Source organism: Mirounga leonina, unplaced genomic scaffold (genome assembly GCF_011800145.1).
Source record: "Mirounga leonina isolate KUSES-001 unplaced genomic scaffold, KU_Mleo_1.0 Mir_418, whole genome shotgun sequence".
NCBI classification, from domain to species: Eukaryota; Metazoa; Chordata; class Mammalia; order Carnivora; family Phocidae; genus Mirounga; species Mirounga leonina.
The window spans coordinates 4,682,720-4,793,598 of record NW_023270739.1 but is presented as its reverse complement, the minus strand read 5'-3'; the positions used below and the strand labels follow the sequence as shown (position 1 = coordinate 4,793,598).

The following is a 110,879-nucleotide window of genomic DNA, read 5'->3' as shown; positions in this document are numbered from 1 at the left end:
CACCCCGCAGTATAATACTTGTTAGCAACTAGGAAAGTAATTTAACCCCTTTGGTTCCCCCCCCCCTTTTAAGGTTTACTTATTTGAGAGAGAGAGCACGAGCGGGAGGTGCAGAGGGAGAGGGAGAATCTCAAGCCAACTCTGCTGAGCACAGAGCCCCCTGGGGCTGGGGCTCCATCTCACCACCCTACACTAAAAGTTGGTCGCCCAACCTACTGTGCCACCCAGGCGCCCAGGTTTTGTTAAGTGACAGTGTTAATACAATTCCACTGCTGTAAGGATTACAAAAGCTAATTTATGTAGACGTACTTTGTTTAAAAAAAAAAAAATCTTCACATGTTCTAAAGTGAAGAACCAAACTACAAAGAACTGGAGAAACCACTTTCAACCTCTAGCCTAGATCATACTGTGAGACACAAGGTCTCAGGACTCCCAACTTCACTCTACTGGAGTGCTATTGCCATAGGTCCCTTCCAGTTTCCACTTAAAATACAACCTGTGATAATTCCTGAGTGCTTACTACATGCCTGGCTCCGTGCTTTATTATGCCCATTATATTTACTGCTCAAGAGAGAGCCCTAACAATGTTTACCTGGTCTTTTCACAAAATTTGCGTAAAATATCTTAAAAGATCTTTCCACTTAAACTCCCCTTCATTTAGGGTGGTGCTACAGTGACCATAAGTTAAATAAAAGGTGAGTTGGGAACACCAGATTTAGTGGTATCTACTTATACGTATGGTTGTTACTGCTAGACCTGTTGTAGAAATGGCTTCCAGGAATACTCTCACCAATCCCTAGGACCATGACAGAAAAGCGGAGGTCCAAACATCAAATGAAAATAGTTTGCTGGCACTGAAACAGAGGTCAGTTATACAATTTAAGCAAAAAAACTTTTTTTTTTCTTTTAAAGTGAGAGAGATCACAGAGGGAGAGGGAGAGGGAGAAGCAGACTGGCTGCTGAGCAGAGCCTGATGCGGGGCTCAGTTCCAGGACCCTGAAATCATGACCTGAGCCAAAGGCAGATGCTTAACCAACTGAGCCACCCAGGTGCCCCCAGGTTTTTTTTTTAAGATTTTATTTAGGGGCGCTGGGTGGCTCAGTCGTTAAGTGTCTGCCATCAGCTCAGGTCATGATCCCAGGATCCTGGGATCGAGCCCCCACATCAGGCTCCTTGCTCAGCAGGGAAGCCCGTTTCTCCCTCTGCCTGCCAGTCCCCCTGCTTGTGTGCTGTAACAATTAAAATCCTTAAAAAATAATAAAAACTCTCTGTAGTTGTGATTTTGAGAGATTTCCAATTTTTAAAACCTGCAATTTTTGCTTCCTTTGTTCTAACCATTCACTTTTACATCTACTTTAGTATTCATAATTACATATTTTCCTTAAAGAGGGCTCCCTGAGTTAGAGGCATCAAGTCCCCCTCTATAAAATAGTATATAAAAAATTATGCGTGTTCTTTTACACCCACGCCATCGAACACAAAGTGAGTTAAAGGAACCTATCCAGAACTTAACATTTCATATATGATGCTTCTACACTGGCAGATTTATGGTCAGGTTACTTAACTGCAACCTGACACCGTCCTAGTGATCTGGGGGAGAGTGAACTACTTAGAGATCTCTTGATTATGTGCCAGATACCAAGATTTTCAGAGTCGCATACATGTGTTTTACACTAGCTCTATTTACCTCCTTTCTACCCTGGCTTTTCCTAATACTTAGAATTAAGTTTAACATTAGGATTCCACCAAAAAAGAATGTCAAAATTCTTATAGACAACTTTATAGAAAATTGTTATACTCCTACCAACACTAAAGGTCTCACTGAATTGCCAAGATATTTAAAACCACCAATTTGATATGCCATAGTTTAAATTTACTCTTCCCAAAAGCTTAACAGCTATTTTAATATCTGTTGCCTATTTACTTCAGGGTATTTTCCTCCCCAAACTATGCACTCTTAACAGGTATGCTATAGGTTGTAAATACTAAACTTTAAAATTATTGCACCATAATTTTAAAAAACTGATTTTTCTTGTCCTCATTATTGGACCTGTCACAAGTGTTCTAAGCACTTCAATTATGCTACATCCCTTACTATTAATCTGCTGGGTGTGCACATCAGTACACCCAATGATGTGTAATACTCCTTAATCAATCCTCTTCGAATGTATTTTGTTTCCAATTTCTTGAAGTCATGAACAATTCTGCAAGAAGCAACCTTGTACAGAGAGGGCAGCAGAACATAAAAGAGGAAGACCGAACAAGCCTAGTGAGAATACCAGCTTTACAAATAATCAGGGGTGTTAACTTGGGCAATTAAGTGCTTCAGTTTCCTCATCTATATAAAAGGGGAAGAGCGCTTACCGTTATGGTCATTATCAGAATGGAGTCAATGCTTTCAAACTGATTTACAGAGTGCTTGGCACAGAATAAGTACTACTTACCTAAGTGGCTACTTGGGTGCATTAATGTTAGATATTACAAATCTCTAAAATACGATTTGTTTCTCCCTTATCCCATTAGGCCAGTATTTCCTAAAGTGGCAGCCTGCTAGTTGTTACCGTATGTCTTTTCTCCCTTTCTTTTGTAGTGTAATCTTTTACTGGGCACATGACCATACAGCAGTGGACTACTCCTTGCAGCTAAATATGGTCTCAAGAGTTAAAAAAAAAAAAAAAAAGAGAAAAAAAGACCAGTGGGCTATGAGAAGTAATGAAATGTTAACTATGGGTATCAGCATCAGTATCTCAGTACGTGCTTCCCTTGCGCCCTCTCCTCAAGCTACAAGATGAGCATGAGAGCAAGCACTTTTGGACTCAGAAACGGATGGCAGAATGGCTTACCTCTGGACTGCTACCTGAAAGAAAAGTAAAGCTCTGTTTAACAGTTTAAGTATTCTTAGAAGTCATTGTTAATAGCACTTTATAAAACTGAAGACTACTATGTCCAGGAAATAACTTGAGTGCTAAAGACCTAAAAGAAACAGAACATGTGCTGGGGAAAAAAAAGTGGGGGGATCAATATCCAGTTTGAAACCATACTTTATTTTTAATGTAGCTAGAAATCAAATAACTATATATTTTTAAGCAGAAAAAAACTCCTTTACTTTTCCTTCTTATATCATTGTTAGCACAAGAAAAACCACTTCTGGTTTAGAAATGATACTGAGTTTCTATGAAAATGAATGTACTTTGTATTTGTGGAACTTAAAAGCACAGGACACATTTTCAGAAGACCAATTTTACTTTTACCCACTTATGGTAATATTTGCAATGTTAGAACGTACTTAATATATAATTAAGTAAATCAAATAAGGAACCCAAAAGGAACTGGTCTTCTTGAGTTATTCACAGCACACATTAGAAAATCTGAGAGAGAACACACATTAACAACAACAAAAAAAACCACTGGCAAGCTCAAACGCAAGTTTATATGCTGAGTATTTTTAAAGGGTTTAAAAAGCATGCTGAGTTAGCATACAGCCTCTTCTCACTCATAAAACAGATGCATTTCTATCTGCTTGTGTACAGCAAAGGGTTAGAACCTGAATCAACTTATGACTTCAGAAATGTGCTACTTCAAAAATGTATTCCATGGAATTTTTTTCACTGCTCCTACCACTGATTCTTCAAAATAAGCAAAGTACAGAGGGTCTCATCCCTACCCTTGAAACGGTTTTTAAACACCAGCACTTTAAATTGAAAGACAGGCAGAACCCTAGCAATTCCTGTTACAGTGCCTGGACTTAGTCTTAATTATTAATGTTAAGAGTTGAATGTACAACAGAAAATCTATCATTTCTTTATCCTTGGAGGAGAAGGAGGGAGAAAAAGGAGAGGTGGGGGATATGGTGCAGTATTTAGGAACTAAACAGGAGCACAACTCATCAACCCCGAAATGAAGAACCATGGATCTCATCAATTTTATAATTCATGTTGGATCAAGAAGTTTGGTTCCCCTCTATGTATATCAATGAATTCAAACCTCATACTCTCCAAACTACGAAGATGAATAATGTAAGATAAACTCCAACTGCAACAGTATTTCCCAAGTAGAAAACTGAACACCAAAGGGAATCCCTCCTTCCAACATCTTTTGACATGGTAAGATTTCACCAAAGTAGAAACCTATAATTTAAATATGAAATCGCTTGGCCAAGTAAGAAACTACAGCTGTTATGGGTATTACCTTACATAATCACTATATTACATATTAAACCCAGCATGACATATACTTGCACAATTATGCTGTGAATGATACAGTAGTGATGAAGCCAGTGAAAAAGGACTATCTTTAGCCCAAGAAGAATGGGGGGGGGGGGCAAGTGAAAACAAGTAGAAAGCACACAAAGAGATGGGTATTTTCTGACCAGGAAGGTCACTCTAAACACAGAAATATAAAAAGAAAAGTATTCCCTTATTTCCCCTATGTGGAAATAATGCAAACATTTATTTTCTATATCAGACAAGAACACAGCTAAGTAGTCCAATTCTACTGCAGCATTATAAAAATCATCCCTTCACCACAGTGTAAGATTTAAATGCATCTGCACAAGGGTGCACACTATATAAAAGGAGTAAGGTTGCTGCTGCCCTGCCAAGCAATTCCGGTCCCTACCCAGGTCCTACTGCAATACTGGTGGTCCCAATGGTTTTATCCAAATAAACTGTGTTTAAAAAATAAAGCATTTAAGAAGACAAGTCAAAATGCCTCAGAAACCATATCTCCAACTCAAACTTCATCTATTTAAATGTTATATTTGCCTCCCACTAATAAACCTTTATTTCACTCAAACTGAGCAATAAATCTTCCACACTGAAGTATCTTTCTTGCCCAATTAATCCAAAGGAAAAAAACTGAAATGATTAGTAAAGAAAAATGTAGGGACTAACACACCCTTTTAATATGTTTTTAAATATTTTTAAGGTTTAAAAGTGTTTAAAGTTTGTAATTCCTAGTAGGAAAACATTATCTGAATGACTACCCTAATGGCAAACCACTATAGAATATTTCAGTTGCATGTGGGGCAGAGGGGTAGGGATTCTCTTCACAGCACCCCAGCTTTCTTCATGAGAAGGTCAGAGGTACACTGGTTTGTATTATTGCGACATCCATTAGGTGATCGTTGCTTTTCCTTCAGCAAGGGCTTTATTTGTCAGAAGGGCATTATTATGCTTGACCTCCAAATTTGGATGACAATTTACTGATGAGATTCATAACCTTTGGATTGCTCTGATATTTTGACATATTCGCTGGGTTCTGGGCCACATCCTGGAAGGCCACCATAACTTCTGGATCCTGCAAAGAAAGGTGGTGGGGTTTTTTTAGTATTTAAAAAAGAGTTCTGTGGTTTAACAAGTTTATGAGTCGAAATCCTAGGTGTTTATTTAGACTGATGATTTTGTCACAGCCCAGTTAAATGGGGTCTGGACAAGTCCCTGAAGTATAAATATTACTAACGTGCACTTCAAAGTCAAATGCCAATTATGTCACTTTAACTAGATAATGAAAAAAAGCATACACAATTTTGATAAAAAGGACAACTGAATCACAAAATTCTACTCCTGAAACTAATATTACACTATATGTTAACTAACTAGAATTTAAATAAAAACTTGGAACATAAAAAAAGAAAAGGACAACTGGATGTAATCAAACTATTACAGAGTATTTCCTATAAACCAATTTTTAATAACTTAAGCTACTCATTCTGAAAAAAAAAAAAAAATGGTCTAACTGCATCATTAGCTATTTGGTAATTCAGATAAGTAAAACATAGCTAACAGAGTAACCTTTGTCTCTACAAAGAATTAATGAAAGAAATGCCTTAGTGATACAAAGCCCAACTTTGTTCTTCCAAGACTTACCTGCATGGCTGCGAGAACCTCTGGATCACTAAGAATTTCATTGAGCCCAGGCATTCCTGCCATTCCAGGCATCCCCCCTGCCATTCCAGGCATTCCTCCAGGAAAATTACCAGGCATTCCCCCAGGAAAGCCACCTGCAAGAATAAATGAAATAACTGCTTAGACACCAACCATATTCTCAAGTAGTCTGATAGTAGACTATTTCCTTCTGATGAAAATCACACACACACTCACACGTGCATATGCAAAGAACAAGGGGGCTATTAAACACAAAGCAATCTAAACATTCTAAAAGGATGTAACAGGACATAATTTTATCTTCAAATTTTTTCTTAAAAAATAAGGCTGTAAATCAACTTTGCTACATTCTGCATTTATTTTTTCCTAATAATAAAACTGTTAAAAAAAGAAAACTAACCTTACCCTTAAAGAGAAAGCTAAATCCCTTGGAATTACAAAATTAAAAAGTCTAATAAATCATCTTGGTCATATTTTCTCATTCTCTAACATTATTTGTTTCAATTTAAAGTTCTAATTTAGAAACACTTAAAATACATCATAATCAATTCACAGTCTCTTAGAAAAGTACAATGCTCAGACCTCACTAAATGTTAGCTATTATAAAAAAGTATATTGCTCAAAGTGTGAGGAAAATAATATACTATATTTCTACTAACATACAATTTTTAAAGGAGAATGAAAATTTCTAGAGGCTTACATTCTAAAGGCTTTTCGATATTTCCAGGGACTAATAGTACTAAATATAATAGACATATTTGAGCCCCCAAATCAGAATATTCTCCAATTATTTACAATCCTAATAGTTTTAAATTTTCTTTAAAAATACCTGGGAAAGAGCCATACTGAGCTCCTGATTGTCGTCTGGCTTCTTCTTCCTTTAATACAAAGAAATAAATCATATAGTGGTGGTGCTGGTGGGGAGTCTACTGTCCACCCGTACCCTACCCATGCAAAACCATGAAAAAAACTGTAAAATCAGCTAGTCAGAGGACTTAAGAGAATGACGAGTTTCAAATGGCAATACTGAACTAAAAGACACACACCCCAAATCCCCTTTCAAAATTTTCCAGCTAGGTTGTCAATGAGCATTACTTTTGGTAATGATGTCAAGTAGTGTTTTACTTCTACTTGGGGCAGGAAAAAAAACAACACATGGAAAGCAATATACAGTACTGATGTCTGTCTATGCTTATGCAAAGTATAAATTTTATTTTATTTTATTTATTTGAGAGAGAGAGAAACAGCATGAGAGGGGAGAGGGTCAGAGGGCGAAGCAGGCTCCCCGTGCCGAGCTGGGAGCCCAACGTGGGACTCAATCCCAGGATCATGACCTGAGGCAAAAGCAGTTGCCCAACCGAGCCACCCAGGCGCCCCGCAAAGTATAAATTCTTAACGATGTTAAAACTCCAAAATGAAAGCACATGGTTAGATTACGAAGACTGCCAATAACTTCTGTTTCCCAAGTTCATCTTTTCCATACTTTCTCTACATAACTTAACAAATACAACCAGGGTTTACCAATTGGTTATTCAGCAAACAAAGTAAAAGAAAATGAATTTCCCTCATAACCAGGGATAAAGTCATCAAGGATATATAAATGTAAAAATCACTTTTGAATACAGTAACTATAATCCTAAAAACCAAGCATGATGCTTTAAAAGCATTTAATATTAACTTTATTAAATCTTACTAAATTCATTTGATATAATTATAGTTTTATTAATTTTGTTAAGTATTAATATTTAATATTAAATGACAAAGTTACGAAGTAATGCTATACAATTATAATATAGCTTTATGTCCTTTTACTTCAACAATATTGGAAATAACTAAACGAAAACTGATAGCATCAAAATGCAAAAAGCGAATATAGGAAAAAACGAGAAATCTTAGGAACAGCAACAATATTGTAGATGAATTATGAATAACTTTTTTCTAAATTTTATGACTTTGTGACTAAAAATAAAAAATAGCTAGTCTACTTTAAATAGCTATGAATCCACTATTCGAACAAGAGGAATCAAAAAACAACAAATCAGGGCAAGCATCCACAAGGAAACAAGTAATACTGACAAGTTCTAATTACCTGACCAAAACAACCTCCCAATTTTAGGAGGACACACACAAGAATATAAACAGGTGATATATAAGCTCGCTTAGGAATTTAAGAAAAAAAAATCCCTACAAATTGGAGATAATGAAGGGAAAGAAACTCTTTTAAGCAGTATCATTACCCTACAGAACGAGGCCAGCATTAAGTAAGAGCCAGGGAATTAGAATGATATCCTCAAGCTCTAATCTACTTTATTTCCCTTTAATGGTTTAGCTACAGAAACTTTACCCTCTGGGCTCTCTCATGTTCTTCCCGAGCCTTCTTAACCCTTTCTATTCTTTCTTTGATCTCTCGCTCTTCACGTTTTCGCTCATACTTTCTCCGATGTTCAGCAATTTTCTGGGCCTAGGGGAAAAAAAGCCACAGAAAAAATGTTTTCTTTAAAAGCTGAATAAGGGCAACCCAAATCACCAGTTTTGTTAAAGAATCATTTTTTTGTGTGGAGAGGTGTTAAATTCAACAAACAGTTCTGAATAATGACAGATTTACCTCCTAGAAAAAGACCTTACATAACTCACACTTTAACAAGTCCACTGTGAAATAAAGGAAAGAGGCTGAGAAGTGAAGTTAGAAGTGTTACAAATTTCAAAAAAGTAACTAGTACAAGGATGACAAGTTTTCAAATTGCACAACTCTTGCCTGATACTGGCCAAGGGAAGGGAGAGATTGGGAAGCACACACCAGTTATTTGCCACAGCCTAACCACACTGAAGTTTTCTCATCCATAAAATGAGGGGGGCGGGGAAGAGAAATACTTAAGTCTTATAGAATGCTATAAACATTAAGAGAAAATATATGTTTCAGGTACTAGCACATAGCCTGAGCCAAATATTTGGAATCTATTATTCAGAAAATAGAGTAAATGTAAGAGAGTGATACTCAATTGTTACTTCAGCTTGTTTATCATTATTTTTTAAGAATCTCATGTTCTAGACTCTCTCACCATAACCTTGGAGTTAGCCCTGTTATGAGAGAAAAAAATCAAAAAGTCTCTGACTATAGATAAGTTAAATTCAATAAAATTTCCTTATAACCTTTGGGAATAAATTCTTGGTAACGTAACATCCCACAAAGCTGAGGAATTTACCATGTAAATAATGCATTAAAATTATTTTAACAATTACCTTAAAAAATATTCTGGCTTTTGGAGTCAGTATTATCATTTTTAAAAGGATGAAACCTGCTAACTTCCACAAGGCCCTCATGCTTTATACAGTGGCTGCATATACCTACGATAAACAAGGACAGACCAGGCACAACCTCGGGTCACATTTTATAGATTTTCTATTTCTTTCCTTGCTGTGAACTTGATACCCCCTTTTCCATTTCTAACTTTCTGGTTACAACTCTACTGTAGGCTTACGAACAACAAAGTAACAGAGCTTGCTGTAATGCAGCATGAGAAATAAAGGCATGACAAACTACTGACATTTCCTGACTTGAACACCAACATCAGTAATTACAGATGGGAATATCCAAACGTTTCTTTCTTTGTATCTGTTTTCCAGGTAAATTACTGCCAGGGGCTAAGTACTAGAGCCAAAGAGCATCACAGTGATGACATTCCCTCTCCCTACTTGAACATACCCTCGGTTGAACTTCTTTCAGCATTGCGCTAGCATCTTCATCGTAATCCAGTTTACAAGCAAGGGCAAGATCATGTGCTGCTTCTTCCCAATGGCCCAGAAGTCTGAAACAGATTAAATTCATTTTAGGGGCCTTTTATACATACCCACGAATGTGGTGGTGTCTTTCTTATTAAAAAAAGGGAGTGTTACAGAAGAGGTTTAAAGTTAAATATCTGAACTATAAATTTTCATGAACCAATTCAATTAGTACGTTCTACTCTATAAAAACATGGGAGTTTAATTTCCTCCTTGGCAACTATAAAGGTGTTTTCTAAAACCTGTTTAAAAACTTTAAAAAATTACTTTTTTAATTCAAAATATAAAATTTCTAAAAATTATGTAGAACTACAATTTTCAAGCTCATTCAACAATTTCAACTCCTTAAAAACAGGATTAACATAACGTACACTTAGCATGCTATAAGGTGGAAGAGAAAACAATACATGTGTGCACATTTTATTGAAAGAAGAGAAGCGATAAATCAGAAACTAAAGGTTGGTGGAAGAAGATAAGAATGGAGTAGAGGGAATAGCAATGGAAATTAGACTTCTCTGGGTATACGTGTCAACTCAGTTTTGACTCTTTAAACATGCAAACGTTCTACATACGTAAAGAAGAAAATTAAACCAGAAAAGACAGAAATAAAGCAATCCCTAAACTTGAATACAAACAGGAAAAAAAGGAAGGACAAAAAACGCTGTTTACCACACTGAGCACACAGCATATAGAAAAAAAGGTAACCTATACATATACATACATATACAGACTTACCTATTTATTTATTGAGAGAGAGTGCACGTGGGAGAGCAGGGGGAAGGGCAGAGGGCGAGAGAGAGAATCCCAAGCAGACTCCACGGGGCTCAATCCCACGACTGTGAAATCATGACCGAGCCAAAATCAAGACTTGGGAACGCTTGGAACGCCTGCGTGGCTCAGTCAGTTGAGCGTCTGCCTTCAGCTCAGGTCATGATCCCAGGGTCCTGGGACTGAGCCCCACATCAAGCTCCCTGCTCAGTGGGGAGTCTGCTTCTCCCTCTGCCTGCCGCTTCTCCTAGCCTGTTCTCTCTCTCTGACAAATAAAGAAAAATCTTAAAAAAAAAGAAAAAGAAAAAGAAATAAAGACTTGGGACGTTTAACTGACTGAGCCATCCAGGCACCCCAAAAGTCACATAACTTTTAAAACAGTATTTTGACTGTGTATCTTAAGTGGGATATATTCTAAGGATAAAAGCCGCAACAAACATAAAAACATTCAACTTTACTTAGAATATTATTGTGATAGGATTGTAAAACAATTTTATGTTATCACAGAATAACACAAGTAAATATATTATGGATAGGGTGCCTGGGTGGCTCAGTTGGTTAAGCATCTGCCTTCGGCTCGGGTCGTGATCGCAGGGTCCTGGGATCGAGCGCCATGTCGAGCTCCCTGCTCAGCGGGAAGCCTGCTTCTACCTCTCCCACTCCTCCTGCTTGTTTCCCTCTCTCGCTGTCTCTCTGTCAAATAAATTGTAACTAAAATCTTAAAAAAAAAAAAAAATGCATAAAGATTTTGAGTCTAGGAGAATAGTGTTAAAAATGCAAAACAAAAGGGAAAACGTTAATATTGAATTTTTTGAAAATATCAGTATAAGCTCAAGATTCCGTAACTTTTCCCCTTAAAATAATTATTTAAAAAATGTTTTTTTCTGAGGCACCTGGGTGGCTCAGTCAGTTAAGGTCTGCCTTTGGCTCAGGTCATGATCCTGGGGTCCTAAGATGGAGCCCTACGTCAGGCTCCCCGCTCAGCGGGGAGTCTGCTTCTCCCTCTCCCTCTGCCCTACAGCCCCTGCTTGCTCACTTTCTCTCTCAATAAAATCTTTAAAAAAAATAAAAAATGTCTTTTCTAACTCTGTTCATTGAAATGACAGAAGTAATGATATTCCACAGGCAATGAACACATTTAATGGTCAAACTTTAGTTTCTGTAAATATAATGCTCACAAAAATGAACCCTGGTTTCTTTGAGAAATGGTTAATTCTGAGTCTGGGACAATCAAAACACAAGATGAGCTCATGCTATCTTTTACCAGAAGGCTAATTAATTAATTAAAAAAACAACAACAGAAGAAATGCTCAAAGACTACTGGGGTCACACATCAATGCTCATGAGCTTTATGACCCCCAGAGCATTAGTATATCTTATGCTAATCTGTCACCTCTATCTTTGACTTGTGACTTCATAATCACTAGAGCTCCTTCTTTTGAGTAACCTAATACAGTTATCCCAAGCATATCCATCTTCATTTCCACCCGTACTTGGAGTACACCTTTCCAATCCATGTAACACGTGAGTGTCATTGGACAGCTCATCCTCAAGTTACCAACACCCACTTGTAACATTAAGTTTCACTTCCAGGAATGATGACTAACCTAAGATATATTCACCTCTTTATTGTCTCCTTTTTCTGATTTTTCAGGTGACTTAGCAGCAACTCAAGTAGTTTGAAAATAAAGAATTCCTTCTTCTGTACTATACTAGTTTAATGGTAGGTTACACAAAAATAAATCTAAAACTAAGAGAAAATTTGTAAGGTTATGCTCTTTTTAGAAATAATTTTGATCCTTACCTTAAATTTGGCTATATGTAGTCAAAAGCTGTTAAATAGTGGTTTTCTTTGAAGGAATAAAAAGAATTTTTATTTTCTTATTTGTATTTTCTTACTTGTTCCTTATACTCTCTCAATTCTTCAAATTAAGCACATATTACTTTGAAATTAAATCCTTAAGCAATTTCATTTTTTTCAAAGCATATTAAAACATCAGATTTAAAATTCAGAAGTTCTGAAAATAATGAAATTCTATTGTTTACCTGTGTGCTTTCCCTCGCCACTTATAAGGCTGAGCTGAATCAGGATTTATTTCAATAGCTCTGTCACAGTCTCGAATGGCAGCATTTGGCTTCTGTAATTTGATGAAGACACTAAAAAAATAAGTGTGATATTAAAAAGTATTCATTTCAAACAATAACACCTTTGGGATCACCACAGAAGCAATTCTATTTAAATAAATGAGCAGAAATTCTTCACTAGGGGATTCTTTTTTGTTTACAGTTCTCACCTGGCTCTCTTGGCATACAGAATGGCCAAGCGAGGATTCAGTTTGATGGCATCTGTGAACAAGTCAATGGCTTTCTGTAGTTCACCTGAAGTAAAACAAGTTGAAAAATAAAGAATAAAAAATAAAAAATATTAACAAAATTGTTGATCCTTTATCCTATTAATCTTCCACATTCTTCTTTTAGTCCAATAAAAAAAAAGACTAATTTCTAAATTAATATACAAAAACGGCTCTTCAGGGACGCCTGGTTGGCTCAGTCGGTTAAGCATCTGACTCTTGATTTCGGCTCAGGTCATGATCTCTGGGTTGTGAGATCGAGCCCTCCGCCAGGCTCCACACTTAGCAGAGTCTATCTGAGATTCTCTCTCTCCCTCTCCCTCAGCCCCTCCCCCCACTCACTCCCTAAATAAATAAATCTTAAAAAAACCAAAAAACAAAAACGGCTCTTTAAAGCAAGTCTTACCACACCTATACGATAAATCACTCAAGATAGAGACAATTTTTGGATACATAATTCCCTAACAGTAGAATACCACATTCTTAAAACTCAAGATTTTTTTAGTTAAGAAAAAACAAAAGGATAAAGTAAAGGATAATCAATTTTAGTCCATTAATTCTCTTTTATCCATTAAGTTAAAAGGATAAAATTAAACTTATAAAGGAAAAAATACTCATACTAAATTTACAGGGTTGATTAAAAAAATTACTATTTGAATTCACAGGAATGGTATAAGATTCAAGAAAAACTAGAATTCGTAAGAAGCCCATAACCCCCATTTTAAATTCATTCATTGTATTCTATTCTCACAGTTAGCTTCTTTGTGTATTAGTGCCTTCAGTGAAGTCACTGAACAAATTAAGCATACTATACAATTAGAATAGTTCTTTGCAAAGGGGCGCCTGGATGGCTCAGTCGTTAAGTGTCTGCCTTTAGCTCAGGTCATGATCCCAGGGTCCTGGGATCGAGCCCCGCATCAGGCTCCCTGCTCAGTGGGGAGCCTGCTTCTCCCTCCCCCACTCCCGTTTGTGTTCCCTTCTCTCGCTGTGTCTCTGTCAAAATAAATAAATAAAATCTTAAAAAAAAAAAAAAGTTCTTTGCATGAAATCTAACTCCTGGACACAGGAAACACGGTGGGAGAAGGGGAAGGACAACAAGACAAGCAGAATTTTAAAGTAAATGTCACAGTTCACTTTGGAAAATACATTTACCCAGCTATAAATCTGTAAAGGACCTTAACAGAACTCATAAAACAATGCAGAAGAATGTTGAGTCTTATTAAGTACTACTACAGATGTTACAAATTATTGCACTTGGATGTCTAATAAGCAGTTCACACCTACCATGTTCAAAACTGAACTCTTAATTCCAATCCCATCTCTAAAATCTATTTCTCATCCTTATATTACCAAATAAATGGCTCTTCCATTCAATCTAGTTTAGAGGTCAGTAAACTTTTCTGGAAAGGGCCACATAAGAATTATTTTAGGCTTTGCAGACCATACCAATCATAACCATTCAACTCTACTACCGTAGTGGGGAAGTCACAGACAACACATGAACAAATGGGTGTAACTACGTTCCATTACATTTTTACAAAAACAGGAAGCTGTAATTTGGCTAACTCCTGATCTACCTCAATGCCCAAATCTTGGGAGTCATTCTCAACTCCCCAATCTAAAACCTAAATCCTTTTCTCTCTACTTTCAAAATATACCTAGAATCTAACCACTCCTGGGGCGCCTGGGTGGCTCAGTTGGTTAAGCATCCGACTCTTGATTCGGGTCAGGTCATGATCTCAGGGTCGTAAGGTCGAGCCCCATGGCTGAGCTCCACGCTCAGTGGGGAATCTGCTTGAGATTCTTTCTCCCCCTCTCCCTCGTGCGCCCCCCCAAATAAATCAATCTATATTTAAAAAAAAAAGAATCTAGCCACTCCTCACCCGTCCTGACGTTTCCACACCAAGGACAGTTTGTTAGCACTGCATGAACTACTCACTTGATACAGTTCACAGCTTCAACACTGCACCACTACATTCCTTTTGATGGTATCTTTGAAAAACTGTTTCTACTGGTTGTTATGATAAAAAAAAAATCAAGAACTGCAGAAAAACAGATTGTGGAACAGGAAACGAGGGCAGCAGTGTCCAATATGACGCCAAGATCTGAGAAGTTGTTTAGTGCCCAACATATATACACGTCTTATTAGAAAGTAAATATGGTTATTTAAGAATAAGATTAAATATATTCTTTCAATTGTGTGTATTATTTTCCAATCACTAACTTGTTACAACACACTTATTAAATTGTTTGGACCTAACTACATTATCAATGAAACCCTTATGCCTTTCTTTTGGCTTAAAAGTTCTGTTAAAAAAAAAATCAAGACAGTAAAAGCACTATAAACAGAAAAGTCTGGGAACCTTTGCCCTAATCCAGGCCATGATTGTTAGCCACCTGGACTCAAATTTCTTGCATTCCCTCTGTAGGATCATGAAAATGCACCCTAGATCTCCTGGGGTAGAACCTAACTGACTGGGAAACCCACGTTCTGTGCTCAAGGCTACACTTCATAAGCTGCTCCCAGTTAATGACTAAGTACAGCAAGGATACCAAGACTGGTCCATTATCGTGAGACATGTTAAATCCTCTAGCGGGCAACTCGGCTTGTTGTGACTTTTTAGAAACACACCAATAGTTGAAGACTTTTCCTATACAGGGGGTAAAGACCTACATGACTGTCTGACTTCCAGACTCCTCTGGCTCTCCCTGCTCCCCTATTTTTCCTTTCAGGCATTTTCTTAAGTATATCTCTAGCACATCAACTCATGTTTTGGCTGCTTCTGTAATGAACATACCCTTATTTGCCCTTAGAATTTGATCTACAGAAAATAGTAAAAATAATCCTTTTCAAAAGTAAATGCATCTCATGATGAAGCTTTCCTATACAAAAACAGAACAAAAAACACCCCACAACACCACCACCTCAGTGGCTTCCCATCATCCTTAAGGTCAAAATTTCAGTCCTTAGTATGGTCTACAAGTGATCTTGTACATCTACTACAGATCTTTAGTGATCTATCCTTCTCACCACCTTCCCACCACGTATCTCCTACTCTGAAGAGTTTCTCTGACCTCAATTCTACCACTCTTACCCCTTCACTCACCACACTCCAGCTACAAGGCCTTTCTGCTATTCCCTGAATATGTATTCATCTCATATGCTCCCCCAGTTAGCCTCTGTACTTGTTCTTCCCTCTGTCTCAAAGGCTCTTCCCTCACATGGCTTGCACATTTCACTTCATCATATGCTTTTCTGACCACCCTTTGCAAAACAGAGCTTCCATCACTGACTATGCTTTTACTCAGCTCTGTTTTTCTTCATGCACTTATTACCACCTAATATTAAATTATGAATTTGGTTTTGTTCCCCAGTAATATATGAGGTCCATGAGGTAAAGAACTTGGTCTGTTTTGTTTTTCTCACTGTATATCCAGCATCTAAACACTGCCTAGAGTTCTAAATAAATATACTAAACTGAAAAAAGCATAATAATGTTACTAATAACGTGACAGCTAAAAATACTTATTAAGGTCTTACTTAAATTACGACTATTGACATTTTAGTAATACCAGGACCTTAATAATAACGATGGCAGATACTATTCTAGGCACATTACACATACTTATTCATTTATCCCTCATGACTCAATATACTAGGTAGGTACATTATCCTTATCTTACAAAGGAGGAAACAGGGGTGCCTGGGTGGCTCAGTCAGTTAAGCATCCAACTCTTGGTTTTGGCTCAGCTCATGATCTCAGGGTCATGAGATCAAGCTCCTCACTCAGCATGGAGTCCGCTTGAGATTCTCTCTCTCTCTCCCTCTCTGCCCCTCCCCCTGCTCACACACTTTCTCTCAAATAAGTAATAATAAAAATCTTTTTAAAAAAATCATTTAAAAAAAGGAGGAGGAAACAGAAGCAGAGACAAAGAATAACTTCTCTAAGTTTATCTAGCTGGTAACTGCCAGAGCTGGGATTCAAACCCAGGCACTTTGGCTTCCAAAGTTCAGTATTTAATTATATTTCTGCCCCTCCAACCCCAGGTAGGGCCTGAATCTACAATCCCTGGCTTAGAATACTAATGTTTTATCCCTCTAGGATATACTATAAAATTGCACTTATTCTAAAATTAGAACTAGGTTAGGGGCGCCTGGTTGGCACAGTCAATTAAGTGTCAACTCTTGATTTCGGTTTAGCTCATGATCTCAGGGTCCTAGGATCAAGGCCAGAGTCAGGCTCCATGCTCAGCGTGGAGTTCACTTGAGCTTCTCTCTCCCTGTGCCCCTCCTACTCGTGCTGTTTCTCTCAAATAAGTTAATCAGTGATGTCTCTCTCTCAAATAAGTTAACCAACCTTTAATAAAATAAAATTAGAACGGGGTTAAATTTATACATGAACACAGCTTAGAAAGAAATGTGGAAAAAACAAGAACGTGACTTTTTAGATGGCGGCAACAGCTTCATTTTCCTTAAAAACTGCTAGGCAATAAACAAAACAAATTTAAAAAATATAAGAATATGCCAAAATAAGTGACAAAAACAATTAGTTGATATTATGGCACAGTGAGATCCTGCACAAGTCAAAACCCTTCTGATCCCTCAAATTATTCATTAACCTGTGAAATGGGAGTAGTATGAGATTTTAATAAAATAATGCACATATAATAAAACTGTCAGGTAGGTAGTAGCCACAAAATAAATGCTGGATAAACAGAAATCTTAGGTGGTAGTAAAATTAAAAGATAAGTGTGGGAAAGGAATGGCTAGGAAGAGAAGTAGCTGGGATCAATTGATGGGTATGAATTAAAAGCTGAAATAGGTAAAGAAGAGCTTTAGAAAGAAGCAGCAGAGCACAAAAGTATAGGAAAATTCTAGAACAGCGAGGTCTGGCTGTAATGGAAAGTTAATATTCAAAAGAAGAGAACAAGGCTGGGAAGGCAATACATGGGATCAGACTCTAGCAGGTCTAACACTACGATGAACATCTTCAAAAAGTATGCAAAAAGCTAGTCAGAGTTACAAGCAAGGGAATGTGTGAAAATAAAAAGCGGTTCTAAGAAAGAATAACCTAGAGGCAGTGAATAGAAAGCAATAAAAGAAATAGACATTTCAGATAGGCAAACTATTAAGGCCAATGCAATGGCATAAACATGTGATAATGACCTAAACTAAGAAGGTGGTAAGATTACAAAAAAAGAAAGCAAGTATTATTTGCCAACTTGGAACAGCAATCAATACTGAACTTTCTAGAACTTTAGTCATCTTCTAAGTCTATGGATGAAGTGCAAATGCATATCAGCATTAGAGAGCAGCAGCTCTCCCACAATGGCATTGTGTGACACACTACCACAAAGCTATGAAGGGGTCTGCATACTACCCAAGCTAAGAAATGATTTGTTCTCACAAATTTTAACTGATTAAATATTATGCTTACTATATTACCAGCATTCTCCCACTTTGAAAGGATCTTTTGAAGAGGGTCTAACACATAAAGATTAGAACAAGAACATTATGCCAACGGCCATCATTTGTCAAGGGTGTTGCTATATACAAGGTTAAGAGCCACTGTTCTAATACTACTACTTTTTTTGAAAAACATTCACATCTTAAAGCCTCTCCTCAGTGGACAAACACCAGGATTAGTCAGGAAAGGAGTCTTTCAGTCACATCAGGATGTGTCCATGCCCTGAGGCAAGGTAATTAATACCTGAGTGATTTCAGCCTCTTTTTCAAGGGGGGAATGGGTGGGTAGAGAACAAGACGATTTCTTCTCCAGCTTAAGATACTTAATAAATATAAGTTCCCTTCCACTTTCCCACTATTTAACAGTTGCTGCAGGGAAAAAGAGAATATTCAGACTACCACAGAAATATAGCAAAGAGGGAAAAAAAAAATCACTCACCATCATTTAGGGCATCAATGGCAGCCACTTTTTTATCATTTGCCTGATCCATCATTTCCTCGGTTATCTAGGGGGAAATTGTAGGTCAACTTAGAAGTAACAGAGAAAGCAAAGAGAAGGAAGCAGCTTGGGCTTTCTTAGGGATGGGGTAGACACAACCCCCATTTTCATTCATTCTTCTCTAGTCTCCAGGGAGCAAGAGGATAACTATGGTGATTAGTAAGAAATTACACAGGATGAGCTCTAATCTTTCATATAAACAATATAAACAATAAATTTCACTCCCTACCCTTTACTTTAGACATGACCATTACTTCCCTCCATCCCAACCAATCTGAGCAGGATGTTCCTGCTCCTGTCCCACCAACTCCTTTCTAGTTTTTCACAAATACTAAAACTCAATCTCCTCGTAAAGATGTAACTAAAGCTAGTTCCTGTTAGACTTAAATTTTAAGTGAAATGTCTCATTCTTTTGTTCCAACAAACATACTACTGAGTACCTATACTGTACAGAACACTGTACAAGATGCTGACAGTACAAAGATTAGTAACAAAAACTTACAGCGAACATCCCACCTAAACAGAAAGTTAAGACAGTTTCTTTAACAAAAGGCAAAAAGATCTACTCTATCACCAACCACTGTGTAAAATATTACTGGTGCTGGCTAATTCATTAAGAAAGTGACTTGACACGTTTAAGAATTGAAAGGAAATACCAAGCTGTCTTCAAGTTTACCTAGAAAACTCAAGACATCACAGGCTATTAGAGCTACCAAAACAATTCAATAGTCCTCAGAAACACAGAAACAACATAAAAATCCAGAGTTCCTCCACATCAGCAAATATCAGTTACAAAATAGGACAGAACAAGATACCATTCTAAGAACATGTAAGACTTTCGGGGGGGGGCGGGGGCGCGCCTGAGTGGCTCAGTCGTTAAGCATCTGCCTTCGGCTGGGGTCATGATCCCAGGGTTCTGGGATTGAGCCCCTCGTGGGGCTCCCTGCTCGGTGGGAAGCCTGCTTCTCCCTCTCCCACTCCCCCTGCTTGTGTTCCCTCTCTCGCTGTCTCTGTCAAATAAATAAATAAAATCTTAAAAAAAAAAAAAAAAAAAAAGACTTTCAAAGGGGGAACAAAAGTAAAATTCTACAAAAGAACACAAGATGTATACTATGTTCATGGAAAGTTTTTTTGAATACTTCAACCTAACCCCAAGTTACTCAATAAATTTGAAGTAATTCCAACAAAAATTTTAAAATCTTTTGAAAACAAAAAGAAGAAAACAACAAAGACACACTTTACCAGATAGTAAGACATCGTAACAAAGCCAAATTGGGAGAAAAAAAAAAAAAAAGACAACTTCAGTTTGTGGCAATATGTTACACATGATGCCCTGAGTAAGTGTAAAAGCCATCTTTGACCTAAGAATGTTGAAAAATCCTCAAAGAACAAGATTAAAAGAAGACTTGAAATCCAGTATGGGAGCCGAATGCTCCATCTGCTTTCACCCTTTCAGCAGGTGTCAAACCTGGTGACCTCGCAATTGTTTTCAAATGTAGTGCAGGACACATGAAAGAAAGTCTAGAAGGGAATGCATGTTGTCTAATCGACACCCTCCAATAAATCTGGAATCCCCAATGCTATACCTGCAAGCATAATAGCAAACCAAAAATAAACCTGTCCCAAAGAAAGGTATAGCCAAGTAGCAAAAAGAAGGAAAAAAAAATTCTCCTGTAACCTCATAATGATAAGCCAGGCTTTCCAGTGGAATTCCCATTACTTGTATAGTTACACAAACAACAAAAAAAACCAAGCTGAGATTTAAAGTGGTCCTTGACTTGGTAGCTCCAACTCAAGAGTCTCGATGTAAGCAAACACTTTCCTCTTTGGAGGAATACACCTTCTACTCAGGCCTCAAAAACTTTTCCAGGTGAAATATCAAAGAACTCATGGTCAAAATTCCAACACACACACACATATACATGCATGCAGTCAAAATACACACAGACACACATAGACATACCATCCACAAGTAAACAAGGTACCTCCCTCAATGAGCAAGAGTCAGGAAAAATAAAAGAATAAAACCAGGAAGAGTTCGACAAAGTTTATAATATGTTTAAGAGAATAAAGGCAAGTTCTGAAAAAGAGACTTATAAATAACCAAGTATACTTTAAAATGAATCAAAGCCAAGACATAAAGATGAAAAACATAAGCATTCAAATTCAAACATTAACAGCCAAATGACTGAAAGCATACAAAATTCGGCAGTGACAAAGAAAAAGAATTTAAGGGGCGCCTGGGTGACTCAGTTAAGTGTCTGCCTTCGGCTCAGGTCATGATCCCAGGATCCTAGGATGGAACCCCGCATCGGGCTCTCTGCTCTGTGGGGAGCCTGCTTCTCCCTCCCCCACTCCCCCTGCTTGTGTTCCCTCTCTCACTGTCAATTAAATAAATAAAATCTTTAAAAAAAATAAGAAGAAACAGAATTTAATAGTGAAAAAAATCTAATACATATCTAACCAGGACTCCAGAATGACAGTAGAGAGAATGGGGAAGAGGAAATATTTGAAAGATACTAGATGAAAATGTTCCAGAGGTAAAGAAAGTTAACCCTAGAATTTAAAATGCCCAATATATCCCAAGTAGCACAAATACAGTGTTATAAGCCTAGACAAGTCAAAGTGATACAGCATCATCAATACATAATTTTTAAAAATTCCTTTCACAAACAGTGAGAAAAAGTACCTATATTTGTTCTTAAAGATGCACATGACCTTTATGGAGAAAATGCTAATAAATTATCTAAAAACATCAGAAAAGACCTAAAAATTAGACAGATATGTATATTCATGGGTAGTTAATCACAACAGTGAGTTGTATCCTCTCCCTAACTTGGTTTTAAATTTAATGCACTTCTAACTGAGGGCGGAGAGAATTGATACTATTCTAAAATTTATATGGAAAAACAAAGGCCAACAAAGCAGCCAAAATACTCCTAAATTGTTGGGAGTCCCCCTACCAGATAACAAGACTTAATATAAAGCCAAGTAAGACAATGTGTTATAAGCACATGGAAAAAAATTAGACAAGGAGAACACAACACCAGAACTGACCCACACATATGTGGGAACAGTGTATTTTGGCATTGGTGAGGAAAGGAATTCTTTAATAGTGCTGCCAGGTAGATTAAAGGTGAAAAGGTTAACACATAAAATTTTCAGAATGAAAAAATGATTTATTACAGCACTTATAACCTTGAAATAACAAAGCGTAATATATAAAAGAATAATCTATTTAACTGTACTAAAAGACTGTTTATTAAGACAACATAAAGTGAAGACAAGCCACAAACTTAGCAGAAAATATGTGAAGTACAGATAAATGACAAATTGTTAGTCTCTAGAACATAAAATGAACTATAAATCAGTGAGAAAAAAGACGACCCAGAAGAAAAATGGGAAAAGTCACAATAGGACTTCACAAATACCTGTGAAGGACCAATAAACATCAGAATATGCTCAACTTTATTGGAAATTGGAAAAACGCAAATTAAAAGCCAGAAGGGCGTACCATTTCACACAATAAGCCTGGCAAAGATGAAATCTGATAGTATCAAGTGTTGGTGAGGACACGGACCAAGATTCTAAACCACAACTACACTGTCAGTGTTTCTCAAGCCTTTGTTCACTATCCACCCCCAAAGAGCCATTTGAGACATTTTCTAATACTCCCCCATTCCATTTTAATACCACACAGATACATTGCATATATGTTATGAACCTCTGGAAGACCACTAACCACTGTAATATCTAAGTTTTTTTGCAAGCCCTCTCCCAAGAACCAATTCTTACTACCTTAAGGGTAAAACTGTACCCAATGTGACAAAACCATTTTGGAAAACAATGGGATACTAGATATCCCATTAATAAGCAATTTCATTTCTAAATATAAATGTTAGGTGAACTCTGTAGTCCAAAGAGTAGTCAAAACAGATGCAAATTGAAAAAGCAGGTAAACAGAAAGTAACAATTAGAGTATGATTGAAAATAATGGGTATTGGGGTGCCTGGGTGGCTCAGCTGTTAAGCGTCTGCCTTCGGCTCAGGTCATGATCCCAGGGTCCTGGGATGGAGCCCTGTATCGGGCTCCCTGCTCCGCGGGAAGCCTGCTTCTCCCTCTCCCATTCCCCCTGCTTGTGTTCCCTTTCTCACTGTGTCTCTCTCTCTGTCAAATAAAGAAATAAAATCTTTAAAAAAAAGAAAAAAGAAAATAACGGGTATTTTCACAAATATTTTAAGCAGTAAAATAAAATTGCTTTCCTAAATACCTTAAGTCAGAGAAAGATTTAGTATGGTCTTTTCCTGGCAGAATTATGTCATAAAATCATTGCAATAGGTGGGACCTTCACATTCCTTACAACAAGCAGAAAATAAGCCACTGAACTTACCTCTACATTTTCATCTCCCATTTCTTGAGGGGCATCAGTATCTGGTTCAATCACACCTTCATTGTCAATTTCTGCCAAAATTAAGAAAATGACCGTAAGACCTGTGCTGTCCCATACAGCAGCCACTAGTTGCATAAGACTCTTAAAAACTAATGAACTATGGCCACTCCAACTGATAACCTAAGTATTCTACTTTGTTAATTTATTTAAACTGATGCACTGTAAAATATTTCCCCATTAAATACTACTTCATTCTTTTGTAAAGATTATATTTCAACGGTTGCATCATCTAGGATATTTATCACTGTTTTGTAGTGGGAATGTTGGCAAGTGCAGTTTCTAGTACTACACAGAGACACCACTGATTTAGTCAGTGTCAGCAAAATGATTCAAATATTTTATTCTACACATCAATGTAATGTTTTCAAAAATATTTTATGCAGATAGCACAAGTTAGAGTGATGATGTAAATCATAATAAAAATTTTTTTTTTTTACAGATAAATTTTAGGATAAAGCACAATGCTGAGGCAGACTCTAAGTCAAAAGCTAGCACTATAACCAAAACAGCAAAGAAAGAAACTAGAAAGAGATAGAGTCATAAATTTCATGACAGACAACTGTAATTTGCTACAGTAAAGGAAAACATAATAACTGTTCAATATAAAAAACTTTTCAAAATAATAGATACTATTAAGAGACATTTTTAGCAAACAATGAATTTAATGTTTAACGCTGACAGCCAAAAAAGAATGAAAATGAGGGGCAGCTGGCTGGCTCAGTCAGAAGAGCATGTGACTCTTGATCTCAGGGTTGTGAGTTCAAGACCCACATTGGGTATGGAGATTAAATAAATAAACTTAAAAAAAAAAAAAAAAAAAAAAGAATGAAACTGAAATTAGCTACCTGAAATTCAAATTGTCGTCGAACAAAAAAATTTTCATCAACTTTTACTAGGAACTGAATTTGTACCTTTGTCTAACTATAAAACAGCTTAATTCATATACAAAAAAGAAAATGCTTTTGGATGAAAAGATGGTAAGTCATTATCATAGTTATGGAAATTGTTGGAAAATAGTAAGATTGAAAAAGGTATTTTACAAAAAATGAAAGATCATCAATTAAGCCCGCAAACAAGAAGTCCTTTCTAACAGTATCAAAGATCAATTGATTCAAAATTCGAAAAATTACATTTCTTTAGCTTTTAGACAGAGTCTATGAATTAAGAGACTGCCCATTTAATAACTGGGATATATATTTATAGTCTCAAAGGACTTTCAAATTTAGGAAAAGATTTTTGTCAGTTTGCAGCCTAAAAAAACTCCCAAACAAAAAAAACAAAACTTATGGCTTATCATTTCTTCTAAAATGAACAAGTTTAATCAATGTGGGTGCAAGTAGTAACAGAATAATTTTCTGGTACTTGATTCAGTTATTGGAAAACTTTTACATATATTTACAACAACTTGGGTATGTTACCCAACTACAAATTTCATTAAGTCTGCATATACAGCAAATATTTCCACAAAAATATAACATCTAACATCTGTATTGAAATGTGCTGTAAGTACAAAATACACTCTGGATTTTGAAGACTTAGTATGAAAAAAAGGAAAAGATCTCACTAATAATTTTTCCATATTGATTACACGTTGAAATGTATTTTAGATAGTTTAGATATGTTAAGTTAATTTCATCTGTTTAATTTTTAAATTTCTTAAACGTGGCTACCAGAAAATTTTAAGTTTCATATGTAGCTCAGCTACATTACATTTCTATTAGCCTTGATTTAGTCAATTTAGTAAAAATCGGCACAGGATCTCATCATGAGATTATCAAATACAAACTAACTACACAATCTCCTCACCTAGATCACTTTCCTCACTTGATGGTTCGTCTGTCTTTATGTTTTCCTCCGCCTTCTTACTATCTGTTTTTTCTTCCTAGCAAAGGGAAGGCAAACAATGCTTTCAGTATTTAGTAACACGCCCAATATACATACTAATTTATAAAAACATATATAAACTGTTCACATACATTGTATTTCAGTTAATATACCCTCCTTTCTTACACTGTTTTGGTAAACTTGTTTTAGTTTTGTTTTCATTTCTCTTTTTAAAGTAAGAATAGGTAAAATCCCTCCTCCAAACCTTTTAAACAAGTTTTAGAATTTAAAAAATGCTGGATTGTAGGAACCTAATACAAATGCATAATCCATACTTATGTTGCACCCTCAACAGGCACTGTGGTCCACAACTCTCCATAATCAACAAATACTATTTCTGCAAAATAAAGTCTGAGCATTCTTAGTGGGATACAAACTATAAATAGCCTCACATCTGTTCAGATTATGCTTTACTGCCAAACAAATACACTAAAAAATCTTTACATTTTCGGGGCGCCTGGGTGGCTCAGTTGGTTAAGCGACTGCCTTCGGCTCAGGTCATGATCCTGGAGTCCCGGGATCGAGTCCCGCATCGGGCTCCCTGCTCGGCAGGGAGTCTGCTTCTCCCTCTGACCTTCCTCCCTCTCATGCTCTCTGTCTCTCATTCTCTCTCTCTCAAATAAATAAATTAATTAATTTAAAAAAAAATATTTACATTTTCAAGGGTTTTGAGTTTGGAATTTCAAATATGAAACAATGGAACTATAATACATAAATGATGAGAATTCAAAGAATTTCAAGGTACACATGATGAAAACCAAATTTCCTTCCCATCCTATAAGTAACCAGTGTGGTTTCTGGTATATCCCATTAGATATTCTCAACGCATAGATAAGACAATTCTGCACTTTGACCTTTCCATTTCACAATGCTGTGTTTCATAAAGAATATATCACAACCAGCACACCCCCATCTATTCATTTAACTGTATTAGTATATATTATATAACCAGTGAATTAGGTCGCTACTTTTTGTAATTCTTAAAAATTAGGTTCAAAACCCTACCTCATTACAAAATATATGTTGAGACCCTACCATGTGCAAGGTGTCAGATGCTTTAGCATGTAATTCCAAATCAGAATGTTTTCTTACAAAAATATTTTAGCAGAGACATAGATTAAATATAATTTTGTCTTCATACATGTTTACCATATAGCAAAATATCCTGTCTAGGTATCCTATCAAAGTATCCTATCAGGAACTAGTAACTGACGAACGACTCCTCTAAAATAACTACTTTGGGGGCTTTTGTTTAATTTCTCTCACTTCACTTGTTCAAAGATAGAACTTCTGATTTCATATCCAGATAGATAAACCTTGTTTAAGGTTCTAAAAAATAAAACAGTAAATTTTCTTATCAATTTAAGACCGCTAACCAGAAAACTTAGGGAGAAGCGCATGGTTGGCTCAGGTCATGATTGTAGGGTTGGGAGATTCAGCCCCATGTAGGGCTCTATGCTCAGCTCGGAGTCTGCTTAAGATTCTCTCTCTCTCTGTTCCCCCACCCCTCATGTTCTCTCTCTAAAAAAAGAAAGGAAGGAAAGAAGTAAACTTGGGGAAAAATATTTTAGGCATGAAAACACAAAATAGGAGAAATAAGAATTCTGAAGGAAGCATTTTTTTTGAAAGAAGGAAGGGAGGGAAGAAGGGAGGAAGGGAAGAAGGAAAGGAAGAAAGGAAAAAAGAGGAAAGAAAACAGAATGGGAAGGGTTTTTGGAGGAGGATCGGAAATTAAAATAAAAATGAAATTAAAATGAGTGCTGGGAGAGCTAGGAAGCTTGGCTTGGCATTAACTCCCACCTCTGTCCATTGTTAGGGCTGGTTTCCTGCCCACTTTATTTTTTTTTAAAAGATTTTATTTATTTCATTGACAGAGACAGACACAGTGAGAAAGGGAACACAAGCAGGGGGAGTGGGAGAGGGAGAAGCAGGCTTCCCGCCGAGCAGGGAACCCAATGCGGGGCTCGATCCCAGGACCCTGGGATCATGACCTGAGGCGAAGGCAGACGCTTAGTGACTGAGCCACCCAGGCGCCCCTCCTGCCCACTTTAAAGGAGTGTAGTGGGCTCTTTTCTGCTTTCTTTCTCCCGAACCACCCAAGGTTTTTTTTGTTCCCTCCACCCTGCTCTTCTCTTGAAGGAAGCATTCTTAAGGGTACACCCACCCCCATCTCTAAACTTCAGCTACTGGTAAGCTCCTCCTAATCTTTTGGCATCTTTTTTTTTGGCAAATATGCTGACTCATACTCTGAAATAACCCTCAGGTGATATGGTAGAGAAACTTTGATTTGGACTATTTTTCATTTACTTCGCAAATTTTAATCGAGTACCTACCATGCATAAAACGCTGTGCTAGGTGCTAAAGATGCAATGATGATGAAGACTACGTAACGCACACAGTCACAGAGTTTACCACCCACAGGTCATGCATGTAACACACACAAGCTTTTGTTCTCAAACACAGTGAACATTCAACCCCAAATTCTCAGTGTTAAATGAGATTCCAGATACTCTATGTCCAAACAGAAATTTTACAAAGATCTTATTTCCAAGTGATCCTGGGGAAATCAGGAATGGCAATTTGAGGACAGCACTTTAAAAACCTTACAGTACTTTATCACTAAACATACACATGAAATTCATAACTTACCTTGATATTGTCTTCTGATTTAGTTTTATGAGTGGCAGGTGGTATTTTACCCCCCATGCTTGAGGAAGATGAGAAAAAAGATATTTGTTTAGAAAATTAAAATTCATTGAGCAAAGCAACATTTACTTACACTGGAAAAAAAAGATATTTAGATGGTTACTTTCTCAAACCTTTAAGAGTAAACTCAATTAATTTGAATACTTCAGTATTAGGTTTTTTCAGCTTAAAATTATTTTTTTTTTTTACTGGTTAATGAAAATCTAACCCTTTCCTTGCCTCAATAAGCCTAATAAACATTAATTATGTAGTTTCTCTGTGCCCATTCCGAAAGGAAGAGGCAGAAAAACATGCAATAACAAAATCATTTGTACAAGTTAGAATTCAGTATGTATACTGAATCCAAAACCTCAACTTTAGTAAGCGCTCACTTAAATTAAAATAATCAGTTTATGAAATAATTATGAAGTCATAGTATAATAATTCAAAATGTTTGTTTCCTCTGACTAGGACCTACAAAGACTCTTTCAGTTTATATTTCATATGCCCCTCACAATATGTATTTTCTCCTTATCCCTTCTACAATCCACCCATTAATACTTCCCCTTGGCCTTGTAAGTCCTTTCCCAAACATTCCATGACAATACCATGAATTAAAAACAAATAACTTAAAAATAAGGAGTAAAAAAGACTATGAAGAATTAGTGCTATATGCTCCATTTGGGCCAGACCCTGAAGTATATGGGCCCCATGCAGCAGCAGTCCAGCGACTAAAATGTTCAATGGATTAAGGGCACTCCTCCACGATAGTGAAAACTGGAAGTCACAAGGACTTAACTAAAATTTGCCTTAAAAAAAGAAAAAAAAAGGCATTAACTTTTATGTAAAAAAGAGATATTCACTTAGAAAACAAAGGAATCTACTTCAAAACACCCTTAGGTATTGATTCTTTGTAACCAGAGTTATATCCATGTTTACATTCCTTTCAGGTAGACGGAATTTCTGGACACAAAGTATGTGTATGTTGGATTTAAATGGATACTGGTTTCCAAATAGGAAATGGATTTGGTTCTTCAAGGTTCTTTTACCAATTTACGCTTGTATTAGTGGTGCATAAGAATTCCAATAATTTTTTTAAAAATCCAGTTGGTCCACACCTCGGCCAACATTTAGCTATTGTCCATCTTTTAAATATTTAGCCATTTTGATAGATGTATAGTAGTATCTCATGGTAGTTTAGTCCCTTCTCATTTATTTATTGGCCCTCTGAATAGCCTTTTGTGTAAAGTTCAACTCTCATCCAGCTTTCTGTTAGATTATCTGTAATACTTATCTGTAGGTATTCTTTGTATACTCTGCATACAAGCCTTCTGTCAGTTTTATGTGTTGCAAAGATCTTCTCCCACCCCGTGGCTTGCCTTTTCACTTACAAAATGAAGCCAACATGAAGCAAAACTATAAATCTAAAACAGCAAATGCAATAACAGACAAAGTTTGGAATTTCTTGTTAAGCACCAATCAAGAAAAATGTGCACACTTTCCCCATTCAGTTTAATGTGACAGTTACAGAAAAATCTTTACTTACTCAGGACTTTTAATAAAGAAAAATGGTTCCCACATGAAAAAGAATTTTTTTAATTCTTAGTTTGTAATTCAGCAAAGTAAAATGATTTAATAAGAAACAGGCATATAAACAAAATTCTTTAAAATTCTAATCTACAGAAAAACTACTTTTCAAAAGAGTAATCAAACATCAGGGGTGCCTGGGTGGCTCAGTCGTTAAATGTCTGTCTTTGGCTCAGATCATGATCCCAGCTCAGCGGGAAGCCTGATTCTCCTTCTCCCACTCCCCTGCTTGTGTTCCCTCTCTCACTGTGTCTCTTTCTGTCAAATAAATAAATAAAATCTTAAAAAAAAAAGTAATCAAACAATAGTTCTTTGCAGTTAAATTTTAATGAAAACACAGGGCTTCTTAAGCTGTGTTTTTCCTAAGTTTCAAAATGCAACTTTCAGGACACAGCCCTAACAGTCTAACTTATGTTAAAACTTTGGGAAGGGACAGTCTTACCAAGAAATGTATTATGCTAGGGGTGCCTGGGTGGCTTAGTCGGTTAAGCATCCAGTGTTTCAGCTCAGGTCGTGATCTCGGGGTTGTGGGATCAAACCCCCAGCTCTGCGCTGAGCTTGGAGTCTGCTTGAGATTCTCTTTCCCTCTCCCTCTACCCCTCACCCCACTTGCTCGCAAGAGCTCATGCTCTCGCTCTCTCACTAAAGTAAATAAATCTTTTTAAAAAAAATGTATTAAGCTAAATCTAATCCTTAGGAAAGATAAGACAAACACATATTGAGGGAAATTATCCAAAATAACTGGCCTGTAATACGTGAAACTACCAAGGCCATGAAAGTCAAGGAAAGATCGAAAAATCCTTTGAAAACAGAGATTAGAAGTCTCAACAATAAAGTGCAACATATAATTCTGAGAACTAGATAGCATTAATGTATCATTCTTAGTTTCCTGAATTTGGTGGTTGTATTGAAGAGACTGTCCTTGTAGAAAATACACAATGGTGCTGAGGCACAACACTGGAAATCATTTCAGGAAAAATGTACTGTACTTGCAATTTTCCTGCAAGTTTCAAAATTTTTTTTAAATTTTAAAACAGGGAGGGAAGGAACACAAGAAGGTTATTCGTAAGCTACATTTAGTTTCTCACTTTCCAAATTCTAGTTCACTACTGGAAGGTTAACAGCAATTTATAGGTACAAAAATTTAATTTAATGCTTCCAAGATTTAAAACACGCTAATTCCCTGCCCAACACTACAAACTGGACTTTGTCAGGATAGGCTTTTATGTTGCCAAGTAGGGCTAGTACAGAGACCTTCCTCATATGGAATCTCCAAAACCCCATTCATAATTCTCTTTAATTGCTCAAATTGCTTTGAGCAATAGTTATTAAGCACCTGTACAAAAAACTGGGTGCTATGTTCTGAATTCATTGAGAAGAGACGTGCATCCTGTTCACTTCATTTAAAATATTTACTGAAAAGCCATGTGCCATGCACTGTGCTGGAGATTATAACACAAAGATACTCCCTTTGATCTTAAATTACCATAAAATGAAATAATAGTGTCAAAAAATGCTTCTTCCTAAAGAAAAACAAAAATACCCCAAAACGTATTTGTTGAAAAGATCGTTGTCTCCCTGGATCCTCACCGAGCCAAAAAAAATTCTTTATTTCTCTCTGCCCAATTTAAAAGGTTGTTAAATAAATTCTTAACACCAAATAAAATTTTAAACTATAAACAACAGTAAAAATTCTCACAAATAGATTAAATAAACTGTTCTTCAATGTCTAAGCCTGGACACCTACGACTAATCTGGTATGAACAGAGAAGAACTCTGATATGCTTTCAACTTGAGGAGCCCTTATGGTAGGATTAGGCCTGGGAATATTTCTGGACCCACAAGTCTCCACATTCAGCCCAATCTCCTATAATCCTGCACTTAAGAAGGCTGACATAAAGCAGAGAGAAATTGATGCGCTTCAAGCAAAAGCCTCAAAGACTACAAAAATTTTAGCTTAGATTAAAATAAAGAGATAACGAAAACTTCAGAATAGGGCCCCTACATGTGCCAAGATGCTTCATCCTATACTTAAACCAAAAATTTAGGATGCCACAAGAAAAATATAGCTGGACGACTAAAAAAATAGAATTACCTATGTGAAATGTTAAAAAAAAAAAAAAAAAAGATACGTAAGTATTTTCTGGAAATAATGTCTGACAATATTTTCCAGACATCAAACTGGAATTCTCTACGTAGCCATAATCACTCCAACACAAGTTACATTATTCTTAGATTTGTTTTAGCTTTTTCCTCTCAGCAGTGGAACAAAACATTGTATATACTCAGTATAATGTTCAGTCTTGGCATTCTTCCTGTGGTATACACGTCAGCTTTACCTGGAATTCTATAAACAATTTAATTGCAGGATCTTTCCTCTCATAAGTAAATACAAGAGATTAAAAACATACAAATATCTCAAGTGAAGGATTTGGATTATCAACTTATTCAAGAGAAAAAAAAAACTACTAAAATCTAGGCCTAAACTCCTAGTCCTGAAATTAGCATCGTGTAGGTCTTCCCCTTACAAAACAGTATTCTTGTTAACTATTATCAACAAATTCTTAAATTACTGCAATAACTGTAAGTGATCTCAGAATTTTACATTTATAACATGAGCAAAATCTTACCATAGCTAGAAAACTAGTGGAGGAGAAAAACTGAGAAACTTCTTAGAGGGAAAATATTGTTACCACTACATACAGCGTTAGTAGATTTTAACAAGTTTCTTCCTTAGAAGAGTTTGTTGAAAGAAATATTCTTTAAAGTGTATGATAATTATGGGTTCATCTTCCCCTATAAAAGTATCACTAAAATAGATCGATGTTTAGGGTAGTACCTCTAAAGAGTCACATTGCTTTGCACTGTCGCTATTATCACCACGAGGTGCGATTTGTGTGTCATTTAAATTCCTCACCAGAAGTGATTTTTTAAAAACCGTCTCGGGGAAGATTTCCCTTTCTCCCTTAAGTTCTCCTTCAATATGAAGAATATTAATCTCTATTAGACAGTAAATATCAAAACAGATTTCTGTATTTATTCATCTGTATCACTAAATAAACTGCACTTACACGGTTTCCTAGCATCTGGCACAATGCCTATTCAATTAATTCTGTGCACGTACCGAAGTACTCTAGATTTAAGGATAACAAGAACAGATCATGGTAACATGCTGGTCCTTGAAAAATCATTTTTCTTCAAATGTTTAGTGTAATGGCACCGATATTACGGAGGTACCAATAAGTGATTCCCAAAATAATTCTACGCAGTTAGAATCGCCGTAAATTTAAAAGTAATCTAATAACTACCATTTTATTATAACTCATTACGTAACAAATTATCGTTACGAAAACACTATTTTTAAAGACAGTGCGTAAAAGAGCTATGTGCCACTGCGACCTAAGCAGGACACCAGATACCAAGAGAACAACTCCACGCGAAAGCGAAATCTTGCAGCCCCCACCCCCCCACGTCTAAGTGCCCAAGTCCATGCAATCTCTGCTTTTACATTTCGCCCAAGACACACCCCTAACAACCTCAAGGTGAGCGAGCCCAGCTGTGCCTCCTCCTTCCCCACCGCTGTACTATCTAAGCTTCCCAATCCTCCATTAGACCCCGAAGTCGCCTCCGGTTCCTGGCCAGGGAGAGCCACAAACAGGCGGCGACTCGGCGGCCCTCGTGGCGGAGCTCCGCGCTCGTCCGCCCCACGCCAGCTCCCGCCCAGCTTCCCCTTCGGCCGTCCCTCTTCCCACCCCCAACGGTCCTCGGCCCCGGTCTCACCTCTCCACCCACTCCCGCAGGAAGCGCATTTCCTCGGTGTGCAGAACGCTCGGATCCTGCTTACACATTTTCACGAAGGCCCGAAGCTCGCTCACTTTGCGGGGGTCCATGGTCCAGAGGCGGTGAAAGGCGGCAGGCGCGGCTGAGGTTGCGGCCCGATTCCAAGCCCGGGTACTAGCTCAGCGTGATCGTGTGGAAGGGGGCGGCTGCCGCGAGGCAGAACAGACTAGAACCTCCCCGGCTGCTGGCTCCTCCTACCCAACGGTCTCGTGACCCCGGGTCCTACGCCCGTTCATGCCTACTCCCTCCGCCTCTGCCCCTGCGCACTTCCTAGAACCTTCTAGAAGTGTGGCTGTTCACGCTTTTGCCTGCCTCTCTACGCATGCACTCTTGTATTCTAAATCCGAGCAAGTTCTCTGAATCAATCCCCCCACATGGTGCTTTCAAGGAGACGGGAAATATCAGCCCCTGCAGGGAATCATTTAGTTTCAGACATTCTCTTCGTGGGGGCATTAAGTGGAGCACGACGGCAGGACAGCAAACGGGCGCTCCCGCAAGGACGTCAGTCACAGCTCTGGGCGTGACGTCAGCGTTCAGCGCCGCGATGGAAGGAAAGCCCGCCGAGCGGCGCTGGCCGGAAGGGGAGGGGCGCTTGGCCTGGTTTCCTGGCGACGCAATTCTGCGGACGGCCAGTTCTCCGGCTGCTTTTCTCTTTTCCGTTCTGCCGCGTGAGCGAGGCCGTCATGCTTTGGTTACTCTCAGCAACTAAGCTGGTTCCCGCCGTAGCAAGCGCCCGCTGCCTCTCAGGTTAGATTCATCTCCCACGGTGTCCCCTCCGGGGCTTGCTCTCTGAGAAACCTGAGGCGCCCCAGAGGGATCCAAGTTGGTCTCAGGCGATCTCTGGTTCGGCGGACCCTTCTCCTGCTGGGGCCTCCACTCCCAAATCCTTTGTGCGCTCCTCGGATTTTTCTTCTTTACCTGCTGCTTCTGGAAAAGGGTGGGCCCTGTGTTCTCCCTACCGTTGAGGTATTCTGGGAAGCCGGAATGACTGCAGAGAGAAAAGTGTGTGTCATCTCCCAGAGGGGCTGTCTTCAAAGTTCCTCGGACTCCTAGAAGTTGTGTCAGTTTTCACTTGCGTAAATAATGAAGTGTCTCAAATCAAGTAGCTCGTGTTTCTGTTAGGTTACCATAAAATCCCGTTTTCGTGTTTTCAAAGAGTTGACTTGACAGCTGGCTCCAGCATGTACAAGAAACATGTTTAGTAACACAAATCCTTTGAGCGGTTCCTCTCGGAATGCTTGGAAATACTCCCGGGGCTTTTTAATGTCTGAAAGCCTTGTTCGTAAAGGCAAGATGAAGGAATCCAGGAATAATGACCGCTCTTATAGGGTGTACTTATCGCGAACAGTTAATCTGATGAACATAAACCTCGATCAGTGAAAGCTGAATCAACTACTTTGCGGGCGGATCTGCCATTGAATCATATTTCAGGGTTTTTGGCCAGTAGGTGAACGATGTGTGAACCAGAGCACATGCTTGGCGTGTATTTCTTTCTTTTTTTATAAAGATTTTACTTATTTGACAGAGACACAGCGAGAGAGGGAACACAGGCAGGGAGAGTGGGAGAGGGAGAAGCAGGCTTCCCACGGAGCAGGGAGCCCGACGCTGGGCTCGATCCCAGGACCCTGGGATCATGACTTGAGCCGGAGACAGACGCTTAAGGACTGAGCCACCCAGGCGCCCCTTGGCGTGTATTTCTTACATTGATCTACTTTAATGAAAGTGGGATGGTAATTATAAGATTTTTTTCCTTAAAAAAATAAAAACCACTGTCCAGTGCACAGAATTTGCTCTTTGATTCTAATAGTTAAGTTGCAGAAAGTTCTTCTCCATAGGAGTAGATGAATAGATACGTAGTCTTAATCACAGAAGCCACAACCTATGATTTAGAGCCGGAACCATCTTTTGCTTGTGACTCTTTTTTTTTTTTAACTGAGGCTTTGTGTAAAACCTTATTAATGAAAGTGTGTGTGTGGTTTTTTTTAAGATTTTATTTATTAGAGAGAGCAAAGCAGGGGGAGCAGCAGAGGGAGATGGAGAAGCATGCTACCTGCTGTGCATGGAGCCCAATATGGGGCTCAATCCCAGGACCCTGCGATCATGACCTGAGCCGCCCAGGCGCCCCATGGAAGGTTAACACTAGACATTGGATTATACATGCCAAGATCTTTGAAAAATATATTCGTTATGCTTCATTTTGCCTTAAAGCAATAAGTAAATTTAACCATTTCCTAACATTAACACCATGATATATATATTGGTGTTTTGAATGGATGATCTCCTTGGATCTTCACAAGTCCAATAAGTTAGGGCAGTTACCCTCATTTTACTGAACTGAAACCAACACAGGATCACAAGTTGCAAGTCAGCAGTTTTAGTTGTATAATTGCTGTCTACTGCTTTTTCTGTTATACCACCAATAGGTCTTAACTCTGGCTTATTAGAGTCCTTTTGGAACTTTTTATTGAGCCAAAAAGAATATTCTCTTCATTCAATAACTTTAGTAGTCACTGTGGATGAATCTCCACTTCCCTGGAGTTGCTCACTGTCATGTCAGGGTGATAGACAAGCAATAGATAAATGACAGTATAGCAATAGATTCTAAGAGTCTTGACTCAAGTGGCATAGGGGCTCAAGAAAGGCAGTAATGGGGGCGCCTGGGTGGCTCAGTCGTTAAGCGTCTGCCTTCGGCTCAGGTCATGATCCCAGGGTCCTGGGATCAAGCCCCGCATCGGGCTCCCTGCTCGGCGGGAAGCCTGCTTCTCCCTCTCCCACTCCCCCTGCTTGTGTTCCCTCTTGCTGTGTCTCTCTGTCAAATAAATAAATAAAATATTAAAAAAAAAAAAAGGCAGTAATGGGTTGTAAAAAATGTCATTTGGGGATTTTACTAAGTTTCAGAGTTTGAAAATTTTATTCTCTTGATATGCTCATAAATAGAACTTTGCATGTCTGTGGTGCTCTTGGTTGCCATTCTTTAGAAAGGCTCTGTAGTACAGAGTATTGAGTACAATAGGAAACTTTCTCATCTGTGAGAGTTATGCAATCCTAAAGTGAAAACATTGACTAAAGAATAAGTAATTTTTTAAAAGCCTGTTTGCAGTTAATTCATTCAACAAACATTGAGCACCACATGTGAGCATGGAGCATGGTTTCTACCATCGTGGTAGACAAAGAAGCAAGTAATTGTAATATAGCATACTAAATTTAGTAACAGTGATGGGGAAAAAGAAAAAGTGATAGATGTTTCCTGGCAGCAGGGAGAGGCCGAGAGGAAATGTGGGCATGCCCTTAAACATTAGGAGACATTTGAGACTTGAAAAAGGCTTTTATCAAGCAGACTAGAGTAACAGAGTCATTCTGCCAAAGGGAGCATATGCAAAGGCATGGAACAAAGCTTTTCAATCCTCAGTAAGCCTGGAGGAGCTTTTTAGAAATATGTTCGTAGGCATGTAGTAGGTGTTACACCAAAATGGTTCTGTGGTCAGATAAGTTTGGGGAGTGCTGCATTTCATCATGTCCATAATAGACTAATTCTAAGTCTCCAAAAAAAAAGGTATTTGGCAGTAATTTGCAAACTGTATTTGACCATGAGGCCCTTTTTCTGTGGTGAACTGGTATCCCTTGGAACACATTTTGGAAAAATTTGGGCTCAAGCATAAGGTGTAGGAAGAGGTGATTAAAAAACCAAGTTAGGGGGCGCCTGGGTGGCTCAGTCATTAAGCGTCTGCCTTCGGCTCAAGTCATGATCGCAGGGTCCTAGGATTGAGCCCCTCATCGGGCTCCCTGCTCCACGAGAAGCCTGCTTCTCCCTCTCACACTCCTCCTGCTTGTCTTCCCTCTCTTGCTGTGTCTCTGTCAAATAAATAAAATTAAAAAAAAAAGAAAAGAAAAGAAAAACAAGAAGAAAAGCTGGTGGCTGGCTCATTAAAGGTCTTGTACGTTCCCATTCCTCTAGGCAGTGGGAAAGCATCGGATAATTTTAAGCTATTGGGTAAGATTAAATCTGAATTTTTAGTTATCTGTTAAGAGTGGAAAAATGGACTGGAGGGCATGTTGTTGCATTCTTAAATTTTCAGAGACACTGGGTTTTGGTTTTGTTGTTGGAAAATTGGGGTTTTTTTTCAACTCTGAGTAGTCCCAGATACATGACAGATAAACTTTACTAAAACACATTTTATAAAAGTAGCATTTAAAATATTCTAAGCTGGGGCACCTGGGTGGCTCAGTTGGTTAAGCATCTGCCTTCAGCTCAGGTCATGATCCCAGGGTCTTTTTTTAAGATTTTTATTCATTTATTTGAGAGAGAGAGCTTGAGCAGGGGGAGACGGAGTAGCACACTCCCCGCTGAGAAGGGAGCGGGAGATCATGACCTGAGCCGAAGGCAGACGCTTAACCGACTGAGCTACCCAGGTGCCCCCTGAAAATAAGTTAATGCAAATCGTTAGCAGTCCCTCCTATAGACTCCACCGACCAACTAAAAATCAAACAAAATTAAGCAAAAGCTCACATTTTACTATAGCAGTCATTTAAAGAGTAGTTGTTACTATCTTTTGTGGTTTCCAGATTTGTTACATTGCTATATGCCACTGAACTGTATCTTGCCAAAGGTGATTGGGTTTTAGTTTTGCTAGATTATTTGCTCTCATCTTTTAGTCACATTAAAATGTGCAGTCATTACATTTCTAAGAGATAACAGATTAGCGATCTATTGATCATATTATTCTAAAAAAAAAATTTAATGGCGAGGAATATGCAGAATGCAAGTCAATCCAAGAAATTCTTTTCAGTCGATAAATTCAGGAATCTCAAATGTAGCACATCCAAAACTTAACACCTACATTCCTATTTCAGATAATGGCATATCCCTTCTCTCAGTTGCTAAAGCGAAAAACCTTGACTCCTATCATACCCAGTATGCAGCCTGTCAGTAAATTCTGCTTGGCCCTGCCTTTAGACTATATCCAGAATGTGATCACTCTTCACCACCCCTACTTCTACCACTCTGGACCAAGCTATTACAGTGTCTTGTCTGGATTCTAGCAGCAGCCTGATTTCCCTGCTTCTACACCTGCTTACTTTGAGTCTTTTCTTAATGACAACAGCCAGGGGGGCCTGCATGGCTCAGTGGGTTGAGTATCCAATTCTTGATCTTGGCTCAGGTCATGATGTCAAGGTCGTGAGATAGAGTCCTATGTCAGACTCTTCACTTGGCAGGGAGTCAGCTTGAGACTCCCTCTCCCTCTGCCCACCCTACTAAAATAAATCATTTAAAACAAACAAACAAAAAACGATAACAGCCAGAGTGGGCCTGTTTGAATATTATCAGATTATGACACTCTTCTGCTCAGAGCCTCAGTGGCTTCCTGTCCCACCTATAATAACAGAGTCCATACTGTGATCTCGCAGTCCCTGCATAATCTGACCTCCTGTTACGTTTCTAACTTCATCTGCTTGTTCTCTTAATTGTTCACAATGAACTCCTCTGTGAGCCTCGGACACACCTTACACATCTAGCCTTAGAGACATTTCACTTGCTGTTCCTTCTGGAATACTCTTTCACCTCATATCCACATGGTTAACTCCTTTACTTTCTTTACATCTTTACTCAGATGTTAACCATCATTTTTCTCTGGCTACCTTAACTACAATTTCAACCCTTGTATTCCAAAACTTCTGTCCCCTTTTATTTTGTTTTCTTTAGCACCCATGACTAACATTATATTTTACTTAGTATTTGTTTATTGTCTTTGCCCAGTTTGTAAGCTCTGTGACAGCTAAGATTTTTGGTGTTCGTTCATTACTGTATCCCAAGTACCTGACAAATAGTAGGTACTCAAAAAATACCATTGAATGAATGAATGAATAAAAATCATAGGCTGAAAAGTAATATATTTTGAAAATAAAATAATTAGAAGAAGCTAAGAAGTAATTATGTTGAAATTAAATTCATTTAAAATAAGCAAATGTCTGCATTTAGCTAAGACCATTTGCTCAATGTCTGATGTATCTGTAACTAATTTTTCTTCCATCATAACCCTAAATTATATTGGCTAAAGTTGGTGTTTTAGAGTAATGTCTTTGTAGATCCTGTGTACATAGAATATAGTAAAAAAGAAAATAGAAAATTTCCTGTCTGGAGTGATTCACTGTAGGCATACCATACATGAAATAGCCACATTGCTCTGAGAAATCCAGGATAAGTCTAGTTTTCTTTTTTAATTGTGGTAAAATACACATAACATAAAATTTACCATGTTAATCATTTTTAAATATACTTTGTGAAACAGATTTCTAGAACTTCTTCATTTTGGAATCTAAAAGTAGACCCATTAACACCTCTCCCTCCCTTGTCCTGGTAACCACAATTCTATTTTGTTTTTATCAATTTCTTATCTCATGTGAGTAGAATCATAAGGATTCGTCTTTATGACTGGCTTATTTCATTTATCATAATGTTTCAGAGTTTACCCATGTAGCATGTAACAGGATTTCCTTTTTAAGGCTGATAATATTTCACCATATGTATGTTTATTCATCCATTGATTGGTATTTGGGTTGCTTCTACCTCTTGGCTATTGTGAATAAGTTCTGTAAACATGGGGGTGCAAATATAATTCTGGCTATTTTTAACTTAAAATATTTTATGCTTTAATTTTTATTTATAATGTATTTATGTGTCAAATGCTCTGCCTCTACTGGAAAAATTTCATTTCATGAATGATCATATAGTCTAAACCTGTGTATCTTAATAAGTTTTTAGCTCTTAATGCTATACACATTTCAGAAGTTTGCACAGTAGTTTCAAATAGATAAAAGGAATGAAATAGATCATAAGCTCTGCTAAAGAAAAACTCTATGATTTGTAAATGTTTAGCTCAAAAAAAAGTAAAATGGTATTTGCTGTTTTCCAAATTCTTAACATCACTGTCGCCACAAACTCATCTTTTTCTGACATACCTAATCCAAACAACCTTTGACCAAATGTCCACAATGCTGCTAAACGTGTTAAAACATAATCTTAGTATAGTATTAAACAAATGTTATCTACAGAACTCTGATTAACCAAAACACACAAAGAGTCATGTTCAATTGTTATATGAACATAATGTGTCTGAAGAGTCAATTTAATGATTCCTTTTGGTTGACTTCTTCTGCACCTCTTTACGCTTCTTTTTTTTTCTCTTACCACCTTCTTTGAATCCTGCTGAGAAAATAGAGGGATTCCAGTTGCTGGTGACCCAAGGTATATCTTGCTCATCATTATCCACAAAAGTATATTGAGTTACATGTTTGGGGCTGTAGGACTTTGGTGAATAATTGCTGAATAACTTTCTTCTCCAACTGCATTCTTCTGCAAAGCCCTCTTCATCTGCCACACCATTTATAAGGAAGGACTTCAACTCATCATCATCGTCAACTTCTTCTCTTTCTTGATCATTCTCAGTAATTCTCTGTGTATTTGTATTTCTGCTATTACCAATCTTACCTAAAGCTGTAACAGATATGTAGTTGTTCATCCCACTATCATCAAATGCCAGGGAGGAGGATGAATTAAGGCCCTCGTGGCCCAGTGAACCATATGGTGTATATCCTGTATCATATGAAGAAAATCTTTCAAAAACCGGGTATTTACTGGAGGTTCCAAAAAAGGATCTTGTACCTCTGCTTCCATGGGAGCTTTTTGGACTATTTAAAAGGTCCTCAAGTGAGTCTTCAAAGAAATGAAATGAAAATGGGTCCCTTTCACCAAAAATATCTCTAAAGACATCATCTGGCTTACGGAATGTGAAGCCATATTCAAAAGAATCATCAAAATGACTGCTGCCTCTACCATTTAATCCTTCTTGGCCATATTTATCATAAATGTCCCGTTTTTCATTATTTGATAATACCTCATATGCCTCAGCTACTTCTTTGAATTTTCTCTCAGCTTCTTCTTTATTTTCTGGATTTTTATCAGGGTGCCATTTAAGTGCCACTTTATGATAAGCCTTTTTAATATCCTCAGGTGAAGCATATCTCTGCACTCCTAGAACTTCATAGTAATCCACCATGTTTTAACAGATTGTTGAAAAGGGGTTTTATGGGTCTGAGTAGTGAGAACCGTAGTTTCCTCTCAGCTCAAGCTCTCCTGGCGGTGGTGGTAGAGGCAGTAACCGCAAATAGGCACATTTTTACATTGAAGACAATGTTAGACACTGCTAGGAGACATTAGGACACTGATTATGTGGCAAGTAGAGTTACAAGCTTATGTCAGAGAGGTTTGCATTATGGTGTCATTCTGGGGTTGGGATAGGGACTAGACCTTCCAAATAGAGCTAGTCTAGAGTCATACCAGACCATCCTCTGGACTGTTTCTCCTATATTCTCCTGGAAGCTTCAAACAATGCCTCATAAACTAGTGGGACCTGTTGTTGATGTCCACAGCATGCCCCTTGCATAATATGACCTCTAGGCTACTGAGCCTTAATAACTTGTTTCCCAGTTCGGTGTCTCGTTTTGAAAAATGAAATCGTGAACTACATGGAAAAGTATTCAAGTAGATGACATTTTTGTTTATTTGCGACAAGAGGCAATTCAATAGGAAATACAACTCGATTACAGTATAATAAGGACTGATGGGGGAAGCCCTGGATGTTAAGCAATCATGAGAGACACCTAGCGCAGACTTGGGGTGTTTCAGGGAAGGCTTCCTGAAGTAGCATAATACACAAGCTTTCTGCATGCCAGTATTGAATGATTTGAGATGACAGTATCTACCCACTTCCAAGTTTACTACTTTAAAACATGTAGTTAGGGGCACCTGGGTGGCTCAGTTGGTTAAGCCACTGCCTTCGGCTCAGGTCATAATCCTGGAGTCCCGGGATCGAGTCCCGCATCGGGCTCCCTGCTCGGCGGGGAGCCTGCTTCTCCCTCTGACCCTCCCCCCTCTCATGTGCTTTCTCTCTCTCATTCTCTCTTTCTCAAATAAATAAATAAATAAATAAGATCTTTAAAAAAAAATAAAACATGTAGTTAAAGATTTTGAAACTTATATGCTTACTTGTTCAGTATATAATTATTGAGTGCCTACTTTGTGTGAGACAGTTTTAACCACTGATGTTAATAGTATTAAACAAGAAATTCTGATTTTCATGGTTTACATTATAACGGAATATAAATAATAAAAAAGAAAACAAAATAATGTGATATGTGCTCCCCCTCAAAAAAAAAAACAAAAAACAGTAGTGTGATTGGGGCAGAGAGCTACTTCAGATTGGTTTTCAGTTCTCTACAGTATACCTGTCTACATGTATGTATGAATGGCATACACATGATGCCACTGAAAATAATAATAATGATAATATTGAACATTATTTGAGCACCATCTTTAGGTCAAATACTATACCAAGTGACTTACACACAGTATCTCGTGTAATTGTTAATTGCATTCCAGGAAAATAAATATTTTGTGCCCATAAGAAACCTGAGGTTCTTAAAGATAAATTTGTCTAAGGCTACCTAGCTTATTAGTGAAAAATCTGATATTTGAACTTGAATCTATCTGATTCTAAATTCTGTATTGCACTTCCTGGACCAGGATTTAAGAGTTCAGGTTTTAGACATTCTACAAATATGTATTAAGAACCCGTAATACAGATAGGAGTTAGAAAACAGAAAATTCCGCTCTCGAGGAATTTATATAAGAAACACTGAAAAACTAACTTCAATAGAGTGTTAAGATATTACACAAGGATTTGCTTCTAATTATTCTCCCTCCCTTGATCTCTCACCCGTTCTAGCTGCTGTGCCATTATCTCTGATCTCTTGGCAATTGAACTTCTCAAAATTATTGTCTCTGCTTGATGTTTCTGCTTTCTTCCATCCTATTTTGTTGGCACACTCCAATCTGGCTTCTAAGACTACTCAGTCTTAACGGAGATGTAATTGACATATATGTTTAAGGTGTACAATATAATGATTTGATATATGTATACATTGTAAAATGATTACCAAAAGAAGTTTAGTTATCATCCATTACTTCACACAGTTACATTTTTTTTTCTTGTGATAAGAACTTTTTTTTCAAGTAAACTCTGTGCCCAAAACGTGGGGCTTGAACTCACGACCCTGAGATCAAGAGTCTCATGCTCTACTGATGGAGCCAGCCAGGTACCCCATTTTTCTTGTGATGAGAACTTTGAAGATCTTCGTTTTTTAGCAATTTTCAAATATGCAATGAAGACTCGTTAGCTATGGTCACTATGTTGTACATTACATCCCCCAGAACTTTATAACTGGAAGTTTGTACCTTTTGACCACCTTTACCCATTTTGGCTTCTATCTTTTATATTCTACTAAAACTGTTCTTGTCCAGGTCTCCAGTGACTTCTATGTTGCCAAATCCAGTAGATTTCCTTTTGGCCTCCTTGTATTTAGCAGCACTTGACACGGGTGAGCACTTCCCTCTATTAAGACACTTGTTTAACTTCCTAAATTTTATTCTCACACTAAAATGTAACTAAACTTGATCTACACAGTCTTGGTAGGTAATATCCAGTCCCACGGCTTTAGATACCACCTATGTGCTTATGAAATCTTAATTTATATATCTAGCCTGTTATTTTACCCCCTGAACTTCAGATTGACTATTTGTACTCTTTTGGAATATCCAATAAGTATCTCAGTCTTTGCCATTTCATTTAATGGTGTAATCATTGAAAGCCAATCGTTCAAGCCAAAAAACCTGAGACAAGCCAAAAAACCTGAGAATCATCTTAATTTCTTTCTTCTTTACTCTGCATCTAATCAAAAGGCAGACTGGTTGACTTTTGACCTTAAAAATATATCCCAATCTAATCACTGGGAAATAAAGTCAAATAACAAATAATCCCTGCCTTCCAAAAGTTTATAATAGACTGGCAAACTAATTAGGAATTATGTGCAGTGTCATAGGTATTAAAACAGAATTAAGCATGAGAGCATTGAGGAGGGGCATTTGCATCAGAATCAGCAAGGATGGGGAATTATAAGAGAAGGCATCCTAGAGTAAGTGATGTTTGAGCTCACAGAAGCAGGCAAAAGCCATTTTAGACAAGAAAACTATTTTCAAAGGTAAATACTGTTACAGTACAGACTAATTAGCTGGGGCTCTTCAAGTGTGGCTGCAGTAATTTTTTTTGAGGATTATTAGGCAGAGGAATGGATAGGAGCCAGATGATGAAGGGTGCTAAGCTAGGGTTTAAAGTTCATTCTGAAAAATAGAAAATTCTAGATATACAGTGTTTGTTTGAGAAGCTGGAAAGTTAAGGATAGATCCTGAATTTAAACCTGAGTTGGCTGACAGTATCTTTGAGGACATTGAGGCAAAGGACTAGAGGGATACTTTGGAAATAGTATAGCTATAGAGGATGAATTAAAGAAGAAGGACAAGATCCAAGAAAGGTGGGCGCCTGGGTGGCTCAGTTGGTTAAGCGACTGCCTTCGGCTCAGGTCATGATCCTGGAGTCCCGGGATCGAGTCCCACATGGGGCTCCCTGCTCGGCAGGGTGTCTGCTTCTCCCTCAGACCCTCCCCCTCTCATGTGCTCTCTTTCTCATTCTCTCTCTCAAATAAATAAATAAATAAATAAAAGATCCAAGAAAGGCACACCAGTTTGGAGACATAGTAGTCCAGGTGAATTGAGGAGGGTCTATACTAAGGAAATGGCCCTACTTTGAATCGAATTGGATTTTAGAAATAGGACTCAACATTACCAGTTTTGCTACCAACTAATTATGTGACGTTTGGGCAAAAAATCCTGTTTACTTAAATGTAGGTAAAAGTATTGTTTATTTACATCTTTTAGACTTAAGCTTACTGTGCTAGAAGTGGTCCAAAATAGAAGGATTGGGTTTTCTAGTATTAGTTCATTTAAACATAAAAAGAGAGAGAATTGGTTAACTTTTTACATTCAGTTATTTTACTGCCAAACAATAGTGTAGACAATATAGTCCAATGGTTATGGGCTCTATAAATAGATTGTTCAAATCCTAGTTCTGTCTCAGTAATTCTTCATCTTGGGCAAGTTTCTTAACCTTCCTGTGTATCTTTTTTTCTCATCTTTAAATGGGCAGTATTATAGTAACATCTACCTCAAACATACATGGTACTATTTGTTTAAAGAAGGGGATACCAATAAATAGATGTGGTTTCAACAAAAAAGTGCTAATAGTGGTTGTCTCAAGGAAGGGGTACAGGGTAACCTGGGGAAAGGTGTGGGAGGAAGGCTTTTCCCTGTAAATCTCTTCTATATCTTTTTTTTTTTTTTAAGATTTTATTTATTTATTTGACAGAGAGAGACACAGCGAGAGAGGGAACACAAGCAGGGGGAGTTAGAGAGGGAGAAGCAGGCTTCCTGCTGAGCGGGGAGCCCGATGCGGGGCTCGAACCCAGGACCCCGAGATCATGACCTGAGCCGAAGGCAGACGCTTAACGACTGAGCCACCCAGGCGCCCCTCTTCTATATCTTTTGAATGTTGATCCATATGAACATGTTACCAGTTCAAAAATTAGTTAAAAATTTAGAATTGTACTTACTTCACACAGCTATAAAGAGTAAATAAGTTGGGGCGCCTGGGTGGCTCAGTTGGTTAAGCGACTGCCTTCGGCTCAGGTCATGATCCTGGAGTCCCGGGATCGAGTCCCGCATCGGGCTCCCTGCTCGGCGGGGAGTCTGCTTCTCCTTCTGACCCTCCCCCCTCTCATGTGCTCTCTCTCTCTCTCTCTCTCTCATTCTCTCTCTTTCAAATAAATCAATAAAATCTTAAAAAAAAAGATTAAATAAGTTAATACGTGTAGAGTACTTAGAATACTTTCTGCAATATAATAAACAGTAAATATTAGCTGTTACCATGATCATTATTATCAATGATGCTGGGATTTGGAAGTATTAAATACACTGTGCATCTACTATTTGTTGTAATAAGGAAAAATGGAGCTTTATGCTATATTCTGTGAGCTTTGATTAGGACAAGAGTTTGTTGGGGTGCCTGGGTGGCTCAGTCAGTTAAGCGTCTGCCTTCGGCTCAGATCATGATCCCAGGGGCCTGAGATCGAGACCTGCGTCTGGTTCCCTGCTTAGCAGGGGAGTCTGCTTCTCCCTCTCCCTCTGCCCCTCCGCCTGCTGGTGTGTGCACTCCCTCTCTCTCTCAAATAAATAAAATCTTTTTTTAAAAAGTTTGCTTACAGGTGAAGAAAGCTCACATAGTTCTTTTTGTATTCCTTTTCTTCATAACACTCCAGCCCAGTCACTCCACCAGCACAGTCTTGTACATGGACAACCCAACCCATTATCATCTCCTTGTGCCTTCTGTACTTTCAAGAAACAGAAATATCAAGGATCAAATAACTAAAAACCAAAGTGGGCCAAAAGCTACTATGCGTTGGGGAAGGTCATTTCTGCAGGTGTTTGCAAGTAATACCGTAGGGAATCTGATGTTTGGTTGAGGCAGGGGTTGTTCTCAGGATCCCATTATGCTCTTAAAAATTATTGAGCATCCTCACATTCCCTCCTCCTCCGAACTAGAGCTTCCCTCAGTACAGAGAGAGCATTTTAGTGCAGTGTTTTCCAGTGGCAAGTTGTAATCTTAGTAGGTCATGGTATTAGTTTCCTGAGGTTGCCATAACAAATCACCACAAACATGGTGGCTTAAAATAATAGAATTCTCTCATAGCTCTGGAGGCCAGAGTTCTGAAATCAGGTGTCAGCAGGGCTGTATTCCTTCCAAAGGCTCTAGGAAAGAATCTGTTCTTTACCTCTTCAGCTTCTGGTGACTGTAGGTGTTCTTTGGCTTGTGGCCACATCACTCTAATCTCTGCCTCCATGGTCCCATTACTTCCTCCTCTTCTGTTTTCTCGTCTGTCTGAAATCTCTCTCTACATTTCTCTTATAAGAGCACTTGTCATTGAATTGAGGACCTACCCAGGTGGTAAAGAATGATCTCCTCATTTCAAAATCCTTAATTACATCTGCAAAGGTACCTTTTCCAAGTAAATTAACAGGTTCTGGGGATTAAGACGTGGACATATCTTTTGGGGGCCACCATTCAAGAAATTGCAGTAATAAAATCATTGTAGTGTACTGAGAAACTTTTTAATGGAATAGAGCAGACAAATATCAGTCATAGAAAGAATAATATTTAGTGAAATTTTTCTTAAAGATTTTATGTATGTATTTGAGAGAGAGAGAGAGTGCGGGGAGAAACAGAGGGAGAGGGACAAACAGACTCCGCGCCAAGCATGGAGCTCGACGCAGGGCTCTATCCCATGACCCCGAGATCACGACCTGAGCTGAAATCAAGAGTCAGACACTCAGCTGACTGAGCCACCCAGGCGCCCCTAGTGAAATTTTTATATATATCATATTTATATGTCTGTGTATACTAGGTTACCATGTAAAATATATTTCTTACTGTGGATCTTGGTTTTAAAAGGTTGAAATCCACTATCTACTATAACTGCATTATTTCACAGGTAAAGAAATAGTGTAAAGGAATTATGTAACATGTCAAGATCACATAGATCATAGAATTGGCACTTTTTTCTACTATACCATTGCTAGCTTTAACTCTTTGTCTTAGATTGCCTTTCAGAGTGCATACTTATTTCCTTCATTTGTCTCTAAACTCATCTTTTTTTACTTATTATGAAAATATCCAAATATCAAAATATATAATGGACTCCCATGTACCCATCACCCAGCTTCAACAGTTACCAACTCATGGCCAGTCTTTCATCCAAAACCCTTTTCATCCTCTCCCCAATCCACCCCACTCCTGTGTTATTTTGAGACAAATCCCATATTGTATCACTTCATCAGTAAATATTTCAGTTTATATCTCTAAAAGGTAAGGTTCTTCCTTTTTAACATAACCACAGGGGCGCCTCGGTGGCTCAGTCGGTTAAGCATCTGCCTTTGGCTCAGGTCATGATCCTGGGGTCCTGGGATCGAGCCCCACATGGGGCTTTCTGTTCAGTGGGGAGCCTGTTTCTCCCTCTCTGCAGCTCCCCCTGCTTGTATGCGCCCCCCCACTCACAAATAATTTTTAAAAATAACATAACCACAACACTATTATCACACCTTAAAGAAGTAAACATTACTTCCCAAATACCATCAAATATGCAATTATTATCCAGATTTCCAATTTTTTCATAAATGTAATAAACAGTATGAGTGGATACTTGTTTTACAATTTGTTGCTTGAATCTGGATCCATATAAGGTTCACATAATTGATAATAATTTTTAAGATTTTTTTTTTTTAAAGATTTTATTTATTTGAGACAGAGGGAATGAGAGAGCGAGCACATGAGAGGGGGGAGGGTCAGAGGGAGAAGCAGGCTCCCCGCCGAGCAGGGAGCCCGATGCGGGACTCTATCCTGGGACTCCAGGATCATGACCCGAGCCGAAGGCAGTCGCTTAACCAACTGAGCCACCCAGGCGCCCAAGATTTTTTTTTTAATCTACAGATTCCTCCTTCCATCTCTTACCACCCCTCTGCCATAAAATTTATGTGGAAGAAACAGAGTTGTTTGTCCTGTAGTGTTCCCACGTTAGGACTTTGTTGATTGTGTTCCTATGTTGTCCTCTAGCTAGTTCCTCCATCCTCTGTATTTCTGTAAATCACTTGCCTCATCTTTGTTAAGCTTTCAATGTATATAGACTGGGCATATTTCCTAATACGTATTCTGTACATTTTCTAAAGCTAGATTCCAGGAAATACTTGTTTTTCCTTTTTCTCATTTTTCACTGTTCTTAACTATTTTCTTTTTTTTTTTCTTTAAGATTTTATTTATTTATTTGAGAGAGAGAGAGAATGAGAGCACGAGAGGGAAGAGGGTCAGAGGGAGAAGCAGATCCCCCGCTGAGCCGGGAGCCTGATGTGGGACTCGACTTAACTATTTTCATACTGCCCAGAAACCTTTACCATTTTGTCTTTCTAATCATCCAAGAAGCTATAATTTTTTTCAGTAATCCTCTGTAAATTTAATTCAGAGTTAACATTTAAGACTCCTAACTCACCAAGTGTATACACCTCATTCATACTACATAGTCCCTACAAAAACCTTTAACTTGATCCAGACATCACATCCTCCTGTTGTAGCGATTGTATGTTCATGAGGAGATTGTATAGTACTGACTGTATTGTTGGGATCAACAGAGAACACCTACTGAGCAACAGGGTGGAGGGATAAGAGCAAAGATTTTGGAGTTTAATAAACCTAGGTTTTGGGGGGGCCTGGGTGGCTCAGTCAGTTAAGCATCTGCCTTCAGCTCAGGTCATGTTCCCCGGGTCCTGGGATCAAGCCCCGCATAGGGCTCCCTGCTCAGTGGGGAGTCTGCTTCTCCTCAGCCCCTCCCACTGCTGGTGCGCACTCTGTCCCTCTCTCAAATAAATAAAATCTAAAATAAAAACAACCAGGGCACCTGGGTGGCTCAGATGGTTTAACGTCTGCCTTCGGCTCAGGTCATGATCTCAGGGTCCTGGGATCGAGTCCCGCATCGGGCTCTCTGCTCCTTGGGAGCCTGCTTCTCCCTCTGCCTCTCTCTCTCTGTCTCTAATGAATAAATAAAATTAAAAAAAAATTTTTTTTTAAATAAAATAAAATAAAAACAACCAAAAAAACCCTAGGTTTGAATTCCAGCTTCCCCAGTAATGTGTAACATGGCACAAATTACTTCTTTGAATCCAGTTCCTTGTTTGTAAAAAAGCCATGATGATGGCAGTTAAAATCCTAATTCTGTAATTTGGTATACAAACAAAGCCTTTCACTGTCTGATCCTTACCTTTCTAATCTTTTCATCTTCCTCCAGCAACACTGACCTGAAACTCTTCCCCCCCCCACACACACAGTGCCTTCTATGCCTTCCCTTTCATAATCTCATTCATAACACCTTCCAGACCCATTTCTCTTTCAATTGACTGATTTTTTAAAAAAGATTTTATCTTTAAGTAATCTCTACACCCAACATGGGGCTCTTACTTAAAACCCAGAGATCAAGTCGCATGCTCTCCCAACTAAGCCAGCCAGATGCCCTTCACTTGAGTAATTCTTACTCAGAGTAGGCATCCCCTGCTTCTACAGTCCCACACCAACACCTTTTGTGTGCTTCTCTGTGTTCCCCAGAGCACTGTGTGCCTATCTTTGTACCCATCCCGCAACATTGTATTAGTCTCTATGCTCTCAAAAAAACCTTGTGAATGAATCCACCATGGTGTTCACCATGTAGTGTTATAGTGTCGTTTTGTTTTACCTCCAGTAGACTGTATATTCTTTAAAGACCACAGCAAAGACCTCCTTATGTCTTTTTCTAGCATGTGTTCCAGTCGCATGTTTAAATCTTGTTGAATGAATGCTAATAACAGTGTTTGTTGTATACCATGATTAAGCATTTTTCAGACATGATTTAATCTAGCTCTAACATTTCCAAGGTTAAATGAGATAGCATGTGCATATTTTCTCATACTTCACATATTCTCAATAAGAATGTTAATTCTCTTTTTCTGAATTTTATTTTTTTTATTTTTTATTTTTATTTTTTTAAAGATTTTACTTATTTATTTGACACAGAGAGAGACAGCAAGAGAGGAAACAAAAGCAGGGGCAGTGGGAGAGGGAGAAGCAGGCTTCCTGCCGAGCAGGGAGCCTGATGCGGGGCTCGATCCCAGGACCCTGGGACCATGACCTGAGCCGAAGGCAGATGCCTAATGACTGAGCCACCCAGGTGCCCCTCTTTTTCTGAATTATAGGACACAGCTTCACACTACCTCTGTGAAATACCCTCACCCCTTCCTTGCTTTTGTTTGTTGCCTTCCTTCTGTTCCCATAGCTCCTTATTCATACCGTAGTCATACTCTATGTGTATGTACCTCTGTTATACTGCAGTAGACTGAGATTGCTAAGGGTAAAAATTATCTCATTTTTGTATTCCTAGGGCCCAACACAGGCCCTGACTGGCACAGAGGAAGGGCCATAAAAATATTGAAGGAGATCCTAACTTGCATTTTTCTAGAGCATCTGTCTGCTGGAGATAGATCAATGTATACATACTGTGAGGACTTTCTGCATAATTGTTCCATTTCACTTTATTTTTCCTTCAGGATGCTTGTCATGTTCTCAGCGAAGGTACTCCCTCCAGCCCATCCCAGAGAGGAGAATTCCAAACCGATACTTAGGCCAGCCCAGCCCCTTTACACACCCACACCTCCTCAGACCAGGTAAGCCCTTTTAACTATAATAACTCTCTCTCTCTTTAGATGCTTTACTTAGAACTGTGCTATCCAATAGAATTTTTTTGATGATGTAAGTGTTCTAGATCTGTGCTGCCCAATACAGTAGCCACCAGCCACAAGTGATTATTGCATACTTACAATGTTGCTAGTACAACTGAAGAACTTAATGTTTTATTTTATTTTATTTTTTTAGGTAACTGAATTTTAAACTTAAAAAGGTACATGTGACTAATGGTACTGTGTTGATGGCACTATCTAGAGCAATAAATACAATAAGCCTTACAATTCAGAATTATCAATGAAAAGTATGTATTTCAGGATATTTTAAAAGAAAAGTTACATTACTTTCTAAGACATAGTTGCTAGGTCAGTCAAACGATTGAATCCCTGTAAACTGCTATGTTAAAGACATTTTAGAAAACATGTTTTTCTTGGGGCACCCAGCTGGCTCAGTCAGTGGAGCATTAGACTCATGATGTCAGGGTTGTGAGTTCAAGCCCCGTGTTGGGCATGGAGCCTACTTAAAAAAAAGAAACATGTTTTTCTTGAGAGTACTAAATGCTCACTTCATTTAACAAAAATATTGCTAGGTATATTACATTAGATTTCCAGATTTGATTTTCACAACTTTGAGAGGTGATAACAATGATAAAGAGCAGTTAAGGGGTGAACTGTGGTAAATGAATACCATTCCAAACAGGTAGATAGGGCAAAACCAAATGCTTTATAGAAAAAGCAGTCAGATTTTCAAGGGAAATTAATTGTTGCTTCTGCCATGGGAAGTTAAATCTGTATTTATTATGTAAGTATATAGACTAATAATCTAAACTGCCTTTAGAAATATGTTACTCTTTCACTATCTCCACTCAGTGAATGATACCAGTATGTCTCTCAGTGAGGGCTTCCTTTTGCTGATTCTTCATCAGACTGGAATTCCTGCTGGGAAATCGGCTGAGACTCAGGAAATGCAGCTCACCACTGAAATACACAAGAAATCAGAGTTTTTCAAAGCTGTAAGGTAAGCTTACTAGCATTCCAGTTAGTATTAATTTAAGTATTTCTCTAACCTATCAACCTACCTATAACCTCATTAAAAAAAAAAAAAAAGTTGAATTGACATTGAATTTTACCAGCTTTGAAAATTATTGATTTCTCGTGGTGAGATATTTTTACATGATGAGCTGCATTTTCTAGGCCTTGAAACTAGTAACCATATTGTCAAGATGATAGCCTCTATCTAAACTGTTTTCTATGTGTGTTATGTGCATAACTGTATAAAAAATGCTTGTAAATAAATATACATGATACATATTCATAAAGGTATTATGCTCATATCAGCTATGGGGGGGAAAGAGATGTCTGTCTTAATTTTTACTCTTCTGGACATAGGGTTTTAGACATTGGGGTAAGAGGGGTTAGAAGTAGATGGAATTTTAAAACAGAATCATCAGTATTAAAGAAAGCAGGTATACAGTTTTTGCCTTATGTAAGTATCCAAAGTATTAATCAATTGTCTTTCTCTAGGTAGACATGGAAGTGTTAAAATGATTATGGAGTGGAGAAAGAGTAAATTATTGAGAAAAAAATAAAAGGCATGTCATTTTTTTAAAAATAAGTTTCTTTTACAGAGGCAGTCAGTTGGTTAGTTTGGAGTATGAAATTATATCATCTGTTACTTGGTTTTCTTCAGAAAGTTTCATGTTTGGCATAGCTATTTTCCCAGTACTTGTAAGTACTTAAAACTTTTGGGAAATAGCTCAATCTTTTCTCTATTACACGAGATCCATATATATTATAGAAATATTAGAGAATACAAGTAAAAATATTTTTAAAAAAAATTACTCATAATTCCACTGCTCATAGAAAACCACTGTTGAGATTTTGGTATATGTATCTTTCTAGGCTTATTTTTTATATAGAAGTATGTGTGTCTGTGTGTATGTGTGTATACACATGTGTATACTTTGTATACCAATCAGTTATTCCCTAAAAATAAATTCTTAGAAATGAAATTACTGCGTCAGCTCTTTCTGAATTCTGGGGAGCTATTTCCTCTCGATTTTTCCTGGCCATATCCACCCAAGTTTCCTGAAGCAAGAGTAACCTGGAAAATACTGAGCAGAATGGCTCAGAGATAAAGGAATTCTAACTGTGCTACTACTGCTTGAGATGGAAATAAAAAATCAGACTGACTCCCCCCAAGGTGTCCTAGTGATTTCTAAAATTTATTTCCTTAAAGTATGTATGTATTTATTTTTAAGTAATCTCTAGGCCCAACATAGGGCTTGAACTCGCAACCCCAAGGTCAAGAGTCGCATGCTGTACTGCCTGAGCTAGCAAGGCACCCCCCATTTCTTCTTTTTTAACATTGCCATCCCGGTGCTAAGAACTGTGTCTGTAGAGACAGAAAATGTCAGTTCATCCTCCTTGATCACACTAATATGCCCACCACTTATCACCCAAGCAGGAAAAAGTGATTCCATGCGGGAAGGCAAGTGGCATTCTAAGCTATTCAGTGTGAATCTACTTTTTTTTTTTTTAAAGATTTTATTTATTTATTTGACAGAGAGAGATAGGGAGAACAGGAACACAAGTAGGGGGAATGGGAGAGAAACAGGCTTTCCACCAAGCAGGGAGCCTGATGCGGGGCTCGATCCCAGGATCCTGGGATCACGACCCAAGCTGAAGGCAGACGCTTAACAACTGAAACACCCAGGTGCCCCATGAATCTACTTTTTATAACATCTGTGCAGATAGATACTTACATAGTTCCTGGACATTGACACAGGAGTAATGCTGTCATTAACAGAACAGCAAGGTGTTCAACTCACATAAACACTGCAACTTACCAGAGAATAGGAAGAACTACTGCCTAATGAAGCATTATTTCCAAGAACTTATATTTCTAACATTGTTACATTCCTGGGCACATTTAATTTTGGAATATGTGATGTAGTTTATAGCGCTTTAAGAAAGAGAGTTGGGCTTGTCAGAATGACTTGTCTGACATACCCAGAACCACTTGTTTTTCTTTCAACTACAGTATTGAAGAGATTCATTGGGAGGTATTCAGATTATAGCTGTGTGACCCCACAATTTGAGGGAATGCTTTTACCATTTACCTGTTTGTCCCTTATTATCAAATATAATGGCTGAGGCTATACAGTTACTGTGAAGTATAATATTTAAAGTGATGAAAAGGTTGGTTCTAGAGTGGGTGCTAGATAATAATTCCTGAATCTTCTTCCCTTAGACAATTAGGTCTCCATCTTTCAGTCATAGTTTAGTTGTGGTTCTGCCTTGAGCAAGGGGTGTATTTTTTTTTTTAAGTTTTATTAAAATGGTTGACTTCAATATCTAAAAAATCAAGATTTATTTTGGTGGGGTAAGATTTTTATACTATTTAAAAGATTAAAATATATGTCCAAGAAATGACAGAAATTCCAGGTGGTCTGAATCTGCCTAGACCACTGGGTGAGCTTTTTAAAAATATACATACATGCCATGATCCTATAGACTTACTGAATCAGAATCTCAAGGATAGGGCTTAGGCCATATGTTTTGAAGAGCTCCCTGGGTGTTTCTGATGAACACCACTTACCTAATGGGTACTCATTCAGGTGGTGCATGAGATGCCTAAAACCAGATCTTTGGCCACAGGTCACATTTTGAAGCAGAGTGTGCCTTCCCCATACCTCTCTTACATCCTCATCCCCAAACACTCAGTTCTTAAACTCATTCATAGCTTTATCATCACCACCATCACAGAGTTTACAGAATGATGAATTTACATTTATGTAGCCATTTCAAAACAGTTTTTATAGGTTACACCTGATGAGCAGAATAGTAGTATAAAAATGTTTTGTATTCTAGAGGGGTACCTGGGTGGCTCAATTGGTTAAGCATCTGCCTTCAGCTCAGGTCGTGATCCCAGCGTCCTGGGATTGAGCCCCACGTTGGGCTCCCTTCTCGGTGTGGAGTGTGCTTCTCCGTCTGCCTCTGCCCCTACCCCTGCTCGTGTTCCCTCGCTCTCTCTTTTTCTCTCTCAAATAAAGAAATAAAATCTTTAAAAAAAAGTTTTGGGACGCCTGGGTGACTCAGTTGGTTAAGCCTCTGCCTTCATCTCAGGTCATGATCCTGGGGTCCTGGGATGGAGCCCTACATCGAGGTCCCTGCTCTGCAGGGAGTTTGCTTCTCCCTCTGCCTGCTGCTCCCCCTGCTTGTGTTCTTGATCTTTCTCTCTCTCTGTCAAGTAAATAAATAAAATCTTTAAAAAAAAAATTTTTTTTGCATTCTAGAGATTTTAAATTTAAGTTCAGGGTCTAATTTTTTTAATAAATATTTCACCATGAAGTCTACCTGTATTTTTTTTTTTAAAGATTTATTTATTTGAGAGAGAGCACACATATGAGCTGGGGGGGGGAAGGGCAGAGGGAGAGAATCTTCAAGCAGACTCCCCACTGAGCGCAGAGCCCGAGGGGGACAGGTGCTCGATCTCACAACCTATGAGATCATGACCTGAGCTGAAACCAAGAGTCAGAGGCTTAACTGACTGAGCCACCCAGGCGCCCCTACCTATTTTTTAATAAAGTAATATATTTTCTTTTCTCACTTCCTTTGTACCTATGGAATTTTTTAAATGACCACATTATTTGTATTGATTGTGCATTTTCCTCTTGTCTTCATTTTCTGAAATAGATTTTAATGCAGAATAAAGACTGGAGTGGTTACATATATAAATTTACAGGTGACTAAACCTATATATATAACCTATATGTATGGTGTTTGTTGATTACTCATTTCAAGTTACCATTATACTGATAATTAGTTTATAGAAATTCCATAAACTGCCATCTAGTGCAGAATTATGGAGTATTTCTCTCTTTTTTAATGCTGGGAGAAAAGAAAATTGGAGATACAATAATTTTCCTGTGTTTTTTTTTTTTTAAAGATTTTATTTATTTATCTGAGAGAGAGAATGGGAGACAGAGAGCATGAGAGGGGGAGGATCAGAGGGAGAAGCAGACTCCCCGCCGAGCAGGGAGCCCGATGCGGGACTCGATCCCGGGACTCCAGGATCATGACCTGAGCCGAAGGCAGTCGCTTAACCAACTGAGCCACCCAGTCGCCCCATCCTGTGGTTTAAATACTGATACATTAAAAATAAATGACTTTTCTATTTCTCTTTAACCTTTGTGCATAGTTCTCATTCATATTGAGAAATCTCTGAAGTAAAGATTAGCAAGAATCTGCTCTAGACAAGAATCAGGAATCTTATAAAGAACTGAATAATAAAAAGCTTCTGAATCACATGAGACTCCTTATTGTGGGAGAAAGCCAAAGACTTTCAGAGTTTCTATGTAAATATTACTTTGATAGGGATAGTGGTTGTCCATGTAAAGTTTACTCTTTCAGTGTCCTTCCTGGCTTTGGATTACCAGAATGACATCTTTAAGTATAATTCTTTTTTTTTTTTAAGATTTTATTTATTAATTTGACAGAAAGACACTCAGCGAGAGAGGGAACACAAGCAGGGGGAGTTGGAGAGGGAGAAGCAGGCTTCCCGCTGAGCAGGGAGCCCAATGTGGGGCTCGATCCGGGGACCCTGGAATCATGACCTGAGCCAAAGGCAGACACTTAACTACTGAGCCACCCAGGGCACCCCTTTAAGTGTAATTCTTCATGGTGGTAATAATTGTATCTACTATTTATATAGTGCTTACTGTTCTAAGTATTTTAACTTATTTAATCCTCCTGACAACTTTGAGAAGTAATTGCTATTACTATCTCCATTTGACAGATGAGAAAACTGAGTCGTAAAGCAGTTTGGTAGCTCTCCCCAAGTCACTCAGTAAGTTGTTGAGCCAGGATTCCAACTCAACGGAAGTCTGACTGTGAGTCCATACTTAACCACAAAACAATACAAAAGACTTGTGCCAAAGAATACTATCTGGAACTTCTGAAAAGTCTATTTTTGTCATAGGTTTTTAATAAGAAATTCACCTGAGGGAAGTCTTAGTGTAAAAGGTATTTCAAGTTTAGAGAGTAGTATACTTTTTTAAATGTCATGAAATTTACATATCATGAATTGCACGGATCTTAAATTTACATATCATGAATTGCAATTCAGTAAGTTTTGACAAAGGTAGATGCCAATATAACCCGCACACCTCAGTCAAGATATAGAACGTTTTCATCACCCCGGAAAGTCTTCTCCCCTCCAGTCAGTACCCCCTCTCCATCTTTAACCATTGCTCCAGTTTCTATCAACATGGATTGTTTTGCCTCTTCTTGGAATCATACAGTATGTACCGTTTCGTTTCTGTCAGGCTTGTTTTGCTCAATGTATGCAAATAAAATCTATTTAGAGTACTTCTTTAATTGTTTATTTGGTCATTTCATTTTTTTCAGAGAGGTCTGTATTTTACTTTATAAAGGAAACATTTATTAACTTTTTTTACCCCCATTCTCCAGCTACATAGTAATAGATCAATTTATAAACTACTTTCTTGTAGACAATAAAAACTACCTAGTATTAAACACAATTGATTTTAAGAACGCTGGTTCAAAATCAGACCATATTAAAATCCTAATCTAATTATTTTGGGGAAATAATTAAAATACATACCTAGATTGTAGCAAAGATTTGCATCTTTCTGTCCATTTTCAGTCTTTGTAAAACTTTCCTCTTGGGTTTTCTGCTTGGCTGATTAAATATGAAGAACATTTTTCTTATTCTCTTGAGAAGAGCAGTCCTGAATGTCCTAAAAGAGCTCTTCCTCTTAGCTGTAGAGTCTCAGAATTGATTGTGAGACTTTGCTATTTGCAGAGTCCAGATTGTGACATGTTGGCATTTGATTGGTAAAGAAGCTTGTTAGAATAGCCCCTCTATCCTTAACATTCCACACGATAAAATACTAACTTTGTTCCTTACTACATTACAGTGTGACAAAGTTACCAGGATGTCTATTCAGATACGGTTTTATTGGAAGAAATTCAGGCCAGATTGACCATTACAATGGTTAGTTTTATGATCAAAGGCCATAACAACTGCCAGGTTTATCTCTAGGGTTAAAGTTCATTACTTTATAACACCTTTTTTATTTCCTCCTTCAAATGATAAGAAAAGATGTCTTTTTTTCCTTGGATAATTTTTTGTCATGACCAAAGAGTTCTTTGTTACTTTGAGATTTCAGAAGTTTGGAAGCATTTAGTTAATGGTCCACTCTATAGCGTTGATGGTTTGTAAGTTTAGGAAAAGTTAGCCAGTGTTTTAAATGTTTCTCATGTAGTCATTTGTATGAAATTGGATTGAGGAGGTAGAGGAGTATCTTTAAGGGAGTAAAAGATAGTTTTCCAATCCTGTTTTGATTTCCAAATAGTTGTATCTTTTTTCAGAAGTTTCTTTACAATATATCTCTGTATATGCTTTGTTATTAATGAGAACAGGAGAGAACACATATATTAAGGTCATTAAAATTGTGAATTTTCTTATTTCCCAAAATTAAAAACAAACACAGAATGAACTGATTTCTAATTTAGTTTTATTACATGGACTATAGCTGTGAGGAAACCAAAGCAAAGCACAGGAAAGGGAGAAAAGAGAAGACAAAAAGGAAAGGTTGGATGATCCACCAGTTACAACCAGCCTCTGCTTTTATAAGAGGGTATTTACTGCTTGGGTACATTGGGAAATGTCCAATGTTGGGTAACAGTGGCAGACTTAACATGAATAATTATCAGAGATAAATAGTTAAGCTTTTCCTGGGCTCTGGTACAAAGTTCAGTATTCTGCCCAAGAACCCTAGAGGACTCTTAGCCACTTCAGTCGGGGGGGGGGGGGGGGGGGAATGCAATGTGAGCTCTTCCAGGACTGACTCTGTTGGCTTACTTACCTTTTATTTCTTACCAACTTCATCAATAAAAATGTGGATTTTTTTTTCTCTTATACATAAATAAAAGTTAATTTATTTTATTAATGAAATGCAAGCTATAGAGTTTGCTGGAGAGATAAACTATACATAGGTAAAACAACTAGACTCTTCCAAGGCAATCATAAACAACTGAGTTTCATGTACTGAACATGAGTACTAAGAAAATTCAAAGGTCTTTGACCCAGCAGTGTCTGTCCTGGGACTATCCCATAGAAAGCACCAGTACATAAGGCATAAAGGTACCAGGATAAGTACAAAGATCTTTATTATTACAGCAAAAAGCTGAAAATAATATACATGCCCACCAGTATAGAAATGGACCAGTAAGTTATGATACATCACCCCAAGAAATATACGGAGACATCAAGCGGAATGAATAGAAGCTATGCAAGATGACTTGGTGGGAGGGATTTCTATGAGGTGTCACTGTGATAGAAAAGCAGGATACAGAAGAATGTGTAGTATCCCATGTTTGTAAAACACTAGTAACCAAAAAACCCTAAATGCAAGTATGTGATTATTGAGAAAAATAGGAAAGGATACATGCTAGATTACCAGTGTGGGTGAGGTATTCATGTGGGTAGAAGGAGGGAAGGGAAGTGACGAATCAAACAGCAAAGGAAAAGGGGGAAAATATTTATTGAAAGAGTTCAGTATGATGTGATTACCTTTATACACAACTATAGGATGTATATGTAAGAAAATGAAACAATTAACTTAAAAAAAATAAGAGGGACAAATTAACGTGACCTGGGCTCATCAGGAAAGCCCTTTCAATAAGAGGAGTCTAAAAACAAACATGCGTTGAGCCTGAAATCTTGGGAATGGAATTGCTGTGGAGGGAGAAGAGATTTTGGAAAAGGGACACATTGTAAGCAGGGTAATAGGGAAAGAACAGATTGGACCTATGTAAGACATAAGAAGGAATTAATTTCAGAATAATTGGAGAAATGGTTAAAAAAAGTTGGCCAAATCACTGAAGACCATATATTATGTGATTTCATTATATGAAATTTCTGCAATAGACAAATCCATAGAGACAGAAAATAGATTAGTGGTTGCCAAGGGCTTGGGCAGATTGGGAGGAAATGGGCAGGGGTTTATTTTGGGAGTGATGAAATACTCTAAAGTTGATTTTTGTAATGTTTGTACAATTCTGTGACTATACCAAAAACCATTAAATAGTACATTTAAGTGGGTGGATTGTATGCTATGTAAATAATATCTCAAGCTGTTTTTTAAAAGTTGACCAGATAAATTGGAATCACCTGGTAGAGAGCATTAAAATCTACTTAAGAGTTTGAATTTGATCTAATGGACAACAAAGAACCATTGTAGGTTATGAGTATGACATGGACTGCCCATGATCTCTCTTTTTCTCTTTATTTGGGATTTTAATTTTGAGAGTATATACTCATTGAAACAAAATTCAAATAATATTAAAAAGATGTTAGAAAGGGACACCTGGGTGGCTCAGTCAGTTAAGTGACCAACTTGATTTCAGCTCAGGTCATGATCTCAGGGTTGTGAAATCGAGCTCTATGTGAAATCGAGCACTGGGCGTGGAGCCCGCTTAAGATTCTCTGTCTCCCTCTCCCTTTGCCCTCTGCCTCCCACTGGCACATGTTCTCTCTAAATAAATACAGCATGTTAAAAAGAAAATCTCAGTCTTAACTCAATCCCCATAGATTACCACTATAAAATTTGGGGTTCTTTCCGTTTTTAAAAAAGATTTTATTTATTTGAGAGAGAACATGCATGCATGAGCAGGGGAAGGGGCAGAGGGAGAGGGAGAAGCAGACTCCTCACTGAGCAAGGAGCCCGATGCAGGGCTCGATCCCAGGACCCCAGGATCATGACCTGAGCCAACGGCAGACAGTTAACCAACTGAGCCACCCAGGTGCCCCAGACATTGTTTTTGGTTTTTTTTTCTAATTATTTTTTTGCTCTTTGTTTTTGTGTTTTGTTTTATTTTAATAATTGGGATCATATTATCCATCTTGTACTGTAATTTTTTCATACAGCAGTATTTCATGGCTATCTTTCCATGCTTGGATGTGGAGACTGGCTACTACAGGAAATAATAGTAATCCACATCACGAAGTCAATGTAAAGATTAAATGAGCTGATACCTATAAGTAATTAGAATAGTACCAGACACATAAGAAGCATTCAGTAAGGGGCGCCTGGGTGGCTCAGTCATTAAGCATCTGCCTTTGGCTCAGGTCATGATCCCAGGGTCCTGGGATCGAGCCCCGCATTGGGCGCCCCGCTCAGCAGGAAGCCTGCTTCTCCCTCTCCCACTCCCCCTGCTTGTGTTCCCTCTCTCGCTCTCTCTCTCTCTGTCAAATAACAAAATCTTAAAAAAAAAAAAAAAAAGAAGCATTCAGTAAGCATTAGGTGGTGTTTTACTATTATTATTGCTAGGTGTAGGCTGAGGGATACAGCTTTCATGAGTGATTGTTTTAGTAGTTCTTTTATTTTGCAACCTCAAGTGAAAGCACACATAATTTCCAATACAGAAGGGAAACACTCGGGTGCCTGGGTGGCTCAGTTGGTTAAGCGACTGCCTTCGGCTCAGGTCATGATCCTGGAGTCCCAGGATCGAGTCCCGCATCGGGCTCCCTGCTCGGTGGGGAGTCTGCTTCTCCCTCTGACCCTCCCCCCTCTCATGCTCTCTCTCTCATTCGCTCTCTCAAATAAATAAATAAAATCTTTAAAAAAAAAAAAAGAAGGGAAACACTCACCCAGTCACCACTGGGCTAGCAACCAGGCAGTGTGCTGGGTACTAATATTGAGAACTAATATGTAACACTTCATAACACAGGTTCCTAATAAGAGTTTGTGAGTGGGCTTAGGTGAATCAGACAACTCTTGAAATATATGTCAAAAAAGTTTGTGTGTGCCTGCGTGCAGTTTAGTAAACAATGAATCTATAGCTTTTATTTATTTATTTTTTAAGATTTATTTATTTGAGAGAGAGGGTGCACGTGCCCAAGCAAGGGGAGGGGCAGAGGGAGAGGGAGAGAAGCAGACTACCTGCTGAGCATGGAACCCCATCTAGGGCTCCATCTCACGACCCTGAGATCATGTCCTGAGCCAAAATCAAGAGTCAGAAGCTTAACCACCTGAGCCCCCCAGGTGCCCCTGAATCCATAGCTTCTAAAGATTCTTTGGGGAGTCTTCATTGCTTAAGAACCACATGCTTTATCAAGGTTGCTTCTCATGACAGCCCCAAGAGGTAGATAATATTGTTAGAGTTTTTGGAAAGTACAAAGATGGTCCCACTTGGAAAATACAAAGATTTTCCCTCAGGGAGGGAACCTTCAAGGAAGTTATGTGTACCCAGCTCTACTGTTAATACAAAGTAGAGAGTGAAAAGTCCTATTAGAAAGGAAATAAAATTGGAACTAGAAATTCAGAAGGAAAAATTTATTTTTAACTCTTGAAATTGGGGGAAGCTCTTTGGCCTTAAACTCTATTATGTTAAAAACTATACATCATTTTACAAATATTTATCAAATGCCCACTACATTCCAGTTGTTATTCTAGGCTCTGAGAATATAACATTAAACAGACAAAAATCTATGTCCTCATGGAGCTTACATTCTTTCAGGAAAGTCATACACGGATAATGTCATCCTTCTCACCTTTTATATTGACACTTCAGGTCAACCTTAATTATATGCCTAACAATGCCTTCCACATAATAAAGATTTGTTCAGTAAAGATTTGATTGAATGAGTAAAAGAATGAAAGCGCTCTTATGGGGTCATGATTCCAGTTTTCCGGCAGGAACGCATTTAACTATCATTTCTTCCAACCTTTTTGCAGTGGAATAGAAAATTTGAAACCTGGGTCATCTCCTTAATTCCCCATGTGCTATGAGGAGATTTGGCATAAATTGAAGAAATGATCTTGGGTGTCTTCATCTAATATTAAGCTACCTTAAAAGTAGTTTGGCACTATGTAAATGCAAAGCATCACTGTTATTTGTCATTTCTAGGAGAGGTGACGCCAGGACTATCTCAAGTGGAATATGCACTTCGCAGGCACAAACTAATGTCTCTGATCCACAAGGAAACAGAAGGGCAGAGTGGGACAGACCAGACAGTGGTTCTCCTGTCCAACCCTACATACTACATGAGCAATGATATCCCCTATACTTTCCACCAAGACAACAATTTCCTGTACCTGTGTGGATTCCAAGAGCCCGATAGCATTCTGGTCCTTCAAAGCCTCCCTGGCAAGCAGTTACCAGCGCATAAGGCCATGCTTTTTGTGCCTCGGAGAGACCCTAGTCGAGAACTTTGGGATGGCCCACGATCTGGCACTGATGGAGCAATAGCTTTAACGGGAGTGGACGAAGCCTATACACTGGAAGAATTTCAACATCTAGTACCAAAACTGAAAGGTAACAAATGGGAGCAGAAGTCAAATCAAATCACAGGCCAGATTTTGGATTAAGACCTTCCTTGCCTATTTAGACAAAGTTCTTAATTTTCTAAAATGATTATCATAGCGGCATTTCCTTGAGCACCATGAAAGGATCATAAATCTTTTCCACAAGACTTAAAGTGCAGAATGAGCATAGGTCATTCTTCCAGATCACTGACCAGTCTATTGGCCTCTGATCACTGCTTATTACTTCTGCCAACTCTTCAGAAAGAAGCAGTATTCTCAAAGGATGATCAGTGCATCACCAGCATCAGAATAACCTGGTGACACATATTAGAATTACAAATACATAATAGATAATTGAAAATGTAAAATCTTAGGCCCCCACTCCATACCTACTAGATCAGAATCTGACTATAAACAGGATTCTCAGGTGAGTCATATAGTACACAGTTGAGTCCATGCCCCTCAAAAAGGTCGTTTTTCTCTACGTTTATTCTGGTAAAATTATAATCACTCATAATGTTTTAGGATTCCTTTTCTGGAACTTTTCAGAACCTACACTACATTATAAACTATCTTTAGTGATTCTTGTAAATCTACAGCTCTGGGAAGCATTTTATTTTTTGAAGTGTCCAAAAGTCGCTTAGAGCCAAATTTGGTAAATAAGATAGCTGATCAAGTTGGAAAGTACTAATTTTAGACAAAATATGTATGGTTGTAAAATTATAGTCTGATTTTCTTGTATGGTTTATAAATCATCTCTGAAGTCAGTTTCTAAAAAAAATTCCAAAATTGTTTCCAGTGATCATGGAATTTATTGGACTTGTTCCCTGCAAAGACTCCTTTGAAAGAAAATACTCATTTGAATATGCAATTTCTAATATGTTTGAATTGTTTTCATTGCTTTATGCAAGTATTCTCTATGTTACAGAGGTAATTACTTAGCTAAATTAGTGGAACTTTTTTATATCTTCACAAAGTCAGAATCATTTTTTTTTAGCTTTTTTATTTTTTTAATTAGTCGCTAGCTGTCCTATTCAACAGTGTAAATTTCATCAACCTAGTACTGTTAAATAAAGCCTTACACCAAATGTATTTCTCAAAAGTACTTTTCATTCACCATTCTTAATGTTAGTAGTTTACTAGATAAAAGTAGTAAGCAAAGGAAAAGATTCGTGAAATCATACTTATTTAAAAGTTTAAAAACCAAAAAAAGTTGGGCTATGATTTCATACCCTAAGAACAGGTAGTAGAAGTGGTTTTACTGTTTTAAAAGTACAATTAAATTTCTATTAAAAATAAGATTAGCGTTTGACATATAATATACTTAAAACCATTTTTATTTTAAAATGAAAATATTTAGGAGGTTGTATCACTAATATATAACCAATCAAAATTTGTAGGATTTTTTCCCCTCTTCTTTCCCAAATACTTTGTATAAAACGTACAACCTTCAGACTTCAGTTGTTGGGAATGCTGCTCTTAGGCCACGTCAGGAAAAAAGAAAGGGACGAATGGAGACGTGGTGTAAGTGGGAACATTTTCATTATGGGCCTTCACATCTTATATCTCAGGCACATAGAGACCAGTTCCTTGGGTCTCTAGAGTTAAAAGGAGAACATGGTTGTCTAATGAGAATATATGGCAGATGGGTTAGCACACATTATCCACTAGAGTGTTTCCATAGCCATGAAGAATTGCTCCTAAATGAGATAAGAACCTCCTTTCACTAACACTGAGATTGGAAAGGAAGAGAATACTTTTAACCAGGAGGTCAAGATCTGAGTATTTTTTTCACTCCTCTTATGTTTAGTTATTCAACAGTGCCTCTAGCTCAGTTGTGGTGTGGAGTTCTTTAATAAATAATGAAATCAAAGCTGGAGAAAAAGCTTTAGTCCCATCTACCATCTTTATAAAGAACCCTGAAGTTTGGGGGCAGAAAAGCTGTATATTCGGTGTCAGAATATCTTGCCATTTGCAGGGAATAGCCTTTCCAGTGATACATAACCCTTCAGTTGCTTCAGTCCTGAGAGAGTTATATGTCACGGGTTTTACAGTTTTCACTCTTGTTCAAGTCATTATAACAGTTGGTATTTCTTGTTAATTTTTATTTATTTATTTATTTTTTGCTGCTCATTTTAAGATGAGACAAATATGGTCTGGTATGACTGGATGAGGCCCTCTCACGCACAGCTTCACTCAGACTACATGCAGCATCTGACTGAGGTCAAAGCCAGGAGCAAGAATAAAGTTCGGGCTGTCCAGCAGCTGGTACAGCGCCTCCGGCTGATCAAATCTCCTGCAGAAATTGAGCGAATGCAGACTGCTGGGAAGCTAACATCACAGGTATGGTTCCTATTGAAAAAGTTTTTCCAAATTAAAAAATCTAAGTTCTTAGGGTTCGGTGGGTACCTTGAGGTACCCAATGCAGTAATCTTACAGTAGATGAGCATCTACCTTCTACTTTAATGTTTAGTGAACATGTCTAGAGACTTGCTCAATACCTTACAAGGCAAGATAAATCTGCCTTCTTGTATCTTTCACCCATGATCTTAGTTGTTTCTCCTCGGAGCAACATAAATTCATTCATTGTATTTCCTTTCCTAATAATAACCACAACAATAGTGGCAGTTAAACACAGTTTGATTGCTAAGGAAGACTCGGGACCCAAAATGACAATGCTTACAAAGCTGTAATTTATTATAGGAAAGGGGTATAGTACAGCAACAGCATTAAAGTAAGAACACCTGTCACAGTTCATGGCTGTCTCACAGAAGGGTTCAGAGAAGCCAGGTGCAGGTTGTCATTGTCCTCCCTCAGTAAGGGCCGGGCAGGATGCTCTTTCCTCTCGTGGATAAGGAACCACAGATGGACACACAGAACACATTGGAAACAGGGGACCCAAAATGGAATCTCAGCTAGAGATTTTTGCGGTTTTGGTCATATTGGCTTATTCCTGCTGTACAACAGCAAAGCCCTTCAGAGAGCTCACAGAGAGACCAAATATAAACCATTAGTCTCACTGCTATCAGTATTCAGAACCTGGTACAAACTGCCCCAAAATTCTTTGTAACACTTTTCATTAATGTGGTGAAATATATATAACATAAAATTTAAACGTTAGCCATTTTTAAGTGTACAGTTCAGTGGCATTAAATACATTCCCACTGTTGTGCAACCACCCCTACTACATATCTCCAGAACTTCTTTATGATCCCATGTTGAAACTCTATACCCGTTAGACAATAACTTCCCATTTCTCCTTCCCTCTAGCCTCTGCTGACCACCATTTTTATTTTCTGAGTCTATAATGTGACTACTTTTTAGGCACCTCATATAAGTGGAGTCATACAATATTTGTTACTTTATTTCTGACTTCTCTTTTTTTTTTTTTTTGACAGAGAGAGAGAGAGACAGAGAGAGAGGGAACACAAGCAGGGGGAGCGGGAGAGGGAGAAGCAGGCTTCCCGCTGAGCAGGGAGCCCAATGCGGGGCTCGATCCCAGGACCCTGGGATCATGACCTGAGTCAAAGGCAGACGCTTAACAACTGAGCCACCCAGGCGCCCCTATTTCTGACTTATTTCATCAAGCAAAATGTCTCCAGGATTTATCCATGCTGTGGTATATATATCAGAATTTCCCTTCTTTTTAAGGCTGAATAATATGCCATTTTATGTATATGCTACATTTTATTTATCTGTTCTTATTTTGATGGACATTTGGGTTGTTTCTGTCTGTAGGTATTGTGAATAATTCTGCTATGCACATTCTGCTTTTCAAACCCCTACTTTCATTTCTTTTGGATATATACCCAGAAGTAGAACTAGTAGATCAAATGGTAATTCTATGTTCAATATTGTGAGGAACCACCGTACTGTTTTTCATAGGACTTGTACCATTTTACATTCCCACTGGCAATGGACAAGGGTTCCAATTTTTCCATATCCAGGCCAACTTGTTTTCTGTTTTTGGATAATAGCCATTCTAGTGTATGAAAGAGATTCTGACTGTGGTTTTAATTTGCATTTTCCTAATGGTTAGTGATGTTGAGCATCTTTTCAGGTGTTCATTGCCCTCACAACACTTTTAATGAGTATGTTTCATGCTATGCCTTTACTAAAGTCAGTGCCATACAGGAATTTAGCCAAACAGCTCAAGCTAATTTCAGGAATTAACCCACACAGAGCAGTCCACCCCCATAACCCATTGTCAAGTCTTATTTCTAATAAAACGGTAATCCTTAGTGTGATATCATTTACTTGCCTTGCAATATCTCATAATCATATAAGAAAATAAAAATGTACATGCAGAATCCAAACATTTACAGTATCTAGTGTGGGGTTGGTATGGATTTAAACAGATAGCTAAACATCCATTTATACTTTCCCATGTTTTTGAAACTATACAGTTCTTTCGCTTCTTGGATCTGTAAGTGTCTGCTCCTTATGGTATACATCTGCTGAATTATTAATCTATCATTAATCAACTCTAAATATTTCTCAGACCAGTTCTCCTCCATAGGGATAATGTCCTGAGATAGCTTTAATTCAGTCTCCCACTATATTTGATCATTAATTTCAGTATTAGTATCTACAATATTAATTTCTTTATGCCTCCTATGTTATACCATATATAGCAATACCATTGTAGTTACAGTATAAATCAGAAAATTTTGGTATAGGGGCACCTGGGTGGCTTAGTCGGTTAAGCATCTGACACTTGGTTTCAGCTCAGGTCATGATCTTAGGGTCGTGAGATTGAGGTGCGCTTAAGGTTTTCTCTCTCTCCTCTGCCCCTTCTCTCCCCCTCTTGTGTGAATGCACACACACACTCTTTCAAAAAAAAATCTTCATGTAATTTTTTTTTAAAGATTTTCTTTATTTATTTGAGAGAGAGAGCATGAGCTGGATGGGGGGACAGAGAGAGGGGGAGAAGCAGACCCCCGCTGAACAGAGCCAAATGCTGGGCTCAATCCCAGGACCCCGAGATCACGACCTGATCTGAAGTCAAATGCTCAGGTTACTGAGCCACCATCAGCTTACCATGCCCCATCATGGTGTAATTATTTTGTCCTCTCCAACACAATCTACCTTTTCTTTTCTTTTCTTTTTTCTTTTCTTTCCTTCCCTTCCCCTTCCCCTTCCCCTTCCCCTTCCCCTTCCCCTTTTCTTTTCTTTTCTTTTCTTTTCTTTTCTTTAAGTAATATCTACACCCAGCGTGGGACTTGAGCTCAAAACCCTGAGACCAAGAGCTGCAGGCTCCACTGACTAAGCCAGCCAGACGCCCCTACAATCTATCAATATATTACAATACAATATATTATTTCTCATACGAATATAGATCAGAGGCCATATCTCTGTTTTTTTAGGATTCAAAACATCTTGAGAACATAACCAAGTTACATAGTTTGACAGATACTGGTTTCCAGTAAGAAGAAACCTGCAGCAGAACCCATTAATCCACTACAGGAAGCACTCTATATTTGATCATTAACATCAGTATTATCTGTCCAGTACTAGGGCGTGATCTCACAACGCTGATAACATGAGCTGAGCTGAAATCAAGACTTGGATGCTTAACCAACTGAGCCACCCCAGTGTCCCTTAGTAGGTCTTTTTCAGCAGTATGTCTTTCCTCATTAAAAACAAATATGCCAGGGCACCCGGGTGGCTCAGTTGGTTAAGCCTCTGCCTCCAGCTCAGGTCACGATTCCGGGGTCTTGGGATCCAGCCCAGCATCGGGCTCTCCCTGCTCAGTAGAGAGCCTGCTTCTCCCTCTCTCTCTGCCCCTCTCCCCACTCACGCTCACTCTCTCAAATAAATAAATAAAATCTTTAAAAAAAAAAACAAAAACAGGGCGCCTGGGTGGCTCAGTTGGTTAAGCGACTGCCTTCGGCTCAGGTCATGATCCTGGAGTCCCGGGATCGAGTCCCGCGTTGGGCTCTCTGCTTGGCAGGGAGTCTGCTTCTCCCTCTGACCCTCCCCCTCTCATGCTCTCTCTCTCTCTCTCATTCTCTCTCTCAAATAAATAAATAAAATCTTTAAATAAATAAATAAATAAATAAATAAAAAACAAATATGCCTGGGTGGCGCAGTCCTTTGAGCATCTGACTCTTGGTTTCAGCTAGTGTCCTGATCTCATGGGTCGTTGGATCAAGCTCTGTGCTCCATGGGGAGTCTGCTTGAGGGATTCTCTCCTTCTGCTGCCGCTTCCCCCCTGCCCTGTGCACTCCTGCGCTCTCTCTCTCAAAATAAATAAATCTTTAAAAAAAAAAACAACAACAAATCTGCCTGACCAAATACTCCTAAGCAGCTCCTAATTCCACTAAAGCTCTCTTATTTCAAATGGGCCAACAGCAGACATGTCATTGAGTACTAACTGCCTTTGTACAATTAGGAAATACATTTGGTACTTCAAAAATGTTAATTCCCCCAGGCTTAGATGACATGAGTAGTAGTCACTCCTAATAGACTTTGGTTTGAGTGTTCCATAGCACTTCCCATAACCAGATTTCAGAATTCTCAGGAATGTGGACCCACTGAGTTATACCTAGTGCTTGTCCTTTATCAGTGATCCAAGTGTCCCAATTGTTCCTCCTTCTTGTGCCTATTTACTCACAATAACAGGGCAAATAGCTATTTTTACACATAATATTATTATTATTTTTTTAAAGATTTTATTTATTTATTTGACACAGAGAGAGACAGCGAGAGCAGGAACACAAGCAGGGGGAGTGGGAGAGCGAGAAGCAGGCTTCCTGCCGAGCAGGGAGCCCAATGTGGGACTTGATCCCAGGACCCTGGGATCATGACCTGAGCCGAAGGCAGACACTTAACAACTGAGCCACCCAGGCACCCAACACATAATATTATTTTGACAAAAGGGATATGTAGTAGATAACATTCTACCACCATATTCTGGTACGTTTTTATTTTAAGATTTTATTTATTTAGGGTGCCTGAGTGGCTCAGTCGTTAAGCGTCTGCCTTCGGCTCAGGTCATGATCCCAGGGTCCTGGGATTGAGTCACACATCAGGCTCCCTGCTCGGCGGTAAGCCTGCTTCTCCCTCTCCCACGCCCCCTGCTTGTGTTCCTGCTCTCGCTATCTCTCTCTCTGTCAAATAAATAAATAAAATATATATATATTTTAAAAGATTTTATTTATTAGAGAGAGCATGGGGGTGGGGGTGTGGGAGAGGGAGAAGCAGACTCACGGCTGAGTAAGAAGCTCCACTTGGGGCTCGATCTCAGGACCCTGAGATCATGACCCGAGCGAAAGGCAGAGGCATAACCAACTGAGCCGCCCAGGTGCCCCTCTGGTACCTTTTTAAAGCCATCATCATGATTAATGGCACATAATGTTCTTTGAGATTATTAGTCAATGTTTTTCAGATTCAGCCCGCTAAACATTTTCCACAGGTTGCTTCCCAGCACAGCTCCTCTATAATAGATGTATCGTGTGAAATGAGAATCAAAAAACATTTGCATTGTTGACAGAGCTCCCATTTATTTCTTCATCCATTTTGAGGACATACGTCACTCTGGGAAATGTATTTGTTAGGTTAGCTATTGTTCAGCTCTCTTTGGCTCTTCAGGAAAGGACACTCCATCAGAGTCCTTTGCCCCGACAGGCTTCTGAATCAAAGCTAAGAGAAAATATTATTCTCTTGCTTTAAGCATCTCTTTAGGCACCAAAATTATGTTAGATTTTCCCTTTTGTGGCATTCATTTATTGGTTCCCTTCCCCTCAGCAACAATCTGGCCTTTCTTCCTTCTTTCAACACTAATTTTAACCCACACCTTTCCCCCTGAAGTAGAATTTTCTGGTTAGTCCATCTCCAATAATAGGGGGACAGATTGGATAAGTACAGAAAAATGGGACTGTACCATTGGCAACCAAGGCAGTTTTTTTTTTGAGCTTCAGTGGGGGCCAGTGGTCTATGTCATTGTTTTTTACATTGCTGCCTGGCTTGAGTTCCTCCATGTCCATTCATTTCATGGACCTTCATTGCCATTTCAAGAGAACGAATTAGGCCATCAATTTATTGATTGCAGTTACCTACAAACCCTGGCTTTGGGTTTCTTTGGTAAGCATCATTATGGCCTGCTTTGATTTGCCCTCAGAATTTCCATAGAGATTTCCAAAGAACAGTGCCCCACATGTGGGGATCTTTTACTATCCAGTTATTTATGGCCCACTTGTTAGACCAATTGCAGGGCAATTGGCAACAGCCTGGGATCAGTATTTACCCAAATAGCAAGACTTTTATTTGTATCTAGTTCTATCACAGGTAAGAACAAAGCATATAATTCAGCTCAGTGGATCAGTCTGTTATGACCTTCTTCCATGAGGATTTTACCTTCTGCTGGACTCAGAGCACCTCCTTTCCATACAGAATTACTCTCAATTCTGAAACTGCCATCTGTGAACCAGACCAATTACCTGGCATCCTTGGGCAGTTGGTTGAAAGAAGAGACCCAAGGAAAAAAGGCTCATAAATACAAGTCTGTCCCATCCCCTGGTCGCATGCTCTATATAGTGCATTTCCATTTCATGATGCAACTTTTTTGGGCATCGCTCTTCCTACTGGAATGTTCTTCTGACACTAGCAATGATATGATAGGTATTTCAGGTCCTAATTTGCTCTTGTAAGTCTTTTAGTTATTGGGGCGATCTCAGCAAATGCCCCAAAATAAATCAGCAACTGTCTTTCAAAAGACATAGAGTGTAAAGCAACATCTAATAATGTCTTAACACCCAAGCCAGAGGTCATCTTGGAGTAGTGATTATGGCTTTTGGTGGAAACCAGTTGGTATGAGTGCAGGGGCTGACACTTTCTAATATCATTTCAGTGTTAGGATCATATGGTTCTAACATAATAGCTTAAGTCATAGCCTTCTGCAGTCTAAGAAGACTTTTTTTGTTAAGGCCCCTAATCAAATAAGGCCTTTTTCATTGTGACTTTATGAATTGGGGCCAAGAACATCCCTAAGTGAAGTATGGTTTCTCTAAAAACCAAATATGTGCAGTAGTGTTGTTGAACCTCTTCAATCGGAGGGTCAGGGACTGATAACAATGTATTCCTAGTGGTTTGTGATATGTCACAGATTGCTCCAACCTATGTAATCTCCCAAAATTCCATAGTCTCTGTGGAGCCCTGGATTTCTAGCAAGGTTAATCAGTCATCCCCAGTCAGTCATATGATTTATGACCTTAGTAAAGTCGCTTTTAACTCGATCCGCAGTTTCAGATGAAAATAATACCCAGGGCGCCTGGGTGGCTCAGTTGGTTAAGCGACTGCCTTCGGCTCAGGTCATGATCCTGGAGTCCCGGGATCGAGTCCCGCATCAGGCTCCCTGCTCAGCAGGGAGTCTGCTTCCCCCTCCTCCCTCTCGTGCTCTCTTTCATTCTCTCTCTTGCAAATAAAAATTAAAAAAAATAATAATAATAATACCCAGGCACCTGGGTGGCTCAGTCGGTTAAGCATCTGACTTTTGATCTCAGCTCAGGTCTTGATCTCCTGGTCGTGAATTCAAGCCCCACATTGGGCTCCGCACTTGGCATGGAGCCTACTTTAAAAAATTAAATAAAGGGGAAATAAAAAGAAAATAATACCATCAATATATTGTATTGTCCAGCTATATTAGATCTCAGTCGTGCCTCATCAGATTGTGACAATATTCAGAAGAGTTTTAATATTTTTGAGGGAATACTGTATATTGTAAGCCAATCCACAAGAATGCAAATTGTTGTAGGCTCTCATTGGTGATTAATAATGAGAAAACTGCATTAGCCAGATAGTAGAGAATACCAGTCACCTTTAGCTTGTATGAATTGAATAGTCTGGACTGTACTGGACGCAGCTGAGGCTCCTCAGGGTATGGTTTTATTGAGCCCCCTTGTAGTCTACTGTTTGAGACCTGATTCAACAGTCTTCCTCATTGGCCACACTGGCTTATTTCAGTGAGTTTATGGACACTAATATACTTATATCTGACATTTCTTTATTTAGGATAGGAATTTCTTATTGCCTTCTAGGTATCCAATAATGTTTCAGATTTACTAGTTTAATTGGCTTAGGTTAATTCTAAAGGCTCCCATGTTGCACGTCCAATGAGTACTAGATGAAGAGAGGATCCAAGTTATTCCTTTTTTCTTATGACCCAGTAGGCAGAGGAATTTTTATTCAAACATTATATTCATATCAGTTATACAGTCAGGGAGACATCACAGTATCCTTTTTTTTATTATACATTCTAACTTCTAAATAGACTTTAATTTTTATTCTTTCCACAGTAGCATCCCCACATTCCCTTGAATTAATTCTGTCATCCCTAAGGGGTTCATTTGCAGTCCTAGGCAGTGCTGCATAGTGTTCCTGTATTCAGTAGATCTAAAAGAGTTTCTTCTCTGCATCCAGCCATTCACTCACACATTTGTTAAAATGTCTTGAGTTCCCTGCCAGAGATGACCTGGCATGATATGAAGCATAGCAATCTTCTTTTTCCATTATTATCTTTATATTAAAAGCCTGTATTTTGACATCTGATGATAGTGGCTCATTAGAATCTTTTTCTTTCTAACTCAGATAAATTGAGTATATCTGCCTTGGGATTTTTATACCCTGAGAAGTTTGAAGACAGGCAGTTGCCAGTTCTCTGCCTTACTGTAAAATTATCAAAACTTGGCACTCTTCAATTTCTGCCTTTTTATTTCATTTTTAATTAAACATAAAAAACTGAATTTGTTGGGCATTTGGGTGGCTCAGTTGTTAAGCGTCTGCCTTCGGCTCAGGTCATGATCCCAGGGTCCTGGGATCGAGCCCCGCATCAGGCTCCCGGCTCAGCAGGAAGCCTGCTTCTTCCTCTCCCACTCCCCCTGCTTGTATTCCCTCTCTTGCTGTCTGTCTCTCTGTCAAATAAATAAATAAAATCTTAAAAAAACAAAAAATTGTTTAAGGATCTGAATTGTTACCCCCTTATTTTCTTTCCATTTGCTATTTTTTTGTTGTAAAATTTATATAACATAAAACTTACTATTTTAACCATTTTTAGGTATACAATTCAGTGGCATTAGGTACATTCACATTGTTGTACAACCAGCACCATTATCTATTTCCAGAACTTTTTCATCATCCCAAATAGAAACTCTGTAACTATTGGACAATAACTCCCATTTCCCCTCCCTCCAGCCCCTGGTAACCTCAAACCTACTTTGAACTTGCCTACTAGAATCATACAACATTTATCTGTTTTTTTCTTGTGTTGCCTATATGCTTTTGGTGTCATATCAAAAAATTATTGCCAAATCCAAGCACATGAAGCTTTTCCCCTATGTTTTCCTCTAAGAGTTTTATAGTTTTAGCTCTTTTTTTTTTTTTTAAGATTTTATTTATTTTTTAGACAGCGAGCGAGAGAGAAACAGCATGAGAGGGGTGAGGGTCAGAGGGAGAAGCAGGCTCCCCACTGAGCCGGGAGCCCGATGTGGAACTCGATCCCAGGACCCTGGGATCATGACCCGAGCCGAAGGCAGACGCTTAACCATCTGAGCCACCCAGGCGCCCTATAGTTTTAGCTCTTATGTTTTGGTCTTTTGATCCATTTTTTTTAGTTAATTTTTGTATGTGTTTCTCAGCAGAAACATATGGGTAAATCTTCATGACCTTGGATGTGGCAATGGATTCTTAGATATGACACCAAAAGCAGTAGTAACAACAACAATAAAAAATAGACAAATTGAACTTCATCAAAATTAAAAGCTTTTGTGCATCAAAAGACATTATCAAGGGAGTAAAAAGATAACTTATGAACAAGAGAAATATTTGCAAATCTATATTTGATAACAATCTAACTAATATCCAGAATATATAAAGAACTCCTACAACTCAACAACAAAAAGGCAAGGGTCCGATTTTATTCTTTTACATGTCCTCTTTCTTATTGGATTTTATTTCTTCTGTGAAGTCCTAAACTCATTATTATCTTTTTATTATCCATAGGAGGAAGTTGAGATTAAAGATCTGAAACTATCTTTTTATATCCTGCTGGGGTCCAACAACAAAGTCATATATGAAATCCTTTATTACAGTGTCAGTCATAACCTGAGTAAGGAGGATCCCATAAGGGTGTTCATTCTCTTCATCAGATAGCAGTGCAGTAGTACCTGCATCCACAGCATTGATGCAGCTTTAGGACGCAGTGACAATTTATATAACAAGGGAGAGGCAGGGCAATAGTCCTTCTGTGTTGGACCCCTCCCTTAATCCATTCTAGTAAACTAGGCATTGTCATGTGAACCACAGTGAGCACTAACATTTCCCTACCCTCAGCAGTATTTAAAACCAGAGATACTGTTCCTTGATCTAAAATTCTCAGGAGCCATTTTTAAAAAGAATTCATCAGGTTGTTGTATCTGAATCTGCAAAATGGCTCATTTCCTTCACTGAATAATCCCTTCATGATCTTTTGTCCTCCATCATCAGTTTACCCTACTTGAATTAGTTGTAGTGTGTCTCACAGCTGATTTATCAAAAATTAAAGGTGCCTGGGTTCCGTTGGTTGGAGCTCCACCTGCCGGCCACAAAGGTGAAACTCTTGTGGAGAGTCCTCTTGCTTTCAGCAAAGAGCAAACAACACCACTGGGTTTTTTTGTTTTTTGTTTTTTTTTAAGATTTTATTTATTTATTCATGAGAGACAGAGAGAAACAGAGGGAGAAGCAGGCTCCCAAGGAGCGGGAAGCCCGATGCGGGACTCGATCCCAGGACCCTGGGATCATGACCTGAGCTGAAGGCAGACGCTTAACCATCTGAGCCACCCAGGCGCCCAACACCACTGGGTTTTTAAACAGAACTGTCATTGATTTGCAACTTCCTTCCGATCTATTTTGCTAGCTGCTGAAGTTCAGGTTTTATTATTTCCTGATACCACTGATTTCAAAGCCAGTGCCAATTCAAACCAAGGATGGCTTGGCCGTCACCCAAGCTCATAGTAGCACTTTCATCCTCTTTATCAGAATCATTCTTTTTCTTTCAAAATAATGCTTTAACTATATATTTAATTAAGAATAATTCAGATATGCTAGAACAACTGGATATCCACATGCAAAAGAATGATGTTGGATCCCTACCTCACACCATATACAAAAAATTCACTCAAAATGGATCAAAGACCTAAACTTAAGAGCTAAAACTATAAAATTCTTAGCAGAAACATAGGGGTAGATCTTCATGACCTTGAATTTGGCAGTGGATTCTTAGGTATGACACCAAAATAAGCAACACAAGAAAAACAGTTAAATTGGACTTCATCAAAATTAAAAACTTCTGTGCATCAATCAAACAACACTATCAAAAAAGTGAAAAGACAACCTACAGAATAGGAGGAAATATTTGCAAGCCATTTATACAATAAAGGTATAGTATCCAGAATATGTAAAGAACTCCTGCAACTCAAAAACAAAAAGACAACCCAGTTTAAAAATGGATAGAGGAGGAGCCTGGGTGGCTCAGTCAGTTAAGCATCTACCTTCGGCTCAGGTCATGATCCCGGGGTCCTGGGATTGAGCCCCAAGTTGGGCTCCCTGCTGAGAAGGGAGCCTGCTTCTGCCTCTCCCCACCAGTCGTGCTCCTCTCTCACTCTCTCGCTCTCTCAAATAATCTTTTTTAAAAAATGGGCAGAGGACTTAAATGGGCATTTCCCCAAAGAAGATATACAAATGACCAATAAGCACATGAAGAGATACTTAATATCATTAGCTGTTAGGAAAATGTAAATCAAAACCAAAATGGGATACGACTTCATACCCAGTAAGATGACTATAATTTAAAAACAAAATACACAGGAGGGGAAGATGTCGGTGGAATAGGAGAACCCTAGGCTCATTTCATCCCACAAATACAACTAGATAACTATCAAATCATCCTAAGTACCCCAGAAATTGATGTGAAAACTGGCAGGACAAACTCTACAACTAAAGGTAGGGAATAAGCCGCATCGAAAAGGTAGGAAGTGCAGAGACACGTCTTGGGAGATAATCGGATTGTGGCTGCTGTGGTGGGGAAGGAGCCACAGTCCCAGTGAAGGGCAAGAGACAAACTAGCACACAAGGGAGCACATGGGGAAAACAATCCCCATAGCAATTGGCTTGGAAAGCAGGAGGGCCCAAATTTTGTGAGTTCTTGCAACCAGAAGGGCTTAAAGCCTGGAGTTCAAAAGGTTAGCATGCTTGGCTCTGGGAGAGCTCAGAGGACAATGGGGCTGTTCTTGGAGAAAAGGCAGGGCAAACAGCCTGTGGACATACCGCATAGAAACAGCTATCTAAAGAGCTATCTGAAGGGCACACACTGGGGGTCGGGGGGCTTGTTGCTCATCTCAGAACATGTCCCAGAGAGGCAGCAATCACGGAGAGATCCCTCTGGGAATAAAGGAACTGGCAAGCTCCATTTCTCTCTCCCACCTTTCAGCATAAGCACAGGGCCACCTGTGAGAATCAGCACAGTGTCAGCACTTGCTACCTAACTTGCTTACACCAAGCCCCACCCCCAGTGCTCTGGTGGAACTGCCCTTCTCACTCACACTCCCCTCAGTCCTAGCTCATTAGGCCCCCTACCCCAGAAGACTGGCCCAAACCCTTGCCAACACCATGTTTCCTGGCCCAGGAGTTTTATAAGGCCTTGGTTCCAGTGGCATCAGTAACAGATCTCATTTCACAAGCAAACCAGAGCACACCTCGTTGAAAGGTACCACATTCAGGCCAGGGACCAGACACTGCTTACAACAGGCAGAGAGCCCCTGAAGACAACTGGCCTGAAAGGTAAAGCAGCCAGGACACAACAGCAGGGTGCAAGTACACACACTGGAGATACTCCCAGAAGCACCAAGCCCTGGGGAACAGGGGACACTACATTGCAGGGCATTACAGGACCTCTTCATAAAAGCAATACCCTCAAGAACAGGAGACGTACCTGACTCTCCTAACATATAGAAACAGGCACAGAGACTTAGACAAAATGAAATGACAGGGCGCCTGGGTGGCTCAGTCATTAAGCGTCTGCCTTCGGCTCAGGTCATGATCCCAGGGTCCTGGGATTGAGTCCCACATCGGGCTCCCTGCTCGGCAGGAAGCCTGCTTCTCGCTCTCCCACTCCCCCTGCTTGTGTTCCTGCTCTCGCTATCTCTCTGTCAAATAAATAAATAAAATCTTTAAAAAAAAAAAAAAATGAAATGACAGAGGAATTTGACCCAAATGAAAGAACAGGACAAGGCCATGGCCAGAGAGCTACAAACAAAACAGATGTAAGTAATGTGCCTGATGGAGAATTTAAAGCAATGATCATCAGGTTACTCACTGGACTTGACAGTGAGACCATTAACACAGAGATAAGGAATAACATAGCAGAGATAAAGGGCTCAATAAACAAAATGAGAAACATGCTTGATGGAATAACAGCAGACTGGCAGAAGCAGAGAAACAAATTAATGACCTAGAAGAGTAATGGAAGGTAATCAAGATAAACAAAAGGGAGAAAAAAATTATGCAAAATGAGGATAGACTTAGGGAACTCAGTGACTCCATCAAACATAATAACATACATATTATAGGAGTCCCAGAAGAAGAAGAGAGAGAAAAGGGGACAGAGAATTTTTTGAAGAAATAATAGTTGAAGACTTCACTGATCTGGGAGAGGAAACCTATCCAGATCCAGGAGGCACAGAAAACCCCCAACAAAACCAACAAAAGTAGATCCACACCAAGACATATTGTAATTAAAATGGCAAAATACAGGGGCACCTAGCTAGCTCAGTTGGTAGAGCATGCAGCTCTTGATCTCAGGATCATGAGTTAGAGCCCAACACTGGGTGTAGAGATTGCTCTTTTAAATAATAAATAAATGGCAAAATACAGTGACAAAGAAAAAATACTAAAAGCAGTAAGACAAAAGAAGATAGTTACATATAAAGGAAACCCCATAAGTCTATCAGATTTTTCAGCAGAAGCTTTCCAAGCCAGAAAGGAGTGGCATGATATATTCAAAGTGCTGAATAGGAAGAACCTGCAGCCAAGAATATTCTATCCAGTGAAGCTATCTTCAGAATAGAAGGAAAGATAAAAGAGTTTCCCAGACAAACAAAAACTAAAGGATTTCATGACCACTAAACCAGCCGTGCAAGAAATATTAAAGGGGACTCTGAGTGGAAAGGAAAGACCAAAAATGACAATATAAATGTAGGAAACACAAAAGTGGTAAAAATGAGTATTTCTGTTAAAAATCAGCCAAGGGGGGCACCTGGGTGGCTCAGTCAGTTAAGCAGCTGCTTTCGGCTCAGGTCATGATCCTGGGGTCCCGGGATTGAGCCCCGTGTCTAGCTCCCGGCTCAGCAGAGAGCCTGCTTCTCCCTCTCCCTCTGCCTGTCACTCTGCCTACTTGTGCTCTCTATCTATCTGTCAAATAAATAAAATCTTAAATAAATAAATAAATAAAAATCAGCCAAGGAACTCACAAAATAAAAAGATGTCAAATATGACACCATATACCTAAAATTTGCGGAGGAGAGGACTAAAGAATGGGTTCAAACTTAAACAACCATCATATATACAAACCTCATGATAACCACCAATAAATATGCAGAGAATAAAGAGAAAGAAATCCAAATATATCACTAAGGAAAACCAGCAAATCATGAAAGAGAGAAAGACAAGGCAGAAACAACTACAAAACAAGTAATAAAATGGCAATTAATCTACCAATAATTACTTTGAATGTAAATGAATTAAACACTCCAATCAAAAGACAAAGGATGATAAAATGGGTAAAAAAACAAGACCCATCTATATCTATAATCTACGGGAGACCATCTGTAGACTACAAAGACTCTTTTTTTTTTAAGATTTTATTTATTTATTTGACAGAGAGCGATATAGCGAGAGAGGGAAGACAAGCAGGGGGAAATGGGAGAGGGAGAAGCAGGCTTCCCGTTGAGCAGAGAGCCCAATGCAGGGCTCAATCCCAGGACCCTGGGACCATGACCTGAGCCGAAGGCAGATGCCTAATGATTGAGCCACCCAGGTGCCCCTACAAAGACTAATTTTAGACCTAAAGACACCTGCATATTGGAAGTGAGGGGATGGAGAAATATTTATCATGCAAATGGATGTAAAAAGAAAGCTGGAGTAGGGGCACTTGAGTGGCTCAGTCGTTAAGCATCTGCCTTTGGCTTAGGTCATGATCCCAGGGTCCGGGGATTGAGCCCCTGCTCAGCTGGGAGTCTGCTTCTCTCTCTCTCTTTCTCAAATAAATAAATAAAATCTTTAAAAAAGAAAGAAAGAAAGCTAGAGTAGCAATACTTAGACAAAACAGACTTTAAAACAAAGACTATAACAAAAGACAAAGAAGGACACTAAAATAATGAAGGGGACAATCCAGCAAGAAGATATAACAATTTTAAATATTTATGGGAGCACCCAAATACATAAAACAGTTAATAACAAACATAAAAGAACTAATCAATAATAATACAATAAGAGTAGGGGACTTTAACACCCCGCTTACATCAATGGACAGATCACCTAAACAGAAAATCAAGGAAACAATGGCTTTGAATGACATACTGGACCAGATGGATTTAACAAATATATTAAGAACATTCCATTCTAAGAAGAATACACACTCTTTTCAAGTGCAGATGGAATGTTCTCCAGAATAGACCACATATTAGGTTGCAAAACAAACCAACAAATTCCAAAAGAGTGAAGTTATACCATGCATATTTTCTGACCATAATGCTACGAAACCAGAAGTCAACCATAAAAAATCTGGAAAGACCACGAATACACAGAGGTTAAATAACATGCTACTAAACAATGAATGGGTCAACCAGGAAATAAAAGAAGAAATAAAAAAGTACATGGAAACAAATGAAAATGAAAACACAACATTTCAAAACCTTTGGGATGCAGCAAAAGCAGTCCTAAGAGGGAAGTTTATAGCAATACAAGCCTACCTCGGGGTGCCTGGGTGGCTCAGTTGTTAAGCGTCTGCCTTCGGCTCAGGTCATGATCCCGGGGTCCTGGGATCGAGCCCCGCATCGGGCTCCCTGCTTGGCAGGAGGCCTGCTTCTCCCTCTCTCACTCCCCCCGCTGTGTTCTCTCTCTCATTGTCTCTCTCTCTCTCTCTGTCAAATAAATAAAATCTTTAAAAAAAAAAAAAAATACAAGCCTACCTCAAGAAGCAAGAAAAATCTCAAACAACCTATCCTTACTCCTAAAGGAGCTAGAAAAACAAACAAAGCCTAAAACTAGCAGAAAGAAGGAAATAATAAAGATTAGAGCAGAAACAAATGATATAGAAACTAAAAAAACAGTAGAACAGATCAATAAAATCAGGAGCTGGTTCTTTGAAAAAAAATCAATAAAATTGATAAACCTCTAGCCAGACTCCTCAAGAAAAAAAGAGAAAGGACCCAGACATATGAAATCACAAATGAAAGAGGAAAAATAACAAACACCACAGAAATACAAACAATTGTAAGAGAATATTATGAAAAACTATTTGCCAGCAAGTTGGACAATAGAAGAAATGGATAAATTCTTAGAAACATAACTTACCAAAACTAAAACAGGAAGAAATAGAAAATTTGAACAGTCCCATTACCAGCAAAAAAATTGAATCAGTACTCAAAAAACTCCCAACAAAAAGTTCAGGGCCAGACGGTTTCACAGGTGAATTCTACCAGACATTTAAAAAGAGTTAATGCCTGTTCTTCTCAAAAAATAGAAAATAGAAAAGGAAGGAAAACTTCCAAATTCATTTTATGAGGCCAGCATTACCCTGAAACCAAAACCAGATAAAGACCCCACAATAAAAGAGAACCACAGGCCAGATCTCTGATGAACATAGATGCAGATATTCTCAACAAAGTACTAGCAAACTGAATACAGCAATACATAAAATCATTCACCACAATCAAGTGAGATTTTTTTCCTGGGTTGCAAGGGTGGGTCAATATTTGCCAATCAATCAACATGGTACATCACATCAATAAAGGAAAGGATAAGAACCAGGGGCGCCTGGGTGGCTCAGTTGTTAAGCGTCTGCCTTTGGCTCAGGTCATGGTTCCAGGGTCCTAGGATCGAGCCCCCCATCAGGCTCCCTGCTCAGTGGGAAGCCTGCTTCTCCCTCCCCCACTCCCCTGCTTGTGTTCCCTCTCTCGCTGTGTCTTTCTCTGTCAAATAAATAAATAAAATCTTTGAAAAAAAAAAAAAGAAAGGATAAGAACCATAGGATCATTTCAGTAGACACAGAAAAAGCATTTGACAAAGTACAACATTGATCCATGATAAAACCCTCAACAGGGGCACCTGGGTGGCTCAGTCGTTGAGCGTCTGCCTTCAGCTCAGGTCATGATCCCAGGGTCCTGGAATTGAGCCCCGCATCGGGCTCTCTGCTCAAGCAGGAAGCCTGCTTCTCCCTCTCCCACTCCCCCTGCTTGTGTTCCCTCTCTCACTGTCTCTCTCTGTCAAATAAATAAATAAAATCTTAAAAAAAAAAAAAGAAATTTAAGTTACCCACCCAGTTAAAAAAAAAAAAGAAAACCCTCAACAGAGTAGGTTTAGATACCACATGAAGAGATGCTCATCATCACCCATCATCAAGGAAATGCAAATCAATGTCCGTGTGCTCAGTGTACATTCTAGTTGAGGAGAGACAGTAAACAAACATGCTGTATAGTCAGCTGGAATTAAATGCTGTGAAGAAAAAGAAAAAGGAAGCAGTGGAAGGGAATGAGTGTGGTAGAAGTGCTGAGTGAGGTAGGGTGGTCAGAAAGGCCTCTCCGAGGATGAAACATTTGAGGAAGGATCAGAATGAGAACAGGGGCAAGCCACACAGCTATTTCATGGCCAGCCCGCTTGCTTTCCCTCTGTTGGGCTTTATGATGATGTCATTGCCTTATATTTGGAAAAATGTTATTAAAAACATTCCTTCCCATATTGCCTTCACTCTTAGAACCTAACTCGAGAGAAATTCCTTTCTAGTGGTAGAATCATATAATCCTATCCCTGTGCAGCTGATTTGTTTTTATCCCACAGACATGGGAAATATAACTGACAGTTTCCCTTTTCACACTGGCTACTAGAAAACTCAGATAAATTTGTGGCCCATCCTCGCCTGGGTGGCTCAGTTGGTTAAGCGACTGCCTTCAGCTCAGGTCATGGTCCCGGAGTCCTGGGATCGAGTCCCACATCGGGCTCCTGGCTCAGCGGGGAGCCTGCTTCTCCCTCTGACCCTCTCCCCTCTCATGCTGTTTCTTTCTCTCTCTCTCTCTCAAATAAATAAATAAATAAAATCTTTAAAAAAAAAAATTTGTGGCCCATCCATAGTTACCATAGTAATCGTGAAGGTCATTATGGTATGCATTCTTAGTTTTTTGAGCTCCATTCCGCTTAAGGCTTGCTCTTCTTTAATTCTGCCATGAATTTGTGCCACCTTGTTGTATTTTGTGTATTCATGTAAACTAGTCAAAATCTTTTTGGAATAAGGTACAGTGGTGAATTATAAACATTGTACGTTCATTAAAAAAAGGAAACACGTGGAGAAATAAAGCATTTCTTCTCTAGGTCATTGATTCTGAACTTGGGGCAGTTTTGTCCTTTAAAGATTTTTTAAATTTATTTTTTGACAGAGACAGCGAGAGAGGGGACACAAGCAGGGGGAGTGGGAGAGGGAGAAGCAGGCTTCCTGCCGATCAGGGAGCCCAATGCGGGGCTTGATCCCAGGACCCTGGGATCATGACCCGAGCCAAAGGCAGACACTAAACGACTGAGCCACCCAGGCGCCCCAGTTTTGTCCTTTAGGGGATATCTGGCAGTATCTGATTCTCAGTTGGGAAGTGCTGCTGGCACCCTAAAAAGAGTATATAGTCCAAAATGTCGACAATGCTAAGGTTGGGAAACCTTACAGTAGACTGGACCATTCGATCCATAATTTCATACATTTCTGGGCTACTTTGTTACATAAATGACAAATGTGTTCCCATGTAGCTTACTCTGGCATACCAATGTATATTCTGAGTGTGATTGTTGAGTCACCCTTCCACTAAATCTGTTATCAGTCAAATAGCCCTGAAAGCAATAGTTTCCTCTTCAGAAATCTATATTATCAGGTCACAAAGTCACAACTTCAGGTCAGCAAAATTGGGGAGAAGGGTGCTTTTCATTTGAGCTCCAGTATTTTGAATGTTTGAGTAAGCAACGTATTTAAAATGAGACTGTTCATCCTCCATTCTGTTTACAGGCTTTCATAGAGACCATGTTTGCCAGTAAAGCTCCCATGGAGGAAGGCTTCCTTTATGCTAAGGTGAGCTTTAAAAGATTGGAAAGGTTTTTTTGGAGGCAAAAATAGTAATAAGTAAAGTAATTCCATTGATTTGCAGATGGCATCCAGTGGGCTTTCGTGTAAGTGACCAGGATATCTGGAGAGGATTTGGTTCTTAAATGTCACTGATAATTTGTTAGATGTGTCTAAAATACACAGAGCTACAGTTAAATGAAAACTGCAAAGCAGAACAGATGAAGAAGCAAAGACTTAGTCAAATGTGAGCGAGAATACTGTTTAAGTAAACGTAAAGGAGGAGAATCAGAGTAGTACTGGAAAGAGCAGCAGCTGCTCACCAGTCTCCAGCTCCATCCTTGGACAAAGTGAAATTAGTAGAATTTACCATCTGCCTAGCATCCTTTTTCACTTTTCCAGCACATTGAGGCTGGTAGCTATTTGAAAAGTTGAAATTTAGTGATTCAGAGCTGTTGTTAAAACTGCAAGCTGTATTCTAGTGTTTATCTAAATAAGAATAAAACACAGGAACTTTACTCGACTGTATCTCTGTACTCAGCCTTGATCGTAGGTTTTCTGTGTTCTCTTCTGGACTTAATTTGAAAATCATAGGAAATTTGGAGCGCTCAGGAACAGAACAGACGTAAGAATAGGGTCAAATAACAGGATGGTGGGGGGAATAAAAAATGGACTGGAATTGCAGCATGAGAAGTTTGGTTAGATTTGATAACTTGTTTTCCAGTAATGACAGAAAAGAAGTACGTGAATGGAGGGATGGGCTGTTTGTTGGAGAGAGCCTGGGCTGGCACAGCCCTGAGGAAATCCTGTCTTCTGTGTTGTTTTTCAGTTTGAATTTGAATGCCGGGCCCGGGGTGCAGACATCTTAGCCTACCCGCCCGTGGTCGCTGGAGGTAATCGGTCAAACACTTTGCACTATGTGAAGAATAATCAGCTCATCAAGGTACGTGAAATACCCTTCAGTGCCACTTCCTGTGGTGCCACTTCTAGAGCACTTTATTGTTTATAAAATGATTTTACAGACATTATCTCATTTGATTCTCGCGTTAGCACTGTGAGATAGGAGCAATTATTAACATGCCTGTTCAACAGATGAGGAAAATAAAAATTAGGCAACTCATTAGGGCAGAGCTGAGAATTCTACTCTAAAGCCTCTGCTCATTTTTTTCCCTGCTCATATTTTTTAATAACACTCCTTCTCAAAGGACTTGGGCCACAGTAGGCCATGCATATTTTGGGAGCAGACAGATTTTAATAGTACCTTATTAGCTGTGAGGGAGTATCTTTTATGATTTTCTCCCTAAGTGACTATACAAGTAGAGAATTGTATATGCCTTTATTAAGTCCACTTTTTTTTTTTAAAGGTAGGGAAAGGGGTTTTTGTTTTGTTTTAAGTAGGCTCGATGCTCAGCATGGAGCCCAGTGCAGCACTTAAACTCATGACCCTAAGATCAAGACCTGAGCTGAGATCAAGAGTCAGACACTTAACCAACTGAGCCACCCAGGCATCCAAAGTCCACTTTTAATTATCTGTTTTAATTTTCAGTAATTTCAGAAAAATAAATTTAGCATATATGTAAATTACACAGCATATTTTTTAAATGAATACTCATGAACTGATCACTCAGCTCAAGAGCTAGAACATCACCAGTTCTTTGCATCTACTCACATGTCTTTATGCTTGGCTATCCTGTTGCCTCCCTCCCAGAGGTAACTAACTGGTTATCCCAAATTTTTGTTTGTCTTCCCTTGATTTTGAGTAGTTGTATCATGTATACATGATTCCCCAAACAATATTAATTAGTTCTGCTTGTAAAAAGAAAAAAATTAGTTCTGCTTGTTTGTGAACTACCTAAAAATTATACTGCTATATATAGTTTTTTGGAAATTTTTTTTATTCACAAGTATGATAAGATAATACAAAATTTTTTCCCCAAGTATTTGTATCTGTTTATACTCCTACCAGTGGTGTGTAATTCTATTGACCACATCCTCTCTATCCCTTGATGTTATCAGACTTCTTAATTTCTGCTATTCTAATTGGTATAAAGCAGTATCTCATTGTGGTCTTAATTTCTGTTACCTTAATTACCAGTGAAATTAAGCATCTTTTTTATCTTTAGCACTACTAGTTTCAACTTGCTAATGTGTTGTTTAGGATATTCTGATTTGTGTTCATGAGTGAGATTGGCTTATTTTTCTCATACTATCTTTTTCTGATTTTCATATCAAGTCCAAACTACGCTTATAGAATGAGTAGTTTCTTTTTTTAATATTGTGAAATGATTTGAGTTAATGTTTTTTTGAAAATTGGGCGGAATATACCTATAGAACTTTTGGGGCCTGATATTTTCCTTTGTAAACTTTTTTTAACTACTGATTCAATTTCTTTAATATACTAAAGTTCTCTGTTTCTTTTTTTTTCCTTTTTGACATTTCTTATTTTAAAATGGAACTACTGGTAAAGTACTTAAAACATAAAGGAACAGTTTAATAATTATAAAGTGGACACCCATGTAACCATTACCATGTCAAATAAAACAAGTATTGGCAAGCTACAGCTCTCTGCACCAAATCCAGCCTGCCATTTTGTTTTGTGAATAAAGTTTTATTGGAATACAGCTGTTCCTGCTTTCTTCCCACAATGGCAGAGTTGAGTAGTTGCACCAGAGACAGTATGGTCCAGAAAGTAAAAAATATGTACTATCTAGCCCTTTACAGAAAAAAATTGTGAATGCCTGAAACAGGACATTACTATCCCTCCACCCTTAAGAAGCTTTTCCACCATGTGGTTCTTCCCAATGATAAGTTCTCTCCCTAGTGAGATAACCACTCTCCTGATTTTGATGGTCATCATTTCTTTGCTTTTCATTTTATTTTACTACTAATAAACAATATGGTTTAACATAGTTTGGCTTTGGTCATGTTTGAGCTTTATATATTTGAAATACTAGGTCTGTGTCTTTTTCAAATAACAGTATGTTGTTGCATACCACGGCAGTGTGTTCATTTTAATTGTTGTAGTATAGAACAGCAATTAAAGTGTGGTCTGTGAGGTTAAATACATTTTTATAAGACTACCCAGACATTATTTGTCTTTTCCACTCTCATTCTCTCAAGTGTACAAGGAAGTAACCCAGCAGCTTTATGACCTGCAATATCACACCAGATTGAAGGGGGAGAAGTAGATATGAGATTCCGTTTTCTGTTATGCTAGACAAAGAGATTTGTAAAACTATGTAACAGTGCCACATTTCTAACTGCATATTTTTATTTAGAAAAATAGTTACTTTTCATTAAAAATGTTATTTATCTTAATATGTAATTATTGTTATTTTTAAACAAATCAGCAAATACTGCAAAGCTTTCTCAGTTTTAATTTATTAGTGTGATAAATAAATACCCATAGGTGGCCATTTATATAGTTTCTAAGTTTTTACCATTATAAACAATGTTCTGTGAACATTCTTATATGTTATTCCTAGTATACATATTATCAAATTTGTCTAAGGGACACATAAGAATAGAATTGATGGGCCATAGGTATGCATATTTGCACTTTAGTAGAAAATACCAAACATTTCCAAAGTGATTATATCAATTTATACTTCACTTTTCCTGAGACAGTTTGGTAGGTTATATTTTTCTACCATTTTGTCTAAATTTTATTTATTTATTTTTTTAAAGATTTTATTTATTTATTCATGAGAGACAGAGAGAGAGAGAGAGAGGCAGAGGGAGAAGCAGGCTCCCAAGGAGCAGGGAGCCCGATGTGGGACTCGATCCCAGGGCCCTGGGATCATGACCTGAGCCGAAGGCAGACGCTTAACCATCTGAGCCACCCAGGCACCCCTATTTTGTCTAAATTTTAAAAATTACTCAGCATCAGGGCACCTGGGTGGCTCAGTCGTTAAGCGTCTGCCTTCGGCTCAGGTCATGATCCCAGGGCCCTGGGATCGAGCCCCGCATCGGGCTCCCTGCTCGGCGGGAAGCCTGCTTCTCCCTCTCCCACTCCCCCTGCTTGTGTTCCCTCTCTCGCTGTGTCTCTCTCTGCCAAATAAATAAGTAATCTTTTAAAAAAAAAAATTACTCAGCATCGTCTACCTTTTAATTTTTTATAATTATAATTTATGTACCTTTTTACATTCTTGATATATTTTTGCCTTTTTTCTTTCTTTCTTTCTTTTTTTTGATTGAAGAAGGCAAGCAATTAGTCATTAGAATTAGTTGGAAAGACCTGGGGGCACCATACTTAAAAGTTCCAAATCAAGCATTAGCTTTGGAGCTAGATTAATTGAACACCATGGTAGTTCCTGGACCCACCGTGTGACCTTGGGCAAATAACAACAGTACCTTGTAGGCCTGTTGGGAGGATTAAGATATGTAGAATGAGTTTACCAATTTCGGCACATCATCAACATGCAGTAAATGTCAGTGTTGCAGAATGCCACGTGACCTGCAGTATATTTACAGGAATATCCCATCCTGGTGTCACATAGGGCTGTCAGACATCTGAGGTCCTGATGGAGGAAGATTTCTCACTCAGGTCAAGGCATCTGAGAATGCCATACAGACTGCTCACCAGCCACTAATTTTCTCTCTTCAGGATGCCCTACTTTCAAGTCATCCTGGGGCTTCCTCTGTCCAAAGCCCATGGCCGTCCCCTCCACACATTTCTGGAGCTTGGCCAGGGTACTCCCGCCAGAGCAGAGGCTGCAGGGAAAAGGATAGCCTGAAGCTGATGCCTTTTCTCTTTTTTTAAAAAGTAAACATACATTTACCCTGTGCACCAGCAATTCTATTTATAGGTATTTTTCAAGAAAAATCAAAACATAGATTCACAAATTGCCTTGTACAAGAATGTTCATAGCAAGTTCACTACCAATAGACCAAGTGTCCATCACCAGGATATTAGATAAGGAAATTGCCATGTGGTGTATTCTTCAAATAAAATGGAACAAACCACTGTACTACCAGTGAATGATCTCAAAGCATTATGCTGAGTGAATAAACCAGACACAAAAAACTATAAACTATATGATTCCATCTATATCAAGTTCTAAAATGGGCAAAACTAATCTATGATGATAGAAATCAGATCATTGGTTGCTTCTCATGGGGATATTGACTGGGAAGGGGCCTGAGGGCATTTGACAAAACTGACTTAACTGTGTATACTTAAGATCTGTGCATTTACTGTGCATACATTAAATCTCAAAAACTTTGGCCAAAAAAAGAAATCTCACCAGAGATTCACTGGGTTTTATTATTCTTGTAAAACCCAACTTTTCACATCATTAATATTATTTTATCTTTGTTTATTATTTCATTACATTGGGTCCTTGCCTTTATTAATTTCACCCTTCTACTTTTTGTGCTTATTCTCTTGTTCTTTTTCTGGCTTCTTAAATTAGATGCTAAACTCATTAATTTTCATCCTTTCTTCTTTTTTTACTCTTAAGTGTCTAAGGATAAATTTCTCACTTTGATTATATTCTCCAAGGTTTTCCTAAGTTGTTAAATGTATCATATATTAAAAACAATAAATATAATGTACTGTTTAAAAACAATTGAATGAATAACCATATATCTATCATCTAGGATGAGAAGAACATTAGTAGTCCCCTGGGCAAGCTCAAGCACATTCCCCTTTCTGTCTCCTACCATCTTTTGTTTTAATCATTTTTGTTGTTTTTCTTCATAATTTTACCATCAGTGTGTCTATTCTTAAATAATATATTGCCCGTTCTTAAAAAACTGGAGAATAAGCTCCAGTGTAGCCATCCAAGGAGAGAAAAGTATTCCCATTATTAGATAAATTGGCCCGAGAGGATGTAAGTTGAGAACTTCTAGGTCATAGTCTTGCTTTGGTTATCCGAAAGCTTACAAGGGCTTTTTCTGGTGAAGTCTGTGGGCAAGGTCCTCAACAAGCTGTGAGAAATGCAGGGTACCGTTGGGGCATCTGGGAGAGCTCTAGTGTGGACTCAGTAGTAGGCATCTGATAGAAATGTCGTCAGAACAGGCTGCCCTGTGCTTCTGCCTCTAACCACAGCTATATGGCACTCTCAGCAAGAGGCCAAGACAGAGCCCTTCTGACAGTTTGTTTAGATTTACATGCATATTCACCTTTCCCTCTTACATCTTAGATGGCCCTCCGGGGATCAGCTTTCTTCAACCTGAAGAAAACCCTTTAGATGAAGGTCTGTGGCTGATAAAATTTTCTATTTTTCTTTAGTCAAAATATCTTTATTTCATTCTCAATTCTTGATGATGGCTATGCCAAGGAAACTATCCTAGATTCTTTTCAATCATCATCTTTAGTATATCATTCCCGTTTCTTCTGACTTTCAGTGTTGCAGATTAAAACCAAACAAACGAGGGGCTTCTGGGTGGCTCAGTCAGTTAAGCATCTCCCTTCGGCTCAAGTCATGATCCCAGAGTCCTGGGATCCAGCCTGGCATCACGCTCCCTACTCAGTGGGGAATCTGCTTCTCCCTCTGCCCCTCCCCCTGCTTGTGCTTGTGCTCATGGGCTCTCCCGCCCCGCTCACTCTCAAATAAATAAAAAAAATCTTTAAAACAAAATAAAAACAAACAAAAATATTAATTATCATTCCTTATGGGAAATCTCTTTGCTTTGACTACTTTAAGATTTCTTTTCCTTTGGGGAGGGCGCCTGGGTGGCATCCAACTCTTGATTTCGAAAAGCTCAGGTCATGACCTCAGAGTCCTGAGATGTAGCCCCATCGTGGGCTCAGTGCTCAATGTGGAGTCTGCTTAAGATTCTCTCTCTCCCTCTGCCCCTTCCCCCACCACTTGCGCATATATGTGCTCTCTCTAAAAACCGAATAAATAAATAAATAATAATTTTTTTTTAAGTTTTCTTTTCCTTTGGTATTTTTCAGTTTTATTGTGTCTAAGAGTAGATTTATTTTTACATACAGTCGTTATGATACCTTCCCCCTCTCGAATCTGCATTCATGTCTTCATCAGTTCTAGGAAATTCTCAGACACTGGTGTAAATACGTCTCTCCTACATTCTGTTCACTCCTTCAGCAACTTCAGGTAGATGTGTGTTAGACCTTTTTCTGTTTCCAGCAAGCTAACTTTCGTGTTTACATTTGCCTTGTCTCTCTGTCATATTCTAGGGGACTTGGGTATGTCTGTCTTCCAGGAAGCCAGTTTCCCTTTGGTTATCTAATCTGCTTCTTCAGCCATCCACTGAGAGATTGACTTCAGAAGTTGTTTTTTCTTTCTTTCTGGTTCCTTTCAAATCAGCATAGTTCTTTTCTTCTTCTTTTTTTTTTTTTTTGGTTGTAAAAAAGTCTTTTTACTATTACTGAATACTGATATTCCAAGAACAATTGAAAATATACAAGTACTGCAAATTATCCCTATGCTACAAGATTTTTAGGAAGAAAGAGAAAAGATTATAAATTTTATATCCCCAACTATGGCCATTCCTCCCTTATTTAGGTTGTGACTCTCTTAGTGTATTGTGAAAAATTCTTGTGAGACCACAGCATAGTTCTTTTCAATTGAATTTTCAATTCATCTTTGTGGTTCTGTTCCTTATCCCTTTAAACATCTCATGATAGCTATTTTGTATCTAGTCATTCCCTTACCTGAAGTCCTGGAAGATCTAAATTTGGTATATGTTGTTCCTGCTGACTCTCACGTACAATGACCTACCTTGTGTGCTTGACGACCTTTGGTTGTGAGCTCACATTTATTTACTTGATGTTATTTTTTGGAAATCATGCCAGCCCAAATTTGAGGGAAATTTCCTCCAGAACTTGTTTGAATGTGCTTTTGCCAAAAGATAAGTGGTCCTAATGACCTGGGACTCTTGTATCCCCTATGGGAATCCTGGATTAATGTGAGAATCGCTGGCTCATTATCCCCACTTTTTGCTGCAGGACCTCAGGGCAACATCTCCTTTTATATGTATACTGTACCACTTACCTTATCACTACTCTCAGCTCTAGTTTCAGTTCTGGGGTATCTTTTTTCAAGAGAGAAAAAGTCCTTAAGACCTCTCTTACATTATGTAATGTCAACCTTTCATAAAATATATCTGTATCCAGGATCTAGTTGTTTTCTAACAAGAAATGTACTCTGTCATTTTGCCAGAAACAAAACCCACATCCATTCGTCAAAGTCGCCATTATTAAATATATATACCCATTGAACCATTATTCTACTACATGCCAAGTTGTGTGTTTATTTATACATAAATAAGATGTACCCTGTCTTCAAGGACATAAATAGGTAGTTTCAATATAATATGACAAGTAATAAGAGAGAGATAAACCTAAAGTTTTTTTCTTTCCCCATATGTATTGTGATGGGGAGCAAAAGGGGAAATGATATTCTAAAGTTAAATGGTTAAGGGTAATCATATTTGAATAAGGCCCTGGATACCAACTTATATAGGAATTTTAAACATAATGGTGATAATGATACCATTTATGATGTGCTATTTACACCTAGTAATTCAGACCTAAGCAGTGTGGTTCCAGTGTGGGCCTATGCATTACTGTGCAACAGACACTTTCTTGAGTCATGTGAATTCATTTGAAAAATTGAGATGCTGTTTCTTATAAGAAGGAACCAGAGAAGATTAGTCTCCTTTAAGTTAACTTTTTAAATATATATATAAAATGAAAGACACCAAGAGTTTAAATTAGAAAAAACAACTGACAGTCATAAGGTCACCTACTTTGACATATCATACTTTTGTTGCAGGATGGGGAAATGGTGCTGCTGGATGGAGGTTGTGAGTCTTCTTGCTATGTGAGTGACATAACCCGTACCTGGCCTGTCAATGGCAGGTAGGACTTTTACAGATCCCATTGCTTCTTAGGAGTATGAGTTGGAATATGGGTATATTAGGAATAAATGACTGAAAAATATACAGGTCCCCTCTAGCTCAGGTTAATTGCCTTTGCAAAACTCCTGATTACTTTCTAAGACTGTTTTATTCACCAAATCATAGGATCAGTCTTCTAGACACACCTAGTTAACACACACACATTCACATTTAAAAAAGTAAATTTGAGGGGTGCCTGGCTGGCTCAGTCAGTGGAGCATGTGACTCTTGATCTCGAGCTTGGGGTTCAGGCCCCATGTTAGGTGTAGAGATTACTTAAAAATAAAATCTTTAAAAATAAATAAATAAAATAATTTGGAGTTTTTATTTTCTGATTACAAAAGTAATCCAGTTTTCAGTTAAAAAAAAAATCACTAGACATGGAAGAATCAGGAAAAGAATCAGAAAATGACCCATAATCAAGAAAAATAGTCAATAAAAGCAGATCCTGAATAACCCTAAGATTTCAGTTAGTAGACAAGGACTTTAAAGCAGCTATTATAGATATGTTCACAGAGTTAAAGGAACATATATAAGTACAATGAGTGAACCAATGGAGAGTCTCAGTAAGAAATAACCAGACATTCTGGGGAGATGGTAGCAAAAGCATAGTTTTTTGCTCTCTCCAAATTGGCAAATAATAATAGAGCTACTAAGTAACAAAACCAAACACTGGGTGATAGGATATCACTTAAACTGTAAAATGCAAACAGTTATGAATATACTGCACAACTACAAGGCCTGGATGGTATCAGTATCTGTGTGGAAGAAAGAAGGAGGCAACGGTAGTAGAGGAAGCTATCTGACGTACCTGCGAACAAAGGAACTCACAGATAACCAACAGATATTCACTGGAAAGAATGGTGAGCCAATTTGAAAACAGAAACTGAAAATGGGAAAGATTTGTCACTCCAGAGGCCTGAGGAAGTTTGAGGGTGCTATGCTCCCTTCTAAGAAGAAACTGCTGGAAGTAGAATCGAAAGTAAGCAAGTTAAGGACAAGAGAGAAGAAGGAATTGAAATACCCAAATCAGAGAGGGGGAGAGGAATTGAAAGCAAGCTGCCATATTGTTTACCACTACACCAAAACAATAGGAGAGTAAGCTCTGTGATGTTAAAAAATCTTTACTAAAGCCTGCCTCATTCTAAAAGTTTAGGAAAATTAATTTTACATAAAATAAGCAACAAAAAAGTGTCTTGGTTAATCTCATACAAAGTTAATCAAAAGCAAAAAAAGGAATTAAGGAGCATATAACATCAACATCCCTACTGATAATGGAAACATACTGGAAAGACATGGCTACAAAAGAGATCAAAACAGTGACCTACTATGTTAAAGCAAGCTAGAATTTTTTAAGCACATCATTCAAGACATGAAAGAACAACACAAATCAAAACTGGAAATTTCAGAAACAAGGTGACAATACTCAGGAAAGAACTAGAAATAAAATAAAAAATCATACCAGAAAAAAGACTGGGTTGAAAGGTACACACTAACAATGAAGCACAATAAAGCCTTAACAACAAATAGGAAGGATGAAAGGGAAGAAAAATTTAAAAATCAAAATGAAATAAAGAGAAAAAAGATTACAGGGAAAATGACAAATATTTAAAATAAGCAAAGAAGTTAGAGCATACACATAAAGGAAGCTCTGAAGAAGAAAACGAAAGCATGGAAACAGAACATATCCTAAAAACTATAATTCAATAAAATTTTCCTGAAATGAAAAAAATTTTGAAACTACTTTTGAAAGAGCACATCATGTACCTGAGAATATCAGCCCAGAAAAAGCAACACCAAGACATATTCTAGTAAAATTCTGAACCTACAAGAAAAATTCCTTTGGGATCCAGAAAAAAAGAACATGTGATTTATAAAGGAAAGGAAATTAGATTATCAGACTTTCAAAAGCAATGCTTTATACAAGTAGAAAATAGAGTAACATATTAGAGATACTCAAAGAACAAAAGTGTAAGCCAAAGACTTTATATGCAGCAAAAGCAACTTTCAGCTGTAAAGGGCACAGATTGTTATGTAGAAACTTAAGGCTTCCTCCCATGAGGAATCTGCTAGAGCTAGAGCTATGTGATCCAGTATGACACCTAGTCACCAGTCCCATGGGACTACTTACATTTAAATTAATATCAAATCAAATTTACACTAGTTTTTTACTTGAACTGGCCACATTTAGCACATGTTGCTAGTGGGTACCATATTGGACAACAGATACACAGGAAAACACATCAGCACAGGAAGGTTTATTGGTCAGTACTGCGCTAGAGCATGAGCTTCAGTTGACCAAAGTGACTAGAGACACTGACATAAGGATTGCTGGTGAACATGAGAAACAGTTCACTGTAGAACTAAGACTAAGTGAATCTAAGAGGAAGAGAGCGTTGTAGTAATAGCTGTATGCTCTGATCATGTAGAGTAGTACAACATTTTTTTAAATGGAGAATGGGAGGAGCATATAAAAAAAAAAAAACCCTCAGTATTTCCAGCAGTTATATTTGTTATAATATCTGTATTGTTATTCTGAAATTAAGAGGGGCACCTGGCTGGCTCAGTCAGAAGAGCATACAACTCGTGATCTCAGAGTCATGAGTTCAAGCCCATGCTGGGTGTTGAGATTACTTAAATAAACAAGCAATGAAAATAAATAAATAAATACAAACAAAAGAGTAAGAGATAATTTTAATTCTTCTTCCTTGTGCCCTTGAAAACCAGGATGCATGGTATGGAAGGAAAAAAGTAAATGAAATATAGAGGTTACATAAAAGCTCTATCATCTCAAATTTTAATTGAAGTATCAGTGTGAACTCAAATGATTTTTTTTCTTTTTTTTTTTTTAAGATTTTATTTATTTGACAGAGAGAGACGCAGCGAGAGAGGGAACACAAGCAGGGGGAGTGGGAGAGGGAGAAGCAGGCTTCCCGCGGAGCAGGGAGCCCGACGCGGGGCTCAATCCCAGGACCCTGGGATCATGACCTGAGCCGAAGGCAGACGCTCAACGACTGAGCCACCCAGGCCCCCCGATTTTTTTTTCTTTATATGATTTTTCCCCTTCCCTTTTCTGTCCACCGAGAAGGCTAGAAACTATGACCAACTTAGTAGCAATGAGTATCACCAGTGCCCTGATTATGATCTTGAAATACAATTTTTCCCTAAAATAAATGAGAGCTTCTTGGAGAGTTGGCTGACTCCAGGTCTGGATCAGGAAATTTATAAGATGAAGCCTGGAACATCTTAGAATACCAGATAGCAGGGGCGGCTGGGTGGCTCAGTCATTGGGCATCTGCCTTCAGCTCGGGTCGTGATTCCAGGGTCCTGGGATCGAGCCCCGCATCGGGCTCCCTGCTCCGCGGGAAGCCTGCTTCTCCCTCTCCCACTCCCCCTGCTTGTGTTCCCTCTCTCACTGTGTCTCTCTCTGTCAAACAAATAAAATCTTTAAAAAAAAAAAAAAAAGAATACCAGGTAGCAAGGAAATGAGCAAAAACCAGTAGCGTCCTGTCAAAAAGACTCAGGAACCAACTTGAAGAGGTCCCACAGATCAAAGATAGGAAACTTTGAGCTTTGATAATGGTAATAACTTAAATCCATCAAATAAACTCAAATTCATGAATTCATAATGTAACTTTCTTATAATAGTAATTTTTAAAAAATTGTTCATCTTCAGAGGATGATGGGAATCAATTCATTATTTTGAAAAGTGGTAAATAGGGGTGCCTGGATGGCTCAGTCGGTTGGGCATCTGCCTTCAGCTCAGGTCATGATCCCAGGGTCCCAAGATCGAGTCCCACATCAGGCTCCTTCCTTGCTCAGTGGGGAGCCTGCTTCTCCCTCTGCCTGCCGCTCCCCCTGCTTGAGCTTTCTCTCTGACAAATGGATGAATAAAATCTTAAAAAAAAATGTTTTTTTTAAAGTGGTAAATAAAAGAATCAAGTATTCGTCCTACCTTTTATGTATAAACTCTGTCACTAGATAACCAAATAGATTAGAGGAAATATCTCTTTAAAAATATTCCATGAAATGAATGAAAAGGAAATTATAGAATTAAAATTATTACCATTTTGCAACACCCATTAATGTATAGATGTAAGCACTTAAGGATCCGTGGCTGCTAAGATCACAAAAAGAGGCAATCAGATATTATGTGCCTCCTATAATTTTGCCAAGTACTACATATAGCCAGCCTTGCCAAAGGGATTGAACCTGAGTCCGACTCATTCTTGGGATCCAGCTGCCAATTTGTGAGAAATAAGAAAGACAATGGAATATGTTGAACTACACCAAGGGGGTGTGTATTCGTCAGCTCAGGTTGCCATAACAAAATACAACAGACTGGGTGTTTTAAACAACAGTTCTGAAGGCTGGGAAGTTCAAGATCAGGGTGCTGGCAAGGTAGGTTTCCTCCTGGCGCCCCTTCTCTTGGCCTGTAAGCAGCTGCCATCTTGCTGTGTGCTCACATGACCTCTTCTACACGAAGAGACAGAGGGAGAGAAAGCAAGCTCTGTGGTGCCTTATAAGGACACTAATTCTATCAGAGCAGGGCCCCACCCTTATGATCTCATATAACCTTAGTTACTTCCTTTAGAGGCCTCATCTCTAAATACAGCCACACTAGTGGTTAGGACTTCAACATATGAATTTTGGGGAGACACAGACTTCCATTCCGTAATGCAATTAGCAAAATCTAGACTGTGATAAACCCTGTTTGTCAAACAGTCTGGATTCTTTAATACATACAAGGAAATGAAAAAGGATAGAAAAAGGAACCTGTCGACTAAAAGAGACTTAAAAGGCATATCAAATTTGTTTAAAATAAGCAGGAAGAAAATTGTCCTGGGATGCATATTTGGGTTATAAAGCATTTTTTTATACAAGAAATGGGGAGTGACTGCTAATGGATATGGGAGTGAGGAGGGTTGCATGAAAATATTCTGGAATTAGATAGTGATGATGGTTGCATAAGCATATTTGTGAAAATATAAAACCATTGAACTGTACACTTTTTAAAATGGGTGAATTTTATGATATACAAATTATATCAATAAAAATGAGAAACAAGTACATAGAAATAAAAAATCACAAGGTGGGGCACCTGGTTGGCTCAGTCAGAAGAGCATCCAATTCTTATCTCGGGGTCATGAGTTCAAGCCCCACATTGGTTGTAGAGATTACTTAAAAATAAGATCTTTTATTATTTTTTTTTAAACATTGATTACTGGACATAGGTTTGTGCTTTTTTAAAAAAGATTTTTATTTATTTATTTGACAGAGAGAGACACAGTGAGAGAGGGAACACAAGCAGGGGGAGTGGGAGAGGGAGAAGCAGGAGAGGGAGAAGCAGGCTTCCCGCAGAGCAGGGAGCCCGATGCGGGGCTCGAACCCAGGACCCTGGAATCATGACCTGAGCCGAAGGCAGATGCTCAACGACTGAGCCACCCAGGCGCCCCAAGATCTTTTAAAAATAAATAAGTAAATATAAAAAACCACAAGGAAATGATAGCTGTGAAAGTTAGGATAATGGTACATACTGAGAGAATTGTAATAGTTATGAAGCACATAGAAGGGACTTCTGTGATAATTGGCCAAGTTCCATCTTTTATCTGACTAGTCAACCTTACACTAATTTCTTAATATTTGTGTGGCTTTCTGTATCTGTAAAGTTGAAAAGTATAATAACTGAAATGGAGAATTCACTAGATGGACCTTACAGCAGATTGGAGGCAGAAGGCAAGTGAACTAGAAGAAAAATAGAAATTATCTAGTCTGGGGGCACCTGGGTGGCTCAGTCGTTGAGTGTCTGCCTTCAGCTCCGGTCATGATCCCAGGGTCCTGGGATCGAGTCCCACATCAGGCTCCCGCTCCGTGGGAAGCCTGCTTCTCTCTCTCCCACTCCTCCTGCTTGTGTTCCCTCTCTCGCTGTGTCTCTCTCTGTCAAATAAATAAATAAAATCTTAAAAAAAAAAAAAGAAATTATGTCTGAAGAACAGAAATATATTGTAGAAGAATGAAGAGAACCTCAGAGACTTCTGAGACATTTTCAAGCAAATTAACATACATCTAATTGGAGACTCAGAAATTGAACAGAGAACAGAGCAGAAAAAACCTTTGAAGAAATAATGGCCCAAAACTTCCCAAGTGTGGTGAAAGACATCAACTTTAGATGTGAATGACATTGTTTTTTTTTTTTTTTTTTAAAGATTTTATTTATTTGACACAGAGAGACACAGCGAGAGCGGGAACACAAGCAGGGGGAGTGGGAGAGGGAGAAGCAGGCTCCCCGCTGAGCAGGGAGTCCGATGCGGGGCTCGATCCCAGGATCCTGGGATCATGACCTGAGCCGAAGGCAGACGCTTAACGACAGAGCCACCCAGGCGCCCCTGTGAATGACATTATTAACCACCTTAATTACATTGACATTTGTAGAACACTATTCCCAACAACTGCAGAATACATACTCTTTTCAAATACTTATGGAACATCACCAAAACCATTTGCTGGACCATAAAATGAGTCTTAATGAGTTTCAGAAGACTGAAGTCTTATAAAATGTGATCTCTGACTACAATGGAATTAAATTAGAATGTCATAATAATACGATATTTTTAAATCTCCAAATATTTGGAAATTAGTGAATATATTTTATTTTATTTATTTATTTTTAAAGATTTTATTTATTTATTTGAGAGAGAGAGAATGAGAGAGAGCACATGAGAGGGGGGAGGGTCAGAGGGAGAAGCAGACTCCCCGCTGAGCAGGGAGCCCTATGCGGGACTCGACCCAGGGACTCCAGGATCATGACCTGAGCCGAAGGCAGTCGCTTTAACCAACTGAGCCACCCAGGCACCCAAGTGAATATATTTTAAATAACCAGTGGGTCAAAGAAGAAACCACAAGGGAAAGGGAAGAAACCACAAAGTACTTCAAATCAGTGATAATAAAAATACTATATATCAAAATGTGTCACATAGAACTACAGCAGAAATTTATATGTAGCTTTAAATGCTTACATTAAAAGAAAGGTTTGAAATCAATAATGTAAACTTCCACCTTAGAAAGCTATTAAAAAGATGAGCAAATTGGGCGCCTGGGTGGCTCAGTTGGTTAAGCGACTGCTTTCGGCTCAGGTCACGATCCTGGAGTCCCTGGATCGAGTCCCGCATCGGGCTCCCTGCTCGGCGGGGAGCCTGCTTCTCCCTCTGACCCTCCCCCCTCTCATGTGCTCTCTCTCTCTCATTCTCTCTGTCTCAAATAAATAAATAAAATCTTTAAAAAAAAAAAAAAAAAGATGAGCAAATTAAAACCAGAGTAAGCAGGAGGAAAGAAACAAGATAAGACCAAAATATCAATGAAATAGGAAAAAGATAGTGAGTAGAGAAAATTAACAAAGCCAAATGGTTGTTCCCTAAATAGATTAATAAAATTGATAAACTCCCTTGCAAGATAAAAAAAAGAGAAGACAAATTACCATAATCAGGAATGAAAGAGGGTATATCACTATAAGTCTTACAGAGATCAAAAGGATAATAAGGTAGGGGTGCCTGGGTGGCTCAGTTGGTTAAGCATCCAACTCTTGATCTCAGCTCAGGTCTTGATCTCAGGGTTGTGAGTTCAAGCTCCATCTTGGACTCCACGCTAGGCTTGGAACCTACTTAAAAAATAAATAAAGGATAATGTAATGTGAACAACTATGGGTAGTCCTTATTGTTAGTCACAGAGCAAATGCAAATTAAGCCTCTGCATATGCACTAGAATGGCTAAACTTAGAAAGACTAAGCATATCAAGTGTTGACAATGATGCAGTGCAACTGGAACTCTCAGACATTGCTCGTGGTGACATAAAATGCTACAGTACTTTGGGAAAAAATTTGCTAGTTTCTTATTAGAAACAAACACTGATTCCTTGGCCTAACAAACCCACTTCTGGGTATTGATCAAAGAGAAATGAAAATGTGTCCACAAAAACACTTGTACAAGAATACTCAGAACAGCTTTATTCATAGTAGCCCAAAATTGGAAACAACCTAAATGTCCATCAACAGGAGACTGAATACACAAGTTGTGGTTTATTCATACAGTAGAATATCACTTAGCAATAAAAAGCAACAAACTACTGATTGAACCAACACCATGATGGATCATACAGACATAGTACTCGGTGAAGAAAGCTTAACACAAAAGAGTATATATTGTATGATTCCATTTATACATATGATTCCATTTATATGATAGAAAACTAAGGTGAAAATAATCAGAACTCCTCTCATGCTGTCTCTCAATTCTCTCTCTCTCAAATCTTTTTTTTTTTTTTTAAGATTTTATTTATTTGATAGAGAGAGACACAGCGAGAGAGGGAACACAAGCAGGGGGAGTGGGAGAGGGAGAAGCAGGCTTCCTGCCGAGCAGGGAGCCCAATGCGGGGCTCGATCCCAGGACTCTGGGATCATGACCTGAGCTGAAGGCAGACGCTTAACGACTGAGCCACCCAGGTGACCCTCGAATAAATCTTTTAAAAAAATAAAAATATAAAATAATCAGAACAGCCTTTGCCTCTGGGTGTGGGAATACTGATTAGAATAACAGTGAGGAAACTTTCTGTGTCATGATGGGAATATGGATCTGGATCAGTCAGAGTTCTCCAGAGAAACAGAACCATTAGGATATATTATGTATGTGGGTATATGTGTAGGTAGGTTGGTTGATTGCTTTTTAAGGAATTGCGAATGCAGTTGGGGCTGGCATGTCTGCATTTTGTGAGGTAGGCCAGCAGGCTAGAAACTCAAGCAAAAAATAGATGTTGCAGATGTGGGAATTCCTTCTCTAGTATAGCAAGACAGTTCTGGCATTTGAATTCATTTAGTGTAGGCTACCTTTTAATGTGTGTTTCAGCCAACCAACCAAATAGACTGTTAGAGCCTTATTTGACCCTGGAGCTGCAACACTGAATCCAGAATCTCTGCTTAATGGACTTATATCAATACATTCAGCCTTATCCAACTTTATGTTCCTTCCATCATTATCCTGCAGTGTTCATATACATTCCCACACATATTCCTAGATTTTTGTCTGTGTAAATAGGAAAAATCACATCGGTTTTTGTTTTGTTTTGTTTTGTTTGTTTGGATTATAGTGCACCTCCTGGTGGGTCACACTTTATACCTAACCTTTTAGGGCCTGCTGAGAGTAGAATCTGATCATAGGTCTAGAACCATCTGCTAAGGCAGCTACCTCATGGGAGGTTCCTGTAGGTTCTCAGTCAAAATAGAGTGAATCTCCTTAGCTGGGGGGTAGAAGGGCTGCTTCGACTGGCAAAGACGCAACCAAATTTAGGGCTCAATGTTCCCAGCTTTATTGGGATCAGTACATCCATTTGTCAAAATTGTAAAGCTCAGATTTCTGTACTTCAGTATATATAAAATTTACATGAAAAAAAAACTTAACTCTTTAGTAATACTGTGGTGGGTTGGAATATAGGTACATTTATAGATGACACAAATATAACAGTGTTGCTAATGGCTGAACCTGGAGATGGATATGAAGGTGTTCATTATTCAATTATATTGTTATTTTAACCATTCTTATTAGGGGACATTTAGAGTGTGTCATAATTATAAAAAAAAAAACTGACTGTTTTTATATATTCAGCTTTTTTTTATTTCAAGTATTTTCTTAGGATGGAATCTTAGAGCAGAATTATAAGCTCAAATTTTATGAGTATCATTATTAAGGCCCTTCATTTAATTGGCTATACTAATTTGCACGGCCATCAACAGTGTAGAAAATCCATATCATATACTATGCCAGCTTAATATTTTCTCATTTTTCCCCATGACTGCTAAAGAAATTATTATTCTAAGGACACCTAGAAACTACATGTTACTAGTAGCCAAAGTATCTACTAGTTTATCTCATGACATCTGCTTTACCTACAGGAAGTGGATGCCTTTGTTTTGGTTTGTTGTTTGTTTGTTTATGGTAAAAAAAAAAAAATGGAATGGACCAAGGGTGAGCTTGATCTGGCCCTCCCATTGCACTCATGGCTGGGTTGAGTGTGTCTGCTAGCCTCACCTTATGTATAGCTGCTGATCATTTGAGAGATAGACTATTGCTGCCCCAGCTTGAAGAGTTACTGCTCTTCTTGTTGAGTGTTGAGGGCACAGTTAAGGTCCTGTCAGTACTGATATACTGGTACTGATGTAGTAATCAACAGTGCCCCATCATCAGCACCTTGGAGTTTTCCTAATCAAATTTAGAAGCAAACTTCCTGCAATATCAGATTATTCCAGATGTGAGTTATTTGGTTTTCCTGTCCCCAGGTTCACAGCACCTCAGGCAGAACTCTATGAAGCTGTTCTAGAGATACAGAGAGACTGTCTGACCCTCTGCTCCCCTGGGACAAGCTTGGAGAACATCTACAGCTTGATGCTCACACTGATTGCACAGAAGCTAAAGGAGTTGGGGATCGTGAAGAACATTAAGGGAAATAATGCCTTCAAGGTACTGCCCCTCTTTTGACCCCGGCTCTCAAAAACACCTGATGTGCTGCTGGGTTTTTATCCTGTGGAAAACTAATTAGATTTAGAAATGGTCTTTGTGATCTTCATCTATAAGAGGGATATAGAGTGAACATGGATTAAAACAAAAGGAGTCAGTACTTACTTCTCCCAGAAGATGGCAGCACATTCTAGTTCGTTGCATCCTGTATGAGTAGCTCAATCTGCAGAAAATGAAGTCTGGTGCCGACAGGGTGGAAATGGACACAAAAAAAGGAGAAGAGGTTAACTCTCAATCCCTTTGTGGCGATTTTGAAAAGATAGAAGTCGTGGGGGAGGGTGTTTGTTGCTTCAGTGACATTGGTGAGATGAACAGTATCCCCAAGGGCCATGTCTTTAGTGAATTTCATCTGCATCCAAAATGTAATGATGTTCAGTTAGAATGTAAAACCTTACCTTTAAATTAAGATGCCAGGTGGCCTCACCAAACAGACCATTAAGGCATCTCATCTCCAAGTTTAGGCTGCCAGGTTTTCTTTTATCAGTAGGAAAGACATTATAAATTCCTCCTGCTGAAGCCAACAAATCTAATTAACGGATAGGAATATCAACCCGGTAAATGCCTAATAATTACTGTGTTAATTTGATGTTCTGTGCCTACTCCACAAGTTGCCATGAGTTCCTCAGGGTCTCCAGAGCCGGCTTTCTGACAAGGACTTATGAACACTGAAAAGAGAACTGTTCTAACATAATCATCCTCCCTCCCCCAAGAAAAGAGGTTTTCATTTGCCGTAGACATTACTGGGGTTACCCAAGTCAGCATGTGTGTAGTATATTAAGTAATGGGAAAGGAAATGTGGATTAGTTCAAAGGCCATCAGTAGAGTTGCATTCAAGAGGTAGCAGTTTATCAAGTCTCTTGAGCATTAGCCCGAGGGTAGGTTAAACCGCAAAATGGCAGAAACGTGCGGGAAGTATTAACACATATCTCACTGACTTACTCATGTTTAGCTTTCCCCTTAAGGCGTCATTGCGCTAATAACACTGTGGTGATTACCTTTTCCAGGCTGCTCGAAAATACTGCCCTCATCATGTTGGCCATTACCTCGGGATGGATGTCCATGACACTCCAGACATGCCCCGTTCCCTCCCTCTACAGCCTGGTATGGTAATCACGGTGGAGCCAGGTAAGGGCAGGTGCTAGCAGCCTCTGATCCCTCGGGACACATAATAGTAGCAGATAGAAGGTAAATGTTGTTTATTTTTACCTGAACCAACATAGTTAAATTAGGAGAGACAGGAAAATGGATTTCTTCAGTGTAGATGGGAACTTTTAGATTTTTTTCTTGAGCTTTCTTATCTGACATCACACAATTTGTTTAATCTGACTTCTCCAATAAAAAACAGACGGGGAATACTTTTTACAAGTAGATATTAAGAAATAAATCTTTTTTATACCCTGCCTTTGCCAGGGCCAATTTATGCTAGTGTCCTGTGCGGTGGTGGGCTGCTCACACCTCTGAGGCCCAGGTGCTTCCCTGCAGAAAGCTACTCAAACTCACCATGTTTCACTCTGCAAACTGCACTGAACTGTCCACATTACTCTCCTTCGGATCTAAGTCCTTTTTCCTGAGCTTCAGAGAAAGGTGGTGATCTATGGCTGCCCAGCTTGATGATGCTGGGCAGTGGGCAGAATTCAGCAGAGAAGTGGTGGTCACAGTGGAGTGTAAGGATTGATGTTAAAAGAATAATTTTTAAATACTCTGTTTTTGTTACGAAAATGGATTTCAGCTGTAGATTTCAAGTGTTTTCCTCTCTAAATTATAGAAATTATAGCTGGGACCTGACTTTGTTATACTACCCAGTCCTGCATTGCTATCTGTGGCCTTATGTACTATTCATTCCAATCTGGTTGGTGCATGGGTGCTTCCTTAGGCTTTGGCTACATATTCCTTCACTGATCTTTTTCTTTTTATCACAGGGTAGCATCTGTGAGTATAATGGAGGACGTTTCCAGTTTCTTAAATATGAAAAGACATGTTCTTGTCTGACTTTGTGATTAGAAAGGGTACCTTGGGCTCTTAGAATTTTCCAAATGTTCCTTAAAGTCTTCCTATTTCTTATTCTGCATCGTATGCATCAGTTACATTTATGGCTTCTTTGAGTATCTCTGCAGCTTGTTGTTCAGGCTAAGTGGGTTTTTTTCAATATATTTTAAAATGCTTTATATCCCTATTTTAGCAGTTCCCTTTTCCCAAGGGATGATTAGGCAGAGAAAGAATGCATTTATATAATCTACTGGTTCCCAGCATATGTTGACGTACTCATAAGTAACTTTAGTGGCCTGTTTAAACCACCAGAATATGACAGAATCATGATAGAGCCTGTAGTCTGGTATACAAAACAACTACAGCAATAGTTCTAGCAGCCAACATTTATTGACCATTATGTCACACACTTTTACGTATATGTACTATCCCATTTAATATCCACAGTTCTAGGTAGATACTCTCAGGATCACAGTTTTACAGATCAGTTGTAGCACAGAGAGGTTAGCTTGCTTGTCCCAAATCATCCAGTTACTGCCACTTAGGAACAGCACATTCTTTTTTCTACTTTTTAGGCATTTATATTCCAGAGGATGACAGAGATGCCCCAGAGAAGTTTCGTGGTCTTGGTGTACGAATTGAAGATGATGTAGTGGTGACTCAGGATTTACCCCTCATCCTTTCTGCAGATTGCCCCAAAGAGATGAATGACATCGAACAGATATGCAACAGGGCCTCTTGACCCTCTTTGCAGCCCACGTGCCTCTCAGGTTTAGAGGCGGTATACGTCTGCATCTGTGCATGTTTGCCGACTGAGCGTCTCTGCGTGTATGTTTCTACACATGTTCCATTTGGGAGTGTGGCAACTGTATAGAATGTATGAAATTGCGTATGTGATATTTAAGTAGCTAAAAATCTGGAAAATTGAATTTTTGAACAGTATGTTACTACAACTTTAGTAACATTAACTCTGTACAATTAATGACCAAGGCAGGTTTAATTTTTAAATGTACAGAAAAATCTTGATTATATGTGTCCATGCATTCCAGTTAACACAATGAAACATACAGAAAATATTCTCCTTCTCTCCAACTTTTTCCCTTTCTACACTTTTGCTGAGATCTACCTAATATCATAAGCTGTTCATGATGCTTATATTTTGAGCTAACCACCAATGTTTCTGCCTATACTAAAAGCCACCTGTCAGTGATTGTGGGTGGCCAATACATATATATCTTCCATAACTCCTATCCATCTCTTCCAGATCCTATATATCTACTGGAACCATATGAGCCCTTGTGGGCACTGGGGTCCTGCAATCCCACCATTCAGCTCCAATCCAGATTCTAGCAACACTAACTACTAAACAAAACAGTTTTTTTTTTTTTTATTCTTACGTTAATCCCCATACATTACATCATTAGTTTTAGATGAAGTGTTCCATGATTCATTGTTTGTGCATAACACCCAGTGCTCCATGCAGAATGTGTCCTCCTCAATACCCATCACCAGGCTAACCCATCCTCCCACCCCCCCTCCCCTCTAGAACCCTCAGTTTGTTTTTCAGAGTCCACAGTCTCTCATGGTTCGTCTACCCCTCCGATTTCCCCCACTTCATTCTTCCCCTCCCGCCTAAACAAAACAGTTTTGAGTTTTTCTTGCTATTTGGTTGCTTGTGGCCTGCAAAGTGTTTAGCGCTTGATGAAGGAAGAAATGGAAGAGAAAGAAAAGCATATATGTATCTGCTACATATCTACACCTCTGTCCATCTGTTCTCAATCTGAAGAAGATTCCTTTTCCAGGTATCCATGCTTTCTTTGTAGATTCTTAGTGCACTGACCCACAGAGTACACCCTTGAAGCTGCTGCCCTGGCCAAGGGTAGATCCTCTCCTTACCCTGCTGACGTCAGAGGGACGGCACCCAGGTTTCAGAGAGATGCTCCTGTTATCATTCTACAGTGTGTCTAGTGCAATATATGGAACTCACCCAGTACCTGTAAACATCCTATGATCCTTTTATTTCTCTGATATTAGCACTGGAAGGGCAGTAGTAAGGAGTCATATTTCCCCTCAACACAGCATTGGCTGCATTCATACAAGAACTCACTTTGCAGAGTGAACGGGGCTAGATTATTGCAGATGGTTTATTCAGGAGCTTCTGTCATAGAACTACTGTGCTCGCCTCCTGTAAACCTGGATATGGGCCCAAGATGTACAAAACATGCTGCTTGTTAGAGCATAAATCCGAGGGGTTTTAAGAAAGAAACGAGCTAGGGGATTAACACTCCCTGCAGTGCTAGAGGTTTGCCCATCTTATCAGGAAAACCCAAGGTACAGAGCCAAAAGCAGACAAGCAGCAGCTTCATCAGGAGACAAAGATAATGGTATAGAGCAGAGTGATACACACGCTGTCCTGCCAGTACTCACCCTTGAGTGCTCTGGCTTTGCTCAGCAGCTGTGGGAATGGGTGGCCACACAGCTGGAGTCTTGTCCCTGGGCCTGTCCTCCCCACCTCCCTCCAACTTCTCAGTCCCATGCTACTTTCTAAAATAAGGAGACTGAAAATAAATACATAACTCTAGCTTCTCACCCTCTGGGCTCCTGTGGTCCCAACAACCCTTTCCTTGGATTGAGTGTCCTTAGTTCATCTACAATCCTGGAAAAGGATTTCCTTTTCTTCCTATAAATCATTTTCTGTGGTCTTCAACTTTCTAGCTAAAAGTCTAGGTGGCTTTTATGTATAGCAGCCACCTGGACACAAAACAGACTTCTGCTTAGATTCTCGTCAAGTTCTGCAGATAAGAGTCCTGCTTAGAATGGCTGTGGCAGAATTCTTCTAGTGACTTTTAATCCCCGAGCCAAGTACATTGTCCTTTGAGTCCCGGATTAACCTCAGTAGCTAAGCGTTGCCTCAGACTATCAGAACCATCAAGAGATGGATGGCATAGTGTTTCAGGGCTGTCTGACATATTCAGGATTTGTTGAGCAGATAGCGGTGCACAGGGCAGAAATCTCATTCGTTCTTAGCCATACCACAGACAAGCCCCGCATTTCCTCCATGTCTAAGTATAATACTTTATATATGCACCAGGCTCTCCTAATGGAAACCTTAATCTTCAGAAGTCCTTCAAATGTTACACTGGGATTTTTCTCCCTCAGGTGGAGAGAGATGGTTAGGTCATTAATGATGCCATGTAAATGAAGGAAGCATAGCTCGATAGCCTCTGCTGCTTACTTTTGTGTGTTTATCTCAGAAATTTGTGTTTTTCCTCATAATCAGGAAACAGACTATTGTGTTTTTTATTTGAAATGCAGTAGTAGCAATTGCTGGAGTAGAAACCCCTCTCTTCCCACAGCCATAATATCCAAGCCAGGAAGGTACTTCTCATGGTGAATGAAAGTTCTCTCTGGGTCTTCTTTCAAAACACCTTATTTTTTCACTATCTTTGTAAGGCCAGAAAGGGAAAACTCCTACCATAGACATTATATCTTAATTTGAGAATAAGATCCATAAAATAAGAAAATCCCATGAAGTTTAATCCCATGAAGTTTAAGAAAATCCCATGAAGACATTGTAACTCATTAAAATAGAAAAATTGGACTGTGTTATATTTTTCAAAGCTGACATAACCAACATCCTCTTTAGCTTTCTTAATAATAGAAAGATTACAGATCTGATGCAGGAGTGCAGCCTCCTCCTGTGTCTGTGTCAGAGATCACAAGGACAGCACAGGGACTGCCCTGCCAGGCCAGCTGTGACCTCAGAGTCCTTTGTAACACTGTGTTTCCATTAACTGCTACCAATAAGACAAAATCGGGATTTGAGTTAGACCCTGTCCGCCATCCCTCAGCTGGCATATGAGCAATAATAGAGCTCATTTGTGTGTGAATGTGTGTTAGAAACCACGTGAGGGCCCAGGATGGGGGCAGCATAAAGGACCCTGCTTGCAAGAGATTTTTATGGTGTGGTTAATTTTTTTAAATTTTAGTTTCCCGAGGTGGGATCTGTAACCTAAAACTTAACCTGATAGTATTAAGTTTTAATCCTGGGAAAATATAATTTAAGCCGAAGTGTTTAATGTTCCTAATATAATGAGAAGGTGATACATCATTAAATGCTAACATTTAATTAGAGCAGAAGCCCATTGTCACAAAGTACATGGGTCTTCCTGGCTGCTCTTCTTACTTCTGCCTGTGTGTCACTGAGGAACTTGGGGCTCAGATCCCCACTGAAATCAAGGCCTCCTGGGGTATGCTTCATGAGGATCTGAGAGAACTGCATTCTTTGTTAGCATTTATTAATGCTTTGTATGACTTTTGTGCAATTATATA

The 110,879-nt window shown here is 38.7% G+C and overlaps 3 protein-coding genes across 6 annotated transcripts; 1 reads left to right on the top strand and 2 right to left on the bottom strand.

The window, feature by feature from the left end:
* Nucleotides 1-3,224: 3,224 nt before the first annotated feature.
* Nucleotides 3,225-58,584, bottom strand: ST13 (ST13 Hsp70 interacting protein). 2 transcript variants are annotated; one of them, XM_034987444.1, is made up of 12 exons: nt 33,137-33,324; nt 27,734-27,791; nt 25,007-25,082; nt 23,141-23,211; nt 18,691-18,757; nt 12,728-12,812; nt 12,480-12,590; nt 9,589-9,691; nt 8,230-8,346; nt 6,715-6,763; nt 5,868-6,001; nt 3,225-5,298 (listed from the first exon to the last, which is right to left on the bottom strand). In XM_034987444.1, the coding sequence occupies exons 1-12, from the start codon at nt 33,244-33,246 to the stop codon at nt 5,170-5,172; spliced, it is 1,110 nt and encodes a 369-aa protein (XP_034843335.1). In that variant the 5' UTR covers nt 33,247-33,324; the 3' UTR covers nt 3,225-5,169. The 2 variants fall into 2 exon arrangements, with proteins under 2 accessions (XP_034843335.1, XP_034843336.1); XM_034987445.1 differs by lacking the exon at nt 33,137-33,324 and adding an exon at nt 58,078-58,584 and having other exon boundaries at nt 5,079-5,298.
* Nucleotides 33,809-108,006, top strand: XPNPEP3 (X-prolyl aminopeptidase 3). 3 transcript variants are annotated; one of them, XM_034987441.1, is made up of 10 exons: nt 33,809-33,943; nt 51,318-51,434; nt 63,390-63,797; nt 65,928-66,130; nt 85,077-85,139; nt 85,960-86,073; nt 93,878-93,963; nt 104,324-104,504; nt 105,566-105,686; nt 107,123-108,006. In XM_034987441.1, the coding sequence occupies exons 1-10, from the start codon at nt 33,880-33,882 to the stop codon at nt 107,287-107,289; spliced, it is 1,524 nt and encodes a 507-aa protein (XP_034843332.1). In that variant the 5' UTR covers nt 33,809-33,879; the 3' UTR covers nt 107,290-108,006. The 3 variants fall into 3 exon arrangements, with proteins under 3 accessions (XP_034843332.1, XP_034843333.1, XP_034843334.1); XM_034987442.1 differs by lacking the exon at nt 33,809-33,943 and adding an exon at nt 52,320-52,467 and having other exon boundaries at nt 50,918-51,434; nt 107,123-108,005; XM_034987443.1 differs by lacking the exons at nt 33,809-33,943; nt 51,318-51,434 and adding an exon at nt 52,032-52,467 and having other exon boundaries at nt 107,123-108,005.
* DNAJB7 (DnaJ heat shock protein family (Hsp40) member B7) lies at nt 39,849-42,151 on the bottom strand. The gene has a single exon (XM_034987447.1). It carries the CDS (start codon nt 41,248-41,250, stop codon nt 40,321-40,323), a length of 930 nt encoding a protein of 309 aa, XP_034843338.1. The 5' UTR covers nt 41,251-42,151; the 3' UTR covers nt 39,849-40,320.
* Nucleotides 108,007-110,879: the final 2,873 nt, after the last annotated feature.

Excerpts from the sequence above, each read along its gene's own strand:
- DNAJB7 (XM_034987447.1), bottom strand. The coding sequence starts at position 41,250 with ATGGTGGATTACTATGAAGTTCTAGGAGTGCAGAGATATGCTTCACCT.
- XPNPEP3 (XM_034987441.1), top strand. The coding sequence starts at position 33,880 with ATGCTTTGGTTACTCTCAGCAACTAAGCTGGTTCCCGCCGTAGCAAGC. Across the intron at positions 63,798-65,927 it reads TCTAGTACCAAAACTGAAAG|ATGAGACAAATATGGTCTGG; the intron begins GTAACAAATGGG and ends GCTCATTTTAAG. Across the intron at positions 86,074-93,877 it reads AGAATAATCAGCTCATCAAG|GATGGGGAAATGGTGCTGCT; the intron begins GTACGTGAAATA and ends CTTTTGTTGCAG.
- ST13 (XM_034987444.1), bottom strand. The coding sequence starts at position 33,246 with ATGGACCCCCGCAAAGTGAGCGAGCTTCGGGCCTTCGTGAAAATGTGT. Across the intron at positions 23,212-25,006 it reads AAGTGAGGAAAGTGATCTAG|AAATTGACAATGAAGGTGTG; the intron begins GTGAGGAGATTG and ends TAATTTTGGCAG. Across the intron at positions 12,591-12,727 it reads CTGTATGCCAAGAGAGCCAG|TGTCTTCATCAAATTACAGA; the intron begins GTGAGAACTGTA and ends TTATTTTTTTAG.